Here is a 144,179-nt window from a genome sequence, read left to right on the forward strand (position 1 = left end):
TGTAGTAGACCTGTGAACTGTGTAAAAGCTCTAATGTTCTTAATGGTAAGAACTTTGGTAAGTCAGTATTGACTTACTTTTGTTATTTATATTACAGGTTTAGCCATTGCAAGATTATTTGATTTAATCCTTCTAAATTTCATCACGTTGCTAATTCACTTACTATAATTTTGTTCATTTTGTATGGCTGCAACTAGCAATTGCATTTCAGCAACTGTTAAACGAATTGAATTCTGTATTGAAGTCTTAAATCCCTATATGAGTAAAATAATACGACCATATTTTAACAATATGCCTCTTAGAAGAGAGAGGAGATCATTGAGTAAATACGGGAAGGGAGCACTGGAGCTTTCTTGATGGGTAATGTGCACACCATACCCACAAGTGTTAACTGCCCTTTGTGGCAAAATCCTATAATAAACATGCATTATTCTGTGTTATATGCATTGTTTATTATTAATATTTAAGGCATAAGGTGACCATATTGCCATTCTGATATAGGAAAAGGTAACACTAAGTAACAAATCTTAGCAAGCCGTCTCTTAAACGTGATTGTATATTTTGTCTACAACTATCATTCTGTCATTTCGGATTCTCTTGAAATAACCTGAGAGCTTGCGCATTGTTTCAATGCCAATTTGTATACATTTTTGCGTATTTGATACCTGGGGTGCAAATTGTGACACTGAAGGCAGGACAGGCACATTAAGCCGGTACAGTAAAGCAGCAGGTAGGTCTGTGCTGTACAACCCCATCAAACTGAGACGATGCAGATGTTACAGTGAAAAAATCAAACAAACACATGTAAAAATGATGAATATAAATAAAACCACAAAATGTTTTTCAGCCAGACCCTCAAATTCTTAATATACTACTCAATGAAAACAAATACATTACTGTTCTTCATCTGTGCAGATGGAGCAGCTTTCTCTTGTTGCATCATTTTATAGACATCCTGTTTGCATATGCACGGCAAAATACAGATTCCTGAAATCCAATCTGTGTTCACTGCTATGAGTCACACAAGAGAGATTAGTTAGATAATTGATATAGCCTATCATTTAATAGGCTCATAAAGTGCACATCTATCTTTTATTCTGTTACAAATTAAGTTTGTTTCAAATTAATGTGCAACCTGTTTGCACTTGTTACGTGATGGACTTTTTCAGATTGTCCTTATTTCTTGTAAAGTGGTTGTGAAACTATCACATGGTCTAGGTCATGGTCTTGGTCATGGTCTTGATTATTTGCAGCTGAGCAAGTGAAAGCTGTTTTTTATTAATGTCATTCTCTTTCATTGAATTACCTCACACATGTGTCCAGTATGTTGTTTTTCTGTATTTGCAGATGAAAGAGAACCATGATAAATGGAGATGGAGACATACAGGACTAACAGTGGGATCTTAATTTTCACTGATGCTCTCATGGAATGCACTGTTTTTATTGGGGCCATTAGAGCCCAAAGGATCACTAGGCATGAAAATACAGTGGGATAAAAAAAAAAAAAAAAAAAAGGTAGCAGGGAATGCTTTCATTTTCACAGTCCTGGGTCTGTGGCATTAGATCAAAAACATATGTTATCATGCTTTCTTCACATTCAGCCGACGAGGCCTATGTCTGTAGGAGTCAGTGGGAGTTACAGAAGCTAAACATGACGGGAAGCTGCTCAGTGCACAGAGGTGGGCTCGGTGTTTCAGTGCATCACAATCACGAATCTCTAACAAAGAGAGGCAGGTAATGTGCACCACCGCATGCTGCTCCACCAGCCAGATCACACGCCTGTGACATAATCTGTAGATTGTTTGCTTTCCTTCCCAAATATACGACTTTTTTCCCCCCACATTTACTGCAGAAAAGATAAATACATATACTATGATTTTTGCAACATCTTCCTCTGGTTACATGTAGTCCACTTACCCCATTACCCCAAGCAGCAGGGCATAGCATATTGGTAATTTTGAGATATCTGCGATTGTACCTGTGAACGTGCATACAATTAAGTAGTACTTCTGATCTGCTGCTGCCTTATGAACCATCCAGACCCTTCAGGTTGTCTGGGACAGATCTGCATTCTGTTTCCAGAGTCAAAACTATACATGGGGAAGCAGCATTCAGTTTTTATGCTTCACATATCTGGAACAAATCCCCGAAACTTGCAGGTCAGCTGCATCCCTGAGCTGCTTTAAATCAACCTTGAAGACTTTTCGGTTTTCTTGCCCAAGAGAGAGATTTGTATACATTCGTGGTGTATTTGTAGAGTTGTACCTTAGATTTGCGACTTGTTTCACTGCTTGTCTGTTTAAACTATTTTGGTCATATTCATCTTTTTGAATGAAGGAATCTGAATCGCAAGACTGGTAGAGACCATTTGATCTGCTGCAATACAAAAAAATGATTCATTGCCATTTTGAATAGGGTTGCGATGGTAACCTGATCACTGCAATCAGAGGGATAAACAAAGCAGTAAACACTTGAGTTTACAACTCTTTCAAATAGCACTGTATTTCTGGCATGTTTATACATACCAGAATGAGGTCAGATACATTTGCATGCGCCAACACGCTTCTGCATGCTGCACATCAACCACATACACATGGCACAAACACAAACCTTTTCACAAGCCTCCAACAACAACATCAAAATGATTAAAGGGGATGATGGAGTGACCTTTTCACAATGCAAAATGCATTACTCATCAGAAATAAAGATATGGTGAAATAGGTGAATGGAAAAAAAAAAAAAACAAGAGTAGCTGATGTGTTTTTGTTTTCCTTCCTGTTGTAAAAGTAACTTACTGATTATTAGCAACTGACTCACAAATTCCAGGTGGCGGCGAAGCAGGGGGAAAAGATGCTCTAAAACCAGAAGAAAAAGAAGAAAATACTATGAATTTACGAGACAAGCAGCTCCAGGAGTTTAAACCTTGCACCCCCCCCCCCCCCCACACACACACACACACACACACACACTGTGTTTTGCTCAAGGTGGCCTGTAAAGAGAATAGGTTGAACATGTTAAGATGGAGCATAATTTACAACCTTGATCTATAATACGCACATCGGCACAAATACACCAAAAAAAAAAATACTTCATACAGAACAGTATGTGCATGCATACACTGCCTCATACAATATGTTCAGTTATATTACAAAAACAGTTCAAATGTATGATTCAGCACCTCCTCACAGAGCCAGATTCGTTTCTCTATCTGTTTCTGTTAGTTTCTGTTTCAAATATATTTATGCTTTCTCTAGAGTTGTCCAAAGCTACCAAAATATGAAAATGTTGATGGCAGAAATAATCAAAAACAATCATTAGTATTGAGTGATATTAAAACCAATAAAAACAAAAATAATACGAAAGAAAAGCTCCACTGCAGTACAACTGATACAGCCATGTTAAACAAATACATTAGGTTATTACAGCTTGTACTGTAAGTTCACAAGCCTGACATACCAGGGAAAATATTGTTTACGCATTTCTGTGTTACTGTAAGTGCTATTTAGAGCAAATGTATGAGAGACTACAGAGAACCTTCTAGTCTGACATCAGCAGGGGTAAACATCATGGGGCACAAATGGTTGATGACTAGCCAATGGTAACAACCTGGTGGTGGATGAAGCTGGAAGTCATCAAAAACAGCCATGCGAGTTAGTGATACTGTAAATACTCTTCACGGCTTCACAGCTTATAATAGATCAGTACATTTTCAAAAAAAAACATGTATAATGCATTAACAATATATTTCTCCATATTCTAGTCTACTTTTTTAAGGGGGAAGATATTTTTCACATTATTCATTTAGGCGTTTAGGAACAACAGACATAACACATGGTGGCACAAATACAGTAAATACACATGCAAGGTAAGGAATATCAGAAACATGACAAAGTCATGAGGAGTTCAGTAGTAGTTCCACTTAATTCATCCTCACACTGAGCCTGCAGAAGTCTGGACAGTATAAAAGGAAAAGGCTTTGACAACTGAAGCCAGTGACAAATTCAGAGCCAAAGACAGTTTTGCCAAGGCCGAATTGAACATGAGAGGAGAGGGAATTAAATAGAAATAAATTACTTTTGGCATTGTCACTCCAGCTTCCTTTATACCCTGTCCTTATGCATAAGTCCAAAACCCATCTGGTTTTGTTTTGTCTTGAAGCTTCAAATACTCAATACTCTTTAAACCTGGTCTCAGAGATGGAGAGCAAAGATCCATCATAAAGTCATCGAACAGCCCTCTAAGAATCTCTCACATTTTCTTGCTGTCATCAGCAGGGTGCAGTGGACAAAACTCTTTTCACCCTCCCTGTGATTTACATGCCCAATGACACAGATGACAGTCTGCGACATGTTCATAAATCAGCAATGACTAGGTCAATGCCAAACAGATAAGAGGATGACATCCAGAGCAAAAATATCCCCAAATTCCAAACTCTTACAGCTTATATGTCACCGACATTTCTGCTTAGCCGTAGTTAAAATGTAACCACTTAAGCATGACATACTGCAGCTCCATGGCCCCAACTCCACAAATGTCTGACTTGTGTCTCCAAAACAAAGTAACACTACTTCAGCAAATTAAAATAAAAATAAAAGATAAAGTCTTAAACACAAAAAAACACGTGATATACGGTATCAAGATAAGAAGAATGTAGTGATGGTAATAGACTAGGAATTTAAATTTGAGGTCATTTTTCTTGAAGCACCAGATGGTGTAATTACAAACCTTTAACCTCTTCATCATATTACCTGCACCAGTTATATGTTAAACAAAAATGCTTTGAGTTATACAAGAGTTTTTAACTCTATGACATGCTTTTAAAGCTAATACTTTCTAGCAAAATGGCAATAGCAACCCAGCTTAAGTTAATCAAACACAACAAGTAAGGCATTAAATAGACCCAGTCATACCCCAACAGAATTATCTGCAAATATCATCCCACATGGTTCCGATCAGATTCTGAAGCCAGTGAAAAGCAGAGGATTTAGCGCTCTAACAAAAGGCCAGTGCCCACAGACTGCAGACTAGGAGTTAAAGATGCTCGCAAATAAATTCACAAGAAGGTTATTAATTCGATTCCCAAACTATCGTCTCATTGGCAAATGAGGATTGCAAAAAGTAAAAGACAAGAAGACATACACAATTTGAACAGCAATGATATTGCACTTTATTATTGCACTTAAAGCATTTTTATATCTAAAAGGAAGCTCATTTTGTCTGGAAGTATTTAAGCAACTTCAGTGTGAATCTGAAGTGGTAAAAACTAAATTAGGACAGATGTCAGGTTTTCAAGGTTAATTGTTTTCTGACATTAGGCTGCAATCCCAAATATTATATTTGTACAAGTCAAAGTAAAGAAGCACTGTATTTGTAACAACTGCTGTTGTTGCGGTACTTTTAGGGACCTTAGTTAATGTGGCAAACACCCTCATCTGATCATCCCCCTTGGTACCTGTTGAATAAGTATAAACAGCATTAATAATATTATAAGAGATGTTCTACAAGACCAAAGTGGAGGCAAGATGAAAACCCAAAGCAGCCACAACATCTCTTTGGCTTTCTGACTGAGCCAGATATATTCTGACAGCCATGTCATGACTCTAAAAGGCCAAAGGTCACAGCAGACTCATAGCAGACAGCTGTTAACATGTGCGACTAATGCTACACTGTTCAGGCATGTCAAGAGAACGGAGCTCCTTTTCATCAGCATTGTGGAGAATCTCTGAAACCTGAGATGGAGCTTATGCAGGAGTGAAATCACTGAACTGAATTCCAGAAAACAGATTACACACAACACACAAACTAATTCTCACTACACTACATATGCAATCACAAACAGACTCATATTTAATTTCATTACAAACATAAACAAATACTGGAATTTTTTTTTCTCAAATCACAGCATAATCAAGACTCATTACATTAATTTAGAGCTTCGCATCAGCCCTCAGGACCATGAGGATATTCATGACATGCAGCTACAACCACAAACATGAAACTCATGTTCCAAAGCTCAAGATAGTTGGGATGTGAACGCAGCTAAAATAACAGGGAGAATGAACATATCGCGTCAGAGAGGCAGACAGAAAAACAGCTGAAAACAGACTGTAATATTATTGAAAATACTGCACATATATGACAAAACAGAAATTTGAATTGTGACTTTAAGAGAAGGGGACAATGTGAAAATACTCCAATAAAGAGGACAGCACACTGGATGACAGATAGAAAATGCAGAGTCATTCGGCAACTCCTGAATCACACAAAATATAATTCTTACAAAAGACTCCACCAAAAGAAGCTGCAGTCTATCGCAAACTGATTTCCTTGCTAATTTATGCAGCTCTTTGTTGACCACATCTAAATAAATTTGGATGAGATGGCGGCTGGATCGCTCCCAGCCCACGCTGGTCTGGACTGGTCAACTGAACAGTTGAAAAACAAACTGTGACAACCAAAACTAATTCCACTAATTCTGCATCAACCTTCAAAGTAAAGGAGAACAACTCCTGGTTATCTTTAACCGTGTCTGCTTGGAGTGCCTGTAATCCCTCTCTTTGTCCAACTTCTTAGTTACCTGTTATTTCTCTCACTTTTTAGTTTTTGATTGATATACCACTACAAGACAAAGTCCTTGTGACATGTATGTGAAAACTTATTCCGATTCCTATGCAGCTATAAATCTTTTCTGCCTCCCTTCATTTGCCGTATATACAAAGTCACTTTAATGCTTTTGCCCCTCCATCTCAACCGTTTCAGTACAGTTTGTTTCCTGCTCTATGAAACATTCTGCTAGAGCCAGAACACCTGCAAACACATGTTTACAATAATCTTCAACAACATTGCAGACTATAAAAAAAAAAAACCTATTTTACCTCTTCAAACTGAGCTACAATGATGTGCCAGCTGACATGTAGAGAAATTAGTTTTTACATTACCAACACATACACATGGGTGTTTAACCTAAACTATTAAAAGATGTAAATCCACTGAATAAAAGAACAGCAATGTGGTGATTTATTAGGAGGAAAAACATGTCAAAAGCATACAGAGAGATTCATGTAAGGGGATATTTTGTCCAAACCGCACTATTCCTGTCATTCACCTCCCACAGTGGTGGGCCCCTAGTCATAACCACGAAGTGAGTGTACGGATCTGAAGCCAATGCTGTAGATTCCTCAGAGCCTACCAGCTAGCTGTGACTTTTAACAGATGACCTGTTCATCCACGCTCCCTTTAACCCACAGTGACGGTAGAGGAGCAATATCACAGTAATTGCATTTAGCATTTTCCACTGCCATGTGTATGCAAGAAAAGGCGATTTCCCTTAACTAAACAACATTATTCAGAATTAAAGTCACACAAAAAAAACCACAATATTCTATTTTACCCCCCAGAACATTTTAAGTACTGTTGCTTGAAGAATATTCAAGCTTCCCTTGTAGTGATCAATCATCTGCAGTAAATTAAAACCAAAGGGAAACAGTTCCCTGAGCCAGAAAAAGGATGGATGAGATTCAACTTTGCGATCAGAAGAATCACAAACAATAAAATCCCATTGTACTGGCCCAATAGCGATATGCACACGCAAACACACACTCATAAAAGCTGTTGCAAGCTATGGTCTTCCCATCATCTCCTGTCCTCAACCCTCTAAGCCTATTATCACTGCCATGTTCCATCTCTAAGGCGAGGCTTAACTCCTCGGTTATAATGAGGACTTGGATCAAGACATAATTAACTCTACTGTGTCTGACAAGAAGAAAAATTGTGCTCTGTTAGCAGATTAAACCCACTGTGGCTGGGGTGGCCATGAAATCCTGGATAATTGAATTAAGTCCTGTTTGTATAAGATTACTTAGGAGAGATGAGAATAGAGTCTCACTAACTCCACTCGTTATAGAAGTTAGTAAATTAAATCAAGTGTGGCTGTCAATAGGCCTGGGAGAAGCTTCTGAAAATACAGAATTAATACTGCTTCCTCACATCTCGTGTGGACACACAATCATTTCTTAGCTGAAGGGAAGGGAAGGGAAGGGAAGGGAAGGGAAGGGAAGGGAAGGGAAGGGAAGGGAAGGGAAGGGAAGGGAAGGGAAGGGAAGGGAAGGGAAGGGAAGGGAAGGGAAGGGAAGGGAAGGGAAGGGAAGGGAAGGGAAGGGAAGGGAAGGGAAGGGAAGGGAAGGGAAGGGAAGGGAAGGGGAAAAAAATATATAATTTGATTCCACAAAAATCCTGAAGGTGTACTGTGTTAACAATCCTGTTTTTGATGGGGCTGTGTGTGTGTGTGTGTGTGTGTGTGTGTGTGTGTGTGTGTGTGTGTGTGTGTGTGTGTGTGTGTGTGTGTGTGTGTGTGTGTGTGTGTGTGTGTGTGTGTGTGTGTGTGTGTGTCACTTGGTGACAAAACACACATGGTATGATTTAAAGATGGCTGAGCTGTCGTTTAATGGTCACAATGATCACTGTTTACAAGTGTGTGACTCAGAAAAGGTGATGTGACAGTCACATTGCATCACACACACACAAATTGCACATGCAGACTTTACTGTTAGTTCAAAATCAATCAGTTGCTCAAATGTTGCCATCTCGTGACAGGTGTCATGTGATCTCGGCACTAGAAGATTCACCAATTTACGGGCACACCTATTGATAATGCCGAGGACATTTAATTTCAATTTCCAAACGGTACTATAACAAAATACAATTTGGGTTCCAGATTTCCAACTACATTATTATTTCCTGTATATAACTTAAAAGTGTTTGAGGTAAAACTGTCATGTTAGAAGCTCTGTAACATATCAAACACAGTTACCTTACAAATAAGTAAAATCAGTAAAGTCTACCACACAGAGGGACTTTGGGTTTTCAGAAAAAAAAAACAGCAGAAACATGTGCATTTTGAAAAAAATAAATCAAACAAGAAACTCACCCCCCTGTGCCTGAAATGGTGGTTGGTTTGTGGAATTTCTATAAGAAAAACACACAAAAACAAAGGACTCATATAGGAAATTGTGTGGGAAAGAAGTAAATTGGCTATTGATATAATCTGGAAGACATTTGTCCCGGACCATCGTGGCTAAATGGTGCTTTCATCTGACAGAAGGACTTTCACAAAGAGTTTGTGGTGTAGACAAGCTCAGGGCACTTGTCATACCATGTCCAAATTTAATCATGAAGTATTTATTACAAAAGAGCAAAGATCAAGTAAAAATCTGAAAATGATCCAGGGGCCAACTAAGAAATCACATCTTGGAAGCATTTAGATTCTTCATCAAACCTGAGCTTCTGTGCAAAACAATTTTTATGACCAACTTCTAAAACTTAATCACATAAGTCAAATATTATTGCCTTGGCAGCAGTTAATATTTCCTATTTCCTTTTGTCCTCCACTAATTCAAGTTGAGGTAGGTTTTTGTTGGCCTTTAAAAGTCTATCAGATGAGTGGTATTTCAAGGAAACCCCCTCCCTCAGTATTCCACAGTTGCAGTTGCTCTAGCGTTACACCAGGATTACAGGGGGCGGAGAAGCCAGAAGTGTGCGCTCTGCTGCAGGCGCTCACACAGAAATGACTCCCATCCCTCCACGCTTCAGACACAGTGTGCTTATTTGAGGACTTAAACTGTAGAACTACTAAAACTGGACTTTAAACCGTTTTCATTGGGATTTTTGCATTTCTACACATGCAGCAGTTGTGTTTTCCACAGCAGTTTAACTGAGGTGAGATAAACTCCAAGTAAGGCCATTTTTTTCTTCAGTGTTAAAATGTCTGTCTGCAATTATTACAGTTTTGCATTATTACATTTTTGCATTGGTATATTTATCATCTTTGCACAAATTTGGAATGTAAATGTTTTTTTTCTCTGCTTGACTTTTTAGTTTTCCTCATGACTTCATGGGTGCTCTAATTACAGTGTTGTCCTTTACAAGGAGTAATCAACATATAAATAGAATAATTGAGAACAACTTTAAACTAAAGAAAAACAATCTATGCATCCATGTCTATCTATCTATCTATCTATCTATCTATCTATCTATCTATCTATCTATCTATCTATCTATCTATCTATCTATCTATCTATCTATCTATCTATCTATCTATCTATCTATCTATCTATCTATCTATCTATCTATCTATCTATCTATGCCTATCATTATTCCTCAGTAGAATATGCTTCTTGCCATCCCTCTCTCTTTAGGAGGGTTTCATTCATGGTTTTGGAAAAGTGTAGCCCCCTTTACCCGAGCATCTGAAGCCCCATCCCGTTGCACGATGAGTGTGTGTGCCTGCAGCACTTTATACCTGCGGTGGCTCCTGGAGGCTCTGTTGTTCCTGGCTGCCGTGCTGTCGTCGAGCGCCAACTGTCCCAAACCGTGTGTCTGCCATGTTCCCACTGAAGTACACTGCACCTTCAGATATCTGACCGCCATACCTGACCACATCCAACCAGCTGTGGAAAGAGTTAACCTCGGGCAAGTGTTTGCTTTTTTTTTCCCTCCCCCAGCTATTAGCAGATTGTTAAACTGCACATACTCTGGAAAAGGAATATATTTATTGATTTAAATCAGAGACTCTATGAGCGGGAATAACATTAACATTACAAAGGAGCCCTTGTTAGTAGCTCCTACCCTTTTCAGAGCTTAAGTTAAACTATACACAACACTAGTCGAACAATTTTTAACTGTTCAAAATAGAAATTAAAAAAAAGATGTTTGTTCCTTGACCACAACGAGCATAATTTTGGAGGATTAACAAGCCAAAATGCGCAATTTTGGAACATTAGCTATCTTAACCAGCTAACCCAGACCACTTTATACAAACAATAAATTCCAGATAGTTCCTCGCTTTAGGATTCCCGGCTTCTTAAAACAGGTACAGCAAAACATTCCACTCATGTTGTTATCCCATTGCCAAAGAGGAAATAAAAGTCCTGTCACTTCCTAGCTAGCTACTCTGCATTCCTTTCAGATACACTGAAAACTGAACTTTTGTGTTGTTGTTTTTTTGTTTTTTTTATTGCAAAGAAAAGTTGTCAAGTTGTACAATTGTGGTTAACGTAATTGAGATGAATACTGCATTTCTGTGACATTCAAAACCAAAGTTAAAGTCCTTGTTTTATGTCCCTGCTATTAGGTACAACAGTATAACTGTCCTGAGAGAAAATGATCTTCCAGGGCTGGAGAACATGGAGCTGTTGATGCTGCACAGCAACACTATACACAGTATTGAAGACAGAACCTTCCAAGACCTCAAGTCACTACAGGTAAAGTGATGTCAGCCTTGAGTGAACAAATTGCTGACGTTCCCTGTACTGGAATATCGAACACGTATTGTCGTGTTTAGTTCTGTACTAGCAGATGACGACATACATGTTTTAAGAAAGGACATCCTTCCAAGTCCCAACATAAGCACATGGTTTAAGATATATGCTGTTTAAAAGGGGTGGGTCAATTTATTGATCTAATTATTCAGTTCAGAAACTAAAAGTGTACTCGGATAGCACAGCCCTCCGCCAAAGCCAATAGTCCACAATACGGTGGAGTTAATTGCAGACAATTTTGATTTCAATGTAAGTAAGACTATAGCTTTTTCAATGACGTGTGTATTTACGTTTCCGTACCCACACCTTGACTTGAGAAAAAAAAAATAGTTGTTTAACATTATTTATAATTGTGGCGCTATTACAATTGCATCAGTTCCCGTTTTCCCCTGAGACACCACGGTCCCCATGTGCTCTATAACAACTGCATGCTGTATCAAGCTTGAGCAAGTACCTGTGTATCTGGGAATGTCGATTATGATTATGTCTGCGTTTTGTCAATATTGAATTTTACTGTGATCTATTGGATTTTAATGTGCATGAAATTTAGTAGGCCTAATGTTCTATCTCGCAATATTAATGAAAAGGGGAGATAATTGATCCAGATCCATACCAAAATTAAACCGTTTTTTTTTTCTTGGCACATACTAGATTTTCCATAAACATTGGGATGGTAGTTTTTCCATAGTTCAGCTGATACATTGACACACAAAAAAAATCTAATCGCACTAAAAAAACAGTGACAGCGCTAGTATGAGGGAAGTGTCATAGTGGTCAAAACGTACAGGTTCAAGGCTTTTGAAAGAAAACATATTATGGACAGTTATTTTCTAAACTGCATTTAAGTTAGTTCTTGCAATACTTCACCTTCATCTTACAGAGCTAATTATTAAGTAATTAAATTCAAAACCCACTAAGACACTTGTCTTTTTAAAAATAAACTAAAAGATAAAGGACTCTACACCTGGCCCTAAGGTTTGAATTCTACCTTATTTGTTTGTCAACATAACATTTGTAACAAAAAACTATTTTTTATTATTGTTTTAGATTTGTAAATCATTTTTGATTACTTACATGAAGATAAATTAGCTGTAAGAGATGAACAACAAACAGTACAACTCAGTTCAGTACATCAGAATTACAGAGTACTGACTCAGAAAATAAAGTTGCTTCAACTCCTCTCTGGCACAGTCGTAACAAAAATTAAGGGAACATTGTTGTAGGGCTTCTATAGTGTAATATATTGTATTCCACTTTTGTTTAGTATATTTAAAGGTTGATGTCCAGTAGCTGATTGCTTACACTTTTCAAGGCTAAATAAACCATTTGACAACAAATGATGATAACATAATCGTCTTGAAGTCAACATTGTTTTGATAAATATGTATTTAACTGTGTTTTCACAGGTCCTGAAGATGTCCTACAATAAAGTAAAGGAAATCAACAAAGAAACATTCAAAGGCATGGATAGTCTGCTGAGACTCCACATAGACCACAACCACATTGAGTTTATTAGCCCAGAGGCTTTCTATAGCCTGACCAACTTACAGTTGGTCCATCTGGAGGGTAACTACCTCCAGCAGCTCCACCCAGACACATTCATCACACTGAGACACAGCCAGGTTTTCAAGGTATCCTCAGTAAGAAACATCCACCTGTCAGACAACCTCCTGACCACTCTGCCTGCAGATATTTTCTCTGGCTGCAGTCGATTAGAAAACCTCTTCCTCCACGGCAACCCCTGGACATGCGATTGCCGTATGAGGTGGTTCTCAGAGTGGGCACAGAAGAACACAGGTGAGGAGTGTGGGCTTTGGAATATTCTCAAAGCATTTGGAGACATGCAAGGTTATAACATGTTCACAAGCTAAGAGAACCTCTTCCTTCTTTAAGAGAACCTACCTTGTTTTTCAGAATTTTCTGTCATATATATATATATGAAGTTACAGGGTTAGATGTTCATATTAAATGTGGTCAAAAGTTTTAAATAAGAAGGAAAATGTATGTAAAGGTAATTCCTTTGAGAAAAAAAGGTTAGACTACAGACTGCTCTAAACACTTCATGACAGGCTGACAGACTTCTTTACATGGTCATCTGCTTCATGCACAGCACTCCTTCGGAGACGTTGCAGGGGGATACTATAACTTGCAGTCGTTTGGCGACAGCCGATTGACATTCTACTTGCCACGTTAGCCCGTTTCCTCTTAACAGTAGCCAATATAGGAACATTTGCATATGGCTTGTGATTGAAAGACATCCATCGTTACGTCACACAAAAAGCAGGTAATAACTGTGATATTTAAACATCCTGCTGCAAATACGAGAAATGATTTAGTAGGTTTACAGTTTTGGTACCTTCGCACCAGCAAGAGCATGAATTGGAGGTCACAAGCACTGGATGCTGCCCCTCAACAGGCTTCCTGGAATATCAGAATGTGGTCTTTCTAAAAATTAGCATGATAGATCCCTGTTATTTAAGGAATCTGTCTTAAGCTACAGTTGGCCTTGCATGAATCCCCCAAAAACTCGCTCTGAGCCTTTTTGAATCAACATTTGCTCACGGCTTTAAAAAAAAAAAAACACACACATTTGGTAAAGCAGTATTAGTACTTGAATTGGATACTCCGCTTAGATTTTTAAAGTGGCATGTTTTTTCTCCTAAAAACTAATAGTGCATGACATTGTATCCCAAGCAAGAAAGACATTTCCAGGGGAAACGCTTAAATCATTGTAGAGACATCACTGGGGGCAGATATCATATCACAGAAACCACGAAAGACACAAAGGAGCAAGAATTATGCCTTTTATTCATGACTTGGCTAATGCAAAAGTCAACTCTTATTACAATTCTGTATAGTAACAAAAATATTTTCTGGTTCACAGGTTTTACTGATCAGTTTTGGTTTGGCCGTGCCTTAATGTGAAACTTGTAAATGTTCTTTTCTTCCATGTGACCAACTAAATGCTACACCACTTGATAATTGTTTCCAGGTGTCCTGAAATGCAAGCAAGACAGGAGGTATTCGAGAGGCCAGCTGTGTCCTGTTTGCGGAACTCCTGCCCCTTACTACAACAGACCTCTGACCACACTCCACAGCGATGCCTTTACTTGTACTAAACCCTGGATTCAACCCCATTTAAAAAAGAAAAACATCAGCCTGGATGAGGGGGACTTCACTCCAGTTACCCCCAAGGACTTCATTGCCCCATTAGGCTCCATACAAATGAACCTGACTGACCAGTTTCACAATGACGCCAGTCTATCCTGCACTGTCAAGAGGCCCACTGCTTTCGAGAACCTGACACAAACCTCGGAGGAGGAGGAGGGAAACAATGTCACTATCCTTACCACTGGCATAACCACATATTTGGTGTGTAACATGAACTATGAACACATCCAGCAGCTGTGGCAGATCCTGGCCACCTACAGTGACTCTCCTATGAGGTTAAAGAGAGGTTTAATGCTGGCCAGAGGTCCAGAAATGGTGTACAGGTATAGTCAGATGGAAACAAAAGATGGAGAGGAAGGAATTAACACAAACATTGAGGCTGACATTACAGCCTCCCCTGCATGGTTAATGCAAGGGGAGGTGAGCTTTCAGCTTGACCGAACTACCACCACCTTCTCTACTCTGCATATTAAGTATCAGTCTGCAGTCAACATGCGTGTGGAAAACAAATCATCTAAAAGGGACCGCTATTCCTGGACCATGATCAAGCGAGACAATCAAACCAAGACTGAACACACCGTACTTGCAGGTGATAATCACAGATTAATTCTTAATTTAATAGCTGATCACTAATGTGACCTTCATGTCAGTCTATAGCCCCGTGTAATTGAAGTCTTGCACTGAAGTATACTGAGAATTTCAATTGTCATAATATGGAGCATTGTAAAAAAAAAAAAATCAGAACTCCTAAGACTTGGAATGTCTTGCATGCACGTATGAAAACAATAATTGCTGTAATCAAATATTTACTTTTTAACATAGGTGGTGTGGCACAGTTGAGCTGTCAAATCCAGGGTGAGCCGAAGCCTCTGTTGGAGTGGATTTTACCAGATGGAACTAAGGTCAGAGCTCCTTATTCCAGTGAGGACAGGAGGATCATAATCACTGCTGAAGGAAAGCTCACCGTTCGGGGTGCAGATACCTCTGACACAGGTGTCTACCGGTGCATTGCCACAAACTATCTGGATGCAGATATCCTCATATTCCGAGTGACAGTTCTGTCCCCTGATGTGGAGGAGGCTGAGGTCAACGGTGTCCAACTCTCAAGGCCCCTGGGTGGAAATCTGATTTTCAACTGTACCTCCTCAGGGAATCCTGAGGCCTCTGTTTCATGGATCCTTCCTGACCACTCAGTACTTGAAAAGTCTCAAAAGAACAAAAAGGTGTACGAGAATGGAACCCTGCTGATTCAGGGTCTCACTGCAAGGGATCGAGGATTTTATAGATGTTTGGTTGCTAATCACCTGGGAGTTGACTTGCTTGCGTCTCAGATCACAGTGACTGAAGAAAGGCCTGACACTGCAATAGTTTTGGACAATGAGGAATCCGAGATGGTCATGGAGGTTAAGATGGATTCTAGCTTGACAGAAAATACAGTCAACCTCAATGAAAACCCCTCGTCCAGTCCTGCTGATAGAACTAGTCAGGAATCCAGGACTATCACATCAGATCGACCTTACCCCAGACAGAGACCGCTGGGCAGAGGAGGCTCTGGAGGTAGACTGGGACAGAGAAGGCGAGGTCCCGTCCGTAACAGACACATCTGGAGCAGTAGGGTGTTTGATAAAGCCTCCAGGAAAGTAGACCCTCAGAAGTTTGCAGAATTTATGAAAAAGGCTCAAGATGGATCAAGAAAAAAGTCTGCCACAGAGAATGAGAGGGTAAAATATGATGACTCACAAACTGTTTTTTCTGGTGATGATGAAATTGGCTCTGGTGAGGGTCATAATGAAGACCATCTCACTGTTGTTCCAAGGATAATCAAACCAACAAAAGATAATCCACAGAGAACTTTTGGTCAAGACAGGCAAACTGAAACAGTAACAACCACACCGTTAGATGAGGGTCATATTTTAGCAACAATAAGGGTACAGGAGACTGTTGACATAGGAAATGCATTCCGCAATCACATTTATTCTAGTAAAACAACAGAAACCACAAACACACCAACAACAGAGTTTCATATGCAGTCAGACTCTACACTAATGAAGTCCGCATTCACAAACAGTCCAAGTTTTGAGTTTTATGCCCTGGAAAGAAACAGCAAGCCAACCTCAAATGTGCACGCAGCCACTCTTCGACTTACTGTGACAGATACTTCACAAGAAACTCAACTCCAGTTTTCAGGAGAACCGCCTGCAGAGCCGGAGACATCCGTAGGGTCAACACTTTCATCAACTACAGACCCTAATGTTACTCTAATGAGGGACGGAACAGGGCCAGTGGAGCTAGTCATCCACACAGACCCTGAAAGCCAGACCACATTCACAGCGATCACCACCACAGAGAGACAGAAAGACGAGATCACCTTCCACACTACCCAGACAATTAAATCTCCACGTCTGCCTGCGGGATCCACCATCATCTCCCGGCAGCAGATCCATATCATTCCACACAAGAATGGCAGAGGAGGGGGTGGCAGGAGGACATTTCCAGGCCGCAGGAGGATCCTTAAACCCAACAGGATCACTGACATACAGTCCTTCATGAATAAGCTAAAACAACCCACTGTGAAGAAGACAGGGAATGCCACTGTGCCATATAGATTTGAATTGACCACAGGTAAGACACCTTGTTTTGAAATTTAAAAAAAAAGAGCCATTGTTCAGATAATGCGTTAAAGTTTAGTGTATTCATAATCATTCTATCAATTTATGAATATATCTGTTTATATATCAATCTTTGCATGCTTACATTTTTTCTCAGATTGTAACAGTGATGAAGACACAAAGAAGACAGTGACCACTAATATGCAGGTGGTCACACCAACAGCTTCCTCCAGTCCATTTATACACAAGACAGAGAGACCTGCTTCAAATGCTCCCTTCACCCCTACTAAGTCTAGATCAGAGGTTCTCAGTGAGCACATAACATCTGCTGATGCCCCTGAGCTTGATCCTACAATTGATCCATTTCTGACCACAAGTAAAGAATCATCGCCCTCCACCATGACCTCTACCACAACTGCCTCTAAGGTTATTCGTGGAAGAATTCCATGGGAGAGACTGTTTGGAGGCAGAGAAAGGGAAAAGATTCTGAGCAGGCTTAGAAGGCCATTGAGCACCCCAAAAACATCCACTACAGCTGAAACTACAACCGTGTCTCCAACCACAACCCCTGCTGCTTCGCCCACCACCACTGCGAACTCCCTGGTTGAACCGGAGACTCTGTCACCATCCAGACACACAGAGAGCAAAGAGCGCTCATCAGACGAGGACTATGGAGATATAGCTTCTACAGATTTTGAGTTCACAACACTGAGACCCAGCTTTCACCACATATATACAACAAGTTCATCTGATTATTCCAGGTTTTCCACCACTGCTGAAACACCACCAGAATTACAGACTCTTCCCTCTCCACCGACTGTCAAACCAGATTCAGTTAAAAGTCCTGATGAAGCCTTATCGTCTGGGTCTGGGGGACTACCTAATTTGTTTGTAATAAGACAGAAGCCAGGTAGGACAAGAGGACAGCACGGGCAAAGAAGGAGGCCCTTTAGGGGAAGGAGACCTTTCAAGAAACCTAGAATCACTAAAGTACGTCCTACCACCACAATTGAGACTTTCACTACAGAGTTAACGACCATGGAAACAACAATAGAGGCAACCACAAACCCTCAACAGGTTGTTTCCGTCTTCAATCCCATGTACACACCATCTAGGAAAGAGGACAGAAACACAGTAGGTTTTTCCATTGACCGAACATCAAAGGAGGAGGTTGACTTCTATGAGGAGGCACATGAGGAGTCCAGCAGTTTATCAACCTATACTACCACCAAGAAACCTTTGATTACTTCAACCAGATATAACCCTACTACTACATCGATGCCGGCTACCACAAAAAGGCCTCTGACAACAACTCAGACCAGAATCCACAGCAACATCAGACCACCAACGCAGAGGAATAATGGTGACACAAGTGGCAGACTACCGATGAGGGGAATCAGACCTTCAGTTTGGAGCAGTGGTGCCAGAGGCAGTGCAGATAAAGGCCTTACCCCTGACACCATGACCATCCTTAGAGCTGAGCAAGGATACAATACCAACACCCCTGCTCCACACAACAAAAAAATACACAATGCTATTTCTACTATTTATAATCATGTCACGAGCTATGAAGCTACCACTGCAAATATTGCTGGCTTTGAACCCACTACAAAGGTTATGAATAGCAAACCTAAGATACTAGGGGGAAATGCTGCCAGCTTCACTGTTTTGTCTAACTCAGATGCTTTTCTGCCATGTGAGGCAGTTGGAAGCCCACAGCCAGTTATAAATTGGAAACGCTTCTCGTCAAGCACAGGTACAAAAACTTTTTTGTTTTATTGTTGTGATAAAGAAAAGTAAAACATAGAAGAGAATGCGAAAATGTTCATGTGTAGGATAAAACTATTTTGAAAAGGGCATTCTTTTTTTCAGGTGCAGTATCTAGCAACATCATTGGGAATGCTATGTAAATGAATGTCAATGAGGCAAATAGAAAAACTAATTTTGTTTTGAGAATTCTGCAATACTGCACTGCATTGACAAAGAACAAAAATCTCTCAAATGGTAGCAAAGTAATACCATTAATGTTTACTCAGTTGTTTTGAGTCTGTATTTGTGAGAGTAATGTGTACTGGTTTTGAATGTTTTGAAGTTGAGTGTTTATTTGCTTCTGGTCTTTCTGTCCCCTAGGAAGCACCATTACCATTAAGGGAAAGATGGGCAAGTTTGAGGTGTTGAGCAATGGCACACTGTCCATTCAAAATGCCAACATTAAGGACCGTGGCCAGTACCTCTGTCTAGCTGAGAATGATCATGGATCAGATAAACTTCTTGTCACCCTCTCTGTTTTGGCCTACCCCTCACGCATCTTGGAGCCAAAAATGCGTGAGATAAAATCTCACGCAGGAAATACAGTGGAGATGAAATGTAAAGCAGAGGGCCGACCTATGCCCATGATTTCTTGGATCTTGGCCAACCGGACCCAAGTCAGGGGTCAAAACACAGAGAGGGGAAGAGTATCAGTATCTGCTGAGGGGACTCTGGTTATTGAAGAAGTGTCTATTTATGACAGAGGTCATTACAAGTGCATCGCCAGTAATGCTGCTGGAGCTGATACTGCTACAGTTCGACTGCATGTGGTGGCAGCTCCTCCAGGCATTGTTGAACAGAAACGGCAGCAGCTGAAAACCAGCATAGGCCAAAACTTATGGCTACCCTGTACTGGTCATGGCACCCCTCAACCGACTATTCACTGGGTCCTCCATGATGGATCAATGATACGGTCTAACAGGCGTGCCAATGACCCAAAGATATCAATGTATGAGAATGGAACGCTCCACATAAAGGATGTAACTTCAACAGACAGTGGGAAATATGAATGCATTGCTACAAGCTCTACTGGCTCAGAGCGTAGGGTGGTGACTCTGATGGTAGAGACACAACAGTCAGTCCCTCAGATTGTGGAGACATCCCAGCGCTTGACAGAGCTGTCTTTTGGGGATCAGTTAAGACTAAACTGTTCAGCAACAGGCGATCCTACACCTACGATCATCTGGAGGCTACCTTCTAAAGCTGTGGTGGACCGTTGGCACAGGTAAGATCTACAGTGATCAGTGGCATAAATACAGCAGAATAGGTGACGGCACGGACAGGAAACATGTTCATAGCTAAAACAAAGATTTTAAGCATTTTTAATCAAATTATTTCCTAACAATGTGAATGCTGTGCTGATGATCATAATTTTCTAATGTAGATATTCACTTTCCATTCATGCAGCAAGCACCAAAAGTGAAGGATTTGCAAATCTAATCTGATAATGGCACACTTGAACGATAGAATCAAAGTAGCTAAACTATTCAAGAAAGCTTAAAGAAGTGACATGTTAGGGAATTATGATTTATTCATTTTAACATCATGGTCTCCAAATTTTTTCTTCACTTCTAATTTCTTGCATTAATCCTTTGGATCGTCTCCCTAAAGTTTGGGAGCACATTATTTCTCTTTAACTTGGGATATGTTGCCTTTGGTGTTGTATACAAGATATGCAGCACTAAATCAGCTGTAACATAGCAACATTTGGTATATCAGCTGTAATATACCAAAGTTCTACCAGATTGCTCCAATCAGCTTCAGTACAACTGGAAATACTGTATATTCTTGATTTTTCAATTAATCTATATTGAGTAGAGTAACATTTTTAATATCTGCAACAAAAATAAAGAATATATAAATAATGGGCTATGTAGGTCATGTATTAGATGTAATAATATTTAATAATAATGATGACAATGTATAATGAAACATGAGAGCACTATAACAATGTTGGTTTCGCAATGTCATATTATTGCCCACAAGACCTGGATCTGTAAACTATTTTTGTACTCGTCTTCTGTTCGTTTAACATCAGACGAAAAAAGACCAAGGACCAACAGAGCAAAAGACATATATTTTTGAAACACATGACAATGCAGCAATTATTATCATAATCATTAGATATTAAACTTCTTCCTAAGGGCATTATTGTACATGCTTGCGTGGTGTAAGTAACACAAGTAGGTAAGTAATTCACTTTCCCATTGTTAGTTGATCAAAATGCAAACTTGCATGTTTTACTCTTAAAAGGCATGGCCCCAGGCTTGTTTGAATGATTATCTATATACCAGTGATGTAGCAGAACAGAGACAATATTAAATGTGTACTCTATAATAAGTCTCTCTGATTTTCTGTCATGTCTTTCTGCAGAATGGGCAGCAGAATTCGAGTTCTGGAAAATGGTACTCTTATCGTTGACACTTTAAGCAATAAAGATGCTGGAGACTATCTCTGTGTAGCACGAAGTAACATTGGTGATGATCTCCAACTCATGAAGGTCAGCGTATCAATGAAGCCAGCCAAGATAGAGCCTAAGCTCTACGGCAAGAAGCAAGTTACCTACGGTAATGACTTGAGGGTAGACTGTAAAGCATCAGGAGCACCAAAGCCAGAGATCTCCTGGGGTCTACCAGACGGTACCGTGGTTAACAGTGCTCTGCAGTCTGACGCCGGCAGTCGAGGAGGACGAGCACGCCGCTACACTCTGTTTGACAATGGAACTCTTTATCTAAACCAGGTATTCTACTGCATCAACCATGAGCCTAAAAGAGACATATAAAACATATTCCAAAGTTTTACAAGTGTATCATGTTCCTCCAGGTTGGTATGTCAGAGGAAGGGGACTACACCTGCTACGCTGAGAACCAGGTGGGAAAAGATGAGATGCATTTACACATCACCGTTGTGACAGCTGCCCCCAGGATACGTGCACCCAGCCAGACCTACGCCAGGGTAAAGCCTGGAGGGAACATCCGCTTTGACTGCGAAGCACTTGGGGAGCCCAAACCAAAGATCCTATGGATGCTTCCCACCAATGATGTAATAGCAGCATCAAATGAACGCTACCTAGTGCATGTCAATGGTTCTCTGGATATAAGGGATGTGAAGCTAATTGATGCAGGGGAGTATGTTTGTATGGCTCGTAACCCTGGTGGAGAAAACAGGAAAGTTTACAAGTTAGACTTCAATGGCAATCCACCAGTGATCAATGGCTACCGGCAGAACAGGACTGTAATTAAAGATCTAGCAACTAAATACTCCAGAAAACTTATAGACTGCAAGGCTGAGGGTGATCCCATGCCTACTATCACTTGGCTTATGCCTGAAAACATTTTTCTAAAAGCACCATACTTTGGCAGCAGGATTAATGTCCACCACAATGGGACGCTCGAAATCCGTAATGTGCGGCCTACTGATACAGCAGAGTTTATTTGCATGGCAAGAAATGATGGAGGAGAGGCAGTAATGGTGGTGCAGCTGGAGGTTACCAGTATGCTCAAAAGGCCAATCTTCAAGAACCCCTTCAATGAACGCATTGTGTCTCGGATTGGGAAAACCATTGTTTTGAATTGTTCTGCTGATGGACACCCACTGCCGGACATCATTTGGACTTTTCCTAATGGAACACGGTTTAGCAGCGGACCCAACCGTGGCTCTCGACAACACATAGGCAAGGATGGGACTTTAGTCATCTACAACTCTCAAAAAGAAGATGCTGGGAAGTACCGCTGTGGTGCCAAGAATTTCATGGGCTACATTGAGAAGCTAATGATTTTGGATATTGGGCAGAGGCCTTACATCCTGACAAGGCCTAGGGGCATCATACGCAGTATTTCTGGGGAGCCCCTCTTCCTTCACTGTCTATCTGATGGGAGTCCCAGACCCCAAATCTACTGGACCATTCCTGGTGGCCACACTCTTACTCGCCCTCAAGTCCTTGGGCGCTACCAATTGCTGGAGAATGGTACTCTAGTTGTTCAGGACACTACTCTCCACGATCGAGGAAATTACATCTGCAGGGCTCGGAACGATGCTGGGGAGGCTGTACTTACTGTCCCTGTTATTCTCATTGCCTACCCTCCACGTATCACAACAGGACCTCCACCCAATGTGAGGGCAGTGACCGGGACACCTATTCAGCTAAACTGTGCTGCTGTTGGAACTCCCAAGCCAGAAATCACCTGGGAGCTTCCTGATCATTCAGTTCTGTCAGCAGCAGGAAAAGGAAGGCCTATGGGTAGTGAATTGCTGCACCCTCAAGGCACACTTATTATCCAGAGGCCCACAGCCTCAGACTCTGGCACATATAAGTGCCTGGCCAAGAACCACCTCGGTACAGACTCAAAGGTAACATATGTCCTAATACTGTGAGAAAAAAAGACTTGAGGGAGGACAGTATATCTGAAACATAAACATTAACAGACACATTGTTAATGAGCTTGTATCTGCAAGGTACAGTACATGCTATTTCACACGTGGATTGGTGAGGATCAATACTTGTGGAATATTAACAGACAGACATGGATTAAAAAAAATAAACAGCACAAGAGCAAAAAGGAAACAGGAATTTTAAAGGGACCTTTTTTTTTTAACGAGAAAACTCAGCCTGGGGCTACAAAGTTGTTATTATAACTTTGCAAAGGGAGTCTGGAAATGCATAAGTGGTTTTCATTGGGGTGCGTCTCAGGGGAGCAGAGGGCTAGCACATAGAACCAAACATAAGTAACTTTTCTGACCAGGCGCTGGGCGTAGTACCGCAGGCATAGATACTATTACAGCACAAAGGCTCCAAAGAGTTTTTAATTCCCTATAAACATATGCCAGAGTTCCTTGCTGTCATGACACATTGCTCTATTACTTGACAGCAAATGAGAACGACAACAGGCACAATATTTAGAAAGAAAAACTTTCAAGGGCAATTCATTGAACTTCACCAGGGGAGAAAATAGGTTTGCTCCAAAAATATATGAGTCTTGTTTTACACTGGACACACATCTGCATGGACAGTACAGTGCTTTCATACCAGAGACGCATCTGATTTCCCTATTCTACTTTTTATATTTTGATTAAAGTTTAAAATGGATTCCTTTATGTCTATTTGCAGCACAATAAATAATGATACAAAGACTCACTATCACACTATTGTGTTGTACACAAGAATTTCCAGTAATGTTATACATTATGCTAATATGTAATAATACAGTGTATGTATATCTATTTGTAGTATCTACTTTATCAAAGTATGGGAGGAAAAATTCAATTTAAAAATTAACATAGCTTAAGTGTTTTATTGTACTATTTCATACATTAAAAGCATTTAAATGAGGGAAGCAGTGTGGTTCTGAAATACAGTCTTTTACAGCTACAAAGTATTTTTTTTTTGTCCGAACCAGTGGGCTAATAAAACGTTGCAATGAAGGTCATTCTGATTATCCAGTCGTACCTCACCCTACAAGAGGAAGTTGTGGCTGCAGCAGAAACCTTACACACACACACACACACACACACACACACACACACACACACACACACACACACACACACACACACACACACACACACACACACACACACACACACACACACAGTTTTAGCTTTCCAGCTGTGAAAATAGTTATTCACCGAGTTCTTCAGTGTGCAGGACCCACAGGGGAGCCCTTGATTTTTGTTTGTGATTGTCTACTGATTTTACTGCCTTCCCTGCTAATTCAACTGAAAGGTGAGGGAGAAGGTGAAGACAGGACAGCTAAAGTGAAATATGTTTATAATATCAACATGTATAGAGTTTAAATTCTTGTTTCCAGTGTTATATTCACTATCAAACATATGAGGTTTGTTCTATAACGACACTTATTTGGCAACTGTCAGAAGATTTACATTCTTTAATCTAAAGAAGCAATTTTACTTTAAGACATATGTCCTATGCCTTAAGGACAACTACTGGAAACAATTTCTGAGTAAATTGCTCCACTTGTGGATTCTCTCTAATAATGCACATTTAAAGTAGCCATGAATCACAACAAAATCTCAAATTTGTGTTGAAGTAAGTTTTATACTTTCAAGAAAAGTCAAAGTTCCATGTTTAAATCTACTGCAGTGACTTAGCTGAAGGAATATTGTAAATAAATTATCCCAGTAATCTGTATGTAACTATTGGCTGTACTATAAAATGTTTCTGATAAAGAGATATCTTAATCTTCTCCATAGTCTGTTCCTGCTAATGCATGAACAACAGCTTTAAACCGAACAACATACATTTACACTGGCCTTTAATGCTAAACGGCTGCAGACTCGAGAAAGAGATTGTTCATTAGTCATCAAATATGTATATTCCAATAAATCAATTTGTGAAATCTCAGAAAAAAACAAAAATATTTCCAAAGTTTAGAGCCGATCCAGAGCGGTGTGATATGACCCAGGCAGATATGGGGAAAGAGGGAATTGTCCTCCATAAACTTTGGAATGCAGGATACTTGCCCCGTGATTCGAGAGAAAAGTGCTTTCATATGCGAGCCCGGTGACAATCTAACAAATCAAAGCAGTTAAAAACATCACATTTTCTTTTATGTGGCACTTCAATGTGTAAAATAGCTCATCATTTACAGCGTGTGCCCTCTGTGGATGGTGAGGAGTTTATTTTTTCAGTTCTGGGTTTGTGGTTGGTGTTTGGGGAATGATGGCATTTACCTTCCACTGACTGGGATATTTATGAGGATTTTAAACATATGATTTTCCCATTTTCTCCTTTCCTCTTGGATGTTTAAAAGAACACAGTTGAAGTCCACCACGTACTATTTGAAAAACTGTTTTGTACTGCATGAATTTCCCCTTCACCAGGTCAAATATACTGTACCTCTGAATCCAATCTCTGGTCGCAGCTGTTGAAACATGTCAGAATGAAGACTTGCACAACCATTACCATGTCACGAGAAGGATAAACAGAACCTGTTTTTACACTTGATGAGGTGGGTTGAAGGATGGCCACCTCAAAGCTCGTGGAAAAACAGTAGAAATCTGCTCGTGATCAAGTGACTTCTTCCAGGTAAAATTGTCCTCATTACCAACAGTCCACCCTCTGCTAAATTCTCACAATACACACAAGTTAAGTTGTACAACCTGCCAGCAGATTGTGGGGTTTTTCCACAATTATTTACTGCTTTCTTGTCTCGACTCAGCTGCCAACCTGCAACCACCAAACTACCTTATAGTAGACCACAGACTCACTATTTGCTTATTTTTCCTTACATGGATGCTGTTCAACCAGTAATTCTTAGCTCAGTATTCCCCATCCATCAACAAGGCTGTCCATCTTCACTCCAGAAACCAGAGACCACAAAATTCAGTTAGCGACTCTGATTTTACTCAAATATATCTTAGTTAAGTCTTAATTATTTTCTGTTCTATTCTGTACACTATAATAGGTCAACCTACAGGTCAACCATGGTTTTTATCTTACAAATTATATAAACTGTGTAGAGGAAGTGACTTTTGAGTTTTCAGCTGTGACTTCCTTCTCAAGCTAAGACATATTTTCATTTTGCCATTCGTCAACGTGACAGATGCGACACAGGATTTAGGATTAAGATGACTTGCATTTAGTGGGCCAAAAACCCTCACAATGTTAATAAGAGAGAAAAATAGCTTGTTGATCCACAATGTGATTCAGATCTGCCCAAAAAAAAAAAAAAAAAGGGTTCTTCCTTGGCCAATGCTACACCCTTCCACTAATTGTCATGAAAAATGGGCTAGTAGTTTTTCCATAATCCTGCTGCCTAATAATTATTTTGGTTAAAACAACATTAACTTTAAATTAACATTCAAGACACATTGTTCACAGCAGATATGTGGCCTTGTCATAGTAGGAACAGCACAGATGGAACTAATACCATCAGCAATGGCCCAGTTTGAGGGCCAATGGAGCCATAAGAGAGCCATGATGCACTATACTAAGGCAAAATTAAACGGACCGTCAATGGTATCAGAAAAACATTAGTTCTTTCCCCTGTTTCGACATCAAAGGTCTTTGACTCAAAAATTCACCTATATGAGTAATGCTTTTTTTTTTTTTTAAATCATATACATTACATGAAATGAGGATTGACAGTTAAAAAGGGAGAAAAGGAGCTAACCTAGAAAAAGTGAAAAGGAAGAGAAACGTTCACAGAATGAATAGATGTGGGAAACCAGGGAATGGTGAGACATAGTTTTGGTCTGTGGTATGAATTCCATACTTCAACTAGAGTGCTAGCAGCCTGAACATGTAAATTGAGCTCTCAGTAGAGGACTGTCGGGAGCTGACCGACAGCAGTCTCAAACAGTACTCCTCTGTTAGCTTGGAGAGTCTGTCTTATTTCTTTGAACTTGTAAAGGCAGTACTGAGCAGAATAAAGTAGATTGTTTGCTTTGTTTTTTTGCTTTGTTTTTTTGCTTTTTTTTGCTGCAATCCAAGCTTATGGGTGAGAAAATATTATCAAAATACTGAAGTTGGTCTATCTTTTACACACACTGTCTTTTGGACACACACACGCTCATACAATAGATCAGCATTTATGTCAGTATCTGTGGTCTTGCTGGAATTTCACACCAACCATGTAGAATCCACACCTCCACCTTTCAGACACAAGTAAGACCAATCCATCTTCGCACCTCTCTTCAAGGTATGATCTGTCATGCTGTGATGCTGGTTCCTTGAACCTTCGCTTTAGGACTGTATCTTTCAGCTAATATTTAAGTTGTTGTCAAGGGTGAGGAAAGTATGCACACATCACTTGTCATGCATTCAGAACAACAATATGGAGATATGCAGTAGAACTTTATAAGCCCTCCTTGTCAAGGTCTTTTTCTTCCCCAGATAGTGTCTTTATGTTTTAAGAGTCAGGACGTTTTCACGCCTGAAAGTCCAGCCCAAGGACGAGTTTCTTGTTACATTGTAAACATTTAATCCGGATGTTTTGGTTTCACATTGCAATTTTGCAATCCCACTTTGTATGACACACTTACGTCCCTATATTTGACATTGATTGGATTGCAGACAGTATCCGTTTGATGTAGGCATGTTGTCAAGAGGCCTTTTCCGATTGAATGGAGAAAAATAAATGAACTTATTGCCACTATATTATCATTATTATGCCATTACAACTGGCACATATTTTCCTGTCAGAAAATAAGTTTCTGCATTTTTAAAGCTGACTTTTGACTTCCTTGACAGACCAAGTTACAGTTAAATGCTTCCCTCCTCTCTCCATGTGCCACCACAGCTCATTTTTACATATTTTCAATTTTTTTCCTCTTCTTCTATTGTTTACCAAGTGCCTCACTTCCCTGTCAATGCTTCAAAAGCCCAAACCATCCGGAAAGTGTTTTCAGACTGCAAACAAACTGAACCATGGTTCAGGTTGATTCGTACCAAGACCACCTCTTTTGGTTGGACCAAATTTTGGTCTTTTGATCTGGACCATGGTCCGAGGCAACTTTAGTACCTTCCATATTGGTTCAGTACAAACTGAAAAGTCAAAATGTCCAGACCAAACAAAGTAAGTGTGAAAGCGCTCTAAAAGTGAGCCTAAAGGCACTATAAGCAAGGTATATGAGTGTCAAGAGTTTTTTGTTGACTTTTAGACAGAGGAGACCGGAGCCAGAATACAAGTTAAAAGGTTTAATTAGCAGTTGATTAATCTTGTACAAAAGGAGCGTTTTAACAATGCACCGACATCATGTGGTTACAGAGTAAAAGGCTCAGAGTACGAGCGTTTACAGTCAGTATTTATATGTCTCTTGTGGGCGTGGTCCTCATAGACTCAGACCATACATTTCTCTTCAGGCTGAGGCCTTGGCCTTCATGATTATCTATTTGATAAAGGACCTGTTATTGACTACTTGATGAAAATAACAAGTTGAGCCATCTCTACACAGGCACAAAGAGTTGTTCAAGGACGTGTCTCCACGTATTTTACCATATAAAAATGAAATTCTTATAAAAGTGAGCCTGGTACAAGATCATATATCAGTTAACTTTAGCCATAAATTGGCCAAAGGTTTCAGAAAGTAAATACAGCACATATTAAATGCGAGTGGGTCGTAATAAATTACAAAAAAATAGTACACAGGGTTTATATAAATCATAATGAGTTGTGTTCACATTTTAATGGGACCATATTCCTCAGTCTCTGCCCCGAGGGCAATAGAAGTACCTCAGTGGGGGTTTTCCAATCTGATTGGGTGCAGATGTGTTCCTTTGGTCCTCAGAGAGTAACCAGGGGGACTGTTGAAGACCACTGTTGTATACCTAACCATTTTCACTTTAGTCATATAAACACCAAACTAAAAATATCAAAGGACTTCTTAATTATTGAGTCCTAAAGTGGGCAAAGCCTTTAAAGAAGCCTGCTCGCCTAATTAAGCTGCATCAACAGTGTGGCACTGCTACTTTACAGCAGAGGTCCATGTTTCTGGCTGACAGATTTATCGGTCTCAAGAAACGTTTCAAGTGGGGGTGGGACGTCATGGGACCTAAAGGCTTATGAAACTTCTAGTGACCATCATCAAACAAGGGGTTTAATTACACAGACATGCGTCAGTGTTTAACATATTTTTAATCACCCTGTGGTCAATGTGACACATTAAGTAGCCTAGTGGTTACGTTATGGCATCCCCAGCATTAGCTTTGGATAAGAAATGACTCTAAATGACTATTTCATGTAATATATTAATTTATGTGATATCTGCACATAGTTCCTGGGATAAGAGGATAAATTCATATATATAAAAAAAAAAAATCGAATTATTTCCAGAATAAGAAAACAAAGCCAAAGCTAGAGGACTGTTGTGAAAATATTGTGTTTGCATTCCTTTACTCAGCCATTTCTCCAGCCAGCATTTCCTTCATGCTTCAAGAAATGAGTTTAATTTACTACTCTGCAGTGGAGCCAATGTGTAATTTAGATGCAATCTGGAGGATCTGGGACACAGCTGAAGAAACACTAAACACCTATAAATAAAAAAAGACAGCAGCAGAAGTCTTAACCTTCACCAGCTCTATACAAATTCCTTCTACAGTTTACAGTATACATACATGTCGTCTAGACAGATATTTTTCTAGAAATTTATTTTGTAAATGATCTAAGTATGTAAGCTGTGAATGTCATTCTCATAATGGATTATACCTTTGATTTATTTAGGAAACACAGCATGACAGCTAACTCTGAGAAAAAGATTCATAGATAGAAGATATAGTCATGTCCTGATAGTATTATCCTCACAAGGATAAGGATAAGAAGGCATCAAAAGCTGTAATCATCAAATTGTGTTTGTTCTGTGTTTCAAAATAGTGGGCTAACAAAATACACAATACATAAGATTTAAATATGAAAATCTTAGAAATACTCCAGTGTCCAAGAAACTAAACCAGCCAGACATAATGGTGTCATTATGTTCAACACGTAAACAGTTTCACAGGGTTGGTTTTACACCATTTTACATGAGATCATTTAGATCACCTGCTGTGGCTTGTCTGCCCTACATAAATGGCACCTAGCAACCTCAGATAGCACAATGACATCACAGGAAAAACAAACCCTCAATAGCTCTGTGCTTGGCAGCTCCCACTGAAGTCATGTTTGCTACTTGGATCATAAAAGTTGCTCTAGACGTTCCCTAAAGCATTTTATGACATATTGCTTTATAAGCAATTTCCAAAGAATTTGTTGGGATGGTTTTGTTTCAAATAACATGATGTAACACATAAAGTACATCTGTGCTGCCTTGTATTTAGTTCTCTGTAGGGCTTGAAATTTGGGCTCCATTTTCACATTAATAATGTGTGTCAAGGTTTAAACAATTTACATCTAATGCCTTTCTTATTTGTGCAGGACACTGAGCTTTTTGCACATTGCTTCACCACTATTGTGGTTAATAACTGAAACAACCTTTCCCTTTGGCCTATCTCCTGCCTTCTATGTGCTCACAGGTCTCTGCTGAGCACACAGAGACACCCTGTCAAATATTTCTGGTATCCCAGACTAGCCAGCTACTCAAAGAGAGCTGTTGTCCATCTTTTTTTTTTTTTTCCAATTCTCATGCCACAGCTCTTTATCCTACTTTCAGTGGGTGAGGGGAAAATGTAGACAAGTGCAACAAAAGGTAAAGCTATGTGTTCCAACATCGCAATTTTTCCACATTAGATGGCCAACATGGGCTTTAGGTAGAGCAATGATTTATAAAGGATGCTCCGAGGTGCTAAAATTCATCAACTAGGCCTCATAGGTAAGGTCCAGAATTCACATTGTCATCATAACCATAGTACAGCTGTACAGATAGTTAGGGATATACATGCAAGAGGGCTTTGAATTTGTAAGTGGGGTTGAAATTTGAAACAGATGCAGGTAATTGCAGCTTTCGGTCAATTGATGTTAAGAATCAACATACAATAGACCCTTTTCATGGCAGACATTTTGACTTGTCATTGTAGAGAAAGCACAGGTGTGGTAATGATGGCTCAGTTCAATTAAGAGTCCAAAGTAAGCCAAGACAGTGAACCAACATTTACAAAAGCAATCAAGTGGAATGCAACCATCAATAAACTTATGCTTTTCCTACAATAACAAGTCAAAATGTCTGCCAGAAGGTCTATTAGGATGTATCATCTGATTGAGTAATTGATGGTAGCAAAAATATATTTTGGTGGAGGGGGGGCGGGGGGGACAACAACATTGTCATCACTGAACAAGATGTTCACATACTTGCATAGACAACTGTGCTAACTGTGGCAATAGCCTCAGATGTTTCTACTGATGCTAACGTTGCATCAACAAGCTCATCTCTGCTGGAGTGGCGCCTACGCTTGCTTGCTCCTCCCGGCCTGCATTTAGTAGCAGCCTAATTAGCCTACTATATGACTTTTGAAGCTACGTTATTACTGTCAGACTCTGTGTTCCTTAAGGAGCCAGATATTATTGTGAGACTAATGTAATATTACCTATACAAGCCACCAACAGAGGAAAGCCGGTAGGCGAGAACAAGAACAGATGAGCGACATGTAGTGCCCGCTGGATAATGCAGTTTACGTGGGGCCGTTATTAGTCGCAAAGATAACCCGATATGGCCAAGGCAGAAAAGAGCATCGGCAGCTTGTGAGAATGTCCGGATCATGAGAAAATGTCCCGGTACACCAAAGAGTACAATGTTTAAGTGCCGGCACTGCATGCCAATGAGTGCTGTTCCACTTTGAGTGATGGTCATGAGGTGAACAAAACTCCCAGTATATTGTGAAATATAACGGATGTATTTGTGGAAACATCAGTAATGTAAGCCAGGTAGTGTTTTGTAGGTCATTCCCTGATGCATATGCCAGACCCAAGACATGAGAAGTGATTTGTAGCAAAACCCAAACAAAAGCAGTTGCTAGGAAAACACCGACGTGCGCAACGGACTGGACCTCAGGATGGAATCAACGACATCATTCACCAGCAGAGGAGACCAGCAGGAGCCAGTTGGACCCCTGCAGATGAGCAACACACTGGACACATGGGGCTCAGGAGAGATGAAAGAATGTACTCAAGTCAGCAGTGACCAACCATCACAAAGCGCCAACAGAAATAAAACTAGCAGCTGTAATAGAACAGCTCTTCCAAGAACGTTGTTACCATGAAAGTGTAATGATGCTTTATGACAGCAAATATGGTTTCATCCTCAATAAAAACTAGAAACACTGTAGTTCACAGTATTTTTTTTTGTTATACCTATCTCCCGCTTCGCCGCCATATGAGCTGCTTTGGACTTGTCAGTGTGAATAACCATGTGGCAGGCAGACACAGTGGAACCTACACTGAACAGCACACCAGCAGAAGCAGTAGCTAGGGAAACCCTACACTGTCAAAACAAAGGGTGGACCACACATTTTCACTATGCGAGCAGACGCTAATTTGAAAGCCCGCCAAAGGAAAAGTATACACATAAACATGCACACATACAGACAAAGACAGTTGCAAACAAACCACAAGCAAGGACCACCATGAACGTTTTTTTTCTCTATCTGCCTATGTCTTAAGAAGTTCCATTCTGACTTCCTTCATCCTGTCACGATGACAAGATGATCAACCATCGGCCATTACATAGAGTTAACGGGTCACAGCCTCAGCCTGCCCTCGCATCAACCAGCATCTTCAGACCACAGCTGTTATAGCTCTTTGTCTGTTTCTAGCCTGATGTTTTCCTTCAAACAGCAGGATTTTTTTCCATCACCTTTTCCTCAATCTCACAGTTGCCCCAACCATATGACTCCCTCAAAGACAGGACATTTTTGCTCAAAGCTGAGCTGCTTAAGGTAATACCCCGATTGGAGAAGTTTTTCTTTGAGAAAATAAATTTGGGCTCTGCTGGTAGAACAGTAGCTGTGTTTGAGTAGGCATGTGGTCGGGTGACTGGCAGAAAGTGAGAGCGGTAAGTGGTGACTCAAAGGCTTAGGGGTGATGAGGGAGGTGAGGAAAGCAGTGTGTCAACAGAGTGGAGAAAGCATATGTGTTCGAGTGTGTGTGTATTGAGAAGGCTCAGAGGGGTTTAAATGGAAATTCAGTCAAGTCTTGTGTTACGCTCTTTTATTTCCTCTCCTCATTCCCTTCTTCCTGTCTGTCTGAGAGGGAGCTGACGAGGATTGCAGTGTGTGTGAATATTGTGCAACTTTGCCTTTGTTTTGCATGCATGTCTACAACTGTGCATTACCATACTATTTGATTACGGTGTCTTTGTGTAAATTATTGAATTTGAATTTGAAACATAAATACAAGAAGCTGACAGGACCGATGTCTTGGAGAAGTCTGTGATTTTATAACTTTATTACATAAAAGAAAAACAGCAAACATATTTTACAATCGACGGTGTACTGTAATTCAAAAAGTGATAGATCTTTTGACCACTTAGGTCAGACATGAGTTGAAACTCAAGATATTTAACAAGGAATGGAAGCAAAAGAAAGCAAAGCAGCAAAATGGAAAGGTCACCAAAAAGACGCCGATATTGTGAAACTGAAAAGCAGCATGTGCTTAGGAGCATAGGAGAATGCATACTTGATTCACTCCTGATCAGACGCAGATGTGCAGAGATCACAGCTGGGGGAAACATGACTGGGCGTAAAAATGGAGGGCTGGAAAATTGACCTCGCATACAGTAGTTTGAATGTGATGAAATTTGGACCGAGCTGTACATTCAATGACAACAACAAGACCATTAAATGTCCACGCAGGCATTTTGACAAGCATCTATTCACAGGAACTGAATGCTGCTGATTCTGCCAATCTTGCCCCAGACACAGGAAGTTGCAGCATTGCAAGGCTAATGGATGGCACTCTGGAGAAGGAATGGGAAACGGTCATCAGGGTCATGTGACAAGCAAAGAAGTAGAAACGGCACATGTGTAGGAATTGGTCATATATCCCAAAATAGGTAGGCTATATATAAGTAACGATATAAACTAAAAAAAAAAAGAAGAAAATAAAACATGTTCTTGTCCCAACAAATAACACAATCTAGTGTAACTCTAAAGTATAAATTTCTGAACGCACAGCAACAATCAGTAACATACTGCTGTGTTCAACAATGAGGCCTTTTTTGTATAAGTAGTTATGATCGCCACAAGACAATCACATTTTGGCCGCATCATAATGTAATGGATAAAAAACACTAAAGTTAGGCAGTAAAAATAACAATTAAGTAAAAAATATGTCGCTTTAAAATTAGTTTTGGTGTGTTTTTCATTGGTTATCATTGTGTTTTTCTTGAAGGTCTCAGGCAGGACTCTCTATAACATTATAAACAAAAGGGGAAGTTTCTTCATGCTGTCTCTAAGAGAGGGCAATTGGTGGGTGAAAATGTTTAAATGGAAATGTCTATTTTGCAATATGGAACATGACCGAACGCACAGTAAAACGTTACAACCAAAATGACCTGGAAAGGCATTCAGGTCCAATTCTGAATGGAGCTATGAGCAGCGGGGATGTTTTATATCATTGAAGCATCTGCTAATTTTTTTTTTTTTTTTCATTATAAAACAGAGGGGATTACAGCTATATGCTTGCAAGCCGTTTTATTGTGTCAAAAGCCAAATCTTATTTACACTATTCAGAGATATAATATAATATTGTAATATATCCACCTGGGTCAGGTATATTATATATCTGCGTGTTAAAGGTTCAGTGTGTAGGATCTCAGGGCATCTATTGGCAGAAATCACATATAATAGTCAAAAGTATGTTCCCATAAGTGTATAATTACCTGAAACAAAGAATGGTTTTGTTTCATCTTCATGTCTACATAGGGACAAATTAAAAGCCCCTTTGGTGTTTTTCACGAGTTTCACGGCTACCATAGATTCTCTTGCATTCTTGAAAAGGGAAGGTGAGGTGAAGCGTACTCAGCTGACTGAAATCTGCAACCTCACCACTAAATACAGGCTGTACCAGTCCTACAGTGTCTCCTCAGAAAGGCTACAGCTCACTAACAGGACAAAAAAAAAAGGAACTGACATGGAAAATAAAGAGGGGGATGTGTTTAATAACTAATGGTGTGATGACTCATTTCTGCCCTGCGTAACACTGGACATTGGTCATTCCTGTTTTGTAATATTTTCACTTGTTAAACTACTGAAATAATAAGCAGGTTTAACTGGTCCAAATAAGTTACAGCACCTTCGTCAAATGTTGTTGTAATGTATTTATCCAAACATAATAAAACATTTACAGATGACCTAATATTTGTATTCATGCAAACTTTTATAGAGTACATTAACACAAATTGAATATAATTAAAAGTGAACCAAGCTATTACATAAAGTAAAAGACATTGAATGAGAAAGAGTGAACCTACTAGCTTGTATCACACTTTGAAAGAGCAATAAGAAGTCACATATTTATAGCATCTTAAAAACTTAATCCAAACAATTTGACACTATTGTGAATTCACTTAAAAAAGGTCAGAAAATAATCTCTAAAGGTTAATTTTGATAAATGCAATAATTTATTGTACCATGCTATTTCACTGACAATGTCTATTGTTGTGTTTAATTTGGTGTTTATATTTTGCAAATAACTGTCCTTTGGGGTCAATTAATAGTCTGAAGTGAAAGGGTTTTCGTGTCAGTTAAAATAGATCTAGAAATGTTCCCTGCAGACGCAGCTCATGACAGGAAAGAGAAAGGAGAAGGCATCAAGAAAGTCTTCCTGTGATTTACACATCACCAAACCACACGCTAACATACACACACCATTTCCTTCCAAACATCCAAACTGAGTGGACTAAATAGATCGTCACTATCGGATAGCGTTCATACAGAATACTAAAGAGAGAGGGACCTTTACACTCAGGAGGAACTGCACTGACACACATCCTCCAAATCATCAGGTCAGTTACATAACCTTAAATTGTATTTAATGCAGACTATGATAAAGACAATGAAACATGAAAACCAGATAAACTAACCAAACAGCTACAAACACTGCTTTTAGGACTGGTATATTGCTCAGGGCTATTTATGCAATAACATGTCATGCTGAATTAAACACGTGCACACTGAATGTTTCTGCAAAATTTCAAAGCTGTTACACTGTGCAGATTTTTATATCATTTTGTGCACCTTCTGTGAATGTAGTTATAAAAGTGGCTCACTTTTTCACGGCAATACATTGTTTGGGTGGGGGATAGAGGGGAGGGGGTCTTAAGCAATTTTGAAAAGAACTTTCGCTGTCTTTTTTTCATTTTCAGACTACACACATGGAGAGAAACACAACTTTCCCTCTGTTCCCTGGCAGTTACAGCCACACCAACAGCTCTTGTTCCCGTGACAACGTTTTGAAGACAGTGGTTTTTCCTGTCCTCTACATTTTTCTTTTCCTGTTCGGGATGTCACTCAATGGTGTGGCAGTCTGGGTGTTTTTTCGCATCCCCTCACGGTCTCACTTCATTATATATCTGAAGAATATTGTTGTTGCAGATGTCATCATGACCTTCACATTCCCCTTCAAGGTTGGCGACACAAACACAAAAGGCTTATATGTTGTAACTAATAGCTTTATTTATGTTTATTCAATATTTTACTAATAATTTATAGCTTAGTTGTAAGTCATTAATTAGAACATTTATTCTTGGATTCTAAATTGTAAAAAATCTTTTTTGCTCGTACATCTTTTACTTAATCTGTGACAATTTATAGAAAGAGGTGACCTATGAATACATTTATAAATATGTGGTTAAAATTTGAAATGAGTGTTTAACAGTAAGACGTAAAGGTCTGAACGTTGTGTTTTTGCAGGTGTTGGCAGACTCCAACATGGCATCCACTGGCCTCCGGATATTTGTCTGTCGACTTTCCTCTGTGCTCTTTTACCTCACCATGTATATCAGCATCCTCTTCTTTGGCCTCATCAGCATCGATCGCTGCAGAAAGACCCTTACGCCCTTTAGAGGCACTAACTCTGCCCGGTTGGCCCGTCGCAAACTCCTTTCAGGAGCCATCTGGACCTCTCTGCTGATTCTCTGTCTGCCTAACGTCATCCTAACACGTAAAACACCAACTTCTCCATACTTCAAGTGCAGCGACCTGAAGACAGAGGCTGGGCTATTTTGGCATGAGGTGGTGAATCATGTCTGTCAAGTGATTTTCTGGGTTAACCTGGTGACTGTGATAGTATGCTACACTCTAATCACCAAAGAACTGTACAGATCCTACTCCCGCACTAATTCTCACAGCCCTGAAGGGACTATATCTCAAGCCCACCAGGCCAAAAGAAAAATGAATGCAAATGTGTTCCTGGTCCTGGCAGTGTTCTTTGTTTGCTTTGTGCCATTTCACTTCGCCCGAGTGCCATACACGATGAGCCAGACCCGAGGCGTTCTCTTTGATTGTAAACTCAAGCTCTTTTTCTTTCAGCTGAAGGAAAGTACACTTTTTCTCACCTCTCTAAATTCTCTACTGGACCCACTCATTTACTTCTTCCTCTGCAAGTCCTTCAGGACTACTCTGTTCAAGACCCTGCGGCTTCCTCCTGGTACTTGTAGCTGGCTAACAGGGAAAGGGTCAGATACAGATACATGCAGTTCCCCTCTGGGAAACTCCATGGCCTGTACATAAAACCACTGGACACGAGAAAGACTTTTGCAGTATCTGAATGTGCACTTTCTGTTGCTTTGTGTATTGAGAGACACAGTGATCTCGTTTCTGTCTTAATGTTGACTGGCACTGCAATCTGCGAAAGAAAGCAATGAAAACTACATGCCACACAGCTTGTATCATAACAACATAATTTCAACAACAGCCATTTAAACCCTGCAGGTTTCACATTGTAACTTACTGCAATAAACGTATTTTAAATTACCTGTGGGAAACAGTGTATGACCCCTAAGATAAGTTCAACACAAATACACAGTTTTGCTGACGTTTACTCACTAGTGTCAAACTTGAAGAACCTACCCTGGCACATGTTCTTAGTTCTTCTTTCTGTTCTGTATTAAAATTCATAAAAACATAACAACATTGTTTCTCTTCTATATTTTCATTTTCACTAAAACATACTGAAAGAAGAAATGTAAAACAGAGTATTTTTCCAAAATAATGTGTATAATGAGCTTCAAGTTCAATAAATAATCTCCTGTCAGTACACCATGATCTCTTCATATTGCTTGAGCATGAAAGTGCATGTTTGTGTTAGCACTTATTAAATCTTCAAGAAAATTAAACCATATAGCAGGTTACATTTTCTAAACATAATGTGTGCAATTGTTCTGAGTTGTTCTACTAAGTGTGATTCTCACCTATTAAGCCTAAAGTTATCATACACTGGGTTCAGCATTGATGGAATGAGGAAATAGTCAAAGTCAGAATCTACATGCAGTAACATGGAATTTCCAAATGTGCTTAGTGCGTTCTATATCAGCGAGATAGCCAAAAGATTTGGGCACATAAGTGTTTCTGAAATTCATTATGAAGCATCAATAAGCATGTAATAACAGCTTTATTGTATTTTTGGCCGTGTTGTTTGTGCTGACTACTAAAATAACCAAATAATAAATCCCACATGGCCCTCTCAATTTCAATATATGACTCGGCTCCTCTAATGTATCTACTTCTTACTTGTATTTCAAATCGGATTTTTTTTGTGTGTGTCTTAAAGTCTTTCTGCACATTTGGTAAATGGAAATACAGGCTGAAGGCTGGTAAACCTAACAGAAGCAACAAAGCAGCCTTTAGATGTTTAAAGACCGATATTGCTTCTTTGAATCCTGAAAAAAATAAAGCTTACTGTAACTCATGTCATTTGAATTCCTCTAAGATTTGCATCTCCCTGGTTGAAGAGGCTGGCGGACACTTATAATTTATGGTGTTAATCTCCCAGGTTGCACAGTGCAGAGTTCAGGAGAAAACGATTTTTGGTAGTGAGTAGCTTAATATTTTTCACAACTTTCTAAAAGAACTCTTATTAAAGTAAAGACTTTATAGACTGTGATTATCAGAACTTCAAGAACACATCAGCATGGCTTAACTTTGGTTTACCTGTTTCTGTGCATGTCTCTGACAATGAAAAGAATCTGGGTTTGGTCAGTAACAAAATGTCTTAACCACAAGTTGTGAACTATTCATGCAGGAGGAGAGCTATCTTAACCATTCACAATAAACTATGGATGTACTTTGAGGATGTTCTGTATAGAAAAATCCAAATGGTATTACATTGATATCTGCTAAGATGAAACTGTATTGTTCAGGGGCATTAAATTCACTCCCTTACTGCCAGGTTGTTATTACTGTCACAGGCCATTTTCTTGGTATATACTCACCAGTCTAAAATGAACTGTGTAAATGGATACTAACATTGCATGAACTACTAATCTTTATAGTGAATTTACTGATAATGTAAATCCAAGTGAAATATATTTTCAAAGAAGACAAATATAGACAAAAGCTTTAAAGCAACTGATATATGTTATGCACCTCATGATGTCCTTAAAATCTGGTCGATTGTGTGTATGTATATATATATATATATATATATATATATATATATATATATATATATATATATATATATATATATATATATATATATATATATATATATATATATACGGAATATATTTTGTGTCTATATTTGATGAAATAATGCAAGTTTGATGGTTTTTTTTATATTCAGTAAGGTGAAAACAAAACCAGCAATTGCATTACTTCCATCATTCAGTGTCAAAAGTGTAAGTTGAGCGAACAGGGTGCATTCAAATGCTCTGGTCGAGCATTCAAAATCAAATCATATTAACAAATGCTATTTGGAACTAATGACAAATGCAAATCAGGTCCAACTGGGTATGCTGGAAATATTTAAAGCAATAGTAATTCTCAGTCTCAAACACGTACCTAACATATGCTGATTCCACCATTTCAGACCCCAACCTGGTCCTCTCCCGAGCTGAGTGACTACAGTCAAACCCCTTTGCCTTTACATGCTTCGCATCACAAAACGTTCCATCAAGATTTTTATTACAATGTACCATTTTAGTCTTTTAACAAAATTCGTTGAAGCATAGAATTGCAGTATTTTTTTTAACGCTGCTACCCTACGTGAATTTTATCACTCTTTGTACAGGCTAGTCATACATGCATGTACTTTCCATGACATGGTCTCCTCTAATGGACTACTGGCTGTATTACACGCTTTGGCATTAAACTAGGCAGGTTAGTCTGGTCTACAGGGCCCAGAGAACTACTACACTACTTGTGTTCATCTGGCATTATAGATGTATACCAGTTCCTGAATTGTTAGTGGAGCAGAACGTAGACTTTTTTTGTCCTTCATCCCTGTATGTTTTTTTTTCCAGGCCCTGATGATGTCCAACAACACATCACACCCCTCCTCTGACTGCACCCCTCCCAGCCTTGTGACCTTAAATGTGACTGTCTCATACCTCTTCTTCTTCTTGTTCCCCATTGCATTACTGCTCAATGGAGTGGCAGCCTGGGTGTCTTTGCACCTCCGGTCCACCTCTACCTTCGTAGTTTATCTGAAAAACCTAGTGGCGGCTGACCTACTCATGACACTGATGCTCCCTCCAAAGGCAGCTAGTTTGCTTCCTGGAGCAACAGTTGAGTTGAGTGCTGTCACCTGCCGCTACACTGATGTGATTTTCTACTGCTGTTTATACACAAACATTGCATTGATGGGTCTCATCAGTCTGGACCGTTTCTTCAAAATTGTCAGACCATGTGGAAAGGTGTTGGGACAAAACGTGATGTTCAGTGTAGTGATGTCCACCGTTGTTTGGGTTGTGTTATTTAGTGGTACAGGAATACCAACTGTCTTCCTAACTGACCAGAATCCTGCTAATGAAACAGAAAATGTCTGTATGTCCCTGAAAAGTTCAGCGGGCAGGATTTTTCACAAGTATGTCATTTTATGTATGGATATTCTTTTCTGGCTTGTCAGTGCACTGATTGTGTTCTGCTACATCTGCATCACCATGAAAGTCCTGCAGTCCTTCAGGAACTCTGGGAGCAACAACAGCCAAGGAAAGAAGAAAACCAAACTGCGCATCTTCTTGATCCTTCTTGTGTTCTTTGTGTGTTTTGTGCCTCTGCAATTGATACGCATTCCTTATGCGCTAAATGATAGCTTGGAAACTGATCTCTGCACTCAAACATGGATGAAAATAATCCACAATTTAGCCATCTGGGTCTCTACCACAAATGTCTGCCTGGATCCTCTTCTCTGCATCTACCTGTGCAGAGAGTACAGAGGCAAACTGGTTGAAATGATGAGAGGTCGAGGCATCTGTGTTGGGTTATATTCTGGTGAAAGACAGGAGAATTCACAGTAGAAAAAAGTAAACTATTAGCGGTTAGAATAACTTTCAAGAAGTAAGAGATATTTAAGTGGGTCTAAATTAGTCACAAATCAGGTTGTTGTTTTGTTTGATGGAAATATAGATATAGATATATCAGGAAGCAAGTGAAGCTGAGCTGTCTCTATGTAACGATTGGTCTTTACAGTTTGTGTTGTACCGCCCTCTAGTGACCTAATGAGGATTAATATCTACTGAAATTCATGGTTCACTATTGGAAACAAAGTAGACAAATTATTTTAAAAAAAGTTAATAAGTACTGTATCAATTTAATTGTGAAAATATGATATACAAAATTATCATTCTAACCTAAATAAAGTAGGTTCAACCATTTTAATCCAAAAGTCAGAGTGAAGTTTCAATGAATTGCATTGGTTATGTATTGAAGCAGTGTACCTTGATGCATGCACAATGTAATGTGTGTCTGTATATATGTATGTCATCCTCTCTTTCAAGTTTTCATGACTTAACTCTATGTTGTAGCACTGCACAGATGAGTTATTGAGTGACGTATATCAGTAAAGTTTAGTTTCATGTCATCTATTGGTATATTTTTCTGGGACAGGGTCACCACGGACAGTCTCAACATAAGTAGTGTAAGTGTAAAGTATAACAGTAGAATAGTCTAATAAAGCTATATAGGAGGAACGTTTTATTGATAATTTGTAAATTATTCCCTTCATCATTATTATTGTTGTTATTGACGGTAAACTATCATAAAACAGTTTAAACAGGGACTCAATTCAATTAATTTTTCTCTGCTGCATAAGAGAACAAAAATTTGGCCTATTATTTCATATGCCAAAATAAATCATAACCACAACAGTTGTCCTTAATCATCTATTCAAATATAATAATGTCCCTGTCAAAGTGCTCAGTTATCAAAAATATATTTATTTGATTTGCTTCTGTTGAGTTTCTCATGGCCTCATTAAATGATTTCATTAACTTGAATCACTCTCTAAGTAATAAAGTATTTGTATGCAACAGGGTCCTCCTCAGTGACAAACAGTGAAATAAATTTTTTTTTAAGATGAGCCAATGAGGCCACTTAGTTATATCGCACAATACTTCAGCCAGTAAGCAATATATTTTCCTGACAGCTATTGCACTTCCTCTGTTTTGGCAGACAGTACGTTCCAGTGAAGGCTGTAGGTCTTAGATACCACCATGATGGTGCCACTGTACCAATTGCTGCAGAATCACCTTTTCATTTCTTGGAATAACTGATGCAAACAATCAATCAGTCAGTTATATGTAAATAAACTTAAAGAAACAATGACAAATGCATTGCACAGAAATGGAGAAAACTATTTGTCCGTTTAGCTTTTTGATCAAAGAAACATAAATTCATAATAAAATATCCTTCAAAGGAAAGGTAATTTCTTCTGCCAGCAGTAAACATCACAATAACAATAACAAAGGGGAAATGATGTGTATTTAGTATTGTAAATGATGCTCAGAGCTAATGGCACGTCGATGTTAGGAACATCTATTACATAACATTTACAAGGCTGACGATTTGCATAAAAGTTAGAGTTGACTATTCTTGTCTGTAAACAATTATAAATAATAATTTTAAAGGTGACAGAGATAGTGATGTCTGACGCTCATGTGTAGTCCAAAGACAACATGGGAACTCTAAATCCTAGCCTTCACCTATTCAAGCTCAGCTCTGAGCACTCCTCACATTGTGCATTGTGTACTCAATGATGCTTGTTTTGCTTTTGCAAAGACCAGGATGTTTTTCCTATTTTTGCATACATCCTGATAAATTGCCGGTTTTCTCAAAGCTGAAACATTGATTTGCTTGTTAGGAAAATCAACAGTGTTTCTTAAACACCTACCGGGTCAGTATATTGTCACAGACTGCCATCTCGGGACTTTCCGTGTGACAAGAGCGAGTCAAGTCAGCAACTGTAAGTTATTATCAAAATATATCTTATACAAATGTAGTGTTTGTTTTCTGATTAATTTGTCAGGGATAACAATGATAGCCACTCAAATAATTGTTGAACATCTTCTGAAAACTTCTCTTGAAACATTATATATATATATACATTATATATGTATATATATAGAAAATAATTTGTTCTGAGCTCTGTTATTTAAAGTTCGGTCGAGACAGACTCTCCTACAAGAAGTCAATGTTTTCCATGAAAATAAATATCTTTCCTTAATCTTTCTATCAGTAGTGTTTCCATGTGTTTAATGGGTTGAATTAGTTACTTCCTCAACGACACTATTTTGCAAAGTCAATAAGAAAATGAGTTGCCGTTTTATGACAAGAAAGCCATTCTTATTCCCTTATTAATAGAGAATTTGCAGTTCCATGTAGGCCTATTTACTTTTTTGGCTAGGGTTAGAAAATGAGGAACTCTGAAGTACTGTACATAAAACATTGAACATAGGCACTAGAAAATGGCATTTGTGTGTCACAGAAAAACTGTAAAATACCTTTGTAAAATACTAATAAAGGTATATTTATTCAAACTGCTATGGAGCAAACAATATAACAACTGACACACTGCTTCTTTTGCTTTGCATAGCCTACAACTTGGAGTCTGAGAAGCGAGAGATAATGCAAGAAGGGATGGATCAACCCTTTCTAACTACCCAGCAGAGTGAGTGAAGAACTCAAACAAGTCACACTCTTCACATAAAAGTGAAAAAAGTCAAATCAGAAATTGTCCAAATAATCCAGCACATATTCAGTAGGACAGCATGTATAAAACACTATGTGACTGTACAGCCATATAAGGCAAAAATCTTTCTTAAAAACAGCTGAACTGTGGGTTCTAAAATGTCTTTTCTTTTTCCTTAGGCGCAGTGATACCGTCAAACGGGACATCTCACGATGCCTCAGAGTGCGACAGTCTAACTTACAACCCAAACATCGTCCCAGCTCTCTACTTTTTAATGTTCCCAGTTGCCTTGTTGCTCAACAGTGTGGCAGCCTGGGTGTCTCTGCACCTTAAGTCCACCTCCACCTTTGTGGTGTACCTGAAAAATCTAGTGGCTGCTGACACTGTAATGACCTTCATCATGTCAATCAAAGCTGCGAGTGACTTGCCAGGTGCGTCGGAAATGTTATTCGTAGTGTCGTGCCGTTTCTTCCGTGTCATCTTCTACAACACATTGTACACATGTATCACTCTGTTGGGCCTTATCGGTCTTGACCGTTTCTTTAAGATCATGATGCCCCGCAGCAAGCTGTTCAGTCAGAATCTGACCTTTAGCAAAGTGATATCAGGCTTAGTCTGGGTGATACTGTTTGTAGGGACAGCTTTACCAAATATCATTTTAAGTAACAAGTCAGTCGGCAATATGACAGAGCTCAACAGTTGTATGCAGCTGAAAGGACCTGCAGGACTGGAATTCCATGAGCACGCAGTGATTTTTCTCAATGGTTTATTCTGGTTTATCAGTGTGGTCATTACGGTTTGCTACATTTGCATCACAAACAAAGTTATCCAGTCTTTCAGAAACTCTGGCAGCAGTAACAGCCAGGGAAAGCAAAAAATCAAACTACGTGTTTTTCTGGTTCTCATTGTCTTTTTTGTGTTATTCGGACCGTACCACATCATCAGGATCCCGTACACTTTTCAGCAAGTCAACTATTCTTCAGATAGCCCCTGCTCTACAGTAACGGGCAAGTTTGCAAAAGAACTCAGCCTCTTTCTTGCCACAACAAACATCTGCATGGACCCACTTCTCTATGTCTTTCTGTGTCGAGAGTTCAGAGAGAAACTGAAGTCGATGATGGAAAATGTTTCCATCTCATTTAAAGCTTCAGTGTGTAGGATTTAGGGGGATCTATTGGCAGAAATGGAATATATCGTTTATAATTATGTGTGTCATTAGTTCATAACTGCGTGAAACTTTGTATTCTTGTTACCTTAGAATGATCTTTTGTATTTACATTGGGAGAGAGTCCTCTTCCACGGAGGGCACCATGTTGCACTTCCATGTTTCTACAGTAGCCCAAAAGGGGCAAAAAAAATAAAAAATAAAAATAAAAATACTGGGTCTTGAGAGGGACTTTCATGTTTTTAGTGATTTTTAGTGGACACCCTAGATTCTCCTACATGCTTGGAAAAGATAGCATGGTATTGTGCGTCCATAAATTCCCGGTGTGAATACATAGGTCTGGCTACTCTTCATTGGGAATCATTCCCAGTTGCTGCATCCTTCTGGCCGAAGACCTCGGGGTTAATTTTGACCACCATATGCGTTTGTCTTGATTGGCTCTGAATTTGATGTTGATTTTTTTTTCATTCACTTGCTGAAATGTTGTTATTTATTTAATTAAATTGTAACAGCTTGTTTGTATCATTGCTTTGTGTCTTGCCACAGTGTGGCTCTAAATAGCTCTAAAACTATTAATAGGAAATACAGTTAATATGGATGAGATAAACATTATGAGATCAGAGGGTCATGTATCATAAAGCTGTTCTTTTTTCTCAACAAAGTAGCTCAGGAAGACTTATATTATATTATATTATTATTATTATTATTATTATTATTATTATTATTTTATTATATTATTATATTGGACCTTCAGTGTGACGCATTTGAAATTAAAACCAAGGTTGTGGTCACCTCAAACCTACAGTCTCTGCATACACATCTGAAAATCACAGGAAGTAATGATGCGGTGTTCTTAGAATGCACTATTTTTTATCAAGGAAGCACAAAAGGGAATACAACTCAGTGAAAACAAAACTTGATCACATATGAGTGGACGAGACTGTTCAATCAATTATTATTTTATAAATGCAACTGAAAATAAAACACAGCACATGTAGATATATTAGTATCTAAAAAATTATATTTTGCACAAATTACTTAAAAACTTGCTTGTTCAGTCATGGAAAACTTTGCAGTTATAAAAGAAACTGTAGAAACCATGTCATGAGAAGCGGAGCATGCATGCGAATCTTGCCCACTAAAACCACTTCTTATGAGTGGTAAGACTAACGAGAAGTGAAAGATACAGAAAAGTGTGGGTGGAGTAGTCAGGTGCAGGAGGTCTCTGAATGTGGGTGAAAAAAATAGTTTATGGCTCTGGTGTTTGCCTGTCAAACAGCTACTGAGGCTGACGCAAGCTAACGGAGGCAGAGGGACTGGCACGGAGCAGAACAAGCCTCTCAGCAGACAATTGGAACAGGAAGCAAGGAAGGAAAGGGTCTTTCACCCGGAGGAAGACTGGCAAACTCATTGGGATTGTGACAAGACATCCACACAGTAGCTCCAGAGGCCACCCATTGTAAGAGCATCAAACACACACACAGTTTAAGAGCGAGAGAGAGAGAGAGAGAGAGAGAGAGAGAGAGAGAGAGAGAGAGAGAGAGAGAGAGAGAGAGTAGGGGGGTGGAATTACTGAGAAAGACATAGAGACTCAAACCTCAGGTCAGAACTAGCATTTCTTGACTGATCCAAGAAGCTCAAGAAACACCAAGAGGCTTTAAATTTGGATTTGTCTTTCATTTCATTTTCTTCCCAGAGGTAAAAAAAAAAAAAAAAAAAAGAGGAATTGGATACTTCATTGCTTCATTTTTGTGAAATAATGTATTTTCTCATTGCTTTCCTCATTATTCCTCTCATGCCTCACAGACGATAAAGACACAAAAATAAGGTAAGATTCAATTATTGGCTTTACAAGTATCTTGAAATACATTTCAAAACTAGGCACAAAGATATAATTTTTGTATCAACAGTTTCAAATGATCTAATTAACATTAATATGCAAACTATAACAGACCAACTTTTGAAAGTATTATATACTTTAGTTGCCATAGCACCTGCTCCTGGCCTCAGTGTTATTCTAAGTGGTGAGGGACACCAGACAGATAAACTGTCAAACAGAAGGAGCATACAGAATTAATAAGTGCAATAATTGTTTGTTTGATTTCTCTAAAACTGTATGTTCTTGCTCTGGAATTAGACTGTTCAGTTCAACTGGCAGTGACGCCACTGAACTAACGGTTTGTAGTGGTCATGCTGTAATTAGTGTTTGTATTACACAGAAATGGATTTGTATGCTCCTGAAAGTGGCCCTAACGTGTTCATATAAAGACAGGAACACATCTGATCCTTCACACTCGAGACTTGATTCTTAACACCAGTTACGCAAATGAATAAACATATGTACCACAACAACAAACATTTTTAGAATTCAACTAGAGTTGTTTGAGAAAATTTCAGAAGATCCATAAAATAATAAGAGCAGACAAAAAGCTGAAATTGTAAAATATGTGTTGACTATGGATTTAACATATTACAGTGTTCGTTCTTTGCGTAATTTCTTTATAAGTTGACGATGTTTCTATCACATTTCCTCTTTCTGTCTCTGATCCCGTCAAAGGTCTACGCGAGATCAGAAGATGAACAACACGCTGTCCAACGCTTCCATCAAGTGTGGTCGGGATACCAGTGTAACCGCGGTGGTTTTCCCCTGTCTATACAGTCTCCTCTTTATAGTCGCCTTGATACTGAATTCCCTGGCTGCATGGATCTTCTTCAGCATCCCCAGCACCTCAACATTTGTGGTCTTTCTGAAAAATGTGGTGAGCCATTAGTCTTTTGCTCGGTAAAGTTTGGTGTCAAAGCAAGCAGGCAAACAACAACACGTACAAATCCCAAACTTGTGACCCTTCGACAACAGGTGGTGGCTGACCTGCTGATGACGCTGACCATCCCTCTGAGAGTCTTAAGCGATGCGGGTGTGGGTTCCTGGCGTCTACGTGCCTTCCACTGCCGATACTCTGCCGTTCTCTTCTACATCACCATGTACATCAGCATCCTCCTGCTCGGTCTCATTAGCTTGGACCGCTACCTGAAGATCGTCAGGCCCTTTGGGAGGTGTCCCCTGCAGCGGGTCCGTGTTGGTCAGGTGCTGAGCGCAGCTGTTTGGGTGGTAATGTTGTCTTTAGCGCTACCCAACGTGATTCTGAGTGACCAGTCACCGCCAGTCTCTCAAGGCAGATTGAAGTGCTCCTCCATGAAGAGCAACGCGGGCCTGTTGTGGCATGAAGGATTCAACTACTTCTGTCAGGTAGCTATAATAGATTAACCTTTTGAGAATAGGGTTGGAAAATATGTGGCTTTTATGTCGATCTTGTGATATGAAGCCAGATATTGTCTTACATTTTGGATATTGCAATATCATAATAAGGCATATTTGTTGATTTTCTTTTGGTTTGAAAGGCTGCATTATAGTAATGTCATTTGTATGAACTTACCAGACTGTTCTTAGTCATTGTATCTACATTACTGATAATTATTTATCTAAAATCTCTGTGTAAATATGTTGGGAAGCACCAATAGTCATCCCAACAATATCAATCAACATAGTTCATCAAAAATATGAATATAATGATAATTAAAAAATAATATCAGTAATAATAATAAGCGAAAGCATATTTCTGTTGACTTAGATGATAAGCTCAATACCATACTTACATTTGAGAGTGAGATCAAGCTTTTCATCTAACTCTCAATAAGATAGTGAATGAGGCTATTTCATATTATATCTGCACTGCTATATCAGCAGATTTAAATTTGCGGCACACTATTCATTGTATAATTCCTAAAAAGTTAACTGTACTACAAATGGCCTTTTAATTACTCAACCGTGACTGCTGAGAAAAACTTGTGAGAAGCTCCTGTCTTTCTTCATGTTTTGTTCTTGTGAAATTCCAGGTGGTTTTTTGGGGCACGTTTGCTTTGATGGTGGTTTGTTACACATTCATCAGCAAGAAGGTCTACGAGTCATACAAAACCTCAAGGAGCAGCTCGCATGCAGCCAGTCGGCGGACAAAGGGAAAGGTCTTTGTGGTGGTGGGGGTGTTCTTCATCTGCTTTGCCCCCTTTCATTTTGCCCGGGTTCCCTACACTCTGACCCAGACCCGCAGCATGGCGAGTCATTGCAAGGCACAGAATGCACTCTACATTGCCAAGGAAACCACCCTTTGGCTGTCAGCCACTAATGTTTGCCTTGACCCGCTAATTTACTTGTTCCTGTGCAAAATGTTCAGGAAAAGGCTGACAGCCACGATCTGCCGAAAGCCACTCAACAAAGGTATCAAGGAATCTCAGACGGCAACATCAAGTCAACTGGAGATGTCACAAATAGACCACAATAACAGACTGTCATATAATGGCATGCCACAACAAAGCTGATAATGCGCAATGGGACAAAATTAATAAATGTAAAAGTCGAGGAGAGACGAGACACTGCCTGAAAGAATACCTGTTCTACTTGTAAATAGCAATTTATCTTGACGAAAAAGGTTGTAAAAAGATCTAAAAAATTAAGGCCACGTTATCAAAATCTGATGAATGGACAATGTTCTGTAACATGTGGCCATGGTCAAGGTTTAGTGTCAGCAATGATTACTGTTTTTGACACAGCACTAACCAAACACTTTTTCACTGTGTTTACCGAGTCATCCAACACGTTTCCTTCATTGTGCTTACTATCATTTGTTTTACTTCCTTCTCTCTAATCTCGTTCTAACTGCACTTTCCCTTCGCAAACCTTGGGCTGAAGAGTCAACATCTTGGCAGCATAAATATTCCAATGACCACAGCGGAGAGCCAACGACTGCAACAGACACTGCTCCCAGCAATTTAAATACCAATAACAATATCAATAAAAAATATATATTTTTCATACTGCAATCGAAAAGTATTCACTTTTATGCGTGTCATTATTGGGTCAACTCAGAGTAAGCCACAGTCCAAAAGTATTTAAATATGAATGAGGTTCCAGATTAGATTGAGGGGGTGAAACACGAATCAAAAACATAAAGGGACGGTGGGGGAGGGGGGCATTCCTTGTGGTGAGCAGTGAAAATGATTAACATCCTTCACAAGACATTGAGTGATGTCTAGTAGCTTATTGCTGGTAGCAGACTTCCTGTGAGGGTTGCAGTTTCTTCGAGCTGTCATATGACACCGAAAAAGAAAGAAAGAAATGTCCTATGATATACTGTAAAGACAATGAAACACAACTTCTCTCTTCTTGATGAGCTGTTACTGAACTGAGGAGAAACAGACTCTATAAAAAGGGACTTGGGTCATGTTTGACCTGAACTACATTGAAACAGAAAGAACAGAGTCAACTAATAAGCAGAATATGTATGTGGGAAAACTGTGGAGAATCAGAAAGTAAAATGGGAAGAGACAGCAACAACACATGCATTCTTTTCACTTCCCCATGCACTTTATTACCATGAACTGCTACTTATTCACTGCATTTGTGTTAATAAAGTGGTACATGTGTATTTCAAGTTTGTAAATATAAAACTTGTTAAACTCAATGAAAGATGATTATGTGCATTGTCTTTTTTTATGTATTTATTATAGTGGCGATCAGTATGTAAGGATATTTTGATAATTACTGAGGAATGCACTAACCAGAGCTGCCTATTCATATCGCTCTGTTGGAGATCAGATGTTTGATAAAACTAAATGCAAACCAAATCGAAAACCACACAGCAAAGCTGCAAGCCTCTGCAAGTGCAGCGTGTAGCCTTTTGCAATAACACTGCAGCGTCTGGTTAACTTTGGAATTGAACAAAAAAAGAGGAAAAATATAGAACTGGGCTTTTTCTAACACCGCAACCGGGTTTCAGGACATTCACAAACTGGTTCTGCAGGATTAATGTCACTTCCCACATGATTTATAATCACGCCTGCATGTGGGCTTGATTAATATAATAATGAAATATGATCTTTCTTCATCCCACCCTCTGTCGGTTACGACAGAGGCTGATATTTGGCCAGGAAATTAATGAGCTACAGAGCGGTCAGAGCAGCGACTGCAGCCAGGGGAAGGACCGTTTGTCACCCTCAGATTAAATCCTGTGACAGATGACCCCGCAGTACTGAATTATGAGAAATTCTAAATGACATTCATGTAAATTAAATAAACCCCGGAGATAGTGTAGCCGAGCCACTTGCACTGACACAAGTTGGGGACAAAAAAAAAAGAGCTTCATAACAAGAGGGCAGGTAGAAGCAGGGACTGACCGTTTCTGGCTGCGTGGAGGTACAGCCTACATGTCAGACAACCTGTCATGTCGACACGTCAGTGATGCCAATCAGCAAGTTCATGAATGTTTCATGTCCTCGAGAGGCTATTAGAGCTTCAGACTTAAGCTGTGGGTCAAAAAAGTAGCTCTCACATTTTTCAATTGTTCAAACTTCCACTTGATAAACTGGAGCCCTCTCTCTCTCTCTCTCTCTCCTTAAGACGGATGTACATCTTAGATTTTAGACTGATAAAGATCATTTTAGTGTGTGACAGTGGCTCAGGCGGTAGAGCAGGCTGTCAATTAATAGCACGGTACGTTCCCCTTTGCCTCAACACCAAGCCGCAAGTTATTAAATCGGGTGAGCACCTTGCAACTCTGTTAGTGTGTGAGCGTGTGAAAACAGGGGAATGACAGCCACAAATTTTAATGCCGGAAAGGTAAAAACAAACCAACACGTGCAGTTCAAATAACATAACACACAAACAGAGCTCGAAGTCAGTAACAGGGAAGAACATAGTAGGCCTTAACTTTAACATTCAAATAGGCAAAATCCAGAAGTGTGGGATTAATCTTGTCTCATGATAACAAAATCTCCCAGGAAGCAAACATGAATAAATAAACTAAAAGCAACAAAATTAGCTCAGAGGGAGAATTTACAATAAAATGTTACGAGAGTGCTACATTTGATCATGTTTAATCTCATACAGATGAAGGACATGTCCTAAAAATCCACAACAACCTATTTTGGCCAATACGAGGCAAAGACCCCCTGAGAAGGAGGCCATAACCTCATTTGGGTCAGACCACAATATTTTCTCTTTTAACTTCCTCTCCAGTTGGAAATGTGTCATGCTGCATCAGTAGTTACTGTTCCACATTTTTAAACATACAGTATACAACCTTCAGCAATGGCATTGACAGAGCTTGAGCAAAATTAGACTCTCCAAAGGTTACTTGTGTTAATACAATAAATGGTAGATAGACAGAGCAGAGGGACAGTGGAGACTTGTTTGCCTTTAGTTATGCTATTTTACTTAGTCCTGTTTTTACTTTGTCATGTGCTTATTGTTCTGTAACACGGAATGAAAACCTGTATTTTTTTTAATTTATATATATTTTTTAAAATCTGGTTCGAGATCAACAAAGTAAAACTCAGAATTTGTTGTTAGTTTTTCACAATCGTAGTCAAGTTAATTGAGCTTAAATATTGATTAAGGTAATTGTTCCAATTTTTGAATCCGTCTAGAGTAGATATTGTCTTGTCATTTGTTGATGTGTGTTCTCAGTTTTGAGAAATGTAAAGAGGGATGTGTGAACAGATCATTGCCAGAACCTTTGAGTTGAGTTTAACATTGCAAGAGACAGTGACCAGAATTTGAAAAATAAAACTTGAAATGAAATAACAAAAAATAGGCAGGTCAATAGAGGCGTTGTGTTGACATACCTTCTTACACATGTAGAGACAGCAGGAGAATTTCACCATCCAATGGCAATCATCTTTCAGTCCAATAATATTTGGCTCTTCGATCTTCCCATCTCCTGAGAAGAAAAATAGGAGTCTTAACAGCTTTCTAAATTTGACAATTTCCTTTGGACTATTGGGTTTTTTGTCCCATTGTATAAGAGGTTTAATATTTGATATCTAGCCCAGCAATAATTTTTTTTTTTTTTTTTTTTTTTTTTTAAATAGTTGTGAAATAATTACTTTACAATCTAAACAAACAAATAACTATGGATCTGACAAGAGAGGGAATGAATGGAGGCGGGAGCAGGAACCAGCACAAATCCAAAGAGGGGTGCATTGTTAAAGGTTATTGTGTGACTGAAATAAATCAGAGCACAATACATGGTTCATATGATCAGGTTAAACAATTTCATTAAAATTATTTGCCAGTTCATTATAAGAAATAGTATTAATGGCCAGTATGTTGCATAATACTGTATACAGCTGCTGTATGTATTTGCCTATGTCACAGTTGAACTGCTGACCATGAAGTTAATGACAACACTGCTCATGACAAATGAAGTCTGTTTAATGCATTTGTAACAAACAGGTAAACCTGAGTCACACAGGGGAAGTCTTTTTTTTTTTTTTTTTTACCTCTATAGGTAGAGGTGTCCTCACTATTGATCTGTTTTGAAATATTTTAAATAATACTGACAGTAAAAGTAGGTCATACCAGGCCGCTTCGCAGCAAATTCCGATCTGCTTTTGTTGCCAGCATGAAACAAGGTCAGAGACATGGTTTGTTCACCGCAGCAAGCCACCTCGGTTAAACAGTTAAGATAGCTGCATGATCACAGCGACGAGCAAACGCGGGCCAACGGTGAACGATACCAGTAAAGATGTGGTTTTATGGCGCAATGACTCCGTTTCTTTATGATTGAAGATCAAGCAGAGAGATTAACTCTTATTTTTAGCGGAGATCATGTGTCCCATACACCGCACAGTCCCAGGACCTGCTGTTTGTATCATTGTATCAATGTATCATTTACTAATAATTATAATTTAACTTTATCAGTAAATGATAATAATGTACGTCTCCAAAACGTCTCCTATCGTCACTGCTGACCAAGTAGCGTTTGTTCACAGTACGTGTACTCCTGATATTTACTTCGCGCGCTCCCGTGACGCCTCCCGAATAGTCACGCGCCACAATTACCCCACGTGACATGCCGGCCGGGTCATATGATCCGTCCGCGTCTTCCTGTTTGCCGTCAACTTTTTTCTCCAAGCAAATCTAAAAACAACAACAACAACAACAACAAAACCGAACATGGCGGCGTATGATGACCGGTCGAGCCTGCTGGGAGAGGAGGAGGACGGGTCGTTCACCGGCCGGCAGACCCCCAGAGGACCCGGCAGACCGATGGCCGCCATCTGCGATCCCAGCCACCTCCTGCACCGCGTGGTTATCCTGGTTTTCATGTGCTTCCTGGGATTCGGTGAGCAGCATCGAGCGTCCCGAGGAATTATTGTGGAGCTTTGGGACTAATTCAAGTGATATTTAGTTTCAAGAAAGCTGGTAGCGTCGTTGTTTGACGTGGTTCGTGTGAGGTTGAGGAAATGCAGTGTCTCACTGTTAATGCTGGTACTCTGTTCCAGGAAGCTACTTCTGTTATGACAATCCAGCTGCTCTCCAAACTCAACTCATCCAGGTACTTTTCTCTCTCTCTCTCTCTAAATGTAAAATCGTACACCAGGGCTTTATACCACAAATGCAAGAATTCACATGGACCCCAGTGAGGGAATCATCTATGCAAAGAGTACAATCTGCATAATAATCAAACCAGAACAGTCAAAAGTAGTTGAAGTGACAGTCAGGAGTCGTGTGTTTTTCCTTCCCTGACTCTCCCAGGATCTGAAGCTGAACACTGAAACCTTCATGCAGCTGTACGCCTGGTACTCCTGGCCTAATGTGGTTCTCTGCTTCTTTGGGGGATTTCTGCTCGACAGGGTCTTTGGCATCAGGTACAAAGAAGACCAAGAAGTCACATCAATGTGAAAGTGTTGTTTAGCTTATGCGCCTTTTCCTTTGTTTTCTTTACAGGCTGGGCACCGTCGTCTTCTCCGTCTTCGTCTGTGTTGGACAGGTAGGTCTAATTTGAAATATCGTTGCGGTGAATAGGATTAAAAGCACAGGAAAAACTGGTATTTAGACTCTTCATGCGGGTGTTGTAACTTTCCCGCCTCTACACAGGTGATATTTGCTACCGGAGCTATAGTAAATCGTTTCTGGCTGATGGAACTTGGACGTTTTGTATTTGGGTAAGTTTCAGACACGACTAACCAACACAAAGCCTTACATTAGACCTGCTTTTTTGTTGTTGTTTTTTTTTTTTACCTTTTCCCTGGTTTCTTTTCTTGGCTAGTATTGGAGGAGAGTCCTTGGCTGTGGCCCAAAACACATATGCAGTCAACTGGTTCAAAGGCAAGGAGCTCAACCTGGTGTTCGGCCTTCAGCTGAGCATGGCTCGACTGGTAAGAACACAGCCAACAGAACATAAAGCTATACATGCTGTAAAAAACATTGTTTTTAAAGTGGTCATGAGGGAATGATGCTACGTTACGAAATTTCAGCCTGAAGTCCATTCATCCTCCTCTCCTCTCGTCTAAAGGGCAGCACGGTGAACATGAACATCATGGGATCGGTGTATAGTGAAGTTGTAAAAGCTGTCGGCTCTCCTGGACACACTGCACTAGGCGTATCACTCATGATAGGTAAATGCTACACTTGGGATTGAAATCGTTGCTTCACCCGGGGAGACAAAACTTTAAATTGCCAAGTGTTAAACTGTGATTCGGGTTACAAGTTATTTATCTCTGTCTGTGCTCAGGATAGTAGAGCCTTTGTCTGCAACTGATCATATCAGATAACACAGCCATCAGAGGGAAGTGGTATAGAGAACTGAGAGTGCTACTGACTGCTTTCAACGAAACGTGGGACTTGGAAGACATGTCGGTTCTTGTTGTTGTTCTCCAACTCTTAAGTGATGTAAAAGTGCTTCTACTTTGGCACACTTTGCAGTTGTGTGTTGTCTTTTATTGTCTGGTTTCACTGCTACTGTTTGTTAAACTTGAATCTGATCATTAGAGATAAATTAGTCCGGGAGTGACTCATTCATTGGCAGGCATGCTGGTCTAGACGCTGGGATAATCTTATAATACTGTAACTACCGTAAAAATTAAAAAAAAATGTACATATCCTTTGTATTTACATTAGTTTTACTTTCTCTCTCCTTAGCTGCTGTGACCTGCTTGTTTTCACTAATGTGTGCCTTGGTGCTGGGATTCCTTGACAAAAGAGCAGAGAGGATCCTCAATAAGGAACAAGAAAAAACAGGTAATGTATTCTAAGATAATGTTTTATGTGGACTATGGAGTGGTTTGTTGCTACTTAGAATTGACATTTCGGCTTGACCTTTCAGAGACGTCATCACTTTCATGTCTTTTAGCTGTCAAAAGCAAACAGATCTGCATGTGTTCTCACCCTGCTTATTAGGAGAGGTGATCAAGCTGACAGATGTTAAAGATTTCCCTCTCACCCTGTGGCTCATCTTCCTCATTTGTGTGGGTTACTATGTCGCCATTTTCCCCTTTATTGGACTGGGACAGTGAGTATTGCATCCGTTGTTAATCTCTCTTTCTCTCACACACACACACACACACACACACAAACACAAAAACAAACTTTCCTCCAGTGATTTTCACATGTCTTGATTTCACTTAAGTAATACAGTGAGAACATTGTCTTATCTGTGCTCCCTGTAGTTCTTGTAAAATACAGGAAACACTACATTCATCACCAGCCCATTCCAATGCAATATTTTAAATGGCACATTTTAGTTATTGTAAATATACTTATATACTTGGTCAATTAGTTCAGTTCTAGAGAAGTTTTTTTTTTTTTTTTTTTTTTTTGGTGTTTTAGTTTATTATTGAAGCAAAAAGCATTTTTAAGATATTTTCTAACGCCATCAAATCTCACAATACGACGAGAGCCAGCTCTGACTTCCACTCACTTACACAGTCATAAGCCCAGTGATTCCTGCTCAAAATGTGAATCTTAAAAAAAAAAAAAAAAAAAAAATTCATCATATGTAGGTTTAGAAAAGGTTAAGAAAGCTTCTTAACACAGCTGGCAATTTCCAACTTGATCCAAACAGGAGTAATGCATGCATTTGTTAGGCGCTATTGTAGGCTGTTGAGTCATACTTACTGTAATTGGTGCTCGAGTGTTTGGGGGTTTTACTCAAAATAAACTGAGGTACCCAAGCTCATGGTAACATGTTACCCATGGTAACAAAGGTGCATGTCAGCCTCTGCAAAGGGTTTGCTAACCGGTGTGTTTTTGATAGTTCTGCACCAACAATGAACCTCTAAGGATCAGAATAAGCTCTCTAAGGCTTTGTATTCCCATACAAAACCAATTCACCTCTGGCGACTTCTAGTGGCACCATTACCATCAGATACAGTATGTCCAATTCTTCTACAAGTAGAACATTATTCCACTAGAATAAACTGAAAGATGATTTAATCATTTGTGTACTTATTTTGACCATAAGAGCTTTCATTCTTAATATGCTGAAAAGCAGTATCAGCACAATGGGTATTGTGCCTGATAAAAAATATCTCAATGGTCACTTAACCTTGAACGAAGAAAAAATGGAAGTCACGTTGTAAACAAGCTGCATTTGTCCTTAAAGTGTGTGTTGTGAAAATGAATGGAGTAGCGCTCTTGAATTTAGTACAATACCTTTATCTGAGTTTGTGCAACCTCGCAGTGTTGTGTTGTGATCAAACCATAAAGAGTGGGAGTGGGAGAGGGAGTACAACATTTAAAAAGGGTTGACAAATGGATTTGCCGTGAAAGAAGACTTTTGCAGCTGTCACATTCTGGATTTCCTTCACTGAAAAGAAAATCACTTAAACAGCTAAGCTTTCTGCAGGGGGTCAGTGCTTTCAGAGCAAACAGCTGCTACAGTATGTACAGCTGGGGCTCCAACCTTTTTTTTTTTTTTTTTTCCTCTAAAAGCTGAATAGGCTGCTTTTATATGAACAATAGCAAATTGATACCCAACACGCATATTTTGTATCACAACAGCTTAAATTCAACATCATGTGCATTCCTTTATGTTTTCAATGGAAGTGGTGGGGTATTTTCTGTATCTATAATTACACAGTTGTTCCCTAAATGCCTATTGCAGTGCCACAACCTTGTCTGGTCAAACTGGTTTGAAAAGTCTCAAATAAGTGTTCTGATATAAGATTTAACAGAAAAGAATCCAGTGTTTCCCCTTCAACTGGGACCCCTGCCCCTCCTGAAGGAACACGTCTAATTTAAAACCCCCTGATGTACAGAAAATGTGGACAGAAAACAGAATATGGAAGACATCGTCTTGTCTTTTCATTTGCAGGGTGTTCTTCATTGAAAAATTCAACTTCTCCCCAGCTGAAGCCAGAGCTGTCAACAGGTAAGTCAGGTCATGTGTAATGAGCCATTCAGACCAGGCTATCTCAAGACGAACAATATTCTGATCTGCTGTTGTTGATGTATGTGGCAGGTTTTTTTTTTTTTTTTTTTTTTTGGGGGGGGGGGGGGGGGGGCCTCATTTGTATTCCAATGGATCAGTTTAAAAGCTGTGGATTGTTTGACCACCTGAAGCTGTTTACATAGTAACACGTATAGATTGTAATTCTAATCACACATATAAACAGATTTTTGCAGCTTGGCTTTGCCCTCGAAACTACAGAATAGCATTCAAATTTTAATAGATTCTGATTGTGGAGATCTTGTGCTACTGTATCTTTTATCAGAAATGGAATTTTTTTTTTTTTTTTCTTGAAATGATTTATAATCACTGCACATCTCTTTTACATGGCGCTTTCATGTTGTTCTCTGTCTTTCCCAGTATTGTGTACATCATCTCAGCTCCTGCGTCTCCAGTTCTGGGCTTTATGGTTGATAAGACAGGGAGGAATGTGATTTGGGTAATGACGGCCGTCGTTGCAACGCTCGCCGCTCACATAATGCTGGCCTTCACCTTCTGGAACCCGTGGATCGCCATGGTAACACCTGCCCCTGGCATCCTTTGGCACTTTACTGGAGCAAACAAATTGTCTTGTGCATTCATAGAACATGTGTAGGATGAATTGGTTTGTGTTGTTTGAAAATGTTATGAATGTGTCATGTTAATGTTGGACATGCTACATGGAGGAACTGTGAGTCACAGCAGTTGGTCAGTGAAACACAAAGTGATCTGGATTTGTTGGCAGGAATAACAGACAATGGCATTTAAAGAAAGTAAAACACTGATTGTATTTGTTGAAAAAGCTGAGTGTGGCTAAGTCACCTGGATCACTAGATCGCATTTGGAGTTGAATATGCAGTAGAAAACAGAGTTTGGTTCAAAGCCCTCAAAAACCTGGCTTCAGATCTGCAGTATTTTGCTAAAACATAAAATTTGCATGACTAAATATATAATTTACACCGCTGATCTCCTCCATACGGACTGTGTGGGTCTGTGGCCAAACAACCCACCAACTGGCATCAGATTGTGATTCTGATGAATTCAGCTAAATTATGATTGGTGGACATAAGTATTCATACAATACACAAGCTGTGTTGGTATCACATCTTACTAGAGAACTTAAGGAAAAGCAATGGAACATGTGAAGTAATGTGATGGCATATGTGTACCTGCTTGTCTTTCAGTCCCTCCTCGGTGTCTCGTACTCCTTACTGGCCTGTGCGCTGTGGCCCATGGTGGCCTTCGTGGTGCCTGAGCATCAACTGGGGACAGCCTACGGCTTGTATGTACCCTTATTTACCTCCATTATGACTTACATCAATCATATTCTGCTAATTAGGAAATCCACCAACAGATAATTATTTTATTTTTTTTCTCTCCATTGACACTGATGCTGATCGTCTGTCTTTGTTCACCAGCATGCAGTCGATCCAGAACCTGGGACTTGCCGTCATTGCCATTGCAGCGGGGTCCATCCTCGACACCAGAGGATACCTGGTTTTGGAAGTGTTCTTTTGCATCTGCATTTGCAGTCAGTGTTTTCTGTCTTTTCCTCTGTGAAAGTATTTTCTCAAAGTCCAGTCAGACACTTTAGATTGACACTGTCAGTGATTTTCCACATTGGTTGTCTTGCAGTTGCACTGATGGCAGTGGTGATGCTATACTTTGTGGATTATCTCAGGGGTAAGACAAAACGGGAGCCTTGAACGCTCCCACTGCTTCACTTCTCTCACTCCTTTCTGCGCCCTCCTTCCCCTCCACGTAGGCTCATTTTCTAACATCGTCTTCTCAAATGACATCTCGTCACCCTGCCGATCTTCAGCACATTCCTCTTCCTACCACCAGACTCGCACCTCCTAATCTCTCCATCTCCCCTCTCGCTCCAGGAGGAGAATTGAACAGGTCAGCGGCAGCCAGAGCCAAACTCCAGAAAGAAGCCACTTCAGAGGCAGAGTGAGTATCTCTGACCCCTCACCCTCCCTCACTGCTTTTCCACCCACTTGCTAATAATTACACATCTCAGAAACATATCGAACACCTCCCTCATATAATCAAGTGGCATCGACATGTTGTGGGTAGGATGACACAAGAGCCCTAGAGGAGCTCTTGCGCAAATTTATTCTGGATGTGTCTTTAGCTGAACTTCTTGCAGTCAGTTTAATACAAATCTACTGAAGTAACTAGTGTCCAGTGAGATAAATATAAATGATTCAACAAACGCGGCATGCTTTTAATCATTAAGGGACTCAAGTTATGTTTTTGTGCATGTTTTATTAATCGTATGTTACCCGCCAGCCGCGACTCACTTGAAAAATTAAAGATTCATGCTTCAATTATATTACTGCACATCTACAACCTCTGGATTTAACACAATTAAAATAGATAATAATTTATAAAGTTCATGAGTGTAAAGAGGTGATGATTCACGCTAAGTTTTATTTGTTCTTGAGTGGTTGTCACAGCAAACTTGCATATGGTCTGCTAGTATTAATTATCAATGTTATTTAGTTTGAAATTCATTCATTTTAAAGTCTTAAAATTTTAAAAAGGAAAAAGAAAGTGGGCACGCACGCACGCACGTTTGCACACACACACACACACACACACACACACACACACACACACACACACACACACACACACACACACACACACACACACGTACCAGCTTTGTAGTGAAACTTTGTTCCTGGTTGATTACAAAAAAGAGACAGTATCTGGTCACGGTATTTTATTGATAATTTAAATGTGGCTTTTCAATCAATAACATCTTTGGGCAAAAACAGTTTCTACAAATATGTCATTACATCTACTTTATACATTACGCTGAACGACAGATGATGAAACCAGGAAGCAACGGGTTGAAGCACTTTATAGGCAAATACGTGTCGTCAAACTGTCTGTTCATCAACCTCGTATGCATGTATGACAACAGTTGTTAACATCATTGATTGCCTCTCGTGGAACGTTTTTTCCTGCGTTGTTTCAAACCACTTGTAGCACGTGTATATGTTGCACGTGTCAAAGGAAACGGTATCGGCAGGTGAAGAGAGTCGACGAGAGGAAGCTGTACATGCTGTACTTCACTACCTTTCTTAAAGAATTTACATTCCTTCTTAGGCGGTGTTCTTTTTTTCATAGTTGAATCTAATGATATCATATACACTGTTAATACTGACAATAACACAGACAAGCATGAGAAATTGAAAGACGACTTCTTTAAAGCAACATGATGGAGGAAACGGTTTTCACATGGTTTAGCAGATAAGGGTAGGTTTCATATATAGTGACTGGTGCATGTCAAAAAAAAACCAGCATGTGTGGTTGGTTTAGTTAGCAGCATTAAAAGAAGTTCTCTGGTTAGGACTTTCAGTACTCGTTCTTTGCACGAGATGAGTCACGAGTAGTTGGAGGGGAGGTTTCATCTGTTCCTGTCTTTCTCTTGTTTCTTTCTCCAGATCAAGTATCACGTCTGTCATTTGTTCTATGTTAAATGTGGATTTTTGCAGAAAACTAATATTTTCGGGTCCATGCTTTAATTGATATTTTCCAGATGAGGATGAGCGAACACACATGGTCCTGGGCTTCAAAGCCAGCAGGCGGCACTGTCCACCCCAGAGCTCTCACTCTACTGCCACGGGGCGGGACTGCGGTTCTGATCCGCCCAGTGATGTCATCTGACTGTTCGCCATTGGCCTACATAACCCTGAATAAACAAGTCATTGGATCTGAATCGGGACACTGACAAATGACAAATCCCAGTTTGGACTCCACAGTTAGTCTCTGACTTCTCATACTGACTTTATATCCTCTCACTACTCACTCCTGTGTGTCAAACTACAGCATGATATTTATTCAGTTACAGTAGGAAGTTAAGATGCTCGAAAAGTGTTTTGAAACATTGTAAATGTCTGAATTGTTCATGAGAAGATGAGATTTGTATCCAGGAAGGTGCCTCTATACCTAATAGATAGTCCTTGATTTTATTGTGTACTCATAATATAAGACTCTTAATTAATTCACCTGTTTTATATGTATATGGGGGGTAACTTTATGGCTGTTTTTATTATCCTGTTTAATGATTTATAAGTTTCATTTACATATTGTTTTCAGCAGGACTCTGTTACTTGCCATATTGCAGACCACTCAGCAACTCTTGAATGTACATATCATTTGTCAGCAATTGACAATAATTGCTAACCAAAATCTTCCTTACTGGACTCTCCTTAGGCATAGTGGGTTCATATTGAATTTTAATCATATGCGTCATTGACCTTTTTAAAGAAGATAATGTCCAAAACTGCTTTAATTTAATTTAAATCTTTATTGCTCAGTCCTTTTATTTCTTTATTTCTGTATCTGCTCTTTGTGGATTTGCAAGCTTCATAAAAGTTTTTTTTTTTTTTTTGTCGTATCATCAAATGGAACATTACTGTATAGATTAAAATAATATGAAGCCACACTTTCTAATGAATTTAGCTGTGAAACGATATTCACAGCTACAACTTTTTATAAACATTTTCAATAATGGGACCTTTTAAAGAATCGGTTCCACATTTAAATAATGTTTTATAGATGGTGTTTTGCTTGTTTATCAAGCTCAGGTAATTAACTTGATGTATAAGCACTATCCCAAATTATTGCTTGCCTTGTCTGAACGATTTCAAAAAAATATATTCATGCACTCTGCTTAACGCTATTCATTCCAGTGGTGGAAAGAGATTTGTCTTCCTGCGCTGATATCGGGGTCGCACGCTGAGGATGATTAACATTCACTACCTCAGTTGGGAAAATGAGGCCCAAACAAATTCTTAACAAAATATTAAACCCATGTTGGAAGACGGTCAGTATCATGAAGTTCAAATGTGTTGATTGCACATTTAAAACGGTCTGAAACATGCTGCTTTCCTCACCTGTCATTCATTTGCACTATGCTGTCATGACAACAGTTTAGTCTTTGTGTATTTGAGAATATTTGTGTTAAACTATGAGGTGCTCACTGTTATTGATCTGTGTACAAAAACATGTAATTGACAAATTACAGAAGCTCCATTGATGAATATGTGACATAGAAAAAGTCACTAAAGATTAGAACCAAATTTCATACCAGGAACAATTAAACCAGATTTTTTTGTTTTTTAAACTATTTGAATTCTCCTTTTTGTGAGTAGCAGTAACTTTTTTTTTTTTTTTATCAAGTCCTTTGATGGTAAATTATTTCCTCCCGGTGATGAATCTCATTCTTATTATTTGCATAATTGTGCTCATGTTAGGGTTGGCTGTATAGATGTTCAAAGGGGCCACATTATTATCCCTGCAGGTGTAAAAGGTGGCACAGTAAGCTGACAAAGGGTGAGTTTGCTAGCCTGGCACCCATGTCTGCTTTTGGCTTGCGCAACCGGTACCTCTCCAGGCTGGGCACACGGCTATGCAAACACATACTCAAAAACACACCACTTTGTAAAGAATAAATCCGTTTGTTTATTCATTTAGCTTCAAATCTCAACACTGACGTTTGTTTTTGTTTTTTTAAGTAGGTGTTACTTCTTCACTGCTGCTACTTCCACTGTGGTCTTTTTTTTTTTTTTTCTTCCCCCTTTTCATTTAATCTGTCTCTTCCTCTCTGCTCTCAGCTCCCAGGCCGCTGCTCTACCCATCTGTCATCAATTGCCCACAGAAGTGTTCTCAAATGATGGTGCCTGAATACTGTCTCAGGGTCTGTTTTAGAGAAACAACCCGCTGTAAACGACAGAGGGCAGCAATTCCCTCAAATATTTCATGTCACCGCTTTGTATCTGCTTTTTAATAATCCCCTAAAGCAGTCAAGTGTTTTCAGTATCGTTTCATTACTTTTGCTTAACCTCAAGGTTTTATAGGTTACAGCAAGTTATTAGAATAAGTTATTTTAAAAAGTTACAAAAGTAGAGGGTTTTTTTTCGTGTTGAATATTGGCAAATACACATTATTTTTTTTTATAAACGAATAGTTATGAACAGTTTGTCGACCGATTTCTTTTTATTACTGCCAAGTGACAAATGATATTATCTTAAAGACGATAGAAGCTTTTGATGGATGCTCTCTATCCTCCGGACCTCTTAATGCTGTTTACACCCTCCAAACACACGCCGGGCTGCACTTTCTTCCTCCCAACACTAAAGTGGAGGATTTACGCAGCAGTAAAACTTTGAAGAGAATGACGGGCACGTTTTCCAGATGAGCGTTTCCTGGCATCTTTATCTCCACAAACGAGTAGACCGCTGGAGCAGTGATATGGCACAAAACTCACCACATAGGCCTACAGTAGAGATGAACTACACACGGACTTCTATGCGCTGCCCTGGCATCGGTGATTCTGTCCGAGGCCCAACAACTTTATCATTGAGCAGTAGGTAACGGGTGACGCCGGGATCAGAAAGCCCACTAAGAGCAGCCCACAGGGAAAGTAAACACGAAATTGGACGAGTTCGTCCTGTCAAAGCATGTTGTCGATCACACACGCACACACACACACACACACACGCGCGCGCGCGTAAACCCAAATCTCTGCCAGTATTTTTGTTTTGTCCGAAGCGCACTGCACTGATGGGGTAGCACACTCCAACGAAACATGAGCGCTGACGCAGGTGATGTGGAGGTTGACCAAAAAAAACAAAAACAAAAAAATCTGTTTTGCTGATGATGACGATGATGAGGATGATGAGTGGAGGTAGGGCCGGCACGTTTTAGAGGTTGGTCATGTAGATCACCGTGCTGATCTTGTGGCGCCAAAGACAGCGCCAACCACAGCAGTGCATCATTTACACCCACACAATGCTGTAGGACGCTGGTAGGGGAGAGGGGGAGTGGAGGGGGTTTATTTTTTTTGTAGTATTCACCGGACAGATCTGGAAGCCCTCCATCCAAAAGGTCAGATTCGGATGGTCTGCAGCCATTAACACAACGTAAACCTGTATTAACCTGTGGATGGAACAAGTGTCGTTATACCTGACTTGCCAGCAGCTCACCTCGGTGTTGTAAGGAGGTGCTTTATTAAAAGTTGGAGGTGTCTGTTTAACTTGTGCGTCCCTCTTGTTCCCAGCCCACACTTTGGAGACGTAAACAGTTCTAACGCATTTAAAACGCACAGCAGGCAGATTTACAGTAGGCCTACCAGGCTGTGCTATCACCCTACCCCCTGAGAAAAGTCGTGCAAAATAATAAATGCTGCGATTAAAGCCGATTGCCAAATTGAACGACGCCGTCAACTCGCGTTCACTGTATTAAAAAAAAAAAAAAAAAAAAAAAAAAAAAAGACGCGCACACGCTCAGCATCCCATTGGCTGCCAGAATTTTCCAAGTCTGGTCTCTCACCGGCTGCTCCCGACTCAAAGTGGTCACTTCATCTCTGTCTGACTGCGGAGAGAGAGCTCGTCATGCTGCGGAACGGCACGTACAGGTTAGTATTGCATCCAGTCTCAGTCGTAAATGTGAGGCAGCCGTGTTAATTTAGGATGAATGTGGAGCTTCGGCACAGCAGGCTGCTTCGACAGGCACCGATGACAGATTCGACCCTGCATAGCGCTGCTCTCTGCTGCTGGACAGGGTGTACTGGCTGCTCACTTGCTGAGAGCTTAAGGCATATTTCATGTTTGGAGAGTTTTGTGTCCTAACTTGAGTGATGTCCTTCCAGAAGCATGTACCAGGGAGAGGAGATGAGGCTGCGCAGCGGGAGTCTGGCTGTGGCTCGGGAGAGGAAACACCTTGCTCTGTGCATTAATAACCAGGTAAAAAAAAAAAAAAAACACTATTTTTGTGTATATTTCATTGCTGTCAATTAAATTGTATGTCTTACATGGGGGTGATATTTTCAGAGGATGTTGGTAGGCTATCTTTTTTTTACGAGGGAACATTTCAGGAATGATGTAATTCACTTTCTGATATTTGCTTTGGAGCAGTAAGTTGATGCCTCCACTGCTGGGTTGCACTTCTAACAGAAAAGAGCACAGCACATAGGCTGCCATAAAAAGATCTATTTAAAAAATATATATATCTGTAAGTCTCCGCAACATGATGACATTGAGGAATTTATTCCACAATTGGAGAGACAACAGAAAAGCATCATCATCTAGTTCCCTCTCTCCATGCTGGTCCACTAACTGCTTTGAATTTTGCGTCCCTCATTCACCCCATTCAAATGGCACAATTGACTGAATTCAATTTGGTTTGGGAAATTGCTTTTTTATATTGGCCTAAAGCCACTTTAAGAATCCTGTCATGGTGACAGCTGAAAAGGTCTCATTAATACTTCATATTGTACCTTCCATTATAAATGACTTCATTTTCAACAAGGAATTGTGGTGGCAAATCTGAACTGCCGAGCTCAGTGATGTGACATGCCCTCCTCCTCACAAGCGAGGCCTTATTATATGTTGTGAAACAGGCAGCTGCTTTAAAGAGAAGTATGTGATGTTTCCTTTGTGTGCCTGGGTGAGCGTAGGTGCACAAGTTCACCTGGGTGTATTGAGCTTCTGAATATTTAATGCCAGTGATGTAGCGTTGCGCATTATCGGCAGCTGAGGCTATTGAGCCTCTGAGATCTGAAAGCACTGTTCCATCACAGCTTTCGACTTACTCTGCAATATATTATGATCGTGACCCCCCTCCCCCGCCCACAACCCCCCATCACACTCGCATACACTTACACACCTACTGTAGTTTATTGTACATACCCCTAAACGTTCTCATTTAGACTCCAGATTTATTCCAGTCAGTTTCTGCTGAGTTTCAGTGTCACTTTCCAAAAAAGACATTTCTAAATTGATCTGGCTGAACTCCGTGAGAAGCCACATCAGACGAGGTTCATGCAAGACTGCCAAGGAGCACATAAAGAAGTTTGGTGGACTCATCAGTAATTGGTGTGCGGATTATGAGTGAGGATACAAATGCAGGCTATTGGTTATTGAGGCTGCTCCACTTTTCCGTGTTTGTGTGAGTGATGCAGATTCATTGGCGAGGCGGGAACCCCTGAGAAACTCATTAATCTATCTTGCTATTACCCCATAATCAATGAGACAGCTGAGTTTTACGGCCATGGACCCATGTTGTTAACCATTTTACACTGAGTTTATTTAAACGGCATGCCAAAGCGGTCACATTTAATGGGGTTAAGCATGAAATATACAGTACAGGTGAAATATTTGACACACCACTAGCAGCTGGAATCTTGAAACCATTCATCAGTATCATGCACGAAGACCCTTGTTGCTCCTAATTCACTAAACATGGAGAAAACACGTCCCAGCGTGCCGCCTTTTATATCGACTCGAGTTTATGCTCAACAGGAGCAAAAAAAACAACTTCCATCGATGTCATTCAGACCCTGTGTCGTAGGACAGGACAGCGTCAGCTCACTTGCCTTGGGAGTCCGACAAAGATGCAGCCTTCTGTGATATATAGAGGGATGTACATAGTGGGAGTGTGGTGCCAGAGAGTGTCATATTTCAGAAGCGCATTATCGTACCTCCCCAGTGGGACAGAGCTGTGCTGAGTGCCGTTCGCACTACCTCACTCAAATGCTTCACGATTAAGTCGTAATAACCTGCACAGCAGCAAAATGAGGCGGCACATTGACAGATCTCTGTCTTTCGGCCTGCCACGGTCATATGATTAAGAAATATATAGTATAACCTCTGTGTGTGTGTGTGTGTGTGTGTTCATTCGTTCTCTGGTTCAATGCCACAGAAAACACATAATGCGTCATTTCTCTTTATTAAAATGCACCCTAACTCCATGCATGGACACACACGCACGCACGCGCGCGCACACACACACACACACACACACACACACACACACACACACACACACACACACACACACACACACACACACACACACACACACACACACACACACACGTACCAGCTTTGTAGTGATTTCCATCCCAGTCCTTAACCATGCCTTGGAAGGCTGGTTTGGTCTTAAAGTGTGAGCGCCGTCTTTGATCACTGAAGGAAGCCCTCTCAACGATAATTGCCGTGCGTGTATGCTGTCACTCCCCTCCTCACCATATGTTAACCAGAACCGCTCTATACCGGTGAATAGTAGCTGGGGGAATAGTTCCAAGTGCTCCTTTTTGCATTATATAGAGTGTATGATCATTTTCTCACCCTCGCACCCCCTTCACCTCGACTCGTCACACCCGACCCACATCCACACTTCTTGGGATATATTATTATGCTCTTGTCCACATTGCAGATCCCACATTACCTCTTTCAAACCTGTTGAATGTCCAGCATGTTTCACTACAGTAAAACTGGCTCCACACATGTAGTTTCAATTTCTTCAAGTCTGTTGGTCAGCAGATAATAATTGACCAAATAACAGACCGGCCGTTACCATATCACAGAATTGCCAAGCACTTTTTCCAGTTTATCACCTGTCAGGATTTGATGAATGAGGATTAAAGACAAATCAAAAGACTCATTGATATTTAAAGTAAGTTTAGTGTACCTCTAATGCACATGCTGTTAAATTGGTCTTTCATTTGAGCTCTTTCCTGTAGTTAAAAAAAAACTGCGAATGGCTCTACAGGAAATGTCACTTTACTGCTCCTCGTCCAGCCTGGTATTAATGGCTGTGTAAGCGCAGGGACCTGGGTGTTCTGTGAATGTATAGGTCTCTGCACGTTGTTATCTGATCAGTGTGTAACTCTTCTTTCGCTGCAGCTTTAGTCAATAACAGTTTATCATTTACATAGTTTATCATTACCAAACCCGAATGTCTTTTCCTTTCTTTCTCCTGCTTTTGTTTCCCTCCCTCACCTCAAATAGGATTTAAAGGTTTCTAGTAAAACTAAATAAACATTTTAATATACACCATAGCTAAGAGGAAATAACATTTCAGATCATGCAGTCACATGAAAACATGATTAACACCTACATCTATCAACGGGCTCTTTTTGAACTCGGAAACTCAGGCGAAAGAGTAAATGTTGACTTCCATATTACTCCCGGCACGCGTTGCGCATGTAAATTGATTTCCGATGTTGCGATTAATGAGCATCTCCACTGGTACAGCTCCTCTGATTGTGCATTTCCTCAGGCTGATTGGCAAGTCGAGCTACATCTAAACAGCCAATAGTCTGATGCAGATGTTTCAGCGCGCCACCACGCTGCAATCAAGTCCTCTGAGATCTGATCAGATCTGATGTGTGTGTTTGTGTGTTTACACGTGGCTGTGCAGGTGTGTGTGTGTGTGTGTGTGTGTGTGTGTGTGTGTGTGTGTGTGTGTGTGTGTGTGTGTGTGTGTGTGTGTGTGTGTGTGTGTGTGTGTGTGTGTGTGTGTGTGTGTGTGTGTCTCTTTATCTCACGGCGAGACCACACTAGACTGAAGGGCACAAAGGCCTGAGTGTCTATCACGCAGTCAAGGGAGTAATTGTGCCTTGTGTGTCTGCACTGTAGTGAGGACATTCAGCTCTGCCTGCCATCGATCTCTGTGATAGAACTAGGACTCTGAGAAATTATGATTTTAATAACTCATCAATTAAAGGGAAGCAGACTTTCTGCTCTGTGCTGTTGTTTTCGCTCCCTTCCTTCCTCTTTTCCGGCTGTTTCCCATTTTTCAGCGAGATAATCCTTATTACCGTCTACTTTCATTGTACATCGCCTTTCAGTCTATTGATTGTCCTTATTTTGATATTGAAAATAATGTGATTAAGTTGTTTACATGCCCAGCAGAAGATGTTCTGTTAATATCCCAGTCTCAATGCAATTATGTATTCGGCTATTGATTTAATAGATTACCCTAAAGGCTACAAGTAATGTGTTTCTCCTGTCATCTGCTGCAGTCCTATTGCTCCCTTGGTATTTCCTATATAACTTGGTGCACTTTATCTGGTCCAGAGAGCCAAGACATTACAGTCGGCTATAAATACAGAAAAGATAGTAGCTATAAACGAACAACTGCAAGAAATGATCAACATAGCTCAACAAGTGTTCCGGACTTTTAAAACCTCAAAGAAATAGCAACAGTTCTTTTAGTCAACTTTTACTGTGATAGACTGTTTGAATCATCGTACTAATGATCTTAATGTTCAATCATGTTATACAACTACACAATTTATGACACACACACACACACACACACACACACACACACACACACACACACACACACACACACACACACACACACACACACACACACACACACACACACACACACACACACACACACACACACACACACACACACACACACACACACACACACACACACACACCTGCAGCTGAATATTTCGGCATAAATCAAACTTGTTTTGATTAAAAATGACACATTCATGTATTTCCGTTCCCCAGTTATACGCTGCCATCATCATTTGTCATGGCTTCTTAGTTCGGGTTGAGCATCTGGAGGAAGTCTTCAGTTAATACAGCATAACACTTGTTGATACAGTTATCTTCCAAACCCGTATTGGCCTATTGCCTGGTATCTTGAACACTTAATCCTCCCTGGCTTTTGGTTCGTGGACAAGCAAGAAAATCCAGAACAACTAATACAACAACGCACAGTGTTTGGATCATGTGTGCCCAACTGTACAGTACCCCACCGAAGCTTATAGATGCACACAAACATAGGCATACACTGCAGGTAAAACGATGTATTCTGACACAATATTTAGCATTTAGCAAGGATTGTTCCAAAAGTGTTGGGGTTTTTGTAGATCTGAAATATTAATGGCTACAATCAAAAATGTGAACTACTAAATTGTGGCCTAAAATTATTGATAAGCTCATGGTGAACTCATTAATGATATTTGTCCTTCCTCAATAAGTCTACTATGGTTTGTGTTATGATGTTTAAATTGGGGTTTGTGGCCTACTTGTGTGGTAGGGGAAAGACAATGCAACAAGGCAGAATTATTTCCTTCTTGTAAATATAAAAAAGGAAAACAAAACATTTTTTGCACTATTGTTTGGCCACATGGAAACAACAGATAAAGATGTAAACACAACAATGGCATATCACCTTCAGGAGCTCAAATGGCTCCTCGTGCTTACATACACATTCAGCAGGCATGAAGCATCATTCTCATTCATTTGGATTAGTGTGTCTGTACACCTGATAATTGTAAGTTAGCTATTCACTCTTTTTTTTTTTAAGCTCCATCTTGGTTTTCACCAACTCTAGAAACTATCTGACTCTTTTACTGCTACCTGCTCTTCTATGTTCTCCAGCAGTCACTCACTTTGTAGGTTCATCACAGCTTTTTTCTTTGAAAACAGCTGTTGAGCTGCTGTTATTCAAAACAACTGCATGCTGTAAATACCAAAACGAGTATGCTAAGAGACACTAAAATACTCCTTAGAGCTGAAGTTAACGACAGTGTTGAGTGATCATTTTCTTTGGGCTCATCACTACAAAATGTCCTCTATCTCATCATGGTCATTAGATCCTGTATCCTAATGATCTGTGAGCTGAATGTATCCGTGTACCCCTGATGTAGATGTAAGCACGTGAAGAGAAACATGGTGAAATGCTTGCAGCTTGCTAGATAGAGAGGGGTTAACACTAAACGTTATGGATGCGTTGCCCAAGATGGGCCTCAGCCACTGGTCTGTAGCTGGTATCTGGCTGGTTGGTACCTGCAGACCACACATGCTGCTATGTATCAGCAATACCTCTACAACTCTGTGTTTATGATTATTTATGTTCATATTTCCTTTGCATTAACGCCACAGACACAATGGCTCTCTTAAGGTTAATAAGTTGACAATGGAAACAAAAGTTGAAAAGAAAAACTGTCTTTTGTTTTGGTTCATCTGTGCCAGACAGACAGTGTGTGTAGGTGGGGAAGCAATTACATTTTCACAAAATAATACAGATTTATTATTGTATCTCATCAAAGGACAGTTCATACTGTGTCATATCCTCGGCGTAGGGAATTGAAAACCTTCTTGACATATTGGTACTTTCCACTGTGCAGGAAGAAGTGAAGAAGTATCATCGCTACTGCAACCACAGCGGAGGGCAAGCAGTTCAAAAGGTGGAGAGGTAAGACACATCACATAAATGTTCCAACTGTTACATGAAAAAAAAAATATATATATAGGAAGACCTCAATTTACAATAGGAACATGCTGTACTGTATTCTAAAGCCCCAATGCTATTTTTCAATAGGATGTCCTTATTCTGGCACTAGAACTCCAGCAAGCTCTTCCTAAAAATACAATATTATTTGAAAGATAAACTTGTCAGTTTGTTGTTGACTTGCAAACAGTGTGTGCTGTGTTAACAAATCATTTCGAACCTCACAGTTCTGTTTATCTGCTTTGTTATTGCCATAGAAACTGTCCTTGTAGGAGTGAGGAGAAGGATGACAATAGCCCTCGTCAATGTGATCAACAACAGCGTCTAGAGAAAAAGGCTATTATGTGAGTATCACCTGTGGCTTATTTATTTTTCTCTATGATTGTTTTTACATAATATCTGTTTCTCTTCTACATTATCTTAAAGGAACGCTGGGAGATATCAATTGATTTAAGGCTTCGATTCAATCTTTGCTCTGATTAGGTTTTAGACTCGCACAGTGCACTTGACCCCATGTATACCTCCATCTAACAGCATTTTACTTAAACATGGGCCCACACTTACAGGTGCAACAGGGAAGGTCAGCTCTGGCCTCAGGATTTCACTTCCCTGACCGTCAAGGACAGAGAAGAGAAAGCTTTTTCTGCGTAAAGGGAACATGATTGGGGTATACAAAGGTTAGACAGACGGAAAGATTAAAGTGTTTGTATAAACTTACAGTGGAACAGGAAGCATGGAGAGGTTGGAAATGTAGAGATAGAGGAAGCAAAGGGAGAATAAAAGTGAAGAAAACAGGGATGCGCGAAGAAAGCGGAGGAAAGGTATTGGTTTTGGAGCTAGAAGTTATGGCTTAATTTAATTTGTTCCATTTGGCTCAGCTGTCTCTCCATCACTGGAGGTGAATGTGTTTCTTCATCGGGTAATTGATCCTCCTAGTCCCTGGTGTTGGGGTGACTACAGGGATGAAAGGGGAGTGGAGATTGAGAGATAGGCAGAGAGCCACCTGTAGAGGTTGTGAACTGTGGTGAAATAGTTGGGGAGAGGTCAAGAAAGTGTGTGAGCAAGTTTAAAAGGCAAAGAAAAATAGATAAAGTTATTAAAAAATACCGGAAAGAAATATTTTTGAGAACGGCCAAGAGAGAAGGAGGTTCACCGAAGATAGAGAAGATAGAGAAGTCAAGGATGAAAGAGAGAGAGAGAAATATGGTATGAAGCACTGATATCATTCACAAGTCATTCATACGTTTGAGGCCAATAATGCAATCTTAAAAAAGGAGATGTATTATCTGACACTTTTAACTCTGTGTTCACCATGTATTTTCTTCAGTTTTATAAAGAAGCCTCTCTGTTGAAGTGGAAAGAGCTTTTGTTTCATTTGGTGTTTTTTTACCACTGTAAACTCTGAATTAAAAGTTGAATTTTGAAAATTTGACAGTTTTTAAGTCTTTGACATCCTGTGAAAGTCTTGTTTTTTTTGTTGACCCTGCTTAAAAGCGTAGACTGTACATAAAAAATGGGCATAGTCTCCAGGTCTGAAAAGTGAAGCGCAATACCACTAAGGGCCACCAGGGGATGGCTGCAAAAAACCTCCAGCTCCAAAAGAGTCTCATTTAAAAAGCATCAACTTCCCTCATGAAGTACTAAATCAATAATTTATATTATAAAGTCATTACGAAGTCATTTGCTTATTTATTTAATAATTAAACATTTCACATCAAAGAGAGGAATGTTTGCAGGCATGCCTTGTTTGATTGACAACCCAGGGGTGCAGTCAGGTTACCAGTATAGATGGGCTGGCCTGATGACCTCGGGCTCTCAGTGAGAAACCCCCCCCTCGCTCCTACCACGTCCCAAATGTGATTTGTTCTGCCATCAAAAAAACAAGATGGCGACAACTAAAAATTCCATACTCGAGGCTTTAAAACAGCAGCTCAAAGACAAATGAGTGAAGCGCTGCTTGGTTGGAATTTACTCTTTTATTATGTTTTTTTCAGTGAGTTAGGTCTGCTGAAGGGTTGTAAAAGTCATCCATAATCACAGTGTCAACAGTAAATAATGTCATATTTTATTATTTAACGTTTCTCCCAAGTGTAATTGTTAGTCCTACCAGAAAAGCTAACATTTCTGGTTCTAAAAATTCAACCTGGTGAGTTGTGTCCCCATCAGCCAGGACATCATGTCCAAACTTCAATTCTGCTCATCTTTTGATGAGGTATTCTGTGGATGTCACAGATATATGTATTTTGTCCACGTGTGTTTCCAGCATCCAGAGGGCCTGGCGTGCAAGTTTGTCGCGCAGACAGAGCCATCACTGGGGTGAGACGGTGTCATCAGAGAGCCTCCAGGACCCTGTGATGACCACCAGTAACTCTCCGGTAAGGCTGCAAAAAAAATAAAAAATAAAAAAAGATCCCACAGACAACCATATGGTGCGATGTGAGAATGAACCATGTGGCGAGACAACTTATCGTCTGTCTTGTGTGAGTTATCAGCTGTGATCTGTTGTTTCTGCAGAGAGTGAAAAACAAAGGGGTGAGTGGATGCATGGCTGGATAGACTAATAAAGAAGAGAGCTAGAAGGAGGGAGCGAGGGAGGGGTGTTTACCTCTCATGTCATTTGGGGGACCACGGGGGTAGTATTGGTGGAGGTAGATGGGATGCCAGCTGGCGCTGTGCCCAGATCTGTAATTAGCCGTTAATTAGGTAAATTTTCAAAGCTGGTTGATTGATTAATGAAGTGCCTCTGCCCTTGTCCTCCCACGTCTCATCCCCACCCCCCTCCTCACCCCTGCATTCTCCTGAGGGAGCCGTGGGGGAAGAATTAAACAGTGCTCACAGGGCATGGCAGCCAAATAAAAGCCAGTGGAGAAAATAACAACCGTCTGAGCACCACATAAACAGTTAGAAGTGAAGGAGAAAGGGGAAAAAAAATAAAGTCAGGCAGCAGAGACGGGGAGACGGATGTGGAGATGCGGAAAAGAAGCCTTTAGATCGGCTCAAGTTCTAAGTGACAGATGCGGACACGCATACAAACATACACAGACATGCACAGTCTGTCGTCTCTCAGTGTAGTAGTCACACTGAGATACACAAACCTCCCGCGCACGCCTGCCCACGCTCTTTGCAGAGACTCAGCATAGAAAAATATGATGTCATGTCTCTAATACTCACTAGTGTGTGTGGGTTTCTTTTTTTCCGACTCTCTTTTTAAGCACTGTTTGAGAAAAACAAGAACCCCTGAGCTAACAGATGGGCTGGTGTCCTGGTGAGACTCTGAGTGTGTACGTGTGTGCGTGCGTGCGTGTGCTTTGTTTTTTTGGTTGTTTGTTCTGGTTGACTGAGTTTGTTAATTACACAAAAAAAAAAAGTCTTCCTAATTAGACATTTACTGTAACTGAGATTACAGTAAATTAAAGTCAACCTTCCCCACATACTCAAGCACTTTACTCTTTGTCTTTTTCAATTTCACACTATTTTAACACCAATACACAACGTTTAGAGGGAAAGGTGTACTTTTTACGCCACTATATTTGTCTGACAGCTACTTTACATACAAAATGCATGATGAGTTTAAATGTATATGGTGCATTGTTGCATATTAAACATCTCGTTAAAATTAGCTCCAGCTTCACCAGCTACTGTAGTAATATGTTACTCACACAGGAATCCATCAGTAATAGTAATCCCGTAATATAATATATAGGAATATAACACTCGGGACATTTTATTGCAAGTACAATTTATATTTTCAGTACTTTTGCGAATTAGTTGCTCCAGGATATCATGATCTTGAAGCAGATTTAAACAATCTACGTAATATTTGCGGGAGCTTGCAATTTTGCAAAATTCCCAACATTTTTCGACAAAGAAATGTCCCTAATAGGAGCTCGGCTGAAAGTATTGGGACATGTTGTTGTTTTTCCAAAGAAAACTTGCTTCATAAACAAAAATAACTCCTCATTTACAACCAGCAAGAGTCTTCTACCTCTCCTCTCATCAGCTATAAAAAATCTGTGCAAACACCCAAACAAGTGGAAAAACCGGAAGTGACAACGTTGGTGGGGAAATTACATATTCCTGTTATTTTTTACAATTACAAAAAATACTCAGGAAATTCCTGGAGCACCTTGCTAATAATACTTATGCATTTGGGGAAAATAATTGAATACATCTTCCACCACCAAACAAGCCACACCCCTCCAGTGCATTGTGAGTCTGCTCCTATAATATAGAAAGTTTAGAAGTAACACAATTTCTTTTGAGGTCAAACACTCACTTTCTATCCTCCAAACTGCCATTTCTCAGTCACAAATATTTTTTTTGGTGGGTTTAAGCACTGCTGTTGTTCACTCCACCTTTACCCTCTCTACTCCTCTTGCCTCCTCCTCTGCCCACAACACACAACACTCCTACCTGCACTTTCTTTTTTTCTTTCCCTGTTTCTCACGAGCTCTCTCTCTCTCTCTCTCTGCCTCTGGCTCTGGCTCTTTTCGTTTGTCCTCATTCACACTGTATCACTCTTCTGTGGCTGTTGTGTTCTGTGAAGGACAGACATTCATCACTGTGAGCCTGGGATGCCACATTATATCTGTGTCTTTGTGGAGGTATGTGTATGTGGGCGCTCATATTAGCTCATGTGGGCTTGAAGGACCACTACTGGCCTGTATGGGTGGGGGGGAAGGCTCAAACATACTTCATGCATATTTCATGAAACTCGGATATTGAACATATGCGCACAGAGAAGACACTGCAAAGCACACGCTGTTTGTTTTTTTTCCTTCCTCCTCTGCTGTTACATCAGAAAACATCCTTGCTTCACACTCACTCGCATACCTCCTAGAATTCAACTCTTTTGCATCAGTGTCAAGTTGATATTTCAGTTGCATTCCCAGAAATGGTGGTCTCAAGCCTGCAGTAAAACTATCCCCAAATGTATTATTTATGCTCTGAGGGGCAGGCCCTACATGTTCTGCTATTGTCCTGCCTGGCCCATTGATTGTAAATCAATAGCTTGACTATGCTGGACAGATGACTGCTTTCTGTTGGCTGACCTGTGGGAGCTGCTGTGTAGGTGTAGGGTTGAAAGTGAGTGTACACAAAAATAAATAAATAAAGAATAGCATCACAGCACTTGGCAGAGTAATGATTAATAATGCCATAACATCCCCTAAGATATGGTAATTTTGTGATATGAGAGAGTTACTAATTAAATTGAATTTAAAATTTGACATTTTGGGAAATATGCCTGTTGGCGTTCTTTCTGAGTTCGATGAGAAGAGTGATACCACTTTCATATCTGCTCATTAAATGTTACAGCCAGGGAAACTTAGCTTAGCATAATGACTCAAAGCAAAAATAAAACCACTCGCCTGGCTCTGATCAAAAAGTACCAAAAATGCTCAACGTTTTCTTCCACATATAAAGTTGGACACTGGGCTGTGCTGACGGTGGACATGAGATAATAAGGTAGGTAGGTAGGTAGGTATATACTTTATTAATCCCCGAGGGGAAATTTTTTAAATAAAAATAAGAGTGAATTTGTTGTATCACAAACGTATGGCAGCCAAAACAGCATCTCCTAAATGGCGCAGTTGTTGAATACAGTATCTCAATATTTCTATATAGCACCAAGACACTGCTTTACAATATCAAAAAGAGAAATATGAATTGATACAACATAGCATTTAAAGAAACACCATGATGTAAAAAAATCTCAGTTTGTGGAGTTATAAGTGAGACTATTTCTTGGCAGGTGCAGCAACTTCCTTGACCACATAAATTGTCACGTAAGAAAAGCTGTTTCCTTTGCTTCGGTCTTCATGTTACGCTAAGCGAGCTGTAACTTCATATCTACCATACAGATATAAAAATGGCATCAGTCCTCTCATCTACTTCTCCATTTAAACCTCATAGATAGAAGTGAAAATACCGGTATTCACCAAAATGCTTAACATGTTTAAGGCGAAATGCTGAAGGCAGTAGTCATGGTTGTGTAGGTCATGTTTTCAACTTGGCTTCTGGCTAAACTTAACATTCTACATATCTACTTCTCCGGCTGAACTGGAGACAGATACCTAATCACTATTGACTGCAGTTTTGAATACAGATGAGGTCTTGGACACAGCAGCGACCTTAAACCAGCGATAACTAATAGATGTAGATCTGCAGGCTGTTATGGATACAAAGTGTATTTCACTGCTGCGGCTGCTTTTTATCAGCATAAATATAGATTATTGTTCAGCAGCATGTGCAGTTTGTATTTCTCTTTGAAATGGTCCTATTTTGTTGTGTGGAGTGCACGTGTGCACGTGTATGAATGCGCATTTGCCTGTGATCATCCATATGTGCTGATTTTGTTGCTCGAGTGGATTCCTAGTGATTCACAGCTGAGCGTGGCCCTCCGGGATGTTTTGGGGAGTTTTATTCGGAAACACAAGCAAATGATCAAAGCTGAAGTGCTGAGATGAGGGTGAAGGTGTAATGCGTCAGTGCTGTGTCTGTCATTGCGAAGAAACCGACACTGCTCCGGGGCTGCCTGATCACTAATAAAATGCTCTACGTGATGGATAGTTGAGAGCAGAGCAGGACTCTCGGTAGAAGACAGAAAAAAAAAGAGTAAAAAAAAAAAAAAAAGACAGAGTTGACTGTGAAATGTAGATTAAAAAACATGACATCATCTATGCTTAGGCCGTATTAAGTTAGTGTGCCTGTGCCTGCCTGGTTGCTGAATGTGTTTGTGGACATTGATCTGCTCCTATCTCTCTGACATGTTTGCACTTTTTTCGCCCTCCTTTTCTGGGGTGCAGGGAAAGTGGTGGTGTAAGCATTTCTGCAGCCAGCGTGGGAGATCATTCTCTCATCTCTCACCACCAAGAATCCTCACAAAGCAAAGTGACGGCTTCATCCGTGCTTCTACCTCTACCACCCCTTAATCCCCTTTTCCCACCCTTACTCCATGTCATCCCCTGCTTTCCCTCCCATTGCCTTTCCATGCACAGGCTCACTTACACGCATCCACATTCACAAACACACAGCACCCCCCCCCTCCCCCTCCGTCTCTGCCGACAGATGCTAACAAATGTTTTATTGGTGTCGGTTGGTGTCTCATTTGAAATGAATTTAAAACACCTCTGCTCCGGAGTTGACATCGATCGGGCTTAACTCATTTAATAGCCATGACATTTGCCTATTAGCTTATTTCCTGTCAAAACTGGCCCAGGCTCAGCTAGCTTCCTGAGAGACACTAACTTTTGCATTTGTATCCATTAGGGAAGAAAATGTGATTGCATGTGCAAACTATAAACTCCAGAGGAATATTCAATCCTGGTATACACACAGACATAGTCAGTTGACTGAAGTGAACATCATAGTTTAAAAAATGTCTAAGAAATGTAGAGGTCAACCAGCCTGTGTTATCACTGTTAAATATATATATATATATATATATACACCTTTAAACTGAAACATTAGCTTAAAGGCTTTTCAATCAATTAGAGTGAAAAATGTCTTCCTAAATTTGAAAAAAATAGTCAGCATTTTTGTTGACAGATGCTCAACAAAGTTACTACAAACTAGACATGATTACAATTAAGATTGATTTATGTTCAAAGAAAAAGAAATTAGAGCTGCTGCAATGTACAGTATATTGTACTTGGGAGCTATTGCAGCAAAGGCAATTACATTCCAGCCAATGCTTTTTGACCCTGCCTGAAGTCGTTCCTGCTGGACTGCCCCCAGCTATTATTTGAGACTAAGAAATGATTTCATTAAATTCTTTTATGAGATTTTTCAGCATGCGAGTCTCTACTTAGCCACAATGCGCACACCCCAGCTTGCACACAAGCTTATACTAGAAAGTGGTGCTCCAAAATAGCCATTGATTTTGTAAAAGCCCATTGGGAAGATATCTTAGAGATTCATCATGGCTATATGGCAGAGAGGGAAAATGAGCAGAGGAGAGAGCTAATGTCTCCAGGAGGTGGAGAGAGAACGATGGATGGCTAAAAAGCTGAAAGGAGGAGGGGATAGAAGGTGGATAAGATGCAGTGGATTTTAGAGGGATTATGAGGATAATAACTCTGCATTAGAGCCTAGGTTTGTGTGGGTGTGTGATTGAGTGTATACGCAGGTTCAGGTGTGCGTGTAAAAATGTCTGATTCTTTCTTCATCACTGCGTCTGTATCTTGACCAAAGATAAATGCTAACTATTACTGTCTGTGGACCTGCAAAGACACACAAATATAAACACACTGGCCATCTTCAGTGGCACATTAAGAACACCTTATGACCCCTCCAAAACAAATCAATACAAGCCGTTAGACAAATGGAGAAGAATTGACAAATGAAGAAGAGCAGAGGGCAAGATAGATGGTGATCAGGGCCCAGGGGGATGACACGGGAAACGCAGAGAATAAAGAGAGTCCTCCCATTTTAGTTTTACATTTCCTGTTGGTTTTGTGAGTGCAGGGTCTTGGATCATTTGAATGGATAGTCAGAGCAGGATGTGTGCAGCATTCTGATGAGAGCGACAGTTTACAGCTGGCGTATGGGGATTTGATTGGATGCTGTATGTCATTGCAAACTCCCCATGAGCTTCTAATTGGTTATTTATCTCAAAAACATGCAATTTAGCTGACATTACTGAAACTGAACAAGCATGTACCCACATGCATGCTTACATAGGGCAACATACAGACTTGGTTGTGACATATGTGACATATATATGTGACAGAAATATATATCTCACATTTGTATATATGTCACATATATATATGTGATATATATATATATATATATATATATATATATATATATATAACAAAACATAAATCTGTTGGAAGGATCTCCCTCCCATCTGCAGCGGTAATAACAATCTGGTACCTGAGGCTGTATGCTCTACTGTTCTTTTTCAGCACACTTCTTTCTCCACACACACACACACACACACACACACACACACACACACACACACACACACACACACACACACACACACACACACACACACACACACACACACACACACACACACACACACACACACACACACACACACACACACACACACACACACACACACAGACAGACAGACACACAGACACACACACCTTCCCTCTGTCATCTCTATTCTTTTCCCTGTTCTGCAGCCTCCAGTTTTTTCCCCCATCTCTTCTCAGTCTGCTTTTTTAAATCCATTTCCTCTCTTCCTCTTACATGTAGGGTTTGTCCCCCTCCTTGGCCCATCTCCTTCGCAGATACTCAGTCCTCATGGTCAATGAGTCTAGCATTATGAGATCCCAGGAGGAGAGAGGTGTATAAAGAGCAGCGAAGGAGCAGCAGGAGGGAGGAGAAGAACGGTGGGTTGATCTTCTTTCTGACCCACTCAGATAGGAAACCTCTGGAACAGTCCACCCCGCTCTAACTCTACTCTGCCTTCCACCATAACTGTCCATTAACTAGATCAGAGGGATCGTAATCCTCCTCCGACAGTATTTCCGCTGTGTTTACAGTATGCTCGGTGGTGAGGAAGAGCTGAGGAGGAAATGGAAACGGCTATCCTCAGAGAGGGGAGGGAGGTGAGGTTGTGGAGGAAAATCAAAGGCATGCATACGTAAGATGAGGCGGGCGACAGCAGTGGAGGGTCAGAAGCGAGAAATAATGATGTCCATGCAATGATTGTATGTTTTATCTCATAATGTGTGCAGTAAGCCCATAAGGTGGTCATTATTCTCCTGCGATCACATCGGCACCTTACTTGCACATGACAACAGACCTTAGCGAGAACAAGCTTATAAAAGAATTCTGCAAAACACACTTTCCCTTATACAACCATGTTTTAGAGTTTCCCAGAAACAGGCCTCATTTCAGGTTTTATTTCCTCCTTCAATAATAATCTCTCTTACATTACTCAGCTTCAGTAAAGACAATGAACAGATTAGTCCTCTTTCCATCGACCATCAGGAAGCCAAGTAGAAAGGAGGGATGAGCCGGTCAATGACTATTAAACTAGAGGCACCTCCCTGATATCGCAAAGTGCAGGCTGTGGCAGCGAGCTGCTGTTTGTCTCATTAGTCTGAGCACTAACAGAGAGGCAAGCTGCTCATCACCTAACAGTTTATTAACGGTTGAAGCAGGAGTTCGATAAAAAGGACTATTAATGAAACGTTCTCCGGATGTATGCACATCCATTTAAGTATTATCCATATGCAACCGAACTGGCTTGAATTTCTTGAAGACGTTTCGCCTCTCATCCGAAAGGCTTCCTCACTTCGAACTGAATGGAGGTGATTGCCTGGCTTCTTAACCTCTTATGAGATCATTAACACCTTGAGGCCACATTTAAGAACCACCCGGCCATTCTACGAGTTGTTTGGGTCATAATAGTTATGACTTGAATGGGTTTTGATATCGTTCACCCGCCCGGCCATGATGTGGGTCTTTAGGGTCCCACTGTTAGTGGGTGTTAAGCATCCTGGGAATGGATCTCAGGTCTGCATTGTAAGTGGCTGATAATGTTGTGACAGACCACATCCTCTGTCAAGTGAAGGTTACTCCAGTTTGATACATATGGCTTCTGTCACTCCTCTTTCAAACCATTGGTTTTATCTGGCCACAATTGTGTACACCGCTGTTCTCAAATGAGTATCCCCTTCAGATGAAGATGGACTGCTGGGTCCTTTTCTGAGCAGCTCCTGTGTTGCACCATGCGCTCGTAAAATCTCAGCATTTCTCGCTGAAGTGAGCTGTGTACCCGTCTACAGGATGTGACTTCAACCATTTTCAAGCTGTTAACGACCCCACAAGGGGTTAAAAGCCAGGGACTCCCTCCAGTTAGTTGGAGTGCAAGAAACTTTTCAGAAGAGAGGCGAAATGTCTTTGAGAAATCCAAGCAAGTCCAGTTGGATAACATTTAGATTTACCATGTCCTGGATGAATAAGAATCTTTACAGACACTTGATCAATCTATTTCTTTCTCTGTTTGTCTGTCTCAGAGGAATACCTAAGGTTTTAAAAGATATTCTAGTGAATAGCCATTCAAATAAGTATGCCAGTTGTCTGTGTGTCACCTGTTGATATCGGCCTCGTTCAGATCACCAGCCCAAATATGTTTTTTTTTGTCACATCCATATTGTAATCGAATTGATTGAAATGTGATTTTTGCAACTCGAATCCAAACCACATTTTGAGTTGGTTTGAAATGCGATTCCAATCAGATTTCTACACTGTGAGCAGAATCTACGCTGCCACTATCAGAGCGCTATTACAGGGGGTGGATCGTGGCGCTATGGAGGACAAACAAGACGACAGTCCGTGGACAGATACTGAAATAAATTGTCTGCTGGCACTTTACTTCCACGTCGGAAAGCCGCGTCATCAGCGAAGCTAGCCATATGTCGTTACCACAGCAACCCATGCAGATAGGTTGGTGATGTGATGTGATCTGATTTGAGAAAAAAAAAATCCAATTTGCCTGCCGTCTGAACAAAGCAATGTTAGCTAATCTGTAATCATAAAACCTGTGTCATTTCAGCTCTATATTGCTGGGGTTAAATAGTTGGACACAAGTTAGAGGGGATTTGTGAAGCAGCAAGTGTTGTTATCATCTTTTCAGAGTCTGGTGTGTGGTCAGGCTTTGCTGTCGGGCTCAGTCCATTCTCAGTCAAAGTTTTCCAGACTAAGATCTCATATTGAAGCGTTGAATTTAGACTGGTTTCTGTGAGGCTAACCTTTAGCCACTCAGACACATTTTAAATGTGATTTTTGTGTGTGTGTGTGTGTGTGTGTGTGTGTGTGTTGTACTCAAGTGTGCATTTCTTCACATTGGATTAGTGTGTTAAGTGTGCCGGTGGGGGCTCGGGAGACGTCCTTTAGGTGAGTTTCTCACAGACGCATTTGATCTCTGTCTGCCCTTTCTCATGTCTGTTTGATCTGAGTTTCAGAGATGAGGGGAGAAGGTGCCGTCCTTTAGTTTGATGTATATAATGAGTATGCACTCTTTACTTCAGCACAAACAAGAGAAAGCGTCACATTAAATGAGGGAAAAGGTAGAAAATTGTTGTGGACCATTTGCCGGGCCTGTCTCTAATGCAGTCCATTTGTGTGTGTTGGTAGGTAAAAAAACATGTCGAAGTGTGAGGAGGGTTTTAGTGTGTGGGGAATGTACTCAGCCAAGAGCCCTTGCTTTGAAGTTTTGCCTTTGTCTATAATAGATTGCTCAATCTTTGAAGCCACTGTGAAAGTACTTGTATTTGCATATATGCATTTACATTAACTGCAAGGCTACTGTATAGGCATGTGCATGTGCGTGGGGCGCTTGATCTTGCCTTTGTGTCACGTGCACTCACACAAAGAGCACCTGTCTCGTCTCTCCTCTTGCAGTTTAAACATTGGCCCAATGTGTCCCTCACAATCTTCTACCATCACCATGGTAACAGTGAAGTTGCTCAGGATGTCCTTATTTACTTATGCAAATGATTTTCCTGCAGCTCTCCAACCTGTCAATCACAATACTAAGCATATTGTAAAAATGCAGTTAGAAAGGTGAGACCTGTCTGTCTTCGCTCAAAGTTATGTAACCTTCACTGAGCACCAGTTTGTCCAAAGCACTGCCAAAGTCTCTCTGTGGAAACCAGTGCCTCTAGAAGTTTTTCACCTTCTCTTGCTTGCTTGATTGTGTAATTTGTTCACACAATACAAATGTTTGTCTGGCCTGAGCGAGACGAGCAGTAGGATCCTTAATACATTTCCCAACATTTTGCAAAAGGTACGAACCCTTGTTCTCTTTCTTTTTTGTCTGGCCTGAGGCTTGATTTGAGCCTTACCTCTTAAACTCGCCCTTGTTTATTATTTCCGTATGGCAATCAGATAAACTTTTCTTTAAGCTTTTTCATCCTGCAATGCTATTCTTCCATCTGCTTTTTTATGGTATTTACTCCCCATTCACTTTAGCCTCAGCAGATCTTTACACCAATTCTGTCTCCAAGTGTCATATGGAATTTGTGAATGATAACATTACGTTTTTTCATATTTTATCATCTGAAACCACCAGATTTCTTCTGCAGTTCTCTAACAATATGTACGTGGTAAGCTGTGAAGCAGAAACTGCAAAATGTTATTCAAGGGGATGTTATTGAAATACGATACTTAACTGATCCCTCTGGGATGAGATTCAAGACTTCTAATTCTGAGGGCAGATTTCCCTCTTTGGTTTGGGAATGAAGTGCTGCTCCAAATGATGGAGTTTAAGTATCTCTCATTCTTGGTCTCCAGTGAGGCTAAAGACAGACAGACAGTGTGTCCAGTAAGCCTGATTTTAGCCCTGAAAGAATCAACAAATGTATAATCGGGCGGAATTGCCAGATCAGTTGTCATCAGATGCACAGTTGGTGGTCACAACACCTGAAAGATCAGCGACTCTCGGATTATCACGTGGATTTGCGTCTTAAATTGTGGTCGGCTGATTTGCAGTTTAACCAGTTTGTGCAGTACTTTTTTCATGGCCGCTAAGAGATCTGTTAGAAATTGTGAGATTGTTTTAGTATTACTGACAATTTACATGTTGCAGATCAGACAGACAATATTGCCTGCATCTTCCAACAATCTTAGACTCCATTTGTTTTTTCTTATTCTTACGCTCCTTTCATAGCAGACAAACAGAGTGACGCTGCCGCTCTCACTTTTCACTCAATATTTCTGAAAGCACAGCAATGTTATTTATGACACTTTATTTGGGCAAAACTTAATGGGAGTTCTGTGCAGTCTCATGTCATGGATGGTCAATTGATCTGTACAGTATGAGTCTAAAAGTTCCAACACATCTGGAAGTAACTCCTTCACATTTCAAAGAGCTGGGCTCAGGTATTGGATCAGAACGACTCCCTGTGGCGATACTCCAGGCATGTCCATCTGGGAGGAGATCCTCGGGCTAACCCAGAACATGCTATAAGGATTATAGCTCTCATCTGGCCACGGAACGCTTTGGGATCCCCTTGAAGGAGCTGGAGGAAGTGGACAGGGAGAAAGCTACTGCAGTGACACGCGACCTAAATAAGCAGCGGAAAATGGATTGAAATGTAAAATAACAGCATAGATGTTTTGAGCTTACCCGAACATTGAACAAACACTGACAAACTCAAATAACTGTAATCCTCTTCATGAAGCAATTTCAAAGAGCCTGATCAGTAAAAGCCAACAGGAAATCCTCTGGGTCTGTAGCCTCTTTGTACAGTTAAAGACTTATACATGATTTACTGTTGTATCTCCATGATCATAATGGGGTGTGTGTGTGTGCTTGGGGAGAGAGGCAGAGTTTTACTGTTTACCGTAAAACATTTACTCTGAAGAAGGATATTACGCATCTGCAAATGTCTCTCCTGCTGACGTCATTTAGCAGAATCTTTTTTCTTGCCACAGAGTGGAATAGAGAATGAAAGAACACATGAAACCCAAAACACCAAGACAATAACTGTAGCATCGGAAAGAGAAACAAGAAGCACTGGCAGAGGAGAGATGATAACAGTTTCCTCGTCACGTCTCCACGGTGATATCGGTAGAATGATTCAAACCTCAGGTCTATAAATTGTTTTTGTTTTATGAGACAGTTACACTTTTTATGTTTACTTGAGTTTATTTTTTTTTCTATTTTGATCTATTTTAATATAAAGCCTGTTATATTGTACATGTATCACTATGCAATAGAAATGTTAATATCTCAATATTACTTTATGATTATTCCAACTGAAGCTTGTGTGCCTTCATACTCATCAATCTAAAGCTTGCCATAGTTTTTGCATGTGTATTTTGACATTTATAGAGCAGGCTTAAATTAAAATTGTATTATGCGTACAAGCTTCCCTCTGAGGCAGCAACATTATGAATGTCTGCTTTCAGTATTTGCTCCTTTGTGAGTATTTGGTCGGTTTATAAGCAAACATCTGATGGGGTGTTTGTCATCTTAAACTCTTGTCTTATTAGAGATGGGTGTTTGGTATTTCGAAAAATTACATATTTTATTTTGATAAGGTTCAGTGCTGGATGATTTAGTTAAATGAGGATCCAAGTGAAGAGCCAGTGCTTCATCTTTCTGCAGAGTCAAAGCAACAGGCTGTAACTATACTGGTCAGTCTGTTGACTGTTTTTGAAATGAATCATTTAGTGTATAAAATGACAAAATTATTGAAGTGCACAACAATTGGCTGGACAGATGTTCAGCCTCACTGCTTTGTAAATGACTTGCAATGAATAATTGACTATCGATGATCAAAATAGTTGCGAATTTAGTTTCTTTCACTTAATTAATCATTTAGTTGATTTGCAGTTTCAGCAATAATGCACACAAAATGCGGGGTGTACTTTTTCTCATTGCACCTCATCTCATCAGTCACAGCCTGACTGATCACTTTTCTCGAAATCTAACACTTTGAAATGTGGTGCAAAGCTACAGCATATTGTGCAGTGAGAGGGAGAGAGAGAGAGACAGAATGTGATGCAGGGTTACCACTTTATCGTTTCACAAAAAATGAACACGATATATCATTATACGTTTTCAACGACATGTTGGCTCACACGCATAAGAGCCTAAATCGGCAGAGAGAGGAGGAGATAAAAAGCTTCGGTGAAGAATGGATCTTTATGCAGCTTTCAGGCAGAAAAATGACTCATAAAACAATTTAACTTTTTCCAATTTATGGCCACTTGGAACCTTTAAAGTTTAGCAACACTGAGAGTCTGTTACCCTTATTAAATAAAGTAGTGGCATTATTCTGCATAGCAGCTAATTACTATACCCAGATGGCATTCTGAGGATCCAGTTTTTCCTCTGGAGGAGTTTTGTTCACACAGCACTAAAGATCTTTGTTGACTTCTAAAAGTGAACAGTTTCTCATAATTTGTTCTCCTTTAAGTGGTGCAGTGGTGAAAGTTACTGCTCAGGTGAACAATCATTAAAAATATAAGAGAGTCAGAGGAAGAATTACAAGGCTTCGAAGCTGAGTTTTAATTAGCTTTCATTTTACAATCTCTACATCATACATCTCTTCTATCACACTTTGTGCTGACTGTTAATTGGCCTGTCTGCCACCCCAAATATATTTCTGTCCTGACTGTGTGATGCATATAAATATCCATTTTCTTTTGGTCTCACTGTTGTTTATGGTCCCTTCTTTGACTAACATAAAAATCACAGTAATTAAAGCAATTTGGTGCAAATGGAAATTTTCTTTTGACAAACTGGACATCTGCACTTACAAAATGACTGTCAGATTCACACCTGAAACATTGGAAGTATTTTCAACCTAGAATCACCTGAGACTTGACAAAATACTTAGAGAATTGCAAAAATATGGCTTGAAGAACTTGAGATTTATTTTTCAGTGTAGACATACCATTTTCCATCTCTATTTAATACTGATTATTTGCTTATCATTTCTTTTGCTGTCTTCCTTTCTCTCTCTTTTATGTTAATTTCTCCTTTTTCTTCCTCTCCAGATTGCAACCCTCCCCTCCCCCCCAAAAAATGTATTAAATCACTTCTGGTGCACCTTCCACAGTGGCACTGCTGGACAAGGTCAGAATACCGATATATGGAGCACACGTGTACACAGACAGCGAGATATATCTTTGCAGGGTATGTAGCTTAGGCAGTATGGGGGGAAGCAGATCTGCGATTTTATGTGTTGAAATGGAGTCTGAATTTCAACGGTGCCCTGCTTGCTCCAACAAAAGTACCTATTAACTCTTCATTAACCTATAATGAAGGGGGTGTGGGCCACTAAAACCTTCAGTTTCACTCTCTTAGACATCTTTAATGTCACTTTTACCACTCTCTCTGACACAACGAGGACAACTTCACTCACCAACGCAGAGTTCCACCTCCTAAAATTAGGCTGATGTTTCAAGATAGGATCTGAAAGTAAAACAAGTGAAGTGAAGGATACAAAGCTTCTTCCACAAATAGTAACAGCCTCAATGTCAAAGTCTATCCTCAAAAGAATATCTCGACAATTTGGTAAATACACTTATTCGCTTTCTCTTTAGGAGTAGGAGCCTGTGAGATCCAGCAGCTAGTGTGCTCAGCTTAGCGCAAAGACAAGAAACAGGAGGAATCAGGCAGCAGGGCTCTGTCAGAAGGTAACTGGAACCACTGAGCACCACCTCCACAGCTCACTAATTAACACTTTATATCTTGTTTATTTAACGAAACTGAAGTATAATGTGATGTTTTTCATGTCTCACATCCTTGCTTTAGCTGTGCTCAGTTAAGATAATGGCCTTTCAACAGGATTCGAGCAAATAAAATATGTTAAAAAAAACAAACACATCAGTATTTTTATTTTTTTTCTATTACAAGCGTACCGTGTAGCCAAACACACCGGAGATAAATCAAGATTATCCAGCAGCCTGTTAGAAGGAGCTTGGCTGCATCAGTGACAGCAGGGCTGGTGGCTGTAGTAGCATGTGTAGAAGCTATGTAATGGTTATATTTAGCTCCTCATCTCACAGACTGTTCTTTGAACACACAGTCGCCTGTCACAGTCGTCTATTCTGATGGAAACTGGGAACACTTAATGCCATTCTGGCCCAGACAAACCGTAGCCTCAATAATGACAATCATAATTTTGTTTGGACCAAAGTTTTGCTCTATATTTCTTACCCCTGTGTGAGTAATGTTAGTCTTCTTTTTGCAGTGGTTGTCAGCTTTATTTTATCCCAGCCTCACTTATAGCCAAAGAAACAGATTTCCTTCATTTTTCACTCTTTTACATTCTCTGTGCTTCTTCCTCACCTGTATTGTCTCTTTACCTGCTTTCATTCACTCCCAGAGCTCGTTTCCCTCAGTAATCTGTCTGGCAGAATGAGAGTTGGGAAGAGGGCTTGTGTTTTGTGTGACCGTGTGTGATGTTCCTTCTGATTGATCCCAGTGTTTGAAGCTGCATTACATCAGACTCTCCATCCTGCCTCCTCCTGCCTCCAAAGCCCCTCTGTGTGTGAGGAGAAAAATGGGTGAGCTGAGGCATTGATTTTACCCATACATCCTGTATAAACATGAGAAACATACAAGTGCGCGCAATACTTTTTACTTATTCAGTACACTCACAGGCTTGCACATTGGCACAAAACACGTACATGAATGTATGAATGCTGCACACTTTCTTTAGTTACAGGTATGTGCGCTGTGTAGAAGATGACATCGGTATATAATGCTGCTGCTGCTGTAACACTGGGGCTTTCTCTTCTGCATTATAGATGAAGAGGCTGTGAACAGCTTGTTTGCTTTCTAAATTAAGTTTTTCTCCTCTCTCTCTCTCTCTCTTTCTGCCTCTCTAAGAGTTGTTGCATGTTAGCTTTTTACACCTCAGTACGTGCCAAAGCCCCGTGCGTGGCATTTGCGTTTCTCTGCATTTTTGCACACGTGTGTCCACACATGTAAGGAGGCTCTCTGCTGACATTTGGTGGGAGCAGCTCTCATCTTTAATGCATGCTGCCCTGTGTATATGTGGTAACACCCTCTAAGCTAGAGGCTTTCCGGCTGGTTAGCCTCTAGTGGATAGCAACTAGTCCCTGAGCACAGACTTACACGCATTCACACAGAACTTCCTATCTAAGACTCCACAGTGCAAGCCTGGAACACCTGTGATCTTTCTCCAACATGGAGTTTCTCCTTCCTACCAATTTAGAATGAAGAGAAACCACCACGCCTGAAAGATAGTGTGAAGTACATAATGGCAGAAAAAAACACTGCACTGAAATCAGCAGGAAAACAGAAGACCATCCTCTTTGCATACAAAATAAACACATTTAAAAACAGCACACAATGGTCCCTAATACCTAAATGAACTTGTCTTTGTGACTTTTTGAAAATCTCATTTCATTAAAAAAAGATATTTAGGGGTATCTACTGTATATCCATAGCTTGTGCTAGTTGCTTTATTTCATCAACAGAGTTCTAGGCTCCTTCCCAAAAAAATCTGACATCCGGGCTTCAGAAGTGCTTTTAATCATCCAGTTGTGAGATTACACTCACAACGTACACCTTCTCCCACAATTCATCCATTGTTTACTGTCTTACTCTTTCACGAGTATCATCTCAGACGTTCTCCACCAATCACTAGATGTCAGACAATGATAAAGAAAATGAAAATAGGAAACTGGGTAAAGATGAGTGTCTGTTTAGTTTATTTTTTGTCAGTAACGGTAATCTGTGACATTGTGCATATTTCCTTTTGTACTCCTGATTTGGTTTATTGCAGAACAACAGAATACTACATACTGTTCTAACAAGATTAGACTTCAAACTGCACAGCCATTTCACTAACATTTATTTTCAGTGAATTAGATGTTATAGTAAAGACTGTATCGCTGCATTACATTACCTCTGTTACTTTATGTAATCATTTGCTGCTGGAGAGTTGTCATTCATCAACTGAACCTTTATTTGAGTCATATCACGACTGTAGCTCAGTTGGAGACATCTTTCACATCCACTGCTGTGGAACTGCAAGTCGGAGCCCTCTGTGAATAGTGGGATATTAAATTATTTATCTGATTTCTTATAGACTGTGACATATGTAAACAATCTACACACAAAAAGGACATTAGGAGTGTCAGTTAACCCACGTCTGTGTCTGACTGTGTTACTCCATGCAGTTCCTACAGAGGTCTGGCTTGGGGGGCATGAGAAGTTCCAGCACTTGTGTATAATCCTTTGCCAGGTTGGCCACCGCTGTCCTTTCCTTTCTCCTTTGGTTTAATTTTCTCCGGTCAGACTGTGACTGAGCTGGGTCGGAGGCTATTGATTCACAGAGAGACAAAAGAGGAAGGTTGAGTGAAGATAACAGAGCTGCTGCACAGTTTATTGGTGCAAATCGTCCTTACACAGCCACACATACACACAAGCACACATATAAACACAAACAAGCACGTTTTGTTTCTCCATAAAAGACCTTTTGATCTTTTTGACCACATGCATGCACCACACGTACAAACAAACACAAATGGGAGCACTGCCTCTTCGCTCAAATGCACAGCAGCGATTGTCTTGTCACTGCTTCTGGGCATGTCTCCATCATGAACAGGCATCAGCATGCGCTTGATCTCTAACCTTGGCTGCTCACATGCTCGCCTAATGGGCCCACACAGACACACACACACACACACACACACACACACACACACACACACACACACACATACACACACACACACACACACACACACACACACACACACACACACACACACACATACATACAATGTTGGATCCAGTGAGCATTATTATTGTGAGTGATGTCTCTCTTGGAGGACTCCCACCTTCTCCACACAGCCTATTCCCATGTTAGGCATCCTGACCACCCTGAATGTCAAGGAGAAATTACTTATCAGTCTCCGATCCATCTCTTTTTCTACCTCCCTCCCTCCCTCCCTCTCATTCCCTTGTCCAGGCTGTCTGTCAGTGTGGCCCCCAGGGGGGCAGCTAGCCAGAGGTCAGACCTCCCTCCTCGCCTTTTCAGTACCCGTCCAACTTTCCGTCCACCCTGTCCAGTGGGACAGAGGGTCACCAGCTGACATTTATCTCCATGGATATGGAGTATGCTTTCAGACTTGGAATGGCTTTTTGTCAGTGCATATGTTTGTGTGTGTGTGTGTGCGTGTGAGTGTGCGTGTGCGCGTGTGCCTGCGTGCCTGCGTGTGTGCGTGTGTGCGTGTGTGGGCAGATGAAAATTTACCTTTGGCTGAATTCAATTTTTTGCAGCTTTATGGTGAAAGCTTCAGTTTATAGGTTTTAAAATGACAAACTGTTACCAGTAAGATTTAGGTGAAACTTTATTGTGAGAATCCGATCACTACAGATCAGAGTCACATTAAGCATTTCTTATTGTTGAAGTCTTGATCAAACGTGGCTTTAAAGGGTCTGTGACTTTTAAGAGGCATAAATCTCAAAGGCAGATATCTCAACACCTTAGCAGATAATCGGGAACACATTCTGTATTACCAGATATCAGTAGAGGAAAGTGGGAGGGGATTGTTTTGTACATGTGACAAAATAATCTCAATTCAAGGTCAGGTTGCTTTTGCAGAGATTTCAATTTGATGTGTTGTCATCATTTATCGTATGTAAACACGTATTATCATTAAATCATCATTTCAGATGTGAGGACATTGTAACAATTCCATTTCCTAAGAGATGTGTTTGTAAGCTCTGAAAAAGGGGACTAGATTATATATTATATCTCAAAGCCATGGCTGATCTTAAGAGTTGAATTGTTTTTTTCTTTTTTTAAAGTTTGGATTGACAACGACTGACAACTCTTATAACGTTTGCGGGAACAAAGCGAATTCCGGCCTCTCAACTTGTTTGATTGTTCGGAACAAATGTACTCTGGAGCCTCAAACTCAAATCTGTGACAGGATGCAAATAAACATTTTCACACATTATTAACTTTAAGATGAGAGCACAAGAGACAGATTTTAAACAAACAAATATCCTCCGAGTGTAGCTGAAGTTTTGATTGATTGAAAATTAATTCCTGACCTTGGAACTAGTTTGACAAAAACAGTCTCTATCTTTATCTTTTTTCTGAGCTTTCAACCCAACGATCTTTATCTCAGTTGTCATGGATATGTACCTATTGAATTGCAAGCTTGTGAGCTATTTCCAGGTGAAGTAGAATGTTTTCTGCTTCTGTCTGTTTGTTCACATGCGGTCATTGAAGTCATATGTATTTTTCAACACACAGTAAGTCTTGCTACTCATGTCGGGCACTGAATGATTATTTTCACAATCAATTCTTTTTTTCAATTGATAAAACCAACTGTAAAAACGTCATCTTTTTCTTTTTCTTTGTCTTTTCTCCAACCGACACGTCGAATGTCAAAAATATTTCATTCACAAAGATAAAAACAAAAGAAAAGCAGCAAATGCTCACTTTTTGAGAAGCTGGAACCAGCTGACATTTTTCCTTGAAGGAACACGCACTTAACATATTTCAGTCTTAATATAAAGAAAACTGATAAACCTCGTATGGCCTCTCACAGATACAGTGCACCGTTGAATGTTGAAATATCATTTTCACACACAGAGAGCATCTTCAAAGCATCACCAAGTTATCCAGTTTAATAAGGAGGTCTCCAGATGCTGTTGCATTGCTCGTTAGCAGCTGAGCACAGAGCTTCTCACAGCAGGGTGCAGGAGGCCCTGCCAGATGTGGATTCAGATTATTTGACCTGATCTCCTCCGATAATGAGAGAAACCAGTCTGAAAATGAGTGGGTGGCATTCGTGGTCGTATCAATATGTTTGTGTAACCACACAAAAACAAGTATGTGTGTTTGTTGTCTCCTTGTGTTTTTCTCTTATATCCGTCCCTGTGTCTGGATGTGTTTTTCTGTAATGCTGTGATAAGGCAATGACTGTTCATCATCACAAAGGTTACCCACAGGGCTGCTCTCAGACCAGCAGATGGTAAAGCTGCCCATCTACTGCAGATAACACATTTAATTTCCACGAAACACAGTCAAACACAGCGCGGGGTCCTCGTCCTTTTCTCCAGCGTTGTGTTATCGGCTGATTGAGATTCTATACCGAGCCCAGCTCTGCACACTTTTATCTCCCCCCACCCTTCTTCATTCACCATCCTCCCACCTCGACCCAGCAGTCAGATATGCAGCCTGCCCGTGAGCCCTGCATGCCGCCAGGGTTGCCAGCTGCTCGCTCTAACTCTCTCTCACACCACCCCTGCTACCAAATGAACCATTTCACTGGTTCGGAGGAGTTTCGTGGGCAGCAGTGAGGGACAAAAGCTTCGATACGTTTTCATGTGCATTCTTGTCCTTGTGTGCAAGCAAGTGTGAACATAACAAGCAAGTTTAAAAGGGTAGATGAGAGCAATATTGTTACGGCTTTGTTTACAACACGGAGAGTCAGGACGGGTTTATCAGGGAGTCCTTCTGCAGGCAGCTCATGTCTGCGAGCCATTTAATTAGATCTGGCCAATTTTCTCACCTTGCCCTCCACCCTTACCTACGTTTGCTTTCCTGATCTCTCATCTCTCATTCACAGCGAAATACTCTCTCAAGCTTTTTTCAGCTGTTGCCTGTTAGGAATGACCCCTACAGCGCGTTACGACTGCGGTGAAAGCAGCGCGTGCACACAACACACTGCCGGTGTGCAAATGTGGCAGGTTGCGTAGAGGTGGGCGATTTAAAGGCTGCCGGTCGGTTAAAGAGACTGATATGTAAAACAGGTCACGTCGACAAGGACGTGTGCGTGTCGGTGCGTGCGTGGATGTGTGTGTTTGAATATCTGCTGACATAGGCTATGTGCCCTCCAGCAGTTCTCTTTGCTTACCCAACTCTTATTAAGGCTGTAAATATGGCCAGGACATAAATTTGACGTCATGATTTAATTCCACTCTAGTCCCTCTCTCTGTGGCTCTCTACTCTCCCTCTGTCTTCCTCTCTCTCTTTCAGTTTGTGTGTGTGTGTGTGTGTGTGTGTGTGTGTGTGTGTGTGTGTGTGTGTGTGTGTGTGTGTGTGTGTGTGTGTGTGTGTGTGTGTGTGTGTGTGTGTGTGTGTGTGTGCATGCTGATGCTCATTAATATGGCATTAATGCTGCCTTCTAATTACAAAAAGCCAAGAATTTGCTGGGGGGCAAAGTTTGATGCATTCAGTTTTAGGGTGCTCCTTGCTCTTTTAAAATATGCCCACCTTTCCATTTGTCATCAATCTGGTTTAGAGAGGGTGATATATTGTAGCTGTGTGAGTTTTTATGAGTGTGTGTAATTGGAGTTTTATGTAGATGTTCCTGGGCTGTTAAAGATCCAAACACGCTCCAGGTGTTACTATGCCCTCTCCTCCCATCTTGGAGGCACTTTGGAAGATTGCAGCACAGTATGATACAGCAGGAAGATAACAGTGTAGTTACAGTGAATGTGCTGCATAACACGTACACGGCTCTCTGTTTGTTGGCTCCTTCACAAAAGATGAGACCACAGCCAATAAAAATGAGGCACATTAATTATAAAGATAATTAATTCCCTCTTTCATTTTACTTTGGCTCATATAACTTAGACAAGATTTAACTGCCTCAAGTAAAACCCACATAACATGATCACCCTCCTTGTAACGTGTTTTTGATTCAAAAGAAAAACTTTTAATGTATTTATTCATATTGTTTCTGTTTATTGCCAAACATTCAGCACATCCCACATGGGGAAGTCACTAGATTGGCCTCTGATGCAGAGATAATTTTTTTTTTTTTAAAAACATTACCTGTCTGATTATTTTGCATGGAAATAACCAACTAAAGACTCAATTAATTTTTCGGGGGATTATTGTGTTTGTAGTCCCACAACATGTACTACAAGTTGGCTAACAATGGCATTTATAATGATATTTATTCTTGAAAGTGCACTTCTTAATGTACACAAATCTTCTCTCTTAATGCATTCTTCTGACGACCCAGTGAGAAGCTACTTTGGTCGTGATAAGTATTTACTCCAACACTTACGATCCCATTAAAATCATATCAAGTTACAGAACCATCATGAACAACATTATTCTCTTAATCTAAAAGCCATTATGACACTTTTTATTAGTGGTAATGGTGCAAGGAATGATACAGGAAAGGTGAACCGGCTGGGAGAGGAAGGATGGTTGACAGAGGATGGGAGTGACACAAAGGGTTTATATTGACACTTTCGAAGGAGGGATTTGAACAAGTTTTAATGAGTTGACAGTACAATCATCACTGTGCAAAAACATCAGGTTTTACTTTTATTTGGGGAGAAGTTTATTACGTGTAACCTGAGCATGTCCTCCCTCCCTGCCTCTTAAAAAAAAAAAAAATACAGCCTGTCCTTTGGCAAATACACAAGATACACAGGACACATGCACACATGCACAAAAACTAGTTTTGGAAGGAGGTTTCTTCAACTTGTGAAGGATCCATTTGGGGCAGTGCAGAGAAGAAATGAGATGAAATAGCACAAAAGCAAGAACACTTTGCCCTCTCACTTAAACCGCCTCCTTCCTCCCTTTTAGTCTGAGACGGAGTGAGACAGTGGAAAAAAAGCCTAAGAGAGAGTGAAAGGAAGAGAGTGTAAAAGCTGGGCACCTTAAGGCTTCACACAGAAACATGGTTTTCATCACCTGATGGATAGAAAGAAGAGGTTGATTGTTCAGTTGAATATGATCCCTGACTGAAATGAGACTGTCCCAACATGATGTTGTCTTGTCGACTTGCGTAAACTACGTTGCTTTTCTTTTGTATCAATGAATGTTGCTGATTGAGTTACTTGTTTTACATATTGCTTTTTTTTCTTATCTGTCTCTTCTTCTTCTTTTCTGCTCATTTCACCCTCATCTCTCCTCCATTCATGTCCCGCGGTTACCTGGGAAACTGTTTCTGACTACACTCTTCCTTCTGCAGTAAGAGAAGGAGCCATATTTAGGTAACTCGCTTCCTTCGGGGTTGATGTAAAAATAAAACTGCTCTCAACAGCGTTAGCATTTTTTTATGCACAAATTCTATACGCCTGTGGCACGTTCACAGACCGCTTTTTCAAAAATGTAATCAAACCATGCATCCATAATTTGTCTTGATCGTTTTGTTTCTTTTGTTTTTGATAAGGCAGCTAAATTTTAAACTTCCTTTCCACTTATCTCCATCAACGTAGGTTATTTTGAAAAATCTAAACTCAACGCAGCAACACACTGGTATCAGACATCTTTCATCTTTTAGCTGGTGTTATGAGCCCAACTCTAAATTTAGCTCATCTACAGAATCTTAGATTTCTCACAACATTAGGCACAAAATGATTATCTGAAGCAGTGAGCTTTACCAGTGTGCCTGTTGCACTGTGACCCGGCATTGAGTCCAAGTTCGTCCCCTGAAGTTAGCTTTGAGTTTAGTAACATCATTTTATTCTGCACTCTTTGACAGTGTTACATGTAGATTATTTATTTGTAGATTATCAAATTGAAAGTTAAGTTTTGTTCTTTTGGTTAAAGTTTAGGTTTACAGCCTGGGTTTCCATTCACTGGCTCATAGAAGTTTAAATGAAGTTAAAAAGGTTAACTGTGATACAATGTTTAGATGATTTTAAGTGTAGTAATGTTTTCGCCACATTGCACCCATTATACTGTTATATCTGTGATGTGATCGAGATGCCATGTCCCATGAGTCTGTCGTATACAGTAATCGCTGCCCTACCGAGCTGGAAATGTTCGACTTGCACAATGTGCAATCAAGCTGTTCTAACAAGTCACATTATGTTGCAGACAAAAGTCAGATGGAAATTGCAATGTGGGATAATTATCAACAAAGCAACAACGTTGTAGTACGTGTCCACGGTTCAGGAAGGGTCATGGTTTGAAAATTTGAATTTCAAGTGTCTTTGCTGCTCGGCCATCAGCTGACCTGAAAACTTCAAATAGCACAGCTTGCTTTCTAGCTGCAGATCTCAGACTTCAAAAGAAGCGGCCACACTTTCCAGTGCTCCTTACTGAGTCCTTCAGAGCAGCACAAGATGAGCAGATGCTCCCATGAACACATTTAAATTGCATGTAAACAGGCATGTTAGCCTGGGAGTAGAAAGACCTATAGGATTTGAACTGTCTTCGAACACCTGTGAGCTATTAAAGTCACAACAAGCTCAGGCTCATTCACCCTGGGTTTAAATCTCACTTTGCTTTGTTTTCATGTCTATATGGTCTCATCTATGAGTACTGATTTTTAGCCATTTAGTGCTCATGAACAGAACACTGAAACAGCTACCTCTGATTATTATTGAACGTTTCTTATGAAATAGTTTCTTTATTTGTTGGGAAACCGTTTTTGAGCAAATAGCTGCACTGCAATGCAGGTTCAGCCAGATCCCTGCGCATGTGTGTGCGTGTGCGTGACAGGGTCCCAGTGTGCTGCGCTGAGTCCTGTCACCCACTCCCACAGTGAGGTGAAATGCTTTTCACTGCTCGCTGCCCTTCTTCATGCTCCTCAGGCTGCACGAGCATCCAGGTGGGACAGCAGGCAGAGAATATTGAAAGTCCCATAGCTGTGTGTGTGCATGTCCGCAGGTCTGTTTTCCATCGTGTGTGTGTGTGTGTGTGTGTGTGTGTGTGTGTGTGTGTGTGTGTGTGTGTGTGTGTGTGTGTGTGTGTGTGTGTGTGTGTGTGTGTGTGTGTGTGTGTGTGTGTGTGTGCGTGCGTGTGTGTGTGTGCGTGCATGCATAGAGCGTGTGTAGCTGCATGATTTTCCACCAGCCAAGTGTATCTAAAAGCTGAGACATCGCTGTAGGCGAGCTTTCTCTATCCAACACTCCCGTCACAAGGCTTTCTCCCTCCTGCTGCCGCTTTTACAGGATTAGAGATGTCACCATTGCCTTTTCTCTGTTTGTGTGACTGTGTGCTTCACAGTGAGGATGGCACAATGATTGAACAAAAGGAGGAGAGAACAAAATCGATGATTTATTGTCGTGAAACCACGTTATTTATTTTTTTAATCGACGTGAGAGCAGCAAGTGTTTTGCTTTGCAGCACCTTATTCCACATCTGTTGGCTGTTTCCAAATCTGTGCTGGTTGTCCTGTTGCCCTCGCTAGACTGTGTCACTCACTACCTTATTAACTCTACCATCAAGCTGCATGACTAATGGAATCATATTACATTGATAACAGTGGTTGTAATGGTGTAAGGCAATTTCCATCCGCATTCGCCCATCTCTCCTGCACTGATAAAAAGCTCGGAAACCTTCCAATTAACTTGCTAGAATTAGTCATTAGATCAACAAATATCAGGCCTCATGGTTTTTCCCAGCTATATTAAGTGTAGATGGGATGCCTGGCATCTGGGTCAGATATAGTGTGCCAAGCACTGATTGCTTTACTGTGTTTCATTGGGGATTTCAGCAAGTGTAGGAGATGTGTGTGTTTTACATTGTAGGGACAAAAACACACGGTCACATTATGGGCACTCACCTCCCATTTTGGGGAAATAAACGCTCTCCCCCTCAGGTAAACCAGGAGAGCAGAAAGATTACATCTTAACGTTTAAGTTGCTGCTTCAGAACCAAAACAATGAGCTAAAAGATGCTAAACACATTACATTAGAAGCAGTCATTTGACCCACTGACAACATCAAAATGTTGATTAGAGCACCTTTAAAGTATCCTGTCGGTCTCCTGATGATGAATATACTGTCTGTCAAAATCAAGTGTGTGTGTGTGTGTGTGTGTGTGTGTGTGTGTGTGTTTGTTTTGTGTGTGAGTGCAGTTGGTTGAAAGTTTAATTAAGACACCCCACTGCCCACCCTATGTTATAACCGCAAAGTGGAGGACTGGCCAAAAAGTTCCTCAATTCCCTTAGGTCCACTCCACGACTCATGGTCTTCACAAACATTGGCATACAAGTACGCACACACATAACACACAACAGATTGCTTCCTACAGAATAGAAACATATGTCTACTTGCACACGAAATATACAAATTACAAAATTGCTGTTGCGTGTTTACAATTTCCTAGAGTGGCTGCAAGTTACACACACACACACACACACACACACACACACACACACACACACACACACACACACACACACACACACACACACACACACACACATTCATGCATGCTGTTCAATCATTTATTGAGATAAGTGGCAGAGCTTATCAGTGAGGAGCACAGGCTGAGACACGGCAGCCAAGTAACCTGCCTGCTCCCTAAGAGGAGACAATGATGATATTCACCGAGCACACGTGAACACACAGATGGTATGTCCTTCACCGCTATCACAATGACACAGATACTGTATTGGTAGTCATGTCCATTGCATTAGGACAATGACTAATTTACCAACACAGCCAAACATACATTCCCGATCCAAATTTATTTTCCAATTCAGTGTTTTAAAAATGTTCTTTATTGTCTCTAACCCTCTCTTAAACAATACAGCAAATTATAAATTTACAAATGCAGCAGTCACACCAGAGATCATATTCTTTTCTGAGAGGCAACATATGAGAAACGTACATATTGCAGGTGGCTGAGTGCCCATAATCATCATGGAGACATTGTGATGGCCAGATGGGTTGTTTTGTTTCCAAATTGCAGGGCCATTGCATGTGTATGCATAAATCCCTTCCCTCTTTTTCTTAACCCTGATTTAGACCTGAGTAGTAAACTGTAGCTGTGAGTGCAATACTTTTACCCATAAACTTGTATTAATCCTAAAACAACATGCAGCGCTCCTAAATATCAAAGTTTCCATTTTAAGGCTTATATATACACTACTGCATATGATCTGGCTCCTATTTACAAAAAAACAGTATAAAACTAAACACATTTTGTAAACTTATGCTGCATGGGAATTTGTACACATCCCAGCTCCGGTGTTGTCACATAACACACACACACACACACACACACACACACACACACACACACACACACACACACACACACACACACACACACACACACACACACACACACACACACACACACACACACACACACACACACACACACACACACACACACACACACACACACTCTGAGCTCTTTTGACTGGTGTGGTCTCACAGAGGCTTGTTATCCAGAACACTGAGCTTTCATTTCAGCTACAACACAGACATGCACAGGAAGAGATTGGAAACATGGCATCAGCCCGAGTGGAGCTCTGGTAGTGCATGTCCATGTACAGTGTGTAGGAATACGTAAGTATGTGTGCATCTCCTCCACCTGTGAGTTGTTGAGTAGAAAGATGTCGTACTGGGGGTAAGATGGGCTTCTCAGCAGCTGCGTTGTGGCCCATTGAACACCCCCGCTCCACCCAGCCAGCTCATCTCTTGTCTTTCCATCAATCCCTTTTTGATTCTCCTTATTCCATTTACCCTCCATCTCCTCATCCACCCTTGCTCTTTTCTCTCCAAACCCTTTCCTTACCGTCCATTTCATGTCCCTTCTCCATTCTTACCTTTTTTGTTACATCATCTTTATGCAGTCCTTCCTATTGTCCCCACCTTCCCGCTGTACTACTTCTTTGTGTCTACTTTTTCTTTTCCTGCACTTCTATTAAATTATCTTCTTTCCCAGGCTCTCTTTGTACCTTCACCTCCTCTTATAGTCCTACAGTTTCTCTGTTTCCTTTTTTTCTTCTCCGCCTATGTCCATTTTTTTTCACTCTTTCTGTTTTGTTCCTCCTGCGTCACCCTCTCCATCACTGTTTTGCACTTGGTTCAGTGCCTTTTCTGCTCTCCCTCCATGCATTTGACAATTTAATCCCCTTGCTCGTCTCCTTTCTCCATCTTTACCTGTGAAAAAGAGAAAAAAAACATGATGTGAGCCCTGCCTATATAACTGGCCAGCCCACGGTTTCTATCAAAGGCCAAAGAGTCATCACACATAAAGATAGAGAAACAGTGGTCAACATTACAATATGAACCCTGACACAACCAAACCATATTCACCTTAAAATAGGTCTGCAATTAACCACTCAAGAAAAGAAGTGGATATATTTGAGGAAACAATAACAGGTTGATGAAACTTACCCTATTTTCAAAAATGTTAATCTTTGAAAGCTAAACTACACATCAATCTCGGCAATAGCATTTCAAAAGTTGGTGGATGACGTCATCCAGCTAAATAACGACCATAAGGTGTCTTGAAGCCAAGCACCGTAAAATTAACTGTCTTTTTTCTTATTTGTCTTTTTTAATTATTATTATTTTGTACCAAGAATTGTGTAGATAATAAGGTTCAGTGTTGCAGTAAGTAATACCAATAGAGTATTAATGCCACATTGATGAAAACAAATGCTGCACTAGGGCTTAAGGTAGGTTTTTCAATATTATTGATCAAGGGAACAGTACGACGTCCCCAACTATGGTTATATCTTCAAAGTAAAACCCAAAATATAGCTGGGTTTTTTTTTTCAATTAATTGAGAGAAAGCTACGAATCTCTACATTTTAGAAGTGAAGCAGCAATTGTTTGCTTCATTCTTTACTGCACAGTCTCTTTTTCCCTCCACTGTTTTGTTTTATCTCCCACCTCCCGCTCCGACTCTCCCTCTGAGTGTTTTCTAAGGTGGCCTTTTGGTTCTGCTTTAATCTCCTTCTGCCCTGAACATCAGTCAGTCACCAGCAGTCCAACCTGCCACCTGTCTCCATTTCCCTCACTACACTGTGTAACACTTTCCCTTCAGCTGGTCCTTCATCTCTCCTCCCATCTCTCATCTTTTCCAATCTGGTTTTCAACAGTTTTTTCCCCATTTATCTTAAATATTACAGAAAAGTAAATACTTCTCATCATCTTTGTAATTTCAATATTGGTCTACCCTGTTTATGGAAATGCTGGTTGTGTGTGTGTGTGTGTGTGTGTGTGTGTGTGTGTGTGTGTGTGTGTGTGTGTGTGTGTGTGTGTGTGTGTGTGTGTGTGTGTGTGTGTGTGTGTGTGTGTGTGTGTGTGTGTGTGTGTGAGGGGGGAGGTCCTTCGGGCTTTAAGTAGCTTATTTGTTTTCAGGTAATTTGTTTGACCTTTACATAGCCCTGCTTTCCAACCTATCCGATTTGTTAACGGCTCGACATTGACCATAGAGGTGGGTATTTGCCGACTGTTTCATCCATAATACATTATAGTTTGAATTAACTGCAGGATTAGAAAATTATCTTCTGCATATGAACTTGACCTTGAAATGAGGCAAGTGTGATCTGGAAAATAAGAAGGGTGCAGACAGCAAAAAAAAAAAAGCTATCCATCAGAAGGAGATGTAGAGAAACAGAGGCTGAGTTGTTTGGGCTGAAAAGGATGATGGGTGGAGATGTGAGGAAAGAGAAATGAGGGAGGGAGGGCAGGCAGACAGGTGAGAAGACAGAGAGGTCTGGTGATGGGCAGAGGGAAATCTGTGGGAAGAGCCAGAGACGGCAGAGACAAAGGGAGAGAGATGAGGAGGGAGGAAAGAGATTGGTGTTTTAAGGAGATTAGCTTTCAGATAGAGCAGATGAGACAGAGAGCACAAGAGAGGGAGTAATGATGGGGAAGTTACAGCTCTAAGGGTATAAAGGAAAAGAGAAAATGTGAGTGTGTGAAGAGACCATAAAGGCTCACAGAGTTTGTTTTAGCCACGTCTGATTAACGAGGCTGTTTATCGGCTGTAAACAGTACAGGATCTAGAACGTGCTGATCAATTGAATGTCACCCTTTGACGAAAAACATAGCATGCTCCATAAAAATACTGCTCGGCTTATTAGTGGCCTCACCATCTCTGCTTACATATATGCACCTGTCAAAAACATCATGATACTACTTATGATAAAAAAAAATGATGCATGTGTTTTTTTGACACAAGGATCACAGCGTTTGATTCATCATTTTGTTCCTACTTTGATTGCGATGTAGGTGCATGGGTGCCAGTATGTTGGAGTTGTAGTTGGATGAAACTTGACCTGTTTATGAGGCACCATAACACAGGATTTATACTTAGGGATAAACAAAAACCCAACAGGAGCGAGGGTTAGGTGCGTGTGGGAAAGATAGATGGAGAGATGGAGCTGTAGAAAGAGTGGGTCAGTAATCAAGCAGTGGTGCACTTTCAAACATTACCAAAACCCAATATTTACTGTATGTACTGGCTGCCCGACACCAATAAAGTATAAACAAATGTAGATTTCATTCGGTGCCAGCTTTCGATACACTTATTCGGAGAGAAATAAATATATCATCAGAGAAATCCATTTTACTGCCACTCCCCTCACAGCTTTTTGCCATCAGTGGTGGTTCAGCTTTACTTGGCAAAGCAGCGAAGCGTGGTACATGCAAGACTATCGACTGCAATGCAGGCACAACTCAACATCTGAAACAATGCCCACTCATCTGAAAATATGTTATTGTTAACGTTGCATCTTTGTCTGAAATCCTCAAGTGCCATAGAGTTGTGGGAGGAGCTGTCATTTTTACGTGACTGGCAAGTGGATTTGAAAATCTTCCAGTTCAGTCCTAATGTTACACTATCTGTTTCAAAATAACTGGTTCTTTGTTTAAAAAAATAATAATTTGAAGGCACAGGCAATTTTCTAGGGGAAAATTGATTTTCTCTTACTCCAGAAATGTCTACTTTAATAGCACTTAGACACACCAAACTTTCCACTTCAACTCTTACCTATCTTTCAAGGGTTTTACCTGAAAGGGTTGTTGACATTGATTTGGAGTAACATTTTATTATTTAAAACATGGCAAAAATGTATTATATTTTTTTGTTCACCGTTTTTTTCTTATATATTTGATATACGTGATAAAAAGAGATATCAGAAGTCTCCTCAGTAAAAACTATGACTCTAACATGCCAACAAAACAAAAGAAGAACTTTGAGCCTGGATTTATGTTTAAATTTCTGTTCTGGAAATTAATGTAAAATGGTGTCGCGTGCCTTGTGTGCATATTCAAACATAAAAATAAAAACATGGAATACAAAAGAAAAAAAAGTGTCAAATTGATATCTATTTGTTGAATTTTTATTTTCTGCTTTGAAGCGATTTTAAAAATGTCACTGAATGCGTTACTTTCAGATCCTCTGGCAGGTCACCTTTAGTGTTGAGCCTGGTTTTAGGAACAGCCAGAGGAGTCCTGCCTGAGGACCTGAGGCTGCTGCCTTGTCTTGTAGGGCTGCAGCATTTCAGCCATATAGCTAAGCCGTGAAGGGCTATCAATGTTGTTATAAAAATCTTGAAAATCATCTGTGAAACTGACTGGTAACCAGTGGAAAAAATAAACAGAGCTGATCTCTTTTTTAATTTGTTAGGAGCAGCTATGTTTTGATCTAACTGCAAACTTGAATCTTTTTTGTATTAAGCCTTCGCACAGCGAGTTACAATCGTTGGATGATATGATGATGTGTGCGCTTCTCAAGGTCAGTGCTGGCGAGGAAGCACTGGATCTTTAAAAATGCTTCTTGACTGGACGGACCATGATTGAACGACACTAGTGACTTGTTTGTCAAAAGAGTGTCCCACAGCACACCAAGATTTCTGCCTGCTGGTTTGACGAGTGGACGGAGAGCTGAGACCTGAGTTCTGTAGAGAGGATGTGGACTTCAGAGGGTCCAATAGAATTATTTCTGATTAATATTAATTTAGCTAAAGGAAGATTTGGGACATCCAACACTTGATTTCTCATAGACATGACATTAGCTGCTTCAGGCTACATTTTCGACTGTTTTTTTTTAATGAGATGTAGTTTGGGATATAATATTGGTCATTAGCCTTGACAGCCTGGTATTTCTGTATTAAGTAACATTAAACATATTGATTAAAGAAAATGACTCAGCTCTATACTTAACTGTCTTGACACACAGAGGCGCTGCTGTTTTTATAGTTTTCATTCTTTCTATAGGGGCATTATGAGATTAAACCTTAACATTATGTTATAAATAAACTTGACTTCACTTGACTGAATATCATCTCCTTCTTTTCTGTCTTTTACCTCATCCGGCTTTGTTTCTGGGCCCTTATCTCCCCAGTTTACACTCGTCATCCAGTATATCTCGACTAGCTGTTCAGTTATCTTAGTGTGCTTTTGAGTGTTGCTATAGTTACTGATCTGGGTGAAAAGGACCACTGGCATGAGGCAGCATGGGGCCGGGAGGCTGAGACATTTTAAATGAAAGTCAGGTTATGACCTGCTGGAGTGCTACATGTGATATTCAAAGCTTTATGCACACATTAAAGCATAGAAAACATGTAAACATACTCAGACAGGTCAAGAAAAAATTTGAAGTGTAGAGGAAGTTAAACAGCGCAGTATTTTTTCCTGTTTAGGGACCAAAAACATACATCTGGTCTTTGTGTACTGTCAGAGTGCATTACATGTTTATATAGATCCACAATGTATGCCCATGTGTGGTTGGATGTGAGGAAGAAAAGCTTTATTCTGTTGATTCCGTTGTTTACGCAGCTCAATTATTCATCTGGGCAGCAAACCTTTTTCATCCTCTCTGCCCTATCAGCCCATTCCCCCTCCTCCTTGCCTCCCCTGCCTTTTGAGTTGGACGAAACACAACACTTTTTCATGTCCAGCCCTCCCTTCTGCCCATCTCCTCTCATCCTGCTTTGCTGTCCTCACTGTCTCTTCTTCACTGTTCTTTTGGTGTTTTTTTTTGTTTTTGTTTTTTTATCCTATCTACCTACCTCTATCTGACCCTCAGTTCTCCTCTTTTATTTCAAACTATTTCTATGGTCCGTTGCTCTCTATACCTTTTCTCCCTTTTTCTTTAATTTAGATTTTCCTCACACTTTGCACACTCAGACTCCCTTTCATTTGATTTCTTTTGATGACAATCTCTTCTTTTCACTTCCCTATCTTTGTCTCACCCTGTCTCCCTGCACTGCTTTAGTCTCTCTCTGGTTCCCCGGCTCACTGAGTCAGGGTCCTCTATTAGTATTCCCCCAGGGCAGCTAGACTCCACAATGTGTCGCGTGTCACCTCACCAAAAGGCAAACAATGAAAAATGAAATGTCTGTAGAAACCCTGCAGTGCCTTTGCATGTGAGAGAGGATTTTGAGGAGAAATAAGGAGAGAAAGACAATGAGAATATAAGGCAGTAATTGAACAAGACAAAAAGACCGGGCTTTTTATTGGAGGGACACAGACAAATGTGTTCATCCATATGTATGGGTGGTTCAGAGAACAGACGGACAGACTGACTGTAACATGTGAAGAGTGAATAACGGCTCTTTTTTTCTCTCTCTCTCTCTCTCTCCCCGTAATAAGCAGCTCTGCAGAGGTGTTCTGCAGGGCTGATGCATCACTGTGGTCCCACACATCCGTACAGATGTATTAGTCTGTGGAGAAAAGTGATCCCCTTTTGTTCACATTTGAATCACAGATTGTGCTTTTCAGATCAGACTTGCGTTGGTTTATGTCAGTGTAAGGGTTAAGGTTTAGATTTAGTTTAAGTTGAGCTGAAACATTTTATTTATTAAATGATTAATGGGTCGACAGCAAATGAACAACAATTTTGATAATTGATTAGTTGTCAGTAATTTATCAAGAAAAAATGTCAAGTCTAAATTGGTGCTTTCCTCTGTTTTATGCCACAGTTAACTTGTGATGGGCAATTTTCTCTCAAAGATGTATTGATGACGAAGAAAAACATAATCAATTCTTTACATAATGTAAACAATCATGAGTTGAAGCCCTGCAGTTGTTAGTACATTGGCTGGACATGCTCATGATTACATGCTTACATAAACCTGTTCCATGTTCACTACCTGTATATGTGCCAGTAAACAGTGTGCTGTCAGACAGTTTTCTCATTACAGCTCTGACAGTACAGAATGAGGTGAACTGAAGAGGAGTGTTTTCTTCTGTATTTTCTTGTGTGTTCCTTTCCTTCGCTGCTGGTAGCTAAACAATTGCTAGCAGTTATAACCCTGAAAACTCCTGTCATCTTGTAGGGTATTTATGAAATGCCCAAGTAGCTGTGAATATGAAATGCACGCATTATTCTGTGTGAGGGGAATCTTGTCCGCTACCTCATTTCGAGTTTATTCCTGTCTCTCCAGTAAAACACCAGTGGCAGTCCCACTCCTTTTTCATTTGCTAGAGAAAATCTCTGCGCTGCTGGAGGGTTGTCATAACTCCGTGTTTCATTTACTTCCTTGTATACAGGAGTACATTATACTAATGCACACGCACACTCATGCTGCACACAACATTCAGAAATCATTTCTCTTTCTCATTTATCTTTAAACTAGAAAACAAGCATGCACTCAAGGTCCATGTTCTTACCACATACACCTCACCCAACACAAGGGGAGGTAAGTCGGAGTGTGATATAGAGGGGGTGTCAGTGTGTGTATCATGTGACGTAACTCAGGAACCGGGGTCAGTGACAGAGTGAGGAGGAGAATGAAGGAGGGATGGAGGCGGTTGATGAAAGGGCCAGATAAAGAGAGGAGGGCCTGGAAACACAGCACATAAAAGCACTGTCACATACCTTCTCCCCTGGGGCCAACAGATCCCTCCATCTTCCCCTCCAAGGCACTTGAAAGACCCACAATGTGCCCCAAGGAATCACAATGATGCTTCTAACACACCCATAGACACAAAAAGACCACCCACACTTTCACACCCACACACAGGCAGACAAAGATTGCAACAATCAGCAGGTCTGTGGCTGTAAGCTTTATACTATACAGCTTTCCAACTATAACATTATTTTACAGTATTTCATTGTGTCATGAATCTGACAGTTACCACTTCCAACACGAGAACAAAACCCAGACGTGAGTTTGCAAAAGAAAAAACAATTGGGCAGTAATACTGTGGTTGTTTGTGTCCTGCGATAAGGTGCCCTACTACACATGTTAGTGCTCTCTCTCTCTCTCTGTCTCTGTCTCTCTCTCTCTCTCTCACACACACACACACGCACACACGCACACACACACACACACACACACACACACACACACACACACACACACACACACACACACACACACACACACACACACACACACACACACACACTCACTGACCTTCAGTGGGTACCTTGGTAGACAGGTGGTGGTGCCATTGCCTGTTGCTAAGCAATTACCAAGTCCATTACCCTTGCAACATGCCCATAATGTGTAGTTTTTTCCTGTGTATGTGTGCCTTTGTTATATGTGTGTGTGTGTGTGTGCGTGTGTGTGTGTATATGTGTGTATGTGTGACCTTTCATTAGAACCGATATAAGTGCTTTTTTGCTGTAAACCATGGCCTTCTGTTGGCTGACCCTTTTTGCACTAAGCGCACATTTTTCGACAATCGTTTTTCAGAAAACCGTCAGTCAGTCAGCCAGTTTACTCTTAGTCACTTCATGCCCTATCGTCTGTGTAAATGTATTCAAGAAAGACGTCATACTTAAAATCCAGTTATTAAATCTGTTAAAAAAAAAAAATAGCTTCAGGTGAACTAATACCTCCCCCTGGATTGGACTCTGATTTGCTTTTAGCAGTTGGGTTTTGGATCTGGCCAATGGAAACATATATGTGTAGTTTAACGTAAGTGAAAGTTAAGTGTGCATACAAAGTCAGGTACATCCTGTCTCTGTATGTCTGTGTTGTCATCCTGTTCCAGGCCTTTCCTGTATCCACAAAAGTTTGTTATAGTTCTAAATATTTTTTAAGCCTTTCACGTTTTGCTGCTTGAGCCAAAGAGAATTAGGAAGCGAGATTTATTATGTGCCTGCAGCCAAGTCCAGAGCATTACTTCATTGTGTGCTAGAGTGTGTGTGCGTGAGTGCGTGTGTGTGTGTGTGTTCATATGCCCGTTCTCGATGCGTGCGCCCTGATATACGACACACTAGCTAAATGCAGCAGCATGTGTTGGCTGTAAATAACCGGCAAGCTATTAGAAAAGGTTAGACAACTGTAGCTGGTGAATCACAGTGCAGACTCAGGCACGTGGACATGCACAAGAACCACCTCGAGCCTGTGCATTCTACACTGCAGGTACACAGACAGATGGTCAGATGAGCAGACACACGCCGTTTAAACACACTCACCGCTCCACTGTCATTCAACCTGGAAGACAGAGAGTGGTTGTGATTTGATAGCAGACGTAGTCAGATACCCTCCGCTAACAGTCAGCGCAGGACCTACTTTTACCCCCTAATGCAGAAATGATTGCTACTCTGATGCGATTATCTTTCCCCAGTATTCAATTAAAATCACTCCACTCTAAAAAAATGAAAAAAGCATGTTGAGGCAAAAGGCATTACTCACCCTGCGTCCTCTCCTCCCACCTTATTCTGCTTTCACCTACATTTTAACTCTGCTTGTTCTGTAAAAGGTCATTAAAATTGAACTTGATCTGTACAAACATTCGTGATTATGAGCACGAATTATAGCGTGCACACTTGTAGAACAATCAAGGGGAAAATATACACTCCAAAATTGCTCTGTAATTTGAAGTAATCGTATGTTTATTGGCTAACTGTTTATGCTATGTTTAGTATAGTGTTATTATAATATTATTCAGCCTACTGGTTGTTCCTTTTATTGTATTGTAACTCCTCCATCTAACTTGGTCCTTCAGTTTTACTTCCTGCTTGCTCTGTTAGCCTGTTGATGTGACTCTGAGATGATAACTTCTTTGGTGTCCCTGATGATTGACAAGATATCTTTGTTATCTTAATCCATAAAGATGAGTTGATTCAATGACAGTTGTGGGATTTCATGATGTGAAAATCCCTGTTAGCAGTTACTATTTAATGAATAGTACCTTTTGAGATGATCTTATTGTCCTGTCTGATTCCTATGTACCCTGATCTTTCCCAAATCAACGAGATATTTTCCTTAAACACCAATCAAAAAGTAACTTGCACATATTTTGTAGACCATAACATTGACTTTTAATAGATTCTTGAGGCATTAGATCCAGATTTATTTTAAAGATATGCTGACTTTCTTGATTAGAGTGCAATCGCGAAATCAAAACCACTCACATGTCTGTATGCTAAATACAACCATCACAAGCCCAGCACTGTACATGTTTGTTGTTTCCAGAACCTTTTAGAGTGTTTGACTGTCTCTCCCTGTTTCCAGCTCTCTGGGAGACCAAGCTCTATCTGCTGTAGCTCCATATTTAAGGGTACTTAAGCATACATACTTATGAAGTTTCCAACTCTGCCTGGCCACGTACAGCTATCCCTGTGTGGACAGAGCACAGTTTGCAACCAAGTTCACGACTGCACTTGTGCAAGGGAAGCAATCTGGATGCTCTTTTTGTGCTCTGTATATGTGTGAATTGTATTCCCAAACCGACAAAGGAGCTTGTTTTCTTGCTGTCATGAGGTCACCTTGATGTTTTCTAGTGCACATGGTTGTGGATATACAGTAAGGTTATCATTCTTCTTATGTTGCTCTTGGCAGGAAAAAGCAAATACGCACATTTCCCAAAATATCTAACTGTTCCTTTAAGTTATAATTTTAGCATTTAGCTCCCATTACAGCTCAAACCTGAATACAATTCAACATTTAGAACTAATCTGACATTCACTTCATCACTTTTTAATCAACTGGGGTTTTAGCAAGCAGAGTATGCCAATCTGTAGGATTTGATGTGATAGCACTTGGCTCTCCCATTATATTGGGAATGTGTGTGTGTGTGTGTGTGTGTGTGTGTGTGTGTGTGTGTGTGTGTGTGTGTGTGTGTGTGTGTGTGTGTGTGTGTGTGTGTGTGCGTGTGTGCGCGTGCGCGTGTGTGTGTGTGTGTGTTTTAGTTCACCAGTTATGACTTTAGCTTTCCTCTTTCTCTGCATTAGATTATTTTCAGACTCTGCACCGATATCTCTATCTTTCAAAACTTCATGTTGCTGGTCCTCTATATTATTACCTGCATATCTTTCTTCTTCTTTTTCATACGCATCAACTCCTCCTTCTCTCTCTCTCTCTGACTGAGAGGGCCCAGTGGTAGAGGAAAAGTGATTTATGGTTTATGGCTGTTGGCTCCAAATGGGATGTTTTATTCAGTGGTGGGAGGAAGTCACTGCCGTTTTCTACTGCTTTTCAGAGCCTTGCATTAACACACACACACACACACACACACACACACACACACACACACACACACACACACACACACACACACACACACACACACACACACACACACAATTTAAAAGGGTGATTTACCAATCAAAATCGACATTTTGTCTTACATATGAAGAGCATTAGACAAGGAGAGGCAGCATGACTGACATGGACAAAATGACAGGCATCCATGCGACTGACAGAGAGTCAAACACACGTACAAGAATAACTTATTTAGAAACTGTGGAGTTACCTGTGTGTGTGTGTGTGTGTGTGTGTGTGTGTGTGTGTGTGTGTGTGTGTGTGTGTGTGTGTGTGTGTGTGTGTGTGTGTGTGTGTGTGTGTGTGTGTGTGTGTGTGTGTGTGTGTGTGTGTGTGTGTGTGTGTGTGTGTGTGAGAGAGTGTGTGTGAGAATGCGAGTGCGAGTGTGAGCACTTAAAGTCAAGGTCACCCCAGTGGGCTGCATTTCTCTCCTTGTTGTCAGCTCACATGCTGACAGCTGCACAGTTGCGTGTAGAAATGGAAATTTGTCTGTCTCTTTGTCAGTTGTTTTTCAGTCGGTGTTGTTTTATTTTTTTAATTTTAATTTGCATGACTATCCAAATTTGTTGCTTCAAGTAAGTTAAAATGCAAGCTTGCCAATGTGCATGTTTGTGCATCCAAAGCAGGAAGGTTGTGTGTGTGTGTGTGTGTGTGTGTGTGTGTGTGTGTGTGTGTGTGTGTGTGTGTGTGTGTGTGTGTGTGTGTGTGTGTGTGTGTGTGTGTGTGTGTGTGTGTGTGTGTGTGTGTGTGTGTGTGTGTGTGTGTGTGTGTGTGTCTGTGTGTGTGTGTGTGAGTAGAGTGTGCGTGTGTGTGTGTGTCTGTGTGTGTGAGAGAAAGAGAAACTTCATGTTGATGTGAATAATGCAGTTAGAATAACAGTTTGAATATTCATCAGCTGTGTACAAGTGACAGTTTCCCATGTACCTGTCACTCGGATTCCCAGGTGGGTGCAGTAACACATACACACATACTTGGTTCAGTGGTGTTTACTGTATACTGCCTCTGCATTAGAGTATTTGTACAATTTTTATTTTTATTGACACTTCGCATTCATGTTTATACAAACATGTTTGTGTTTATATTAATGCTGTGTGTTTGCTCGAGGGTGGGGGATGCACTAATTTATTTATTGCATCTGTCCCTAAGAGTCATCATGTAAGCAGGATAGACTCCGGCTTGTCTCCTCTCTGTGTTTATGACCTCCAGTTGATGGTCTTGTGGCAGAGCTCCCGAAGTCTCTGCTTTAATTCCAGTGCAGGTCCTGCTGGAGAGACAGGCACACTAAACATGACTTATCCCTCACCTGAGTCCCCGACGATTGGACACTAATTGAACTTGTGTGTATGTTTGTGTGTGTACTCCTGTGTGTGTGTGAGCTTGTCCCTGCAATTGAAATGCATGCACTTTCACTCACATATATCCCCGGAACTAATTTAAACTTTATTCTCCTTCTGTGTTTTGGAGAGCAAAGACAAGTCATGCAATAGCTCAGCGTGGGGCCGTAAACACGGCAGGTGAAATGATGCTCGGAAAGCACACAACTCTCCCTGAGCTCCCCAGGAATATTCAGATAGTTTTCATTTTCCACAAGATTGGCTCTGGGTGATGGCCACTTGGTACAGGAAGAGAGGGGGACAGGAAAATAAACAGGGGAGTCGCACTGGGGAAGGAGTGTGTGTTTGTGTTTAACATAACCATTTCTCAGTCTCTCATTGAGGCGGTGAATAAGCAGATGGTTTATAAGAGGAATAACATATCTCCTTTGCCATCTTGCATGGGGGCTGTAGCCTGTTGTTGCATATCTCCCATCGCATTCGCCTGTTTGGTCATTACAGCATGGTAATGCACGTATTAATGTGCATTACCTGACATGCTCATGTTTTCACACACCCTGTAGGGAAGATTAGTACTATATGAGACCTACTGGAATAAAGTCAGAGTAAAAAAAATCTGACACAAATTCATGGTTTTCTGAAATAATGGGGAGAAGGACAGAATGTCATAAAGAAAGTGAAGAAAAGCTCAGGAGAGGGTATGGAAAAAAGATAATTGGATGCGCTTTGGCTTCCCTTCTCAACTCTAGTTGACCTTTGTTGGAGGAAAAATATTTTTGAGTCCACTTGTCCTTCAATGTGTCTTTTCCTCTGTTTTCCATATGACCTCCATCACTTTCTCCTACCTGTACGCCTGCAGTTAAAGCCTCTTTCTGGATGAGCGCCTAAGTACATGCATGTGTTTTCATTTTGGTGTTCATGCCTTTTCCAGTATTGTTACAGATTTTCCTGTTGTGATAAAGCATATAGTCTATATATATATATATATATATATATATATATATATATATATATATAGTATGTATATAGTGTAGCCATAGGGTCGGATAGCAGAGACAATCCCCTTATTAAAGCTACTAGCAGCCTACTATTTTTAGCTCAGGCAATCACAGCACTCGCATTATTACTCAATAGGGTGGAGGCATGCAACTCATCATCTCTCATCATTTGTATAGCCACAGGCAATAAATGCACACATTAAGTATTTGCACACACACACATACACATCTGCTCAGTGCTTATTATCTGTCATTGTATCTGATATGTTTTTGTGTTACAGAAGTGAAATAAGTGAAGGAGACAGGTGGAGATGTTCATAACTGTGTAACACAAGTACTATATAGTATTAGTGCTAATAAAGCTCCTCAGTTACCATATTCAGCTGTGGAAAGTTAATTCTTGTATTTTAGATATTCTGATCAAAATGTTTATTGTGTTAACAAAAAATGTCCGGGGATTAGTGAAGATGATTTTAAAAAATACAGATATATCCTGAAGTCAGAGAAGAACTGAGTGAAGAACTTGAAGAGGTTCCCTGATAGACTTGATTTAGATAAATACCTTCCGCTTAGGAGTTGGTGAGAATTTGATTATTTTCACTGGAATTGTGTTGTGGTACTGAAAACACCGTGATTTACAAAATTCAGTGACCAGTTATTGAAAATTCAAAACTCTTTTTTTCTTATCATAAATCAAGCTGCTCTTGCGTCTAATATTCACTTTTTGAATTAGTTATTGTCATGGCATTTATTTCGTTATACATTTTGTTTGCAATGTTTTGATTTGAAAGTTTCTCGGTATTCAACATCCAAAGAAAATGATATGATGATTCTTAATCTGCTGAACTATAAATCGGTTAATTGTCTGAAAAATGCCCTGATTAGTTTTACATTATGGTTGTAATGTGCATCCAGAATCAAAACAAGGAAACAGGTGATATGAAGTGAGAGGAATGGTGCCAACAAACCTGTGACACCTCATTGACAGCTTTGTAAAACTAACTAAGCTCCGTCTGGTGATCTGTAGCGGGTGTGCTGAGACTTTTTAACAACCTTCTGACTGGTGCTATCTGTACAACTTATCACTGCAGGATTTAGATCCAAAGAAGGAAGGAAGGAAGGAAGGAAGAAAGAAAGAAAGAAAGAAAGAAAGAAAGAAAGAAAGAAAGAAAGAAAGAAAGAAAGAAAGAAAGAAAGAAAGAAAGAAAGAAAGAAAGAAAGAAAGAAAGAAAGAAAGAAAGAAAGAAAGAAAGAAAGAAAGAAAAAAGAAAATTCCAAAGACCTTAAGGTTTGTTTGTGTTTTTTATTTAAAAATGTGTTTCTATCTGAGAAGTTCAGAGAAACAGAATCAGATAGAGAGAGAGATAATGAGAAAGAGAGCCAGGAAGAACAAGAGGCACAGTTGCACTCCTCGCCTCTCCTCCTCAACTGCTCCCACTGTCATGACAGTGTGTTTGCGGGTGCGTTGTACAGATAAAATGGCTTGTTTATGGGCAGTTTAATTGCTTTTTATGGCCTTGTTTCTCCCTCTGAATGGTGCTGGGTGTTTTAATGAACACTCACGCTGCCTGCCTCGCTAGCCTGCTATGCCATTCCTGCTGCTGCTTTTTAGAGCACAGCCGCCAAGCTTTAGCTCGAGTTCGCCACAGCTAACTGCCAAATGCTCACTTCACAGCCCCCCCCATACCCCCCACCCCTCCCCCCCTCACACACAGGTGACTGATTTCATTCGCGTGTGTGCGACTGTGCACCTCGCCTTCATGAGCGGCCCAGCACAGGTGGGTGGTTCCACCCGAGGCCCACAGGGCTGAGCGCGACCAGCAGTTAACTGGACCGTGACTTTAATCATTTCCTGCTGAGCTGAAGAGAGCTAAGCCAGGCTTTCTGTGGTGTTAAGCTACGGTCATGGACACAAAGATACTTAAAAAAAAAAAAGACTTTGAAAGTAGGAGATCGAGTGATAGCGTTGAGAAGAGGTGAGACGGACTGTTTAGTAAAGACATTAAGGGAATTAAAACTACAGCGCTTTTTACATAACAGCTTTACATGGATCAGTTACAAGTCAAGCAAAATCTTCCCCTCAATATAGTTCTTTGTCCTTTCCCTCTTCACCACCTCTAATTATGCATTACTTGTGTCTCTTTTTTGGAACCCATTCTCTCTTACTGTATTCATCCCTACTCTTCCCTCCTCTTTTTCTGCCCCTCTCATTAATCAGGTCTGCAGGGTTTCTCTTTCTTCTAGGCTTCTACTTCATTAACCCTGAAACAGCATGGGCCATTGCTAATGGACAGTCTCAGCTTTAATTCTCAACTCAGGACTGGCTATACCTTTTTAGTGTGTATGTATGTGTCGGACAGATAGTGTTTGTGAGCACCACTTTATCTGAACTTGTGCACATACGGTTTTTATCACAGACCTGGCAAAAAAGCAGTGTTTTAGGTGTTGATTTATTTGCTTGTTTGCGTGTTTTTTAGTGGAACCTTTAAGTCATGTTGACCATTACTATAGTTATTGCACCTTTACCGGTTCAGTACACAAATTTTACAAGGTAAAATTATTTTTGATAGCCATAGAAGGCACAGGAGAGCTGGTTAAAGCAAATGTTAAAAGCACTCAGTCACACCTGGGAAAATGACTACAGCGGTGTAGCGTGGCTATCACAGCATGCGCTCGGAGACTACAAATTTAAAACAGAAAATCTGCATTAGGTTTTGAAAGTCCAGGGCTTTTAAAGTCAGGGCGATATAACAAAAATACTTGCACACGTACAAGCTGGATTTTTTTTTTTTTTTTTAGGGATTCTGTGTTTTTTTAACTTGACTCATGTTATGGACTAAAATTCAGGATAAGTCGGCCTCTGTTTTATTGATTTGACCGATCTTTTTAAAATGTGTCTTTTGTAAGTTTGCCACCTTTAAGTCCAACACTTAAACACACTTAAGTTTCCACCTTTAAGTCCAACACTAAATCAATAGGGGATTATTTTAAGGTCAAATGTAAACCATATGTTAACCATATTCTTTTGATCTGATCCCTTCTATTGGAAGCTCAGCACATTTTTTAGTTTTTTTCGAAAGCCAAAGGAAGGCACAAGCAAAGTTGAATACACTTTAGAGGTCTTTAACAAAGATGCAAATAAAGTTCTATTACCTTAACTAAAAAGTCCCCAGGGAGCTCATATTCCTTAGTCTGCATCTCTTTTACTACTCACTCCACAACTGCCTTTACAATCTTATTAAGCAACAATGCCGATCCCTTTGACCATAATGCCCAATAAAAGAGACTTTATAGTTGCATACATTTACCGTCAGCTTTTGCATATATATAGCTCCTCACCCAGCAGTGCAGTCGTTCGTACAGTGGCGTTCTGCTCAGCTGCCGTGGAGGACAGGTAGTATTGAGTGGTGTTGTAAAAAGGGGCTGCTTTACTGTGTGTTTGTTCTGGCATGTTAACGGCGGGCTTTACGGCTCTGATTATGGCCCACCGGGAGAGCAGGGAGTGCTAACTACACAGGGAAAATACTGCACGGAAAAAAAGGAGGAGGAAGGGATAATGCACATTTCCTCAGGCTGTGCGGTCTCTCCTGATGTCTAATATCTGCTGTTAAGGCAAAGTTTGGGCCTGATTTTCTCACTACCATACACTAAGATCACTATGTCATTATATGAAAAGGCATAATGACCATCCAATCCAATCATGTCATGTTTTGTAGTCATTTCTTCTGTTGGCTGCACTCAAGGACAGTCAAAAACTGTTTATTACGTCAGACTAAATTCGGAATTTTATATAAGTGCAAAGATAACAGACACACACCATGTGCATATGTTTTCCCACATTGAACCAGTTTCTTTCTCCAGACTGACACCACACAGATGCTCAATTTGTTGCCTCGAACAACCAGGGAGCTCTGTGCATCTGTATGCCTGTGTGTTTGTGCCTGCATGCTGTGGCCCTGGTGACTCCTTCCATCTCATCCAGCTGGCATTGCCCACAAACTGGCCCCATCCTTCTCTGTTACTGTTTGTGGGTTCAGCTACTACCTTCCACCTCTCGTGGCCATTAACATTGCTGTTATTATTACCTCATCATTTATCACTATCTGTATGCTGCAGCAATGATGTGCTATGCTGCCTTTTCTCAATGGTGATATATTAGCTTGCCTGACTGTCTTCAGGTTTTCTCCCATTTCCCCTTTGTCCTGCTGTGCCTCACTTCTCTGTCTCTGACACTGCCGGTCATTAGCCTAAGTGTGCGCATGCGTGCGTGCCTACGTGTGTGTGTGTGTGTGTGTGTGTGTGTGTGTGTGTGTGTGTGTGTGTGTGTGTGTGTGTGTGTGTGTGTGTGTGTGTGTGTGTGTGTGTGTGTGTGTGTGTGTGTGTGTGTGTGTGTGTGTGTGTGTGTGTGTGTGTGTGTGTGTGTGTGTGTGTGTGTCTGCGTGTGCATATGACAGTGTAATAGAAAGGGTGCCAGCCAGCTCAGATTGCAGGGTCACTCAGGGACGACATTGCCAGAGTCTGGACTCTGAATCCCAATGGACACTGCACATAGACACACACACGTACAGGTGCCTTAAGACACCGTGTCTAGCCAGGAATGGCCAGAGATAACCGTACCTGTTCTCGTTTTTTTTTTTTTTTTGCTATCACTCCCAGACACAAATAGAGGGTGTACAGACAGATTCTGTTTCCCCGTGGCAGAAGAGAGTGATGAGGATGTGAGTGTGATGGCAGAGACGGCGCCGGCTGGCTGGCTAGGCCAAAGGACCCCAGGGAGGTTTGACTGATAGAGGCTGCCTCCAAGCCCTCTAGATAGCCTTTGTCTGTGAGAGAGAGAACGCGATAGAGAGGGAGACTATGTGGCATGGCAGATGGTATGATGGTGTTTAAACCAGTTAGGTTACCATCAGTGGAGGACCAGGTCATGACAGCTTTTTGGCTGAAAGGTGACTGGAATAACTATAACCAAAGGTTATGCCATTATTACATTGGGAGTGTCTGGGCACTGTCCAAATAGAGCTAGAAAGCAATGATCCATGCATGTAGAGGGAGAAGTAGATTTTATTTGTCTTATTCCTTTTTTCTTTTTTTTTTTATGATGGCTGATGTATTTTTCTGAGTTCCTACTGAACTAAAAGGGAGCGGTGAAATGAAAGCGTAAATTTTACTTGAGCACTGTACTTCAGTATAAATGTTACCCACTTAATTGTACTTTACTTGATTATTTTCCATTTTATTCTTCATACTTGCACTTCACTGCAGTTCAAAGAGATATATTGTACACTGCACTTCTTACTTCTTACATTTTTACGACAGTGAAGAGCACTTTTGACAATTTAATGTACATTTTAATACTCTCAGAAAATATACAAATTGTATGTCCCCTGTATTGAGTTGTTGTTGTTGTTGTTTTTATTTCATAGGTTCATCTCCTTTTGTCTTTATTTGATTTTGATATATTGCTTTGTATGTTGTTACATGTTATGTCTACACCTTTTTAAATTAACTTGAATTATCCAGGTAGGTTGTAGGTATAAACTATGTGTGTGTGTGTGTGTGTGTGTGTGTGTGTGTGTGTGTGTGTGTGTGTGTGTGTGTGTGTGTGTGTGTGTGTGTGTGTGTGTGTGTGTGTGTGTGTGTGTGTGTGTGTGTGTGTGTGTGTGTGTGTGTGTGTGTGTGTCCTACATAAATGTCTGTGTTTGTGCACCATTCTAGAGACTGTATGCCAGTGTTAATTGAGTTTATCAGGAAAGCAAACACAGCTGGCCAGCGTTGAACAGTGCTGGACGATGGTAAAATGATAACTAGAAATCTGTTACCAGCACTTCACATCAGGAAGCTCATCAAGTATTGTAGAGGAAAACCAACTTAGACTGAGCGACTGTGGAGGGAATACAAGACAAACAAGAGGAGACGAGAGTATACTCACAGAAGGGAAACAACACTAGATCATGTTTGTGATGTTGTAGGGAGAAAAGAAGAAGATAGTGACCTCATAAGAGCAACAGAGTTGAAAAAAATCATATGGCAATGAAATGGATTACAACTGTGTTTTTATAAGCTCTTAAAGTGTATGTGCATGTGCATGTATCTGTGTGAGAGCATTTGTCTCCTCTTTGCCTGTCACTGTCTCCTGAACTGAGTTAAGGGGGCGTTTAAAGGAGCAGGAGAGCTATTTAAATCATGTGTGTGAGTGTTAGTATGTGTGTGTGGATCAGTTGGAGGCACAAGGGACAGATTTACACCCCATGCACCGGAGAGATGAAGGCCACTTCCCAGGAAGGCCATTTCTCTCTTTTCTGTGTTTCTCTGACTGGCTGGCGTTGGTCCAGTTTAATTTTTTCAGAGCCCACAGGCCCGTTCTTCTTATGAAGAACCCACTTTCATATTTTCTTCTTTTTTAACCCCCTAAACAACTGTCAAGCATATCACCCTTCACACATGCTGTGTGTTTTATATGGAGTAGGTGATGAATCTGCACCAAGCTTATCCTATATGACAAAATGTGAAATTATTAATCTAAAACTGTCTCTTTTCTCTTCGAGCTGATTATGATGGATTAAACCTCTGATTTTAGACGCGAAAATACCACAAACATCTCCACGACACCTTTTTCATGCTATAGTCTTTTTCTTCTTTGAATTCAAGTCAGGTTAGGTCACTCTTTATGGTCCTATTATAGAAATTTTAATGTGCAGCCAGGTTTTAAAACATTATATTAACAAGACAATAAGGTAGTAGGGACACTGCACACAACTGGAAGGCAATAAAAAAGACAAATCATAAAAACAACTATGAGGCAGTTAAAACAAAAACACTAAAAAGTACGTAAGAACAATAAAAAAAAAACACCATTTCAGAGGTGTAGCAGCAAATAGTACAGATCAGCATACGCAATACAATATGATACAAACAGTGGTTTTGTACTCAGGACAGGCCATATAGTATATAGTGCCGTCAAAAAACTGCCTATTACTTCAACTTTGGGAAAACACATGAAAAACTCAGTTTGTTAATCTAATATATTGTTCAATATGGAGACAATAGTTGTAAGTAGAAAAAGAGAAACATAACACAATATAATTCATCCTAAAATCCTGTTCTTTAAAAACATGCCACATACTAAACATACATTGCATATAGGAAATAAACCATCTGTTTACCTAAAAAAAAAAAAACAATTTATAGGACACATGCCATGTGAGTCACACTACTGCAAGCAGGTGTAACCCTGTCAATACAGAGGCCTACTGAGATTCATAATCCTGCATAAAAGAAGTGTGTTTATTTTGAAATGTGCAAAAGATATTTGTGTTTTTGACTAATTTGAAAGCCAGGTGAATTTGATTTAATCTGTGGAAGGAAAGACAGCGAGCTCTGTCCCCTTGTGGTTGCTGTGACGAGCGCGAGGAAAGGGAGTTTTTTTCTTTTTTTTCTCCCCGTCCTCCAAACTTGAACTTGGATGCTTGCTTTCAGTAGTGTTGTAAACAGAAAAGAAACCTTGATAATTAACCGTCAAAATGGACGTCTGGTTGTTGTATTTCAGTGTGTGGTTGTCATTTTAAAGGTAACGGGTTCCACCACACTTAATAAATGCAGTATTTGTTATAAAAGTACATTTGCTGAGTTTGGCTCATTTGCTCCAATCAGTCGAACCTTACCATCTGGTCCAAACCTACATTACACATTTAATCTGTATTTCACCAAGTGAACTGGGTGTTACACAATGGTTAAAACACACATACACACACACACACACACACACACACCTACTAATGGATAAATGAATATATGAGTGAATGATCAGAACATCGTAATAAACTCAAGTTTAATCTGAGTTTGCTGTGACAATAGCTGAAGCCTAAAGGCGAGAGCTCACAACTATTGTTCAGAGTAGTCAGGGCAGGATGGCAGTATCATATGGATTTGGCCTTCCTAAAGACCTGCTGTTGTAAATATCCCTCAAATGGGCTGGGCTCACCCCACTTGTCCTGCTTGACAATCCTGTCAAGCCCATTATTAATGACCATGTGTGCAGCTCTCAATACCACCTCTTCTTGCGATATTTATTTATCTATATATAGTGAGATATAGATAGCGCAGTGTTATTATTTTTACCTTTATCGTCTCTCTTAATAGTGTGCTTTCTCTTCCCATTGCCGAGTTTTATTGTATTTTCATAATTTTTGGGGAAAGTGGAGATAAGAAGAAAAGCTTGCTGAAGGAGTAGAGAGAGAGTGAGGTGAGGACAGATAGTGAAAGAGGTTCGACTGTCTTTAGCTCTATTTCCTCTGTTTCTGCGTTATGTCCTGTGGGTTCAAGGTCCCTTCTCCATCAGCCTCTCTGTCTTCCTCCCTGCATCCTTCTCTCACTACTCTGCCTGACTCTACCATAAATCCACCAACACACACATGTATATACACACACTAATCAATACTAGCCTCCTTGGCACTGCCAAAGCCCAAAATGACTATAGATTTTCTGTCAACTCTGCCACTAAATTATGCAAACATTTGGTTTATGTTCCGGTACTTTTTTTTTTTTTTTGGGCATTCCTACTCCAGGTATGGGATGGGGTTTTCCACTGAGGCAGAGATGGAGAGATTCAAGTATGGATAACAAGAGGGATCCTTTCGGACAGGACCAAATATACAGATTTTGACAAACATTCAGCTTCTGGTTTGGTACACAGTAATTGCAAGATGTATACGGCTAATGATTTTGAGATCAATACTGTGTATTAAGATCATCGTAAATGTCCTGCTGAGGTCAGGATTTTGTTTAAGTGGTGAATAATGCGTCCCGGATATCACTGTTGGTGTTTCTGTTTTGCACGCACACACACACACACACACACACACACACACACACACACACACACACACACACACACACACACACACACACACACACACACACACACACACACACACACACACACACACACAGACTTTGCACCAATGAGAAGGTCGAGAAAAAATTACATCCTCAAAGGTACTATTCATAAACTTCAGCCTGCAGTCGATCATTGAAAACAAACTTAAAATTTAATTCACTGCCGTAATCAATTGATGGAATTTTAATGTATTTATTATTAATCGTTTCATCAGAAAACATAAAAAGAAGAGGAAAAAAGCCCTCTGTAATTTGTTCGGGGAGTCATATTTGACATTTCAATGGAATCAGACATTTACCACGTTCACCTGCACCAAAAGCTTAATAGAAATTTGAATCGGTTTAATTAAAAAAATTTATATCAAAATGTATAAACCAAATATCAACATATAAATTGTTCTGAGGCATGTATAACAAACTGTAATATGTTCATCTGCAGCAATAACATAATCATCAGCTGTTTTTTTGCCACAATTTACTGTTTACTTTGTCAAACAAATATAATCTACTATTGCTGTGTGTATGCCTTTATGTGTTCTTTTATGTGTTCTTTTGTGTGTGTGTGTGTGTGTGTGTGTGTGTGTGTGTGTGTGTGTGTGTGTGTGTGTGTGTGTGTGTGTGTGTGTGTGTGTGTGTGTGTGTGTGTGTGTGTGTGTGTGTGTGTGTGTGTGTGTGTGTGTGTGCAAATTTGTGCTTTTTTTCTGAGGTGGCCTAATAGTTTGACTGGCCTGGCCTGTGACAGACATCAGTAACTCTGAGCAACTCTATTACCCAGAACAATCAAACACACACACACACACACACACACAAACATGTATACTTGGCTTATCGCTCCTTCATTGTCACCTGCTCATATCTCATATCATGTCTGTTGTCTCTGTCACTGCCCAACTTTTTCCTCTGCGTCTCACTGACTTGAAGTTATTTTAGTGTCTTTTAAGTTTAGTCCTCTTTTTTTATTTCACATACTTCTGCTCTTTTTATCCTCTCACCGTGTCTGTCTCAAAATTCCCTAAAGGCTTCTTTGAAGGTCTGTTTAAATGTGTAAGGCGGAATATGTTTGACACTGATGGACTGTATGAGAGCGAGAGAGATCCCTGTCTGTCCAGGAAAGCTTTAAGGTGTATTTGGAAAAGTCGAAGTGAGACTGTCTCTCAAAGCAAAAGAGCATTCAGGCAGCATTGGCTCGAGCTACACTTATGCTTTCATCGATCCCCTTTCCATCATAGAGAATTTGAGAGAGAAAGATGGACAGACAGAGATTAAAAAAAGGTCCTTGAAGCAATCATTGATCACTCGTCAAAGTCCTTGATTCTGTCTAATGAGCTGCTTGTTCCTTCTGGAAGGCAGAGTAGTAATGAGAAAAACAACACTGCCTGGCACACTGAAATTAGACAAACTGCCAAACAAGATCTTTTTTTAAAGGTGGTGTGTTTCATCAGCGATTTTGTGTTAAGTTTAAAATTCAGTGAGACACATATATATGCATAAATATATATATATATATGTATACACTATATACTATATTTACTCATTTACACTTCAAAAGGACACTCATCATTTTTTGTGTATAGATTGCTATGTGATGATAAACATCTAAGACTAAAAGAGTAAGTAACCACTGTAGTATAGAGTTTAGTATGGTATTATATGTAACAGATTTAATATCATTCTTTGTGTGGCTTTCTTTACAGAGCAATCTGCCACCTAAAGATGAAATATATTCATTTTTGCGTTGGTTGTTATGCAGCAATTATTTAATCTAACAGAAAGCCAAATAAAAGTGAGGAATTTTGCAGGTTTCACTGTGAACACACACATACAGGCACAAATGCACTGTGATGAAGCTGGTAGATGCTCAGTTTCCTGATGTGGCCCTCTTGGCTCATCAGGAAGAACTGCTCCACTTAAACTTTGTTGCTCCTTTGTAATTGAATTACTCTGCTCAATTATGTAGAGGCAGGCCTGTCCTCATTATACAGCACTATTAAAACACAAGAATGGATCCTGAAGGGAAGAGAGCAGCTGGCGAGGAGCGGAAAACGGAGCTAAAAGTCGTTTTTAGTAATGTGTATAGTTTCGCCGTTCTAATCTCCAACGTGTCTGCCACATTTGTACAGCTGTGCTATAGTGACATGAATTATGTCCGTCTGCATCTTCTTTGCTTTGCTTTTTTTTTCTCTCTGCGCTCCTGGGCCCAATGCCTAGAAATGCTAAGGCAGCAGATTTGGCCGAGTTTTTCCAAAGCTATCTTCACTGACTTCACAAGAAAACATCTAACTGAGCCAAAATGCTGCCAAACCACTTGCTTCAGGGGTCCCTGAGCTCAGCACAATGATCGCACATCCACCACACATTCACTTATATTTGCACACACACACACACACACACACACACACACACACACACACACACACACACACACACACACACACACACACACACACACACACACACACACACACACACACACACACACACACCTACCTGCGCAAACAAACTGCAAGGATCCCCTCCCATCTCCCATGAGATGTTAACTGCTTTCTTATTCCTGGCTGCATGACTTTTATGTTTGTCTGTCTCTTTCACACAGAATCAGCTGAAGAGCCTCCAGAGTGGCTACAAGCATAATGAAGGTTTCCAGCTGCAGAGGTGGGTTTGTTCACCGACACAAACAATAATATACGCAGACACAGAGAGCGCAGCCTGCTCTTGTGCTACTGCAAAAGTTAATTTCTCTGCAGATGGGGCCGAGGCATCACTGTTTAATTACTGATGACTCAGATTGGACCTGGACCTGTATCTCTCCGTGTGTGTGTGTGTGTGTGTGTGTGTGTGTGTGTGTGTGTGTGTGTGTGTGTGTGTGTGTGTGTGTGTGTGTGTGTGTGTGTGTGTGTGTGTGTGTGTGTGTGTGTGTGTGTGTGTGTGTGTGCGTGTGTGTCCGTCCTCTGATTGTCCTCTAACCCTGTGCCCCTTCTCTCCTGCTCAGTGATCATCTGACTACGGACCTCGACAACAGCATTAACATCAACCTGCCACGTATTGAGAACAAAGTGTTAATGTAAGTATATCCTTTTACCTCTGGCTGAAAATGAGCAGTTATGGACTTCAATTTGATTACATACAATAATGTATAATAAAGTTGTAATCAAATTCCAACAGAACAGAAAACTACCTTTTTGAAATCCTAATGAGTGTCTTTTTTACGCTTCCTTCGAGACAGCTGTTCCCAACCTGAGGTTTAAGGACCCTCCACAGGGTCACATAATAAATCTGACAGGTTACAAGATCCTTAAGGGATAAGAGGAAAAAAACACTACTGATATTGAGCATTTTCTCTGACTGTCATTGACATCAAACAGTCTAAGATCTTAATGGAAAATCCCTCTTTTTAGAATTGGTTACAACCATAATGAGTTCCCAAGTCTGCATTGCTTCATTTTAAGGGTTCACCAACCAAAAAAGGTGATAACCACGGCTCCAGGTTGTATTACGGTATTAATGCATTGAGCATTGATGCTATTTATAAAAGCTTGGAGTCATCATCCATACTGTGTTTACACTGTATTTTTGTCTTCATTACTACATATAGTATCCAGCGGGCTTGGCGCGACTTCCTGCAGAGACAGGAAGTGGAGAAAAGGAGCCCCTCCCCACCCTCCCTCTCCTCCTCTGACAAGATGAGCATGTCCATCAGCATGATGACCCTGTCCGATGGCAGCACCCCGGTAAGTCATACTCATGTCAGACATATTGGCCTTTACAAATGTGGGACATTCGGACACCATGACAGTATGTCACATGAGTGACAGGGTTTGAGGCGGCCGCGTGTCTGAGGATGTGTGTGCGTTCAGAGAGTTGAAGGACTGCTGATGGACACATGTTGGCTCTTGCAGTAATTTCATTTGTGTTGAAGTATGTCAATCCGGATTTATATGAGCCGACAAGTGTGTGGCATGTAGCGTGGCAAGAAAATGTATCTGAACTTGTTGCCATTAATTCATCATAAAATGTTATCTGTGCTTCATATAAGTCACAATTATAAACGAACACAATGTGCCTCAGCTAATAACACACAAACATTTATAACTTTTCATGCCTTTATTGATATTTTCAGTGTCAGGAGGAATCTGGGTAGAAACTGCCTCAGCTCAGACTTATTCTTTGTGTGCTTTCTGAAGCAGCTCAACGGAGGCAGATGTCTGGGCTCCGACTGAGCCGCTCCAAATGGTGGACTTCTATTGTTTTTGAAGTAATTCTGTCGTAGATTTACCTGGATGAGTCACTGTACCGCTGCATCATCCAGTTTCCTTCGGTTGATGTACAGCCACTTTGAGATTACCCCGTCAGACATCTTGATAAACGTGATAAAAACGTATTTTCCTCATGATGATGCTAAACTGTCTAAGCCTAGAGGCAGCAAAGCAAATCATGACGTCCCCGCCGTACGTCATCTTTGGGGGTGATGGTTTCAATGTAGGTATGCACAGTTCAATCCACACATGATACTGCGTGTTCTTTCCAAACAATTCATCTTATAAAATACTCTAAACAGTCTAAAATACTTATTTTCCAGTATCATTGTAGATTCTTAAAGTGCTCTTTGGTTAACTTGAGCTGTGCCATGTTTTTTCTCTGTGGCTTCTTGCCAGAGACGTCATGCCCATTCGATGATTTGAATGAAATACACTTATGAACAGAGACGTTAACAAGCTCAACTGATTCCTTGAAACCTTTGGGTGTAATTCTGGGTGTCCATTTTACCTCATTCTGCATTCTGTGTTGTGCTTTTGGCATCATTTTTGTTGGGCAGCCACTTCTAGGGGGAGCAGCCACAGTAGTTAATCACTGTGGTTACTTTGTAACGCTTTAAAGCTTTATGCAAATCAACAACTCTTGCTCATAAGTCGTTTATTTATTTATTTGCTTGTACTGGGCATCAGCACATGCTTCTTGTGTATAGCAAAGTCAAAGTGATTATAACCCACACTTCCAGTCTTTGGCTTTTCCGGGTTTTATAGCTCCTGGCTCCAATTATCTTTTGTTAATGTTATTAGCTGAGAGGGTCACTTTTTTTTATTTATTTTTTTATTACACTGTGACATGAACAATACAGTGATGTGTGTGTTATTAGGTAAAATGGTATTTTATGTTTCTGACAGCTGTATTAAGATGTTTTATAGTTGGTGTGTTTTTGGTTATTTGCTGCCTGATGTGGTGAATGTGAAATAACTCATATCGTCCCATCCCTGTCCAGAAGGGGGCAGTACCTCTCAGATAATGTCTTTTCTATGCAAACTCACAGCCAGCCTCTTCTGAGGAGTAAATATACAAGGATGCGGACTGACAGAAGCACACACTCTCACAGCAAGGGCACACTGAGAATTGAAATCATTGGAACAGCCATTCTCATTCAGCACATCTTCTCATCTTCCATTTAACCAGACCACAGTAAATCCCCAGGATTTTCTCTACTGCGTCTGTTGTGGTCATTATAATTCTATACTGACGTCGTCTGCAGCTCTTCTGGCTGAATAGCAAGTGTGTGTACACTTCGCTACTAATCTCTGGGCCTGAAGTCAACAGGCAGGTTAAATCTCAGAGACGGCTGGGAGAGTTCTGTGTATGAGAACACTTAGGTGGTACTTGTTCACTCAATCGTTACAGAGAAAAGCTTTCACACTGAAGAAGACTGTTTGATTTGGATTATTGTGGATAAAAAGAGGTCAGGTAGGTTATGAGTGAAGAGAATTCAGAGTGGTGAGCGGCAGGAAGGAATATACGCCGTCTTCAGAGCTGTCAGGTAAACACGTATACGACGGCACATATACAGCAAGCAGACGCATGCAGTAGAGATTGTTTGTGTTTGAGGTCCTTTGGGATGGCAGGGAAATGCTTAGCTCAGTGACTTAGACCTGCTGACAAGGGCAGATGATCATCACTGAGAGAAAGAGAGAGAGAGATTGTGTGCATTACGACCCTAAGGTCAAGGGAGATAGAGGAGAGCGGTTGAGAGGAAAGGAAGATGAAAAGCAGACGTTGGTTCACCGGTTGAATGTGCTGATGCCGTAGATCTACTCTCTTGTGTGAGAAAGTGACGCTCAGTGTGATTTCATTACTTTTTTTGTTTTATTTGATTGATTGCAATTGTCCAATGAAATCCGCTAAATCATCTTAACAATTCACACACTTTCTCTCGCTGTCCTTTTCTCTCTCTTTTGTTTATTGTTGTTTCTATTCTGTAATGTTTTTGCTGAATGTGACAGCTCCACCCTGTTTGAATTTCTAACAGTTTCATTTCTGTTGACCCAGCGATACATTCCAAACACGCACCACGGGTCTATATTCATGGATGCTCTTACGCGCGCGCACACACACACACACACACACACACACACACACACACACACACACACACACACACACACACACACACACACACACACACACACACACACACAAGGGATGGAGTCATATTTTCTTGAGACACAGTGATGTGGAAGCCATCTCTAAAGTGATTGAATTTCTAACCTTTGTGACTATAACATCAGTCTTTGACAAAGCTTTGCTGCATGACACCGCAGCTTGTGTGTGAGTTTGTTGGCGTGTGCTTGAAAACCAGGTCTTTGTATGGGTGTGTCTTTCTTTTTCAACCTTGCATGTCTTCAACAGGGTCGAGCGCACTGTTCTCAGCAGAAAGACGAGGCTGGCATGCGACTCTTTACTGTGTGCATGTTCTTTCACTCTAACTTAGCTCACTCATTGCCATGGCAATCCTGCAAAATAGAGCAGCTCTAGATGTCTCTCTTTATGATCGATCCCTCTGCTCTATAGCGACACCATAGAGGGAGGCGGAAATTATAGGTTTCATTAAGGAGGAACCTAACAAAACTCTGGCTTTTATGCCCACATATGAATCAGCTGTCTGAATTTTATTGTTTCATAATACTGTACTGCATCAACACGGCCAGCCAGCAATTACACACACATGCTCACAAGAGTGAGGACACACACACACACAGGCACATGGACACACAGACCAATGCAGCTTCAATTTTAGACTGTCTAGATGATAGATGTCTTTTTATAACTAGACATCAATCAAAAGGCTTTGGGGACTGGCTGAATGTTTTTCTAGCAGGATTGCCACTAAACTACTTGAGAAATGAAGATGAAAACAAACATTCAGCAAAAAAAGATCTAAAAATCTACACAAGAGGTTTGTTTGTTAATCATTAAAAATGTGAGATGCCTTAATCCTGGATGTCAGGATGTAGTCCAGTTTTAGTGTTTTTAGTGTCTTGCCAGACTGCATTTTGACTAATGGAGCTGTCCACTGCCGTGGTGCTGATCTGAGATCTATGATGTAGTAGCTGAATTATGCCACTAGAGGGAGTTCCTGTATCACAGAGGGATTTTTGTTGCTTTTTCTGGGGAGCGATGGGAGCACAACACACATATTGACATGTTAGGGAGCACAACAGGCTTTCAGAAGAAATACGACTCTAGTCTCATGTTGCCTGCTGTGTGTATTTGAATATATTTTTTTTTCTTTCTTTCTTCACGAAATTATACAGTAATCCAACATTAGCACATAAAACAAGGATAAAAACATGTTGGTTCTGCAGGGCTAGGTTTGAAGTACGATGATTGTGGTACAGAGCATGTATTTACTTCGTAGACAGACGTGTGTTCCCTTGAATATATAAATTGGACTGTGTACATGTGTGTGTTGACTTGGTGAAGGGCACTGAGGGGCAAATTAGTCCATCTGGCTTGCTGAGGTGCAGTGAGACTGGGCCAGGCAGAGCAGCAACGCCCTCCCTGTCTGCCAGCTGTCACGCATCTCCGTCTCTGCCCTCTCCATTAGTGCTTCTTAACATTCCCTTCCTTTTTTTTCTGTCGCCATGTCAGAGTTTATTTTTGCCTTTCCTTTTCATATTTAATGTCTTTCTCTTTTTCCTGTCTCCTCCTTAATGGTTCTCTGCTTCTCTCAGAGCCTCTCTGCATCTTTCTTGCTCTCTGTTTGAGTCGCTGTCTCTTTATCACTTGCTCACCCACCTACTGTTCTCTTGGCCTTATCAGGTCGGGCAGCTGCAGCAGCAGCAGCTGTAGACGCCTGGTTGGAGAGATAAAGGAGGTTAGGCAAAGTTTAGGGAACTTTCGTGGCATTACTGTATGTCTACCCCTTTACAATGGTTGACTTCACAGAGATACGAGACAGTCAGCGGTATTGCACCACCTATTTAGGTCTTTAGGTTAACCTCTGGGTCTGCTTGTAGTTGTCCTGAAATAACCTGCTGACTTTTCTGTAGCTGACTCAAATTCATCATTACATGAAGCATCAGAACTTCTGCAGATTACTGAGCCAGCAGGCTGCACAGACTGTACCCTGTGTCAAAGCATTTAACCCCTCACATTCAATTCAACCATCTAATGCAGTGCAGGGTATAAATGGTTGCTCCATCACTGATCTCACATAATCATCATTTTAATCCTTTCAGTCTTTTCTAGTCACATAGCCAACCTTTCATTACTGTAGCTAGAAGAAATCAGCTAAGGTCAGATATTGCACCACCCTGGTGCAATGGTTATTACACAAAGGCTTCAGCACTGTTATTGTAGAAATGGCTGCCCCTAAAGGCTCACTGTGGAGCCATTTTGTAGCATTTACTGTACATTAAGCTCACAGTGTACCATTTACGAAAAGACAGACTATCATGTGCCTTAAACAAACTACACAAAAAAAAACTTTAATGGGGGGAAAGGAAACAACAAAGCAACTGTAATATATATATATTTTTTTATTTAAACATCCCAGTAAAACAGTTTTGGTACACAGATCATTATTATTACAGCAGTTTTAGAAATTTGTAGGAAGTCAAAGTGGCACTTGCAAGAAATACCTACACAATGCAGAAATCACTTCATGCCAGCAAGCACTAACCCGTCCTTTGGTTGTGGTTTATTGTTTTGCAGAGATAGTGTAGAGGACAGATTGTAGAAAAAGCTTCAGTTTACTTGGCAGAAGGACGTACCTTGCAATGTACATAACCTTCTTTCAAGAACTACAAGATTATTCTTAATCATCACACTGCCAGCTAAGTCAGCAGTCTATTGCATGCTGTCACCCTCCCAAACCTGGCCTCTCCCCAGTAGCCTTTCCTACTTCTCCTCTACTGTGGACCAGAACATCCCTGCCATGATTTATGGTAATTATGCAAATGAAACATAAGGCTTTGGAAATTAATGCTAACCCCCACCAGTCCTCTTCATCACTGGAGGACGGGTGTAACTGCAACCAATGCTTTTACAATCCTGTTACCGTAACACCAGCGACAATGCAAAAAGCCTAGGTCAGGAGATTAAGGATTGCCTTGAATTAGTTTAGGTTTATTGAAGCCCCATGGAGGCATTTCACATGTTTAATCTTTTTCTTTCATTCATTAGGTGCAAATTGATTGAAAAGGCTGCCAACACATGGATTTATACTCTTTCTTCCTCCGTAGGGATGCTCTGTCTGTAGGCTGCAGATTTCATTGACATAATCCCTCCTGTCATAATGTCTCACCTAGATAGGAGACACCGTATGGTGGCGGTGCAGGTGTGGGTGTGCTGGGTCTTCGCTGTGTCTGAGGTGGGACGGGCAGAGTGACAGCCCTGACAGGATGTAAGAAAGCTGCAGGGACACACCAGTCAACGTATTGATTGACAGAATCATTAGTGACCCCGCGCCACTCCATCACCACCGTATGCGGAGAAAGTCTGGCTCTAGATCTGGAAGCTACAGAACTTGCACCCTCTCAGCTCCAACCAACCAAACTGATTTAAAATAATGTTAGCGTTATCTGTCTATATGCTCCAGCTCTATGTTTCTGTGTAAATGTTCCAACCAGCCTGGAGACATGTGAAGGACATTCATATGACTTTTATAATTATGTACGAGGGAGATGGGGCCGTCTGTGTAATAACGTGTGATGGGAAAGGGAGAGAGAGGGAGGGGGCAGCGAGGTCTGACTTTCTGCTAATCACCTGCCAGCAGCATGTCAAGTTGAACATGGGACTTTTCACACCTGGGACTTCTCATGTCATCCAGTCTCTGAAGTGTGCAATGCACATTATGGCCATGTGACATGCTGGACGTGATCTGTGTTGTGTGACTGTGATGGAGAGGATAGGTGGGGAACTAAATGCACGTTGAGTCTTAATTAGTCAAACTGAGGAGCGCGTTGCCTCATAAAGCCCGCTGAAAGAAATTATACATCAGTTCAAAAACGATATTATTTTACATCAGAATCGACACTCTGCCTGTTTAGATGTTTGTAGGAAGGTTGTTTACAAACGGTAACAGCTCTTGCTTCAGAGTGACGTCATGTTGCGTTTGTATTATCTAGCAGAATCCACAGGAGGTCACTGTTCTGCTTTACTGGGACAGACGAGCCACATATCAGGGAGGAGTCCAGGTCCGGTAAAAAAAAATTTTTTAAAACCTATCAAAATGGATCTATTCTCTACTCTGGAGGGTGTTGCTCTTCATCTGAATAAGATATGCGCCACAATATCAATCTGCATTTAAAAGTGCAATTTAAAAAAAATAACTGATTAAGATTGTTGGAACCGCAGGCCCTCTTTATGTTGTTGTGCAGAGGACATGTTAGTCAAGGGCCTCTTCTTTTCAGATAATATCTCATTATCAACATATTTGTAATTAAAATGAGGTGTGAGCTGCTGTTTTTCATTTCAGTGGTTTATTTATCTTCTCTCTCTCTCTCTCTCTCTCTCTCTCTCTCTGGCTGTCTCTCTGTCTGTCTCTCTCGCTGTCGCTCTCTCTCTGTCTCTCTCGCTGTCTATGTCTGTCTCTCTCTCTCTGTGTCTCTGTCTCTCTCTCTGTCTGTCTCTTTCTTTCTGGCTGTCTCTCTCTCTCTGTCTCTCTCTCTCGCTGTCTCTCTCTCTCTGTCCTCTCTTTCTGCCCCCCCCCCCCCACGTTTCCCCTCAGTTTGTCTCTCCTCTGTCTTTTCTCCTTGAGCCTTTTAATTTCACGACACTTGAATTAAATATTAAAGTGTTTCAGGATGACGTCAGACTTGTGAACAAGCTGCTGGGTTTTTCCAGCCTGCCTTCTATTTATAAATGTTCTCTTTTCTTTTTTTTTTCCTTTTTTCCGATTTCAGTGTCAACTTGCATTATTGGCGTGAATACATTTGTGTTGCTAAAATATGCAAGAATGAAAACAGCAGAAAGAGACAGAGATGATAATAATAAAATCTGCTAGATACTTCTGGATTAAACTCTTTTGGGAACCCTAAGTAGGATTTTACTCCCAGCGGTTCATTTCAGTGACTACACTGATACTACAACATACAGTATATTGTGCTTTGTATGGTCTTGTAAGAACTTAACAGATTGGAAACTTATTTTTGTGCACTGCTGGTTGATGGAGTGTTTTTTTTCCCATGGTAGTTTAAAGTTGATGTTTTACAAACATCCAAATCAACAGTTTACTATGATTAACATACATTTTGTGAAATAATAACAAGACATCTCTTTACAAGTTCAAGCAACCGTAACACAACCAGCCTTAACATTTGTTTGTCATTCATTTGCAGAGCCCTGAAGCAGATTTATTTTCTTACACTTGGGCAGCGATGGTAATAGGTAACCTCTCAAACCTGAACAAATAATGTAGGAATTCACATGGCTGTGGATCTATAATATTGTTATGGATAACTTTCATTCAGGTCCCTTTAAAGAGCTAACCCACCGTCCAATTCTGAACAACACATTGTGTGGTCGTGACTGGTCGGTCTACTTTGAAACACAACATGCAATGCAATGATATTAGATAAGCCAAATTAAGATTTCCAAACAACACCTGTTTACTTTCACTGATGTGCAGATGGGGAAGCTTGTTCCACCCTTGACAAAGTCTGAAGGCGCCCTTATCCCTCTACAATCTAATAACATTCAAACGTTCAAATACTTTCACATGAAAAACCAAAGGACTCCATGTTCTTACATAAAATTAAAAGAGGCAAAATGTTGGTGGTTCCTATGCTTCTTATTTTTTGTCTTTCTTACCAGCCGTCTTTTTTTTATGGACCCCAGAAAAATATGTGCACCAATGCCACTCACAGTTAAGTTACTCTTCAGCAGATACGTCTACTAAACGAGTGAGTGAAAGAGAAAGAGAGACTGATTCCTGTTCTTTTGAACAACAGTTACCAACACAACAACACCACCATTACACTACGCCTATTTACATCTGAATGTTCATGAATGGATGTCGCCAAAAAGGGGAGAAAGAGCTGCTGTTTGGATATCGTTTGGAATGGATATTAAAGATAATAATTTTTTTTTTTAAATGATGTATGCACAGTGCGAACAGGATTAAGCTGCTTGTGCCAGTGTGTCCTCTATGGACTGTGTGCCATTTAAAAAAAAAAAAATTAAAAATGCTTCTAATTAAATATAATTTTGAATGTAAAAGCTGTTGGAAATATTTATCCCCAAACTGTGGCTCTGCCATTTTGGAATGAATTATGATATTTATCACATCAGGTGCCACCTGTTTATAAAACGCAACAAAGACTCTGTCACTGTAGCTCATTAACTGTCAGTGCATTTGTGTCGCTATTAACGCAACATTGAAAAGTCTCACCTGAGTAGGGACAAAGGTAAAAATAATACCTTCTTATTGCTGCTGCTTGCAATGACAATGTTTTATTAATGGGGGAATCATCAGTGTGCATGCTCTCAGCCTCACACATAAACCCAGGTGTTCACACACACACACACACACACACACACACACACACACACACACACACACACACACACACACACACACACACACACACACACACACACACACACACACACACACACAGGACCATCGGAAGGAAAGAGGTAAGCAAAAGTACAATATCTTTATTTGTATGTGATACAATTTGTATGTGATACAATTTCGCACATGTACTTCATACTTTAAAGCTGTGACCTGTGTGTGTGTGTGTGTGTGTGTGTGTGTGTGTGTGTGTGTGTGTGTGTGTGTGTGTGTGTGTGTGTGTGTGTGTGTGCGTGTGTGTGTGTGTGTGTGTGTGTGCATGTGCGTGAGTGTGTGTGTGTGACACGGGGTGCAAAAGGAACAGCCTGCAGCACTGTTCATATCCAGCCTCATTTACCAGATTTCACTCCTCCATTATCAGCAGGATCATTATCCTCGCTCCTCTTTGCCCCGGCTGCCTCGCTTCTGCTGGGACTCAAGGTGGCACACTAAAATATCAACACAGGCATCTCACTCGCTCTCACCCAGAATACTTATTATTCTGCTCTCTTTTTGCACGTGAGCCACAAAACCAAAAATAGTTAACTTCTGAACGTGTATATGCATATTTTGGTTGTCACAGTCTTCCCGTGGCAGTTAAAGAAATAGTGAGGTTAGTGTGGCTGTTTGTGTGCGCACGTGTGCCTTCACTATGACACCAGTGGCCCGCGGGCCATAGTTGAATCTTACATCCGTGTGCAGCAGAGTAACAAGATGAAGAGATAGACATCTGAAATGAGATTAAGGTTTCAACTCTGCTAGTAACAGAACACCACTCACTCACTTTCTTCTTTCGTGCACATTTAGGGCCTGATTTACTAAGATCTCAAATAACGAGTAGTAAATTGCGTGTTCCTTCCAAAAGTTTGCAAAAGATTTTTGCACCCATTTTGCGGGTGATTTACTAAGAGAAATTGCGTAATTTAAATCAGGTGCAAATCGCTGTATTTAAAATGTGTGTTGAAGTGATTGCAGCAATGGAAAACAGAGCGACCGCAAAAGGAAAAGGAAATCTGATCCCATTGAAATTAAGAAATATAAATATAACAAGAACAAAACTCTACATAGGAGATTATTAGCAAGAAAGTCAATACTGTGGGAGAAACAGAAAGGTGAAAAAAAGGCTTAATAATAAAACATTGAGGGACGGTGGATATGATGCGTCTAACAAACACCGATCAGCAGGTCCAGATCTCTCTGTGATGAGCAGGTGAGTTTTCATTCAGTTCCTCGCGAGCTCTCGGGAGCCTTATGAAGCTACCTGTGAACTCTGCGGGACACATTCAGGACCTGTGACAGCTCACCTGAATAACAGGACTGGTGGGATATCCAAGCAGAGATACGCTGGAACGACCCAGAGGCAGGAAAATACTGAGTCGTGAGACTTTTTTTTTTTTTTAATTGCTAGTATTACATGGCTCCTCCTTGCTGTTGGCTGTCAATCGTCATTCAGTTCATTCAATAACTCAGAAATGAATTTTTCTAAAATGTTTCCACGGATGTAAAACACGTTCTCTACGTATTCTTTTAGTTTCCTGCGTGTCCTTCTCACCACAGTAAGAGAAGCTGTCTCAACAGATTTGCGGATCTGATTAATACCTTCAGTCGTACTAAAAAAAACACAACAATCACTTCTCCTGTTTCTACTTTCAGGTTTAGTAAATATGATTGCGGGTGCTAAATTGTTCTATTTGCATGTTCCCTCCCAGTATTTTACACCTTCAAGCAGAAACGCCCAATATTACATATGCTTGCAGGCAAACACGCAAAATGGACAACGCGTGTTAAATTGCACATTTGAAAGACGCAATCCTCGCTGCACATCGTTAGTAGATCTGCTTGGACATTTTTTTGCGGGCGGTGTGAAGTTTGCGTGTCATTTTACACACACACACACACACACACACACACACACACACACACACACACACACACACACACACACACACACACACACACACACACACACACACACACACACACACACACACACACACACACACACACACACACCTTCAGTAAATCAGACCCTAAGTGTGCAGTATGTTGCACAGTTGAGCGCAACACAATGCAGTTTATGTTGCACAAAGAGGTCGTATATACATGATCATGAAAGGGAGAAAAAGTAATCAAAAGGATTTCACTACTCTGGTTTTTCCTCCATGAAGAACTCTTTCTTTAGTGTCCTGCCGCTTTTTTCTATTTCTTGTTAAAATGACAGCATTCTCCCAAACCGATTCTGTGATTTTCCCCGCCTGGTCTGAACTTATATTTCTAGGAAGTTCTCCGTATTGTTATTCAACTTGAGCAATCCCACTGCTTATTCAGCCCTGTGAGATCCCACTAATAGTCACAGTGGCTGCTGAGGCGTGGAACGGTAGGTTACACTAAACCGACTCCGGAAATATAAAAGACAGCGTGCACCCAGACGTTGATTGCTGTGTGTGTCTGCATGTATTTGAGAGTGTGTGTGTGTGTGTGTGTGTGTGTGTGTGTGTGTGTGTGTGTGTGTGTGTGTGTGTGTGTGTGTGTGTGTGTGTGTGTGTGTGTGTGTGTGTGTGTGTGTGTGTGTGTGTGTGTGTGTGTGTGCTCTCTCAGATGTGTCCATCTAAGCTGTGATTTTTATTAAAATACTGAACATGCAGTCTGTTTGAGAAGAAGAGAGAGAGGAAGGGGATTTTGTTTCTCGGTTTATTGGTTTGGCATTTAGAGACTGGAGAAATCCTGGGGAGAAGAAGGGAAGGAAGTGTATTGAACAGAAGGGAGATAAAAAAAAAAAATTAAAAAAAAGAGGGATGAAAAAGCCTGTTCTCCTTCCCACTGAGTTGCTTGGTCTCCAGAGAGAAATAAATTGATTTGTGATTAATGAAAAGATGGAAAAGAGGTGTCCTCTCCTTCTCTTTTCTTCTCCCCTCCTCCCTCTCTCACACTAACTATAACTCTCACCCAGAAAATCCATCTGGGTAAGGATGTCTGTGTATAGGGAATGATTAGGGAGCAGATAGAGAGAAAAATCAGCCAATAAAACGACGACAAAAGCATTCTACAGTATTATCATCACAAAACCACTCTGTGCCTGCATGGAATAACGTGTTATCATGAAGTAAACACCTGACCTCTTGCGAAACACAAAAGTCTCATCCGTCTCCTTTGTAACTTTCCCTCCACTTTTGCCTAAGTTTTGTTCGCAAGTCAGTAAAGTGGTGACAAATGAAAGGTCTGCTCTCTATTTAAATGATGCAGGAAGACGATGAGGCCGAATCCACTGTAAATAAGAGTGTTTTAAAGGAGACACACAACTGAAGGGAAGGAGGGCGATCCCGAGTTGTATGGAGCTTCTTCATGCCTCATTAGTGAACTGATATCAGCTGTGGTCCTTATCACCACCTCTCCAACCCCATCACATGGCGCACATCCCGGCGCTGCACTGATATTACAGGGAATCACTTCGGCCCCTTATTCATCCAGTGAAATACAAAAAAGGCAAGCGACATAAGAGATATAAATGAGGGAGAAGGAAGTGCACTTTTAAACTGTACTCGGGGAATAAGTGGAAAAGTGTGGCAGGAAGAGAAGGTTGAAAAAAAAAAGTGAGATGTAATAGTTGTAAAATGTGCTGATGTGAATAGGGGTGAGCAAAAGTATCATAATTAGAGACTCCCGGGAGATCAGACACCACACCTGCCTGTCGCAAGGGAGAGTTCGCAGCAACCGCGCTACATCTCATCATTCACATGACATTACTTTAGGGAACGAACACTGTTTTTAGTATGTCATGAGCGGGAATGAGAAATGGAGGTGTGAAGGGAAAAAAAATGGTAATTAGGAATAGAAGCAGCATTTCCCCTGAAAGGAAAAATGTCTGAAAAGACAAGCTGTGATTTTACACACAAGGTTTTGGAGTGCTGTGGGTGAACGGGTGAAAGAGAGAGTCATGCAGGGGTGAAGTGGGTTGCATAAATGTAGGAGGTGAAGGAGGGACATGGAAACATTCAAACAAGGGTCTCTCCAGAATAACAAAATTACAAAACTTTGAAGGTACTAAATTTAATTTCTCCGAGACATTACATTCATTTACATTTTGCAAAAACAAATTCCAGCAGGATTGGAAATGTTGGTCAGTAAAAAATGTGGCTTGTCTTCAATGTTGATGATCAGTGGTTTGATGAAATATACACAACATACCAATTTATTTTCTCCCACAATATCTGATTGTAACGGCTACAGCGTTATTCAACTTTAAAGGCATGTTTTGACCCTGACAGCACTCGGTTAGGTGTTAGATAGACTGTGATAGATTGCTGTGTGATGTTAACCAAGTCCCTCCAGATTTGAGATACAACATGTTTACCAACATTTAATCTCTCACTGACTTTAACGGCTTCAAAACTCCCCACAGAGGAGACTCGGGATGTGAATCTGTTCTCTGGAGTAAAATCGTGCTCTTTCAACAGCCACCTCCATGCCATTCCAGCGTGGTACATAAATGTAGTGCTTTATTCTTTCCAAACATAATCCAGAGCTATTATGTTTATCATTACAAAGTAATTGGGAAAAGATTTGAATGTAAAACTATGATTTTGTGGAGACAGTGTTGGAGAGTTAAAGAGCGACACCTCACTTCGTTTTGTCTCCGTAAAGCCACAGTTCATATCTATCATTGCAAAAGACAGGAACAGACCTCAACCTGTAAAACAAGCTTTTCTTTGTGTTGAAGCTTCCCCGTCTCCTCTTCAGTCTGACATGTCTGCTCACACTACTGCAGCATCTAACCTGCAATCTCACAGTTCCACGATAGTTTCTATCCTCTCCTCTTGAAAAATACCCTAATACTCCTGAACCCTTGGGGAAATGCTGCTTCCTTTCATATTTAGTCTGCCATCATTGATGGAAATGGGTTGAAAATAGTAATAGAAACACCTTCCATTCTGACGCAATACAATCCAGCAGTGCCACAATATGCAGCCACCAAAATGACCACAGAGTTGGGTCAACACTTCTCTCAAACCGTTTAACATTAAAAACCGAACAGGCAGGAGTTATTGCAGTGTTGTATTAGACTGGATTAGTTTTAGCTGTGTGTATATAGTATACCTCCACCTGAATGTAAGGTTCATAGTTTTTGTCAGAATTGACAGAACTGTCCCATGCTACACACGACGTCTGCATATATTCATCCGCCGTCTAGGAAATGCTGCTTGCCCGATTCATAGAGCAAACAGAGAATGCCTACAGCTTTGATGTGACAACACTTTCCCCTTCGCGTAGAGCTCCACACTCTCAACGTCAGTCCTTCACTGAGTTCACGAACTGAGGAAACTAGAAAGCGGGAGAGAGGAAAAAAAGTAATGCGAGAGAGATGCAGTGTTGTGTGGGTGAAGGAGGGAGGGGGGTGGGGGGGGGGGGGGGCAGGAGAGAGAACGAAAATGTGAGGAATAGAGAAATCTTTCTAAGAACGGTTCCATTCCTGAACAGTTCCACTCCTGTGGGGAGAACGGAGGTTTTGCTGAGGAAAGCGATCATGTCACTGTTAAGGCGAAGGCATTTTACCTGCTTTGTAGTTAGTAGAGCTCACTTTGGACCTGAAGAGGTAGAAAGTTCAGCAGGTACAAGCAAGGAGAAGCTAACTAGTTTAGAGACGGGGAAGTTTTCCGGTTCCAGTTATGTTTTATTAATCGCAGTTGTGGAAGCGAGTATCTTAAACATCACTGCTATAGGTCCCTTTCTGTCCTATATTTATATCATTAATTTACAGTCTTTTTCTCTGTGCATGCCAGCTGTTTTTCTCTTTAATGTGTATAAATATTTTATTGGATGATTTCCATTTCCAGTAGGCTGCCATCTCCCTGCCATCAAGGCTGGAATATGGAAATGACATAAGTCACTTTGGCACACAAAATATATTCAAATCAGAAAACATTCATCAAAATATATATCTAATACACATACTGTATATACCACCATTCCCTTTTTTAGCATATGTTTCAAAGTCTTTTACAAATTCAATATAGTGCACTTACAAGCACTAGTTTGAATAGAGCAACGCTGTCTGCATGTATAATGCAGCACACATTTTTTTATTTAACACAGCTGCGTTGGGCTTTCAGTACAAATCCATCTTGTTCAGTGAATGAAGACAGCATAGTAGGCCAAGTCACCATGTTTTAGTCAACAGCCGTAATTAAATGACAAATGACTGAGGAGATGCTAATTTGTTGAATTTGAGTTGATTTGATGTAAAACTGCAATAAGGGCATAAAAATAGTTTGGTTGTAAAAACAGGACTGAAGAGGAGCATAAACACTGATATTTGATGAAAAAAAAACATCATCAACAACATCCTGTTTTGTCAAGTGCTTTCAGATCAAGAAAGATTTATGGTAACTTCAGATGCAGTTTTCATAGATACCCCAATTTCACTATTGCAGTGATATCATATACCTAGGGCTCTTCTCCATGCTCTTCTGTGGATTTTATATTATTTTTTTTTTTTTTTTTTTTATCATATATTCAAGACAAAACCTAATTAAAAAATACACTAGGTTATCTTTATTAAAATTATATGCATCTCACCAGGGTTATAATATGCAAAACTACCTCAATAAA

General features: G+C 40.4%; 7 protein-coding genes across 9 annotated transcripts in view; all 7 read left to right on the forward strand.

Moving 5' to 3' along the window:
* Positions 1–9,690: 9,690 nt before the first annotated feature.
* Positions 9,691–23,561, forward strand: igsf10 (immunoglobulin superfamily, member 10). Of its 2 annotated transcripts, XM_069706284.1 has the most exons (10): positions 9,691–9,730; positions 10,194–10,467; positions 11,129–11,258; positions 12,722–13,112; positions 14,308–15,075; positions 15,309–17,108; positions 17,253–18,851; positions 19,226–20,129; positions 21,278–21,644; positions 21,728–23,561. In XM_069706284.1, exons 2-10 carry the CDS (start codon positions 10,268–10,270, stop codon positions 23,276–23,278), a joined length of 7,710 nt encoding a protein of 2,569 aa, XP_069562385.1. In that variant the 5' UTR covers positions 9,691–9,730; positions 10,194–10,267; the 3' UTR covers positions 23,279–23,561. The 2 variants fall into 2 exon arrangements, with proteins under 2 accessions (XP_069562385.1, XP_069562384.1); XM_069706283.1 differs by lacking the exons at positions 9,691–9,730; positions 10,194–10,467 and having other exon boundaries at positions 11,159–11,258.
* A 12,619-nt stretch (positions 23,562–36,180) lies between these two features.
* Positions 36,181–38,963, forward strand: p2ry12 (purinergic receptor P2Y12). The gene is made up of 3 exons (XM_069706452.1): positions 36,181–36,295; positions 36,656–36,916; positions 37,203–38,963. The coding sequence occupies exons 2-3, from the start codon at positions 36,665–36,667 to the stop codon at positions 38,019–38,021; spliced, it is 1,071 nt and encodes a 356-aa protein (XP_069562553.1). The 5' UTR covers positions 36,181–36,295; positions 36,656–36,664; the 3' UTR covers positions 38,022–38,963.
* Positions 38,964–40,738: 1,775 nt separating this feature from the next.
* On the forward strand, positions 40,739–41,749 carry LOC138625488 (P2Y purinoceptor 13-like). Its single transcript, XM_069706442.1, has one exon. The coding sequence runs from the start codon at positions 40,760–40,762 to the stop codon at positions 41,747–41,749; it is 990 nt and encodes a 329-aa protein (XP_069562543.1). The 5' UTR covers positions 40,739–40,759.
* Positions 41,750–44,366: 2,617 nt separating this feature from the next.
* On the forward strand, positions 44,367–45,583 carry LOC138625489 (P2Y purinoceptor 13-like). Its single transcript, XM_069706443.1, has 2 exons — positions 44,367–44,397; positions 44,598–45,583. The coding sequence occupies exons 1-2, from the start codon at positions 44,367–44,369 to the stop codon at positions 45,581–45,583; spliced, it is 1,017 nt and encodes a 338-aa protein (XP_069562544.1).
* Positions 45,584–46,882: 1,299 nt separating this feature from the next.
* Positions 46,883–51,027, forward strand: LOC138625401 (P2Y purinoceptor 13-like). The gene is made up of 4 exons (XM_069706285.1): positions 46,883–47,411; positions 48,141–48,342; positions 48,441–48,830; positions 49,478–51,027. Exons 2-4 carry the CDS (start codon positions 48,160–48,162, stop codon positions 49,955–49,957), a joined length of 1,053 nt encoding a protein of 350 aa, XP_069562386.1. The 5' UTR covers positions 46,883–47,411; positions 48,141–48,159; the 3' UTR covers positions 49,958–51,027.
* A 3,499-nt stretch (positions 51,028–54,526) lies between these two features.
* On the forward strand, positions 54,527–64,541 carry mfsd1 (major facilitator superfamily domain containing 1). Of its 2 annotated transcripts, XM_069706287.1 has the most exons (17): positions 54,527–54,762; positions 54,923–54,975; positions 55,176–55,288; positions 55,368–55,410; positions 55,518–55,585; positions 55,690–55,798; positions 55,936–56,038; positions 56,562–56,660; positions 56,820–56,931; positions 58,735–58,791; positions 59,230–59,386; positions 60,033–60,130; positions 60,267–60,379; positions 60,484–60,531; positions 60,735–60,801; positions 64,169–64,269; positions 64,477–64,541. In XM_069706287.1, the coding sequence occupies exons 1-17, from the start codon at positions 54,594–54,596 to the stop codon at positions 64,539–64,541; spliced, it is 1,575 nt and encodes a 524-aa protein (XP_069562388.1). In that variant the 5' UTR covers positions 54,527–54,593. The 2 variants fall into 2 exon arrangements, with proteins under 2 accessions (XP_069562388.1, XP_069562387.1); XM_069706286.1 differs by lacking the exons at positions 64,169–64,269; positions 64,477–64,541 and adding an exon at positions 62,402–63,969 and having other exon boundaries at positions 54,530–54,762.
* Positions 64,542–66,204: 1,663 nt separating this feature from the next.
* schip1 (schwannomin interacting protein 1) overlaps positions 66,205–144,179 on the forward strand; it is a 194,622-nt gene continuing 116,647 nt past the window's right edge. The window contains exons 1-8 of the mRNA XM_069706288.1: positions 66,205–66,283; positions 66,518–66,611; positions 72,815–72,882; positions 73,176–73,262; positions 75,182–75,293; positions 127,344–127,402; positions 127,740–127,811; positions 128,343–128,478. Coding sequence (XP_069562389.1) covers positions 66,261–66,283; positions 66,518–66,611; positions 72,815–72,882; positions 73,176–73,262; positions 75,182–75,293; positions 127,344–127,402; positions 127,740–127,811; positions 128,343–128,478 — 651 coding nt within the window. The 5' untranslated portion in view covers positions 66,205–66,260. The remainder of the gene's footprint in view (positions 66,284–66,517; positions 66,612–72,814; positions 72,883–73,175; positions 73,263–75,181; positions 75,294–127,343; positions 127,403–127,739; positions 127,812–128,342; positions 128,479–144,179) is intronic.

This window comes from Brachyistius frenatus, unplaced genomic scaffold (genome assembly GCF_029030835.1).
Source record: "Brachyistius frenatus isolate BFR_SWC_R1_liver_20210118 unplaced genomic scaffold, ASM2903083v1 Contig_62, whole genome shotgun sequence".
Classification (NCBI taxonomy): Eukaryota; Metazoa; Chordata; class Actinopteri; family Embiotocidae; genus Brachyistius; species Brachyistius frenatus.

Bases quoted from the DNA above. Each gene is read 5' to 3' on its own strand.
- LOC138625488 (XM_069706442.1), top strand. From the start codon at position 40,760: ATGATGTCCAACAACACATCACACCCCTCCTCTGACTGCACCCCTCCC.
- LOC138625489 (XM_069706443.1), top strand. From the start codon at position 44,367: ATGGATCAACCCTTTCTAACTACCCAGCAGA. The intron at 44,398-44,597 runs GTGAGTGAAGAA...CTTTTTCCTTAG, and splicing joins CTTTCTAACTACCCAGCAGA to GCGCAGTGATACCGTCAAAC.
- LOC138625401 (XM_069706285.1), top strand. From the start codon at position 48,160: ATGAACAACACGCTGTCCAACGCTTCCATCAAGTGTGGTCGGGATACC. The intron at 48,343-48,440 runs GTGAGCCATTAG...CTTCGACAACAG, and splicing joins TGGTCTTTCTGAAAAATGTG to GTGGTGGCTGACCTGCTGAT. The intron at 48,831-49,477 runs GTAGCTATAATA...GTGAAATTCCAG, and splicing joins GATTCAACTACTTCTGTCAG to GTGGTTTTTTGGGGCACGTT.
- igsf10 (XM_069706284.1), top strand. From the start codon at position 10,268: ATGAGTGTGTGTGCCTGCAGCACTTTATACCTGCGGTGGCTCCTGGAG. The intron at 20,130-21,277 runs GTAAGATCTACA...GTCTTTCTGCAG, and splicing joins GTGGTGGACCGTTGGCACAG to AATGGGCAGCAGAATTCGAG. The intron at 21,645-21,727 runs GTATTCTACTGC...ATGTTCCTCCAG, and splicing joins GAACTCTTTATCTAAACCAG to GTTGGTATGTCAGAGGAAGG.
- mfsd1 (XM_069706287.1), top strand. From the start codon at position 54,594: ATGGCGGCGTATGATGACCGGTCGAGCCTGCTGGGAGAGGAGGAGGAC. The intron at 56,661-56,819 runs GTAATGTATTCT...CCTGCTTATTAG, and splicing joins TAAGGAACAAGAAAAAACAG to GAGAGGTGATCAAGCTGACA. The intron at 56,932-58,734 runs GTGAGTATTGCA...TTTCATTTGCAG, and splicing joins CCCTTTATTGGACTGGGACA to GGTGTTCTTCATTGAAAAAT.
- p2ry12 (XM_069706452.1), top strand. From the start codon at position 36,665: ATGGAGAGAAACACAACTTTCCCTCTGTTCCCTGGCAGTTACAGCCAC. The intron at 36,917-37,202 runs GTTGGCGACACA...GTGTTTTTGCAG, and splicing joins CCTTCACATTCCCCTTCAAG to GTGTTGGCAGACTCCAACAT.